At 35.9% G+C, this 108091-nt stretch overlaps 22 protein-coding genes across 50 annotated transcripts in view; 16 read left to right on the top strand and 6 right to left on the bottom strand.

Moving 5' to 3' along the window:
• LOC105164921 (mogroside I-E synthase) overlaps positions 1 to 1274 on the top strand; it is a 1688-nt gene extending 414 nt beyond the window's left edge. Inside the window, exons 1-2 of the mRNA XM_011083752.3 lie at positions 1 to 300; positions 377 to 1274. The exon at positions 1 to 300 is cut by the window's left edge and continues 414 nt beyond it. Coding sequence (XP_011082054.1) covers positions 1 to 300; positions 377 to 1150 — 1074 coding nt within the window. The 3' untranslated portion in view covers positions 1151 to 1274. The remainder of the gene's footprint in view (positions 301 to 376) is intronic.
• Positions 1275 to 5857: 4583 nt separating this feature from the next.
• LOC105164922 (mogroside I-E synthase) lies at positions 5858 to 7709 on the top strand. Its single transcript, XM_011083753.3, has 2 exons — positions 5858 to 6585; positions 6898 to 7709. Exons 1-2 carry the CDS (start codon positions 5902 to 5904, stop codon positions 7642 to 7644), a joined length of 1431 nt encoding a protein of 476 aa, XP_011082055.1. The 5' UTR covers positions 5858 to 5901; the 3' UTR covers positions 7645 to 7709.
• Positions 7710 to 15888: 8179 nt separating this feature from the next.
• On the top strand, positions 15889 to 17958 carry WRKY11 (WRKY DNA-binding protein 11). The gene is made up of 3 exons (XM_011083754.3): positions 15889 to 16732; positions 17318 to 17443; positions 17542 to 17958. The coding sequence occupies exons 1-3, from the start codon at positions 16008 to 16010 to the stop codon at positions 17729 to 17731; spliced, it is 1041 nt and encodes a 346-aa protein (XP_011082056.1). The 5' UTR covers positions 15889 to 16007; the 3' UTR covers positions 17732 to 17958.
• A 2815-nt stretch (positions 17959 to 20773) lies between these two features.
• On the top strand, positions 20774 to 23803 carry EXO70G1 (exocyst subunit exo70 family protein G1). Its single transcript, XM_011083755.3, has one exon. The coding sequence runs from the start codon at positions 21442 to 21444 to the stop codon at positions 23458 to 23460; it is 2019 nt and encodes a 672-aa protein (XP_011082057.1). The 5' UTR covers positions 20774 to 21441; the 3' UTR covers positions 23461 to 23803.
• An 887-nt stretch (positions 23804 to 24690) lies between these two features.
• On the top strand, positions 24691 to 29117 carry LOC105164926 (uncharacterized). Of its 2 annotated transcripts, XM_088882298.1 has the most exons (8): positions 24691 to 24902; positions 25006 to 25198; positions 25483 to 25569; positions 25727 to 26113; positions 26749 to 26905; positions 27697 to 28524; positions 28628 to 28788; positions 28953 to 29117. In XM_088882298.1, the coding sequence occupies exons 1-7, from the start codon at positions 24832 to 24834 to the stop codon at positions 28738 to 28740; spliced, it is 1836 nt and encodes a 611-aa protein (XP_088738424.1). In that variant the 5' UTR covers positions 24691 to 24831; the 3' UTR covers positions 28741 to 28788; positions 28953 to 29117. The 2 variants fall into 2 exon arrangements, with proteins under 2 accessions (XP_088738424.1, XP_011082058.2); XM_011083756.3 differs by lacking the exon at positions 28953 to 29117 and having other exon boundaries at positions 24692 to 24902; positions 28628 to 28941.
• Positions 29118 to 34500: 5383 nt separating this feature from the next.
• On the top strand, positions 34501 to 35817 carry LOC105164927 (major centromere autoantigen B-like protein). Its single transcript, XM_011083758.3, has 2 exons — positions 34501 to 35120; positions 35203 to 35817. The coding sequence occupies exons 1-2, from the start codon at positions 34903 to 34905 to the stop codon at positions 35531 to 35533; spliced, it is 549 nt and encodes a 182-aa protein (XP_011082060.1). The 5' UTR covers positions 34501 to 34902; the 3' UTR covers positions 35534 to 35817.
• Positions 35818 to 38446: 2629 nt separating this feature from the next.
• On the top strand, positions 38447 to 41777 carry LOC105164928 (uncharacterized). 5 transcript variants are annotated; one of them, XR_016065690.1, is made up of 4 exons: positions 38447 to 38645; positions 39727 to 39863; positions 40496 to 40811; positions 40935 to 41777. XR_016065690.1 is itself a non-coding variant. In XM_020694289.2 (3 exons), exons 1-3 carry the CDS (start codon positions 38641 to 38643, stop codon positions 41226 to 41228), a joined length of 615 nt encoding a protein of 204 aa, XP_020549948.1. In that variant the 5' UTR covers positions 38449 to 38640; the 3' UTR covers positions 41229 to 41777. The 5 variants fall into 5 exon arrangements, 2 of the variants coding, with proteins under 2 accessions (XP_020549948.1, XP_011082061.1); XR_016065689.1 differs by having other exon boundaries at positions 38448 to 38645; positions 39762 to 39863; XR_002287187.2 differs by having other exon boundaries at positions 38449 to 38597; positions 39762 to 39863.
• An 801-nt stretch (positions 41778 to 42578) lies between these two features.
• Positions 42579 to 45976, top strand: LOC105164929 (uncharacterized). Of its 6 annotated transcripts, none has more exons than XR_016065675.1 (4): positions 42585 to 42714; positions 44841 to 44922; positions 45002 to 45187; positions 45333 to 45976. XR_016065675.1 is itself a non-coding variant. In XM_011083760.3 (3 exons), the coding sequence occupies exons 1-3, from the start codon at positions 42655 to 42657 to the stop codon at positions 45552 to 45554; spliced, it is 468 nt and encodes a 155-aa protein (XP_011082062.1). In that variant the 5' UTR covers positions 42579 to 42654; the 3' UTR covers positions 45555 to 45976. The 6 variants fall into 6 exon arrangements, 2 of the variants coding, with proteins under 2 accessions (XP_011082062.1, XP_020550827.1); XR_016065674.1 differs by having other exon boundaries at positions 42595 to 44652; XM_011083760.3 differs by lacking the exon at positions 44841 to 44922 and having other exon boundaries at positions 42579 to 42714.
• A 966-nt stretch (positions 45977 to 46942) lies between these two features.
• Positions 46943 to 48723, top strand: LOC105164933 (Peptidyl-tRNA hydrolase II (PTH2) family protein). Its single transcript, XM_011083766.3, has 2 exons — positions 46943 to 47332; positions 48497 to 48723. Exons 1-2 carry the CDS (start codon positions 46979 to 46981, stop codon positions 48677 to 48679), a joined length of 537 nt encoding a protein of 178 aa, XP_011082068.1. The 5' UTR covers positions 46943 to 46978; the 3' UTR covers positions 48680 to 48723.
• A 707-nt stretch (positions 48724 to 49430) lies between these two features.
• On the bottom strand, positions 49431 to 50177 carry LOC105164932 (methionyl-tRNA synthetase). The gene has a single exon (XM_011083765.3). It carries the CDS (start codon positions 49877 to 49879, stop codon positions 49679 to 49681), a length of 201 nt encoding a protein of 66 aa, XP_011082067.1. The 5' UTR covers positions 49880 to 50177; the 3' UTR covers positions 49431 to 49678.
• Positions 50178 to 50567: 390 nt separating this feature from the next.
• LOC105164930 (calmodulin-binding protein-like protein) lies at positions 50568 to 53102 on the bottom strand. Of its 2 annotated transcripts, XM_020694872.2 has the most exons (3): positions 53002 to 53102; positions 52260 to 52342; positions 50568 to 52154 (listed from the first exon to the last, which is right to left on the bottom strand). In XM_020694872.2, exon 3 carries the CDS (start codon positions 52126 to 52128, stop codon positions 50722 to 50724), a length of 1407 nt encoding a protein of 468 aa, XP_020550531.1. In that variant the 5' UTR covers positions 52129 to 52154; positions 52260 to 52342; positions 53002 to 53102; the 3' UTR covers positions 50568 to 50721. The 2 variants fall into 2 exon arrangements, with proteins under 2 accessions (XP_020550531.1, XP_088738164.1); XM_088882038.1 differs by lacking the exon at positions 53002 to 53102 and having other exon boundaries at positions 52260 to 52352.
• Positions 53103 to 56280: 3178 nt separating this feature from the next.
• Positions 56281 to 60334, top strand: LOC105164934 (uncharacterized). Of its 10 annotated transcripts, none has more exons than XM_020694641.2 (7): positions 56283 to 56528; positions 57338 to 57409; positions 57900 to 59101; positions 59235 to 59285; positions 59356 to 59454; positions 59573 to 59737; positions 60021 to 60334. In XM_020694641.2, exons 3-7 carry the CDS (start codon positions 57926 to 57928, stop codon positions 60159 to 60161), a joined length of 1632 nt encoding a protein of 543 aa, XP_020550300.1. In that variant the 5' UTR covers positions 56283 to 56528; positions 57338 to 57409; positions 57900 to 57925; the 3' UTR covers positions 60162 to 60334. The 10 variants fall into 10 exon arrangements, with proteins under 10 accessions (XP_088738250.1, XP_088738249.1, XP_020550300.1 ...); XM_020694642.2 differs by having other exon boundaries at positions 57842 to 59101; XM_020694643.2 differs by having other exon boundaries at positions 56283 to 56587.
• Positions 60335 to 61378: 1044 nt separating this feature from the next.
• On the top strand, positions 61379 to 64239 carry LOC105164935 (Zinc finger protein 622). Its single transcript, XM_011083776.3, has 5 exons — positions 61379 to 61587; positions 62451 to 63035; positions 63147 to 63316; positions 63450 to 63665; positions 63861 to 64239. Exons 1-5 carry the CDS (start codon positions 61483 to 61485, stop codon positions 64018 to 64020), a joined length of 1236 nt encoding a protein of 411 aa, XP_011082078.1. The 5' UTR covers positions 61379 to 61482; the 3' UTR covers positions 64021 to 64239.
• A 1051-nt stretch (positions 64240 to 65290) lies between these two features.
• On the bottom strand, positions 65291 to 68510 carry LOC105164936 (E3 ubiquitin-protein ligase, putative (DUF1644)). Of its 5 annotated transcripts, none has more exons than XM_011083779.3 (4): positions 68367 to 68510; positions 66252 to 67151; positions 65838 to 65913; positions 65291 to 65663 (listed from the first exon to the last, which is right to left on the bottom strand). In XM_011083779.3, the coding sequence occupies exons 2-3, from the start codon at positions 67130 to 67132 to the stop codon at positions 65877 to 65879; spliced, it is 918 nt and encodes a 305-aa protein (XP_011082081.1). In that variant the 5' UTR covers positions 67133 to 67151; positions 68367 to 68510; the 3' UTR covers positions 65291 to 65663; positions 65838 to 65876. The 5 variants fall into 5 exon arrangements, 4 of the variants coding, with proteins under 4 accessions (XP_011082081.1, XP_011082080.1, XP_011082079.1 ...); XM_011083778.3 differs by having other exon boundaries at positions 66252 to 67163; positions 68367 to 68507; XM_011083777.3 differs by having other exon boundaries at positions 66252 to 67247; positions 68367 to 68486.
• Positions 68511 to 70775: 2265 nt separating this feature from the next.
• On the top strand, positions 70776 to 78313 carry LOC105164939 (flocculation protein). 2 transcript variants are annotated; one of them, XM_011083783.3, is made up of 11 exons: positions 70776 to 71119; positions 72619 to 72683; positions 73373 to 73488; positions 74133 to 74245; positions 74327 to 74457; positions 74741 to 74914; positions 75527 to 75770; positions 75933 to 76012; positions 76177 to 76252; positions 77485 to 77581; positions 77701 to 78313. In XM_011083783.3, exons 1-11 carry the CDS (start codon positions 70873 to 70875, stop codon positions 78041 to 78043), a joined length of 1686 nt encoding a protein of 561 aa, XP_011082085.2. In that variant the 5' UTR covers positions 70776 to 70872; the 3' UTR covers positions 78044 to 78313. The 2 variants fall into 2 exon arrangements, with proteins under 2 accessions (XP_011082085.2, XP_088737749.1); XM_088881623.1 differs by lacking the exon at positions 70776 to 71119 and adding an exon at positions 71565 to 71816.
• A 226-nt stretch (positions 78314 to 78539) lies between these two features.
• Positions 78540 to 82133, top strand: LOC105164938 (COP9 signalosome complex subunit 5b). Of its 2 annotated transcripts, XM_011083780.3 has the most exons (6): positions 78552 to 79148; positions 79965 to 80246; positions 80413 to 80560; positions 80710 to 80792; positions 81576 to 81653; positions 81789 to 82133. In XM_011083780.3, exons 1-6 carry the CDS (start codon positions 78756 to 78758, stop codon positions 81876 to 81878), a joined length of 1074 nt encoding a protein of 357 aa, XP_011082082.1. In that variant the 5' UTR covers positions 78552 to 78755; the 3' UTR covers positions 81879 to 82133. The 2 variants fall into 2 exon arrangements, with proteins under 2 accessions (XP_011082083.1, XP_011082082.1); XM_011083781.3 differs by lacking the exons at positions 81576 to 81653; positions 81789 to 82133 and adding an exon at positions 81031 to 81530 and having other exon boundaries at positions 78540 to 79148.
• A 6144-nt stretch (positions 82134 to 88277) lies between these two features.
• Positions 88278 to 94601, top strand: LOC105164940 (plasma membrane ATPase 4). The gene is made up of 16 exons (XM_011083784.3): positions 88278 to 88582; positions 90117 to 90236; positions 90333 to 90569; positions 90660 to 91421; positions 91523 to 91645; positions 91757 to 91861; positions 91948 to 92092; positions 92197 to 92361; positions 92483 to 92721; positions 92807 to 92839; positions 92938 to 93019; positions 93131 to 93291; positions 93371 to 93544; positions 93628 to 93810; positions 93908 to 94089; positions 94226 to 94601. The coding sequence occupies exons 1-16, from the start codon at positions 88526 to 88528 to the stop codon at positions 94320 to 94322; spliced, it is 2865 nt and encodes a 954-aa protein (XP_011082086.1). The 5' UTR covers positions 88278 to 88525; the 3' UTR covers positions 94323 to 94601.
• Positions 94602 to 96049: 1448 nt separating this feature from the next.
• Positions 96050 to 97957, top strand: LOC105164942 (Plastid-lipid associated protein PAP / fibrillin family protein). Its single transcript, XM_011083788.3, has 4 exons — positions 96050 to 96272; positions 97033 to 97156; positions 97294 to 97473; positions 97576 to 97957. Exons 1-4 carry the CDS (start codon positions 96072 to 96074, stop codon positions 97773 to 97775), a joined length of 705 nt encoding a protein of 234 aa, XP_011082090.1. The 5' UTR covers positions 96050 to 96071; the 3' UTR covers positions 97776 to 97957.
• A 4-nt stretch (positions 97958 to 97961) lies between these two features.
• On the bottom strand, positions 97962 to 102438 carry LOC105164941 (uncharacterized). Of its 3 annotated transcripts, none has more exons than XM_088881832.1 (4): positions 102302 to 102338; positions 101505 to 101609; positions 99013 to 99162; positions 97962 to 98391 (listed from the first exon to the last, which is right to left on the bottom strand). In XM_088881832.1, exons 2-4 carry the CDS (start codon positions 101554 to 101556, stop codon positions 98156 to 98158), a joined length of 438 nt encoding a protein of 145 aa, XP_088737958.1. In that variant the 5' UTR covers positions 101557 to 101609; positions 102302 to 102338; the 3' UTR covers positions 97962 to 98155. The 3 variants fall into 3 exon arrangements, with proteins under 3 accessions (XP_088737958.1, XP_088737959.1, XP_011082087.1); XM_088881833.1 differs by having other exon boundaries at positions 97962 to 98385; XM_011083785.3 differs by lacking the exon at positions 101505 to 101609 and having other exon boundaries at positions 102302 to 102438.
• On the bottom strand, positions 99036 to 101505 carry LOC148787660 (Tetratricopeptide repeat (TPR)-like superfamily protein). The gene is made up of 2 exons (XM_088881831.1): positions 99802 to 101505; positions 99036 to 99162 (listed from the first exon to the last, which is right to left on the bottom strand). Exon 1 carries the CDS (start codon positions 101220 to 101222, stop codon positions 99804 to 99806), a length of 1419 nt encoding a protein of 472 aa, XP_088737957.1. The 5' UTR covers positions 101223 to 101505; the 3' UTR covers positions 99036 to 99162; positions 99802 to 99803.
• Positions 102439 to 102957: 519 nt separating the features above from the next.
• On the top strand, positions 102958 to 105197 carry LOC105164945 (methyltransferase). Its single transcript, XM_011083791.3, has 7 exons — positions 102958 to 103223; positions 103306 to 103337; positions 103456 to 103598; positions 103950 to 104016; positions 104328 to 104405; positions 104581 to 104726; positions 104813 to 105197. The coding sequence occupies exons 1-7, from the start codon at positions 103172 to 103174 to the stop codon at positions 104850 to 104852; spliced, it is 558 nt and encodes a 185-aa protein (XP_011082093.1). The 5' UTR covers positions 102958 to 103171; the 3' UTR covers positions 104853 to 105197.
• A 215-nt stretch (positions 105198 to 105412) lies between these two features.
• LOC105164943 (gamma-glutamylcyclotransferase 2-1) lies at positions 105413 to 107743 on the bottom strand. The gene is made up of 8 exons (XM_011083789.3): positions 107514 to 107743; positions 107306 to 107437; positions 106946 to 107022; positions 106609 to 106665; positions 106394 to 106450; positions 106206 to 106246; positions 105940 to 106091; positions 105413 to 105827 (listed from the first exon to the last, which is right to left on the bottom strand). The coding sequence occupies exons 2-8, from the start codon at positions 107412 to 107414 to the stop codon at positions 105652 to 105654; spliced, it is 669 nt and encodes a 222-aa protein (XP_011082091.1). The 5' UTR covers positions 107415 to 107437; positions 107514 to 107743; the 3' UTR covers positions 105413 to 105651.
• Between the last annotated feature and the right edge of the window lie 348 nt (positions 107744 to 108091).

Genomic DNA, 108091 nt, shown 5'->3' with positions numbered 1-108091 from the left:
CTGCCTTGGTGTTTGGATGTGGCGAAGGAGATGGGCCTGGCGGCGGCGGCGTTCTTCACGCAGTCCTGCGCCGTGGACCAGATTTACTACCATGTGTTCAAGGGGGAATTGAAGGTTCCGCTGTCCGGAGAGGAGATTTTGATTCCCGGGTTGCCGCCGTTGAAGCCGGAAGATATGCCTTCTTTCATGTACGTGCATGGATCCTACCCGCCGCTTTTTGAGGTGGTTCTTAATCAGTTTAGCGGCCTTGAGAAGGCTGACTGGCTGTTTCTCAACACATTCTACCAGTTGGAAGAAGAAGTATACAGCTTTGTCTCTCTCTCTAAAGTAGTGTTTGATGAGATTAATATCTGAGACAATTAATGATGTTTTGCAGGTGATTGATAATATGGCAAAGTTCTTGCCGGTGAAGACAATCGGGCCGACGGTACCATCCATGTACTTGGACAAGCGGGTACCGGACGACAAAGAATACGGGCTCAACGTCTACAAGCCCGACACTGTGGCCTGCATGGAATGGCTGAACCAGCAGCAGCCCGAAACAGTTGTATACGTTTCTTTTGGAAGCTTAGCCCAATTAGGAGAGGTGCAAATGGAAGAACTGGCATGGGGTCTAAAATTGAGCAACAAGCAGTTTTTGTGGGTGGTGAGGTCATCTGAAGAATCCAAACTTCCTAAAGATTTTGCACAAGAATCCTCGGAGAAGGGACTCATTGTGTCTTGGTGCCCCCAATTGGACGTTTTGGCACATGAGGCCGTATGCTGCTTTGTCACACACTGTGGGTGGAATTCGACTCTGGAGGCATTGAGTCTGGGAGTGCCAATGGTGGCAGTGCCTCAATGGAGCGATCAGGGCACGAATTCAAAGTTTGTGATGGATGTATGGAAGATGGGGATAAGGGCTAAGACCGACGATAGTGGAGTTGTTAATCGAGAGACGATTGCTAGTTGCATAAGGGATGTAATGGAAGGCGAGAGGGGGGAAGAAATCAAGAAAAATGCCATCAAGTGGAAGGAATTGGCCAGGGAAGCTGTGGATGAAGGTGGAAGTTCCGATAAAAATATTCAAGACTTCGTATCTAGTCTTAGTTCCAATCGCTTCTCACCAAAACATCCAATTGAAATCCCAAATTCACAAAGAATTGTATAAGAATCACTGCTAATGAGAATTTCAAGAATTTCAACAAATATCAAATTCTCCCTTGATTGTAAATCGTTAATTCCTCCTATCTATATATATATATATATATGAAGATTTCATATTCTGTTTTTAATTCATTCTTACATATCAATCATGTCATTACTGGTATTCATGTGAATACAGCCTTTGTGAATATCAAATGAAGGTAAATAGGGACCTTTTCCGTGAAGCATACAAACAAAATTCATTTGTCCGACAACCAATGTTTTCTGATTTCTGTCCAAGTTGTGGTTATGATCAGTTTGTCATCACATTTCTGATTTGTATGACTTGGGGAAGTGGTGGGGGGTTCAAAGGATAAGAAGTTAGTGGAGGATAAGAGTATGGTCCAACGTTTACATCTTATGTTGCGCAGCCTATGAACAAAATAAAATTTTGCCTTGTTTTTAACTATTTTTCTAAGAAATTATCAATTAATTCTAAATTCGTGCTTATACTTTTCATTATATTCAACCGCACAATTTTAATCTTATACTATATTTTAATAAAAGAATTTGAAGGACGTACTTATCTTAAATGATAACTCTTTTATACTTTTGAAACTCTAAAAATTATGCGTTTTTATTGCTCTAATTCTAATTTTTTAATATTTTAATTCATTAACACTCTTTTTTTTTTCAGAGTTTATTTTAAATTATTTTTGAATTTATTGTCATCTAAGTTTATATATCATTGTAAATTTGTTCGTCAAATTATTATTTAAGTTCATTATATAATCTTAATTATTATTTTTCCTAGTTATGATTTTTTATGTGATTTAATTTATTATTTATTTTATTTTATAATACAACCATAAATGTAAATAATTATTTTAAAAAAATCTCTATTTTATAAAAATAAAATAAAATAAAATAAGTATATTTAGGCTCAATCCAGACCTGGTCCGAGCCTCAACCAGACCAGTTCATGGGCTGGGTTTGAGTTTATAAATGGACCCAATTGAGGCCTATTCAAAAGCTCAGGAATCAGGATCACCTCAGGACTATGCTGATCATGGCCCGACCCACTGTACACCTTAAAGTAAAATCATAACTTATGTTAATTAATCGTGGTTAAATCATAGTGAATGTTATTAGCAACTTTAATTATTTTCTGCATTTTTAATTTATTATTATTGCATTGCTATTTAAAAATTAAATTCAATTATAATTTACACTTTAATTTAAAAAATTAATAAATTTAATTAGAATATATTTTAATAAGAAAATGGCTACCAATATAGGGTACGGCCATCCTATCACAAAAATAACATGTATTTGTATCAACGAGGACATTGCAACACACAAGGCCATTACATAATTTTGGGATGGGATATGTTGTCGCAAATTGACTAACAAATAGGGTTGGCAACGGAACGATCCGGGTGGAAACAAGACCTGCCGTAAAAAGTTTGAAAAGACCCGAGACTCGCCCTATTCCACCTAGCTTTAAACATGGCTTTGTTGTGAATGAATACGAAATTGTTGTATTGTCCATGCTTGGGGCCAATCTATCTCATTAGAAATTTTCGTAGTTTTTCGTCAACCTGGACGAAGAGGCGCGTAAAGTAATATCGTGGACCAATTGGGATGTTCTGTAATTTCAATTGGTTCACGACACTACTCTAAGCATTTTATATTATATTTAATAATATAATATACTAATTATAATCATATTTAGGTATTACTTACTAATTATGATGTTTAATTGTATTATATTATGAATTTTTTATATAATTGGTCCAGGGTTTGTTTTAGTCCTTCATTCTTGTTCGGTCTATTATCACAGCTTATCTGAATGTTTTTCATTTGGTTAGCCTGAAATAAATCGAAAGTAGTATAAGTATGTAACTTTAAAGAAAAAGGAAAACATGTTTAAAATAAAATATACTTATTAGGTAATGTATTGTAATAATTAACAAAGTTTAATACAAATAATAATTGACAAAAAAAATAAAAAAGAGTGCCAAATCGTTAGGAGCACTAACGATTTGGGCACTTTTTTCCCTTTAATTTTGCAATTATACCGAACATTTTGAGGTATAATTGCAAAAACTTTTTCTTATATCATTTTAATAAATAACTCAAGAAATTGGAGAGGGCGGGGGGGCGGGGGGGGGGGGGGGGGGAGGGGACGGGGGAAGAAAATTGGGAAGGGAGAGAGAAGTGATCTAGGGCAACATAGAGAGAAGTGTAAAAAAAAATAAATATATATACATACATATTTATAAATATTAAATTATTTTAACGGGTGGGTTTGGGGGCGAGTCCATAACGCGAGTGATTTTTAATTTTTAAGATATGTTATCTACCTCGATTTCTATCCTTTGAACCTAAACTCGCTCCATTAAAAATGACTTTAGAATGAGTTTTATCCAGGTTTTAAAATTCGGGTCGATCATCAAATCGAAAAATTTAGTGGGTTACGGGTCACTAGTTTAACTGTTGGTCCAACAGTGGTCGAATCGATGACGTCATATATATATATAATAAATAATTATAAAATAAAAAAATAATTTTAATAATTAAATAACATAAATATACTTAAAAATTTTGTCTTTTAAATATTTTCCTCTTTGCAATTAATATTTTCAATAATATGTGTTTATAATTAAGTAACATAAAATAGATATGTAATAGCCTAATGCAACGAATGTAGCACAAAAATGCAAGAAATTCAAATAATAAAAGTCAAGCCACATCCAAAATACAAGTTCTAAAATATTAAAAAGCTAATAAGCGTTCAACACCAATGACTTAACACACTAATTATTCTAATTATCCAAATCATAAAAAGAAAGAGGAAGAAAATTAGGATTTAAGCATGCTTTCAAAACAAGTCAAACCGGCCGGTTCGCATGACCTAGTATCGGGTCGACTTTTTTGCTCCCATCGATTTTTGCATTCCGCATGACCCATTTTGTAACCCGGTCAACGGTTCGAACGGTTCGATCGAATAGTCCGAATTGAATTTTATAAAACATTGGTTTTATTAGGTTAGAATTCAATTGCCACCCTAGGAACAAAATCATTAGTTGCAATATCAGTGGCAGTCGCCAGAAAACATCCAATTAAAAGTTTTGGGAGGCCCTTTTGTCGCTAAAAATCATCAAATAATTGAAACACTTATGCCATCGCAAAGCCCATTGCAACGTGTTGATCTCATTATTCATCAGTGTTGCTACTTGTCGTTAGTTTGACCGTAAAAACTGACTGTCAACCTCAATTTGGAGGAAAAAAGAGGTGAAATTTCATCAATAAAAGGGTATGTGTGTCAGACTTAGTATAATACAAAAGAGAGATTTTGAGAAAGTGGAATTGAGGGGAAAAAAAGCAAAAAAATGAGAAGAATGAGGAGAAATCCATTTTCATCTTTCTCAAATTCGAGTACTGATTCGTCTAGTGAGAATATTTGCTTGGAAAAACTGTATTATCATTGTGGAATCGACCTCCCAATTTCGTACCAACTTTTCAAAAAGTCTTCAATTAAAGCTCGATTCTACATTTACAATATCTTTTTTTTTACGTAAATATTTTCGCTAGACGAACCCGTACTCGAATTTGAGAAAGATGAAAACTGACGTCTCCAAATTTCTTTCATTTCTTGCTAATTTTTCTTAAGTTCCACTCTCTCTTGTGTAGTGAACACTAAAGCTGCCAAACATGCCCTTTTATTGATGAAATCCCGCTTCTCTCTTTCCTTCAAATTCGGATTGATCGTTAATTTTTACAATTAAACTAATAATAACATGTAGCAACACTAATTAAAATTTTAGATAGCAAGATTGATGAGTCAGAAATATGAGGTATCAAAACTGAATTAATAGTAAAATTAGAGATATGATTAAGACAGCAAGAGTGAAAGTATCCGTTTTTTATGATGAAAGGTGGGAAGGTAGAATGACAATGTCAAGAATTACTTGTGCAATTTGCTAAACCCTTTTTCAGATTACAAACATGATTTAGCCAATTTCTGAATACACCTAACACAAATTGCATTTTACCGAATGTGCATGAAAGAATTATGTCATGTCATTGATGTCAACATTATATATGAAAAATGCAAGTGTTTTTCTAGTGTAGCTACCTAAACCTTTGATTGCGACAAAAATAGTCATCTCGCTCCAAATTAGGTTTAAACTTTTTTAGAAAAATTGAAAAAAAAAAAAAGTGGGGGGACAATTTTAACTCCTAATGTTTAAAATTATTATTATAAGAAAAGAAAAATAATAAAAAATGATGTTGAACTTTATTACTAGAAAAATCAAAGCAGCCAAAAGCTAATTAATGGACTCTTTTTTACGTGCTTCTAACATCTAACTTAAAAACTCCTTTTATGGAATTCTGAAAATTACAATTTTTTCTTAGATTTTTCATTACGCTTTTATGTCATAAGTTAATGTCATGTCACGAGTGTATTGTACGTCATCCTATTCTTAAACAATGATTTAATTTAAATAAAATTATATTTTTAATCTTGTAACTTTAGGTTATTAGCATTTTTCGTCTTGTAATATTTTTCGTCAAGTAACACACCATTTGCCATATGAGCCATAAAATTGTAAACCAAAAAAATTATAAGACGAGAAGTGCTAAAGGCCTAAAATTTTGCGACTAAAAATATAATTTTGCGTTTAATTTAAATACATATAAGTTGTAACATGAAGGTGAAATAGGAACGTGTAAGAACAGATCCGTTCCCTATAATCTATATAATGGAGAATGAGACCATCATTCACAACAAAAATAATGGAGAAAGGAGACGGAAATTCGCAGAAGAAAGCTCACTGCTTAATCCTGCCATTCCCAGTTCAGGGCCATATAAACCCTATGCTCCAATTCGCCAAACGTTTACTCCAAAACGGTATACAAATCACCTTCGTTGTAACTCAAAATGTGGCCAAAACCGCACTCTTCTCATCAACTACCAGTGCCATCCCACTCGAAATCATCTCCCTTGGATCCGCCGCCGACTTGCCCCACGGCACCAGCTACGACGTTTACTTGGCACGATTTCTGGAATTCGGGTCGAGAACTTTGAAGGAAGCGTTGGTTAGGCTGGCCGATTCGGGTCGGCCGGTGGACTGTATCGTTTACGACCCTATTCTACCTTGGGGTTTGGATGTGGCCAAAGAGTTCGGCATGGCGGCGGCGGCGTTCTTCACGCACTCCTGCGCCGTGGACCAGATTTACTACCATGTGTTCAAGGGGGAATTGAAGGTTCCGCTGTCCGGAGAGGAGATTTTGCTTCCCGGGTTGCCGCCGTTGATGCCGGACGATATGCCTTCGTTCGTGCACGTGCACGGAGCCTACCCGCCGTTTTTGGAGATGACTGTGAATAGGTTCAGCGGCCTTGAGAACGCTGACTGGCTGTTTTTCAACACATTCTACAAGTTGGAGGAAGAAGTATATAATAGGGCAAATAATTTTATTTCTGCACAAATTTATTTTGGTAATTCTGTTCAATAATTCTAAAATTTTCAAACATCAAAAACAAAAATGATTGAAATTTGCTATAAATGATTACAATAGGGTGCACTTTTTAGGTCATTTTATCAAATTCAGACTGTTTCTGTTCTTAATGTGAAAAACTTCAAAAATTATAGGACAAAATTATAAAAAATAAATTCATATATAACTAACACCCCCATATTTACATGACTATAAATTACAGTTTCCCAAATTAATAATTGAGAAAAAACAATTAATATGTTGCAGGTGATTGATAATATGGCAAAGTTCTTTCCCGTGAAGACCGTGGGGCCGACTATACCATCCATGTACTTGGACAAGCGCTTGTCAGATGACAGAGAATATGGGCTTAGCATCTACAATCCGGACACTGAGGCCTGCATGGAATGGCTGAAACAACGACAACCCGAATCTGTTGTATATGTTTCTTTCGGAAGCTTAGCCAAATTAGGAGAGGAGCAAATGGAAGAACTGGCATGGGGTTTAAGATTAAGCAACAAGCACTTCTTGTGGGTAGTGCGATCATCAGAAGAATCCAAACTTCCCAAAGACTTTGCCAAAGAATCTTGGGAGATGGGACTAATTGTGCCGTGGTGCCCCCAATTGGACGTTCTGGCCCATGAGGCCGTATGTTGCTTCGTTACACACTGTGGGTGGAACTCGACGTTGGAGGCACTGAGTCTGGGAGTCCCAATGGTGGCAATCCCCCAGTGGAGTGATCAAACCACAAATTCAAAGTTTGTGATGGATGTATGGAAGATGGGAGTTTGGGCTAAAGTAGATGATAATGGAGTTGTTGGTCGAGAGACGGTTGCTCGTTGCATAAAGGATGTAATGGAAGGCCAGAGACGGGAAGACATGAAGAGAAATGCAGGCAAGTGGAAGGAATTGGCTAGGGAAGCTGTGGAGGAAGGTGGAACTTCTCACAAAAATATCCAAGACTTTCTATCTGCTATTTCTTCCAATCGCACTTCCCACCATCTACCTTCTTAGCAAATGTTGATTTCAAATCCCAAATTCATAAATAATTATATATATATATATAAATTTTTATCTTACGGTATTTTCATATTCTGATTTAATTAATGATTTATAATTCATATCCGTAATTAGATCAATGTTAAATATCTATAAAGATTACACATTTTCTATACTTGCAAAAGACTCAAAGACCATAGAAAATCTATTCATATATATGTTGAGTTTGTAAGCAAATTTATCATACAAGTTGTCATAACTTTTCTATGATTTCGGGAAGTTGTGGGGTTTACATCTTATATACCGCAGCCATCAAGAAAATAAAATTTCTCTTGTTTTAACTATTTTTCCAAGAAATAATCAAATTAATAATTTGAATTCATACTTATACTTTTCATTGTATTAAAGCGCACAATTTGAATCTTATACTATATTGGGATAAAGCAATTTGAAGGGCGGACTTATTTTAAATGGCTTTGTGTGAATTATCTGAATTCAAAATTCATGAAAAATAATATAAAGAGGATCTCGAGCGAGGTATCAGATACTTTAAACTTAGCAATAGTCGATAATGTGATACTTCCTCTATTAAAAAAAATGTATATATATATATATATATATATATTACTCGTATGTATTTGTTATAGTAGAACTCAAACCATTAAATATTAAATTAAATCATCACAAAATTCTGTTTTTGATAACAATTATTATGAATATTTATTACAACATGGTAGAAATGAACATGTCTACCTTGGTGTGCGTGGTGGATGGTTAGGGAGGCCCAAAGTGAAAAGGAAAAGAAATGGGCTGAACAGAGAGAAGCCCAAGTAAGTTTGGTAAACAAAAACCCAAAACATAAATGGGCCTTGGGTTCATTGGTGGAGTCCCCGTCCGTACCTCCCTAAGTGGGCCATCCAACTCATATAACGGATTTGATCAGGAAAATGTGCTCTTCCAAATTATTGAGGTACGAATTCCATTCAAATGAAAAATCGTATATTTACATCTCCACCCTATGTCGTATATCTACGTCATAGTTATTTGTATTTATTTAATATTTTTATGCTATGAATGATTTTATTATTTATATTTTAAAATTTAAAATTTATGTAATAGGAATAACTACATCGTTCTTTATTGAGTTTTGGTGTAATTATATGTAAAACTCTTATAATTTAGATATAATTTTTTATGTTTATTTTCATCTAACACATAGATATGCATGTCAGTAAGATTCATAGAATTGGCTGACATCAGCAAATATTTACTCCCAACTGAATTATAAATTTGATTTTGTAAGTCAAACAAATATTTTCTAATGAAACTGTGCAGTTTACGCTTATACATTTTCACACGTTAATGAATTTGAGAATATACACTAAACATCAAGAGAGGGCGGTGTAATTATCTCTGCTCTCTCATTCTTTAATTTTTAAAAATGAAATAAAATTATGGGATCACAATATCATTATTTTTAATTTTTGAGGTACTAATATCATAACCTTTTGAAATTATAAAAATAATAAATATGACAAAATATATTTATTCCTTTTATGATCAACTACTCCTCAAAGTAATGACTTGTTTAACCTTAAAAACATGTATGGGATCAAATCAACAAATCCTCAACATCACCAACTAAATCTCCCTACCCACTTAATAACATTTTTTTTTCCAAAGAAAAAAAGTCAAATTAATGCCAACTTGTTGCTCTTACCTTTTTGTTTTTGTCTTAAAATCCCAATTGAAATTGACTTTAGGGTTCTTGATTTCCTTTTCTATTTTAAAATGCAAGTGGGTATCAAATAAAAAGTTGACAAAGTGGGAAAAAGGTCAATGGTCTGCTGTCTTACACTATTCACACCATGCCAATTTTTTTTTTAAAAAAGAAAAAAGTTACAGTATACTCCCATAAAATTTGATTTAATTACAGATTGATCCTTTATGATCTAAAAAATTATATCTAACACCATCAAATTTTTTGTTTGTCTAATAAATAGGTCTATTCGTTATTAAAAGATTATCGAATATGCTGACATCAACAAAATTGTTGAATAAAAATCAATATTTATCCTAAATTGACTTATTACTTACCTATTGTAGGTTAAAAGAATATTTTTTTACCAAAGTATTCTATACGTCTTCACATACCCTTGTAAAAACTTTCGAGAAACACTTTGACTCATTCCAATCCAATAACGAATTGAATAGCTAGAGATGTATGGTGAATTTATGCATTACGCGGGGGGGAAAAATCTATAGAAATTTGGACACATTGACGCAAACATTTTTATGGGTCAAACAAAATAATCATGTGTGAAATAAGTAGGGACCAAATGTTTGCCGCCAAAATTTAGGGCAGTCTCTATGTAGGATTTGAACAACGTCTATGCTTTCAAATTATAGAATCCGTGCTTTTTTATATTAAAAAAAACGTAGAATTTCACTTAATTTTTATTTATTTATTTATTTCCAATTTTCATATTGTTCGAAAAACAGAGTAATTTAACGTAACACGACGGAAATTTGAGAAATTCAAATTAAACGGTGCGAATCCATCAACATGCAAGTGGACTTTTATTTTTTAAACAAAATGACGTGATTGACATAATAATAGACACCAATTTACAACATTTTGACATGGTGCGAATCTTAATGATGTTAGGATATGTATCTTTTGGTGTAATTAAATATGAGATAGTGCCTGCTCTTGTAATAGAAATAAATAAAGACATGCTGAATAAATTATTTTGATGATAGTTTAATTAGAATAAAAGGTGGCAACGCATGCAAGCCATACCCACTTCCATTAGTTGCACTTGACATCATATGCAACTCATACATCAATATGATACTTATTTTCCTAATCAGAAATGGATATATACATATATAATATGACACTTCATTTCTACGAAAGATATGTAATATTAGACATGGCATTGAATTTATATAAATAGGGGATTCGTTTCGATGGTGGGCTCAATTTAAAATGAATCTGAATGTGTTTAAATAAGTGTTGGAGTGGGTTCGGGTCCAATTTTTGGGAACCTGTTCACACTTAGCAGGATAAGTCTCGAGGTTTTATTATAAACCCGCTAGAAATGGGACCAGATCATAAATTTAAAGTATTGAGTTTTGTTTATTCACTTACTTCACATATTTGGGAGTTATGTTCGAAAATTAAATATAGACGATATTTGTATTAGAATGAATTTTATTTATTTTTATACGTTATGTAATAAATATTTGATGGTTATGATGAATAGATTTGAAATAAGAGTTATAAAAAATCAAATGAATCTTTTTGTTATATTTCTTATGAGTAAGTCACATAATTTGATTCAAAAAACATTTATTATTCTATAATTTGAAAAAATAAATATAGGTAATTTAATCGGATTGGACGAACGCAATTTATGATTTTTGAGAGAAGAGGAGTACGACAGGTAATGTGAAATTTGCAGTTCAAATCGTCATGACTAAAATATATGTCACACAACGTTTGTCGACCGTGACTTTTGCGTGGGTGGCTAAAATATATGTCATGACTAAAAATCACAATAAATAATTTTTTCATGGTGAAAAAGCTAACTTTTTTACAACAATAGTTAATAGTAGTCATTTACCATAGTTTTTAACCACAGTCATTGATGTCAGTGACTGGTGCAAAAAATATATATATTAATATTTCAAATTAATGGAGTCAACCAACATATATTATGTATCCACATATATATATATATATATATATATATATATTATTGGGTGCGTTAGGTCCATTATTTCCTTTTTAATAAGAAATCAAGTCAAGAGTAATGCTTTCTAAAACCCTTAATAAAATTAAAAAGAAAAAGGGAAGGAATAATAGTTTGAAATTATGAAGTATGTTTAGTCTACTTTTTGAAAAGTAATGCGTGTTGTATACTTTAGTGTTGGATCCAATCTTCTTCCTACTCCTTAATTAATTATTACAAACTATTTATTTTATATGCTTTCTTCAATTTCAATTCAACATTTATTTTATATTACGATTTTGCGCTTTTAACATCTAAGCTGATTTGATAGTTTAAGTGATTTTAACGTGGTAAAAGGGTCGAATCGATATAATTTTTTGTTAATTCTAACGACTAACGACAATTATAATCAATCATATTTTAATTATCAATATCAGATAATTTTATTTACTCGACAACTATTAATAAAATATAATAATATCTATTATTAAAATAAAATAATATCCCACATATAAATAAAATTTAAATTTATAATTTAATAAATATAAAACATTAATATTATCAATTTAACTAGACCTCCCCGTTTTGGTTCCTATAAATTGTGGGGCATCACAAGTTTACAAGGATAGAGAAATAAAGTTCAACCATCAAAGCCAAGAGTCCAACCTACGACGCGAACCAATTGACGGGGCGGCTCAGTCAACTCATCTGGTCCGGTCAAATATCCCATCTTTCTCCATTTCATCATTTCCTTCTCCTTTAATTATTTTTACTTATAATAATTTATTATCTCTCAATTTTACCACTTTTAAATTAATATATTCAAATAGAATAAAAAATATATACACAAAAAAGAAAATCCTCTAATCATCGCGTTACATTGTTTTTACGTATATAATAAATAATTTTTTAAATTTTAAGATATTGTACATAAGATTAAAACAAATACGGCAACAGTTTTTTGTTTTAAAAAAACAGCAAGAAACAAAAAGCATCAACTGAGATATGATCGACACAACAAAAGAATTGATACATACATTTATGTTAAAATTACGTGGAATCATTTTTGTTTAGAAAAAAGTAATTAGAATTAAGTTTTAAAATTATCTAAGTACGGCTATAATTATCATGTTTAAAAATTAGTGCAATTTTCATCCAATTTTTTTAGTTAACATTAATAAATACAATAAATTTTAATTAATAAAAAATATATTTATTAAATAAAATAAAACTTTAAAAATAGTATAATTTATTTAAAGATAATATTTGGAATTGTGAAACTCAATTTTAGGAGAGGAGTTTCTTTTCCGTGTTAGGCTCTCTACTCTAAATAGTGACCGGCTGAAGATTGCAGGAGAGCAGGGCACGTGGCAACATGGCACAGGTGGTACGACATTGGTGTTATCAAGACTGAATCACGGTCAACTCCCACGAGTGCATCGCGACCGTTCATGGAAAGCTGGGTTAATCGTACGGCAGAATAATGAAAACTGGCTGGTGTAGGTTTTCTAGGTGAATGTTGAAAGTTGGTCAACCATTTTCCATGTGATTTGTCTCATATATATATAGTCAGCCTTTATTATTAATGATCCTCTTTTTAGTATTGTATTTTTAATTAATAATTGTCAAAATCATGGGATTCCTTTGCTCTTATATCGTGTTTCAAGCCATGCACCTTTTATTACTGCTAAAATCGTTCTTTCTTTTTCGCCAATATTTTTTTCCAAAATTACGTATAGCCCCAATTTCCAATTACATGTAACATTTCTCATCACTACAAAATATAGATTTGATTAAGCAATTTGTATTATGATTATTATTTCTATTCCTTTGGATAGAATGATAAAATTCACCGATTGACATATTCAGTCGATTTTACGATTTAATTATTTGTACGAAACTATAAATTTGTATGCAGATTGAAAAGGTAGAATCGACACTTAGTAAAATTTTTAATTGATGGAAGTAGCGGCAAGTCTCGTATCTGGCTTTTATTTGTTGGGCTATTTTATATTGATGTTCCATTCAGGCCAACCACATCAACACGACGTGTAAGAACAATTTCTTTATATTTTGCTTATGAATTTTTACATAAGGGATGATTATATCTACGCTTCTTGACCTATGATTTATTTATATAAATTATCTCTATCTTTTAAAAAATTGTACGTACACCCATAAACAATATCAACATTATTTACGCAAAGTATCGTGTTCTTTGAAAAAGTTACACATCCGAGTTCCATCAAAACATTAACAATACTACGGAAAGTATCATTATTTTTTTTAATTATCACTATATGGATTTTGTAATACATAAAATAATATGAGTAATTTGTGTAAATGAATTATTAATTAGGGATGTGAACATAATTATCCAAAGAATTAATGGTTGAATGAACTTTTTGGGAGGTAGGTCAATCAAACTTGAATAAGAATATAAGAATCCTTGGACATTTTCAACATGTGTAAGGGCACTTGGACAATTCTAATTATAAGTGTATTTGACTCCAAATCATATGAGATTGTGATTGGGTAGGATAAGGATGAATGTCAATTATTCAATTTATTTGTGTATGAGAGGAGGCAAATTAAATTTTAATAAGCCCATATTTGAATATTTATATTGTGTTCGGTCAATTTTATTGATTTGATACTTAATTAAAAATTAATACCTAATTCATAATACTTCTTAATTTATGGTACACATGTTTTCATTTCTAAAATCTCATAAGAATGTTTCACAACTTCCCAATTGCTCCACACTTTCCCTCCCATGTTAATATTTCATGAAATTATGTAGAACTATTATTATATTTACTTTTTATCTGAGCGCGGTGTAATATAAACTTAGACTGTATTTCAGATACTTACCAAGTGAATTATAGTTATACAACACACCAATAACTCTAGTCAAATTTGGAAAAATACATATTAATAGTTTCAGAACTAGTTGTACTTGTCGACCACGGAGACCAGTTCATAATAAAATTGCCAAAAAACTAATAGTTATTAATATATTTACTAATGCAAAAAAAAAAAAGAAAAAAAAGGTCTTTTATACTAAAAAATTGTGGTAATGATATTATTGTGTCAATTTTTAAATATAATAATTATACCCAAAATTAAATAAATTTAAAAAATAACTATCTCTAATTTTTTGTTTAAAAAAAAGTGAGTCCATGTCATTTTTTTTTTTTTTTTTGTTTAGAGTAAGTTGACTAGATAGTAGTGTCTACTGATATGCTATGCTCCAAATCCTATTGACAATCACAACTTCAATTACATAAGGCCTATAATATAATATGCTAACAATTTAATGTGTATCCCTTCGATAACCAATGAAGGTATGGAACTTGGATTCCTTACCATTTATTGAAAAATTTGAAATTTCACTCTTACCAAATATGATATATTAAGGAAGCAAGCAGTGCACGGTTCATAGCATTAACTCAATTGTCTTTTCCTCCATTTTCGAGCAGCCTATATAATCCCATGTGATCAGTTGTACACCTAATTGAAGCAAAAATACTCTGGACTCTATGTTATGTTAACATAATTACACCAAATATTTTAACTTTTTTAAATATAATTTAGTAATTTATATATTTTATTTTTATTTATAATATATTTTAAAAATATGCAAACAGAAATAACGTGTCATGACAACTATTACATAGAAAAGAAACTTAGAAGGGAAATCTTGTCACATACCATGATGTTGTGATAATATTGTAATAAGCACCTCTTGCTACTCAAACACTTAATTCTACTTTAATATTCCAAAAAATTATTTGTGCACACTAGTTGTAGTTATTTTAGTTTATGAAATTTGTGAATGTGTTCATCCCTCTTTCGTTGAAATCGGAATATGATGTACTTGTTTGGCTAGATTGCAGCATATAATAGTTGGTGCAAACCCAATCAGAAGTAATAAATTCAGTTCTCATCCCTCACCCAACGGCAAGCTGCATAATTAAACCGGAACAACAAAATCTGATTTGTGATTTGAGATTAGAGTAATCCCAACCACAATCTTCACAGTATTTCAATTTTTGACCCATTTTAATTGCCACACCCAGGACAACCCAATCCCTACTTCGTCTTATTCCCACCAACTCTTCTCCCTTCACGAGAAATTCAATCATTGCACACCTTTCACAAATCATATTTCCCTCCACAGAAGAATCCCGTATTCTCAAAGAAGCCCCGCGCTTCCGCCACTCTCAGTACCACAACCACACGCTGCAAGAACTGTACTATGTGCTACATGGATTGTACGTAGTTGCTGCAGCGTATGCAAATGACCTGGTAATATTATTTCCCAGAGTTTCCACCAAGTGGGTCCCACGCCTCCCCACTTTCAAACAGAAAATAGGCCAGTATTTTGTCTTCTTTTCCCCACCACATTGAAATCTTCAATTACAAAATCTCAGCCGTTGGATTAACCACAGGTTTGACGCATATACCCGGTAACCCGGTCACCTTCTCCTCTCATATATTCCCCCTTCCCCTCTCCCCATCTCCATTCACTCTTCTCTCATTTCTTCAGATTTGGAAATTTGTTCGCCGATGAGGTTCCTGTGAAAATAAAATCAAATCAGGCTCTGTAAATTTTTAGTTTCAAAGTTTGTCGAGAAAATGGCTGTGGAATTGCTCGGGTACGGGAATCTGAACGAGCAAATGGCGATTCAAGAAGCCGCCTCAGCCGGATTGAAGTCCATGGAGCATTTGATCCGAGCGGTTTCCCATCAGCAGCAGCAGCAGCAGCTTGACTGCAGGGAAATCACGGATTTCACTGTTTCTAAGTTTAAAAAGGTGATTTCCCTTCTGAACAGAACTGGTCACGCGCGGTTCCGGCGTGGCCCTGTGCAACCTCAGCCACAGTGTGCGGCGGTGACTCAGGTTCAGAATCATGACTTGGCTTCCGGCTCAACTCTACCTCTAAATCCGGCTTCTGGAATTTACCAGCCTCAACCTCTGAGCCTGTTCTCTCTTTCCCCTGCTTCAACGCCGTCGCCAGCTGCGGCTCCGGCTCCGGCTCAGCCCTTGACGCTTGATTTCACCAAGCCTCGCTCTTCTTTTGGGAAGGATGGGAGTGAAGTTATGGGCAAAGAGGCGTTAAGCTTATCAGCTGCGATGTCCACCTCCGGGAACTCGTCCTCGACCTTTGTATCCTCGATCACTGGTGAAGGCAGCGTGTCCAATGGAAAAGGTGGATCTCCGTCAATGTTTCTGGCGCCGTCTGCTCCAGCGGTCTCCGCTGGAAAGCCGCCGCTATCTGGGAAGAGGTGTCGGGAGCATGAGCATTCAGATAACATCTCCGGCAAAACCTCTGGTTCTAGCCGCTGCCACTGCAAAAAGAGGTATATGTTATTCAAAACCTGGTGGTTATAAATTCTGAAAATAGCTTTGATTTACTTCTTGTTATTTAATTTGCCCAAGCTTTTCTCAACGAAATCTAAAGCTATTTTTCAATTAGGGAATGAATGGAAAAAAAATAAAATCAAACAGTATTCAAATTTTGTAAAAATATAGGAATTAAATCAGATGTGAACAAAAATCAAACGACGGCTCTTGGTTTGACTTTCTGGCCTGCAGCGTAGTAAATGAGGTCGTCCACTACACGATAAAAATAAAAGCCTAAAAAAAAGGACGCCACACTGTGCGCTTTGACGCATCCGGCGCAGAATAGCGTCCGGCGCAGTCATGGCAGCAGCTCTGCCTGCTGCTGAAGCACGCTTGTCAGTTGACACCGATGTATCTGAAAGCGTGTTGTTTTAACGTCGGCCGCCGTACCTTTGACGGCACGCCGTGATTCAGATACCAATTTTGCCCCTGTTGAATTACTAGTTTTACTACATGCTATATAAAACATTTTTAAACAATTATTAGAATTTCTTTTTTTTTTCCTCTTTATCCCAAATCTAACGGAGTGGATTAATTTGCAGGAAATCTAGGGTCAAGAGGACGATTAGAGTGCCGGCGATCAGCCCAAAAGTCGCCGATATTCCACCGGACGAGTACTCTTGGAGAAAGTACGGTCAGAAGCCAATCAAGGGCTCACCATACCCACGGTAACTACGGTGCACTGTCTCTACTTATCGTCCGATTCAGACGATTTGCAAAATTACCCGTAAGGTTTTGCTTAATTAATTTTGTTCTCCGATTTCAGGGGTTACTATAAGTGTAGCACGGTTAGGGGTTGCCCAGCAAGGAAGCACGTGGAGAGGGCGACCGATGATCCAAAGATGCTGATCGTGACGTACGAGGGAGAGCATCGGCATACTCAGGGGCCGATGCAGGAGATTCCTGGTGCAGGCGTTGCTGCTCCTGCTCAGTTGGTGGTGTTTGAGTCGTCATGAGAAGAAGAAAAAGTTGAGAGAATGGAAGGTCACTTTTTGTAATTTCGATGTAGTTGGAGGGGGTGTTTGAAAGAAATTGAGAGGGACGAGTAGGAAGGCGTAGAATTTAGAAGTGGGGCTTTCATGTAAATTTGGTAGGAGTAGAGGACAGAATCTGCAAAAAAAACAAAAATGTTTAATTTCGGAAATATTTTTAATTCTAAGGATTGATTAGTTTATTGGATGAATGCCAGAGCTGTTGTCTATTTTCTTGCATAGGATCCTAATGTTTGAGATTCGTAAAGAATCGTGCTTTGTTTTTATATTTTTTTCTCTCGAGGAATTTGTGAAAGTCAAAAAGATTGGGCATTTAAAAAAGGTCGGCATTTGGAGACAGCTGCACGTCACAATATTGTTTTGTTTGGTGCGATGTGTTTGACCGGCATTTGTATGTGGGCCATTTCTTATTTCACATTTTCAATTCTTGAAAGAACTCCTTTTATTTTTAGTGCTGACCAATACTCTAGGCTTTTTCTTACCCCAATTACCCTTTTTTTTTTTTTTTTTTGTAAATTCTATTTCATCTTTTACGCCATTCAATATACATATGTAACAAATATGAATATGATATTATATTCTTTTATTTATCATATGTATGTTGAATATAGTAAGAAATAAATAGATTTTGTACCAGACCCGTTTCTTTCTACAAGTGTTTAAAAATACTCGTTCCGAATTAATAAATTCAACATTTTACATTTTAAACTATATTTTTGTACTTAATACCACAAAGACAGACTACGAAATTGACAAGTCAAAACCCACAGAAATCCTTGGCAACGCGTCGTTTATTGCACGTAGCTTCAGCTCTTACAATAAACTTTAAATTCATTAAATATTAAATGGTTTAAAATTCCTTTTTTGTTTCAAATGGTGGAATTAGGGAAATTCTAATCTATTGCTTTTCCTCTCCAAATTCAACAAATTCCATTTGCTTAGTCAAAAATTGAAATGAGAACCAATTAATGGGAAGCATAAGTTGATTAGTTTGAATTAATTGTTGTCCAATTCTTAAGACTCTCACTTGTGGTGAGTGTGTGTGTGTGTGTGTGTATGTGGTGTATTAGTTCTCCACCAAGATTTGGGAATCTGGGGCAGTTGAGTCATAAATAAGACTTTGTGTGGTGTTTGAATCTAACCTATGAACTACTTCACAACTAACCATTTACTCAATCCCAACGCCCAAGTGCTCACAAAAATTCATCCCATCCACTCAAATTTTTTCAAATTAACTTATATATATTATCACATGTGTAATACTAACTCAAACCTATAATTCAGTCATTTAATAGAATATTGTCGCTTTTAACTTTACAAACGTCGTTTTTTTATCAAGTTAGGGAGAAAAGACTTTAAAATTTATAAACTGCACAAACTCCTCATATACAAACCAATCCGATAGATGCACCGACATTATCAACCCCATAAGAGGGTTTTAAAAACACACACATAGTCTGATTCCCGTGTTGTGACTCACAGAGCATTGTTGTTTTTATGGTGCGAAATGTGATCCATTGTAACTTACGAACCACACAATTTTATTCTAAAAAGACCTTCTTATTAAATAGATGTGACACAGAGTCATAAATCTTCCAAATTATTTGTTAACAATCAATATAAAACACGTGCCGACATCACTAAAAAAAACCCTTCCTTAATTATTAATTTTGAATACACTGAAAAGAATACCTTAATCAAAAGACTAACGCGTCAGCCACCACAAGGTTTTGTGGACTTTTATTGATGCAACCCATTGGTAGGAAGCTCAGGTGGGGGTAGCAAGCAAAGCAAAAAACGTGGCTTTCTGCCAATTGACTATTCTAAATTGGGACCATTGCCGTTCACACTCATAAACCAATTGCTCTTCATGCAACTATGCAACAACATTTACTTGAAACACATAATTACGTTTAAATCTATTGATCTACGATCTGTTTTACATGAATTATTCGTATTTTTTTTTGTATAAACATAAAACCCATTTGTAGAAAGTAGAGATAGTTTGTACAATTATATTGACGTTTTGAAAAGGTGTGTGTGTAATTTTTCAAAAAATAGGAATGATTTGTGTAAATGATACTGACATTTCTGATGAGAATATATATAATTATATAAAAAATAAGAATAATATATATAAATAAATCATAATTCGGGTATGTAAATATAATTATCCCTTACAAGAGTTGAGATTGATCCAATCACCACAATTTCAAGATTCCGCCCATTGATTCGAATTTTCGTTTATTTATCTACCAATTTTGTGTTTCTAGTGGACCTCTATCAACTAAATGGGCCAAACTTGGGCTTGGGCTACTACCTTATTTACTTACTGTAAAGCAAGAGGATGTGAGCCCAAGCCTGATTCCTTTGGGCTTTTTCTACAATTTATGATGTAAATTTCTTGTGAAAATAGCTCGATTGCTAAATTGTAGAAAAATAAAAATAAACTATGAATTTATTACAATGTGATATTTGGGGTAATTTATTTAAAAATTTTGATGATGTATTTATAGTATATGATTTTGATCTTACATATATTTGAATTGTTTTTGATTAAATTATTATTAATAATCCCGTTTCAAGTTACTGGAAATAGAGTAGATCGAAATATATTTAAAAATATAAATTTTAAGAATAACAGTGGATATTTTAAACTAATGATTATCAAATAATGGAATAATTTTAATCTATTTTAAAAAAAATAAAGCAAATTATTATTATTACCTTTTGTGGATCATGATTCAACTTGTCATAATCAGTGTATACCTCATTACATTTTGGTAAAGTTTGTCATAATTTCTCAATGAACAAAGAAGGACCACTTTGAGAAAAAAGGATTAGTAAGAGGGCCAAAAGTGAAAAGCGCAGCAGTATGCACGGATGACAAAATGAGTGCGGGTTTGGGTTAACCCGTATTCGGGTCTTTTATTCGGGTTGGGGCAAGTGCTCTCTCCTTTTATCTTTTCCGGGTTACCTTAATTGCGGTTTTTTGATTCTCCAAGATTCCTCTTTTTTCGATGAAAATTAAGAAAAAGTGGGGTAGTAAAAGAGGGGCAGCAAAAAGAAGAAGAGAACAAACGGGAAAAAGCAAATGTACTGTCGAGCACTTGGGTTTTGAGGAGCGTTTGCCCAAACGCAAAAGCCTTCCCATTTTTAGTTCAAGATTTAGGGTTCTTGTTTCTCTCGAAAATCTCGCATTTTGCATCGTTTATATTGTAGCAACACGCCTGTGTCGGAGTGGAGTTGCACTGACTTCTTGAACCCTTGTCCTTTTTTTCAGATGCTGAGTGAGTTCTTCGTTCTCTCTCTGTTTTTGTTTGAACTAAATCTTTATGGGTACATAAGATCAGAGTGAAATATAGCTGATTCAGTAGAAGAAAATGTTGATCTTTGATGTGTTTTGTTAGTTCAAGTGGGAGGGGTATTTACTCATTGATCTTGTGTTTTTTGTTTTGGGATTTGGTGAAGGGAAAGAATGGAAGTTCAGTGCTATAAGAACCCGGATTGATTTATCTTTTCTTTGTTTAAATTCTTTTGGGGAAGAGGGAGGAGGTGCAGAGTGAGATTAGCTCTTTTGTTGTCGGTGGAGAATCTGATTTTATGGTGAACGAGTTCCGGTTTTCTTGAAATAATTGGTTGGGTTTGAGTTGTTTGTGATTTGATTGGTCCTAATGGATAAAGGCATTGAGAATTTGATATCTGCTAGGAAGTTGTTGAAAGCCAGTGTGGAGAAATCCAAGTCTTTGGGTTTGTCTTTAGAAAAATTTGGGCCTAGATTAGATGAGATCAACCAAAGATTACCTTCGTTAGAAGTTGCGATTCGGCCTATACGGGCTGAGAGAGACGCCCTCAGTGCTGTTGGTGGTCACATCAATAGAGCTGTGGTTCCTGCAGCTGCAGTTCTTAAGGTTTTCGATGCCATTCATGGGCTTGAGAAGTCGTTGTCTGATCCTCAATATGATCTGCCGGGGTATCTTGGTGTGCTCAAACGGCTTGAAGAGGCATTGAGGTTCTTGGGGGAAAATTGTGGGATGGCAATTCAATGGCTGGCTGATATAGTGGAGTATTTGGAGGATCATAAGGTGGCTGATGAATGGTTTATCTCGGGTTTGAAGAAGGCGCTGAGTAGTCTTCGGGAACTGGAGGCGGGTGAGGAAAAGGGTAGGCTTGATGGGGGGCTTCTTGAGATTGCGTTGAACAGATTGGAGAACGAGTTCCGGCGGCTGTTGACGGAGAATAGTGTCCCGTTGCCTATGTCCTCACCGACCTTGCCGGGTGAACAGGCCTGCATTGCTCCATCTCCTCTGCCGGTGGCTGTTATTCACAAGTTACAGGCTATTTTAGGGAGATTGGCGGCTAACAAGAGACTTGAAAAGTGTATATCCATTTACATTGAGGTCCGGAGTTCAAATGTTCGTGCTAGTTTGCAAGCGCTCAATTTGGATTATCTTGAAATATCCGTCTCTGAGTTCAATGATGTGGCGAGCATTGAAGTTTATATAGCCCAGTGGGGGAAGCATTTGGAATTTGCTGTGAAGCATCTGTTTGAGGCTGAGTACAAACTGTGTAATGATGTGTTTGAGAGGATGGGATTGGATGTGTGGAAGAGCTGTTTTGCGAAAATAGCAGCTCAGGCTGGAATTCTTGCTTTCCTGCAGTTTGGCAAAACGGTCACGGAAAGCAAGAAGGATCCTATCAAGCTACTGAAACTGCTCGACATTTTTGCATCGTTAAGTAAGCTAAGATTGGATTTCAACCGACTCTTTGGTGGAGCCCCCTGCGCTGAGATTCAAAACCTGACAAGGGATCTAATTAAGAGGGTGATTGAAGGGGCCTGTGAGATTTTCTGGGAGCTCTTGGTTCAGGTCGAACTTCAAAGGCATACTCCACCGCCTTCAGACTGCAGTATTCCTAGAGTTGTATCTTTTATTACTGATTATTGCAACAAGCTTCTTGGCGATGACTATAAGCCAATTCTCACACAAGTACTGGTCATCGAAAGAAGTTGGAAGCATGAAAAATTCCAAGAGAGAATTCTTATTAACGAGCTTCTTAATTTAGTTAAAGCAATTGAGCTGAACCTGGAAACCTGGTCCAAGGGTTATGAAGACGCAGTTTCATCCTATCTGTTCTTGATGAACAATCACTGGCATCTATACAAGTATCTAAAGGGGACTAAGCTTGGTGGTCTTCTGGGAGATTCTTGGTTGAGAGAACACGAACAGTACAAGGAGTATTACTCTACTATGTACTTGCGAGAGAGCTGGGGCAAACTTCCTTCTCTTTTAAGCCGAGAGGGTCTCATTTTGTTCTCCGGTGGGCGTGCCACCGCTCGTAATTTGGTAAAACAGAGATTAAAATCGTTCAACGAAGCTTTTGACGACATGTTCAAGAAGCAGGCCAACTGGGTTATTGCGGACAAAGATCTACGTGAGAAGACACGTCAGGCTATAATTCAGACGGTTGTGCCCGTTTATCGTAGCTACATGCAGAATTACGGGCCGTTGGTTGAACAAGACCAGAGCGCAAGCAAATACGCAAAACATACGGCACAGTCTTTAGAGAAAACATTCAACTCTCTTTTCCATCCAAAGCCTCTGAAACACGGAAGTTTTAAGGTCAGGCATCCCAGTGGGAAGTTCAACATCAGCACTGTGGATCAGCAGCAAACTCCGCCAACCGTTAAGTGATGCAATCTTGGAACTACACCGATTCTTGTGTATATATCAGCTTCCTGAACACCAATCGATCATCAACATCGTGTTCAGATGAATAATAGAGGCGAGGGTTCGTTGCAAGAACTTCCCACAAGCTGAGCATCATCTTCTCAACTCCCCAAACAGCAGCAGCCATCTCTATGACTTCAATTCATTCATTACATACTTTGATTTCTAGTTGCAGCAAGAATCTTGGGACAACTTGCATTAGACGCATGAGTAATATATCAGATAAATTCAGTGCTTTGTAGAACACTACAATTGTAAGAATTATTGGAACGTTATTTAGAATAATATGTTCCTGTTTTCTTACTAACTACTTGTTCCAAATATCGAGTTTACTATAAAGTATTTTCATTTTAGTTTGAGATCCAATAATATATAATCCCAGCATTGAATGGAATATATTGCTTTCGAATGGATGATATAAATGGAAATATTTGTGTGCTTATGATAAAAATATCATTACGCCACTCTTTAAAAATTTAAATCAAGAATATGAAAAGTCAATAGCCAACTTACAGTTGTTTTTTTTAGTGAATTTGTTACAATTAAATCGTGAATTTCAGTTATCAAGAATCTGTGTACATTCACCAATATCAAATGTGACTAATAATTATTATTAAAATATATAAATATAAACATATTGGTGGAACTCGAACAAGTTTTTATATGCTGATTATCGATATCAAATATGTATAACTAATTAATAATCACGATTTTAAAATAGACTAACGACCACATATTGGTCGAACTCGAACGGGTCTCCACTCTGCTAATTAAATTAGATCTAAAGTTTTCAAAAATTAAAAAAGTATACACAAACTTGTAATAACAAATTATACGAGTAAATTGATAGAAATGTTACTTTTGATACAATTATAATTACATAATAAGCAAATGGTGTAATATATTTAAATTATTAGGAATATATTATGAATAATTAAATGATTACTTGAATAAAAACATTGGAGATTAAGAATTGGGTGAAGTTTACAAAATATTTACCAAATGTATTTATGATACAATTTCATTATCGATTAGAACATTTTGGTAAATTTATATATCAATTTGATGAATGATAAATTTGGTATATATTTGAGTTTAATTAAAGTTAAGTATCAAATTGTTATTAGTGATAAAAATTTGGGTCTTAAAAGAATTTTCACTCGTTATAAAAAAATTATTCATTTTCGGCACCTGTTTTCTTCACCTTTTCGGTTTTCCCCCCTCCCCTTTTTTCTCTCCCTCTCTCTCTCTCTAAAATCTCAATTTTCTCTCTCTAAGGTTTTGTGAATTGTATCACAGTCGAATTGAAGAAGTAATAAGAGAAGTAATCCAACAATGGTTGACAAATCGAGGAAGCGGAAGAAGGGTTCAATCAGCGAAGAAGACGTATCCACTCTCCTACAGAGGTAATTTTGTTTCGTAGAGTACAATTTAGCTGGAAAAATTCTTCCATTCTCGTTCCAGGTTGGTTTGGATTCTGGTTCTTACCATTTCAGGGATTTTCCTTAGGTACTCCGTGAATACGGTGCTGGCGTTGCTGCAAGAGGTGGGGCAGGTGGCCGGAGAGAATATTGATTGGCATGAAATGGTGAAGAATACCGCCACCGGAATTTCCGGTGCGAGGGAATACCAGATGTTGTGGCGTCATCTTGCGTATGGAGAAACCCTAATCGATCAATTTGATCATGACGCAGACCTTATGGTCAGCTCATATTTTATTCTTGCTAAATCGTTTGCGATGCAATTTGGTGCTTTCTTGGCATTTTGATCACCCTCAATTTCGAGGGTCTTTTTAGCCATAAAATATAACGATGTTTTAGATGCATCATTTCTTGATGAAACGGACTTGGATAAACCCATTATATGACGGCGTCTATGTTAAAGGAGCTGCACGGGAAGTCTATGGATATCGGTTACTCAATTGTTATTCTTAATTACTTGATAGTTGTCCGCATTTTTTACTAGTTTTCTATCTTTTGACTGTAGGATGATGATAGTGACTTAGAATATGAGCTGGAAGCTTTTCCTGCTGTTGGCCGTGAAGCTTCAGCTGAGGCTGCTGCATGTGTTAAAGTATGTCAATAACTAGAGAGAATGCTGGCAATACTTTCTTTTTAAATACTTATCCTGATTTCTCTATTGGCAATGCTGGTTATCAAGCTTGCAAGTTTTCCATTTGTCTAATGAGGGTTCGTTCTATTTATTTGTTTATTTAATCTGTTTTTGGCAGGTTTTAATTGCTTCTGGTTATCCAAATGATACCCAGCTCCCGAACAACTCAACTATTGAGGCACCATTGACTATAAATATACCCAGCAGCAAGGCATTGACGAATCCTTCAGATAGTTCACTTCTTGCTAATGCAATGCACGGCACAAATATCAGCATCCCTGTTTCTGTACAAAAACAACCATTGTCTTCTGGAATATGTGGTGAAAAAAGGCCCAACAATGGCACATCAGGACTTAATATGCCTCCTCGTAGAAAAAGAAGGGGCTGGTCTACTGAAGAGGACATGAAACTGACAGCAGCTGTAGAGAAATATGGAGAACGAAATTGGGCTAATATAGCCAGAGGAGATTTCAAGAATGACAGAAAAGCATCCGAGCTATCTCAGGTTCTTTTAATCGCCTTCTTTCTCATCATGTTTTCTGCATCCTTACCATTTTCAGTAAACAGATGACTAAACAATGGATGGTTATTTTAATTAGTTTACCATTTAGGTTTAGATGTTGTTTAGAGGTTGCCTTTTGTAGGATAACTAGTTATAGTATAAACCTATTTCATGTTTTCCTTTTTGGGATAAACATAGAGATGCTGCTGGCTGGTAAAAATGGTTGTGATCTATTTGGGGAAGTACTTACGAGTATTATCTCCTTTTGGTGTGTCTCCCTTCTCTTACTGTCAGTTGCAGCCTTGCAGGTAGTGACTAATGGCTTTACTTTTTCTCTTCTATTTTGGGTGTTTATTGCAATATGATCTCAAACAAATAATTGTTGGTTGCTAAACTGATGGTCTATTTGGGTGAAGGGACTTGCTAAGCATATAATTAATATGATAAGGAATCTGTGTCATTAGCATTCTCAAAGCTCTATCCCTAATGCATGCATAGTTGATTGATCTATGTCATGAAAATTGGTTGAGATCTATGGATCAAATGGGTTTCCTGGGTTTGATTCAGTAAGTTTATTTCATATCATGCTTTGCCAAAGAGTTTATACTGAGCTTAATGAATGCAATGTACATGTGCAGAGGTGGGCCAATCTCAGAAAAAAACAGGGCAACTTGAAAGTGGGTACAAGTTCACAACTTTCTGAAACTCAATTGGCTGCTGCTCATCGAGCCATGTCCCTAGCCCTAAATATGCCAATGGGAGACAATTTGAAGGGAGCTTCTCAAATAAGTACTGGTAAGTCTTGTCTGTTTCTTCATGTGGTTTTGGTGATTACTTGGAGCAGGAAACTGAACTGACAAATCATTTGAAAATTACTTATGGATGACCCTGTTCTTGTGCCCTTATCTCTAGATTGATGCTGAAAAACCATATGTAAATATCAAAGCTGTCTTACAAGATGAGAGTTGGTGGCATGAGAAATTGTTGCTTGCTTTATCTTTATGCTCATGCTGTTACAGCAGTTTCTTAATCAGTAAATGGTGCCTAGATAATGTTATAGCTTCTAATTTGCGTCAGGTTTTGAGGAAGTTGGCATTGAGTCAACTCTTGCTGTGGTTCAATATCTCAATTTCTGGTAAATAATGAAGTTTGTTTAGTGGCTGCCATGGAATTAAGTGTTATTCGTCTGTCTTATCTTACAGAAGAATTGCTGTTCTCATGTCCAGTTTGGTTCATGTGCATGTTCATTGGTATTAAATCCTATCTGGTATAAACAGTTCAGGTTAAAAGCAATTGTTGTACTGCCTTTGCGTGATTATTTCCAGTGGAAAGGTTGTTGATAGAGCACGTAATTTCTCTGTTCTTGTGTGTTATTTTGTTTTTCTGTTTGCAGCTTCCTTCTGTTCTCCTTTTCTTATCGATAAATTTTCCTATGTAAATCCTCTTCGAAAGACTTCAGATGTTGCCATATGGACCAGCCCTCTTAATATCTTATGTCGATCACTGCCTGGAAACTGTTTGTACAGTGCCAAATGTTGCACCTCATTATAACTTCTCACCTTCTTGTTTCCTTGAAACATCATCAGTTGGAATGAAATCCCAGCAGCAATCTCAGAAAGCTTCTACGTCACCCACAGATCAACAGTTGGGAAGAGCAGGGCCTCCAAAATCTCAGGTGCCGACGAAAAGGCCAACAATGAACCCTAATTCTACCCCAGATTCAATGGTGAAAGCTGCTGCAGTTGCTGCTGGGGCTCGTATAGCTACCTCCGCTGATGCTTCTTCACTAATTGAGGCTGCAAGGTCACAAAATGTTGTGCATATCACAACTGGAGGCAGTTCCGTGATGAAATCCTCCACTACAAGTATTACATATCAACTGCCAAGTAATGTACACTTCATTCGCAATGGCCTGGCAAAGGCACCTATTTCCACTTATTCTGCTGCTAAACCAAACATCTCGCGACCTGGTGAAGCTCAGCAAGCACAAGGTCATCTTATAAAACCTGCAGCATCTGCAGTTCAGTCTAAACCAGTGGTAACTGCCACAATGCTGAATGTGACATCTCGGGTGGAAAATGGTACAGCATCCACAACGTCAATTACACTTCCCAAAACTTCTGAAGGTGCAGTAGTTTCTGCTTCAGCTACCGAGAAACAAGAGCTTCTCCAAAGAGATCAAGATACTGATCAAGATGCTATCTGTTGCTGTGATCCAGAGGAACGATTACCTGTAAATCAATCAGCTGCACCAGGCAATCAATCAGAAGTTGGAAAAAGTCAATCTTCTGCCTCGTGTAATGCTCCGGAAGAAAACACTCGGGAAGACCAAACTTCTATTTCCCTCTCAGACCTAGTTGGTCAAAGACAGGATGATCAAGTCGCTTTGCCACTGCCCGAAGCAGAAGGCAATGGTAATTTCAGATGCCTATTGATTGAATATACAACAGTCATTCATCAAAATTTAACAATCGAATATTGAAATGCGAAATACTTATCACATGATTGATTTTACAGGTACAAAAAACACTGAGAACCAATTTGCAAACAAAGAAATCCATGATAATCCTGTTCCAAGTGAGAGGCACGAAGATTTACCGAGCGTAGATGAAAGTGAAAAGTCCAAGTAATGTAAAATGCATTGCACAGCAGGAGACGGTGGAGACTAAACTTGCCATGTATGAAATCTTTGTTTAATGCATTCTTCAAGTGACTGATTTTACTGTTGCCGGTTTTCCGGTCTGTATATAGCTGTGAAGAAAAGCTTCATACATTCTGGAAAAAAGCCCCTGAAGCCTAGATAGTGATTGCTTATCCTATCCATTTTCAAATCTCTTTGCAGCTTCTGGTAATGGAGGATCTCCATGCTGGCTTCTTGGGTGCAGTAGTTCTTTTGCCCTGAATCCTCCATTATGGAAGGAACAGTAGTCAGTAGTCACATGATAATATTCACTTGGGCTATCAAAATCAGTGAAGCCTGAAAAGAAAGCGTCCGTGCTCTTATTTAGCCCTAGTCATAATAATTTTTTACGTTTTAAAATATATTATAAATAAGAATATAATATATAAATTAACAAATTGCATTTCACAAAAAAAATAATAAATGAATAAATTTAGAGTATTATCGACAAAATAAAAAAATTAGTATTGTAGTCTCACAAATTATTATTTGTAAATTTTTTTTAATTTATATATATATTATGCTACTTGTTTGTGGCATGTCATTCTTGTGTGTATATAATAAATAATTTTTCATATTTTAAAATATATTATATAAATAAGAGAAAAATACATAAATTAATATATTACATTTAAAAATTAATTTATTAATTAATGTAAATTTTGAAACGTTGAATAAGTTAGTTATCTTATAAATTGAATGACATTTTTAATTTTATAAAAAATGAGTGCAACAATGTCATTAACCATTTCTATAAGTGTGAAAGGGTGTTTTGTTTTCATATTAGTATAGATAAAAATCAAAGGAAATAAAGAAGAAGGTGAGCAAATTTTGCTCCACCACTTCCTTTTATTAGCTTTTGGATAATAGTTAATATACAATGTGGGTTAATATAAATTGACATGAGCACATCCACAACACTTAACAATTTTTACGGAAATACTGAAGCATCAAAATTAGATGAAAACATTTAAGTATCAAAAACTTGTTTACACACAATTAAATTTTAATTGGCAAAGATCAAACTAACATATATTATTTTAGTTTTTGATAATTAATGACATTTTGAAAGAAAGAAAAAATCCCAATGGAAAGTTCAAAATCTATCCGACTTTGAGAAATTTTTCAAAAATGATTCAGCAAAATTAATGAACTAAAAAAATGATGACTTTGAAAAAAATAAAAGGTTGTTTGCGCTTATCAGCTTATTGCTATAAGTAGATTGAAACGAATGTTTTTGCGTTTGAACTATTCATGTTAAATCGATTTAAATCAAAAGTGATAAGCAGCTTTCTACTAAATTCTTTACTTTACAATAAATTTGTAAATATTAAATTTTTTTCAATACTTCTAATATTTACTATTATTTAATATATATATATATATATATGTATACAGCTTGCTTTCACCACAAAACCAGAAGTTATGGCTAAATGAATTTTTATTTTTTTAATATAAAAACGATCAACTATATTTCTTGTAATATATTAAAATATTCAGAAACCTATTAAATATGTCCAATGACAGTGCTACCTGGATTGGTTCTTCTAATCTCATCTGCATAATCCCAAAGTCTTGTGTATTGGTACTCAGGACCTCCCTCAAATTTTTTCAGTGCTTTCCTTTTGGCCCTATAAGCTTGATGTTTAGAGATATGACATCTAATCTCATTTATAGCATCCACTCTAAAACCCTTCACAGCCCTCTTGGGACCAGATTTGAATTTGTCAAGATATTTATCACAGAGCCAACTAGACTTTACATTTTTAAGATTGAAAGTCTTGGCACACTTATGTTTAGGGTTGTAATCCCTAATTTGAAAAGTGCATTCATCTTTTACTTTACGAGCATGTAACTTCCAATCACAATCTCCACCACATTTAGCATAATATCTGTTTGGGTCACTCTTTGTGCAAATTATATGTCTTCTTGTATTAATTGCATGAGACTGAATAGTCTTTCTAAGATCACCCTTTGTGCTAAACATCATCCCCAATGTAAATGTTGGATCAAAGTTTTCAACAGGATTAAAAATAGGGTAGTTAGATTCAATTTGCTCATCATCACTGATTTTATTTTCAATTAGATCAATTTCATCACCCATAATATCTGGTTCACCATCATCACTAGACCCACTTAGACCTTCAGAGTTGTTTCCATCATCAATGGGTAAATCTGATGTTGTTTTATCATCCACATAATCATCAAATAATATGCCATCATCATCTATCTCTGTTGATAAATCATAATCAAAATCAAACAAGTCTTCATCCTCATCCACATCATTAACATCATCTCTTCTACCCCTCTCCTCATCTACATGAACAACCTCCTCCCTTCTAACCCTCTCACTATCCTCATTTACATCAGCACCCATCAACACCAAGTCACCAAACATCTCAACATATATAGGAACATCCCTAGCATGCCTGTACTCCCTCCCCAACTCTAAACACTGTGAATCTGTAGTTAGGAGCTGAAAACCAGTTTTTACTTTCTTATAATATCTCTTATCACCAACCAACCCTAATTTTTCACAGAACAAGTTGAGGTTTGCAAAACATAGGTGACTTGACTCTATATAGTCAAACTTAGCAATCTCACCACTAATATAATAAGGTACGGTACAATTACTTGGGCTAAATTTTCCCCCATAATAATATGTGACAGTAGCTGAACTACTGTCCGGATCTGTAAATAAAAAAAAAAAAAATAATACCAAATCAAAAATATATCACCATCACCAACAAAAGAAATACCCCACATACTGATACAGAAAAATACAGAAATACCCCACATACTGATACAGAAATGCCCCAAATACCCCATATATCACCATCACCAACAATCAGTAGAAAAATGAATAGCATTCACGACTACACATACTAAAAATAAAAAATAATAATAATAATTTCTTCATGCCCCACATACTGAAACAGAAATATTATATGTGCATAATATGCTCCCACATGTTTCCCTCGAACAATTAAAATGCGCACGCAGAAAGAGACCAAATGGAGCCACAGACAAGAAGCGAAAATGGGGCCACAGACCAAATGCGTATTATATTTAGGAGGGGAAAAGTGAAAATGGGGGACCACAGACAAGAAGCGAAAAACTTACGGTATAAAGGCGGTGGGAGGTATAGGTGTCGTTTACTCCATATAACCACCATTTTCGCGCCTTCCGTACTCTCTATTCGCCGTTTTGTTGCTTAATCTTCTTCTTCAGGTGTTGTGATCAAAGATTAAGGTTGGGGATTGTTGGGGATTAGGGTTCTTTTGATCTGTTGTTTTGGGAGAGAAAGAAACAATACGTACGTGTTTCAATCTTTGCCTTTTTCTTTTGTTTTTGTTTTTCTTTCTTTTTGTTTTATGTTATTTTCCAAATCATCGAGTAAACTGGCTTAAATATCCTACACCATAGTCACGTTAGCAGCTTAGTTGTCAATAAATTTTTACACCCCCGCCACATCAGCAAAAACCCCAAATTGGAACCCTAATTTTTGTCCAGGTAGGCAATTTTCGGCAAATTTGCAAAATTCGGTTGCCGGAGTCCTTCAATAGCAAAAAATTTTGGGATTGTATTTGCTACTACCTTAACTAGAGTTCCTGAAATGCTACCCCCCTAATACACGGGGCAGTAAATGCAATTTAGCTTTGCTTTCACTGCAAAAGCAGAAATTATGGCTAAATGATTTTTTTTTTTAATATAAGAACGATCAACTATATTTCTTGTAATATATTAAAATATTCAGAAATCTATTAAATATGTCCATATACTCATAGTGAATAGAATCATAAAATAAAAATATTATATAAATAAACAAAATATACATATATGCAATATGGAAAATTTTGAGAGATAACAAACTTTAATTTAGATTGGGTTTAATTGAGTTTAAATTAATTATATAATATGTATAATATATTTATTTTATGATTAATTTATAATTTTAAAAAAATAATTAATTATATAATAAATGTATTATATAAATTAATTTAATTCGATTGAATTTGACAAAAACAACAATTGGTCAAACTGGAGCATTGACTTCTTCCCATCAATCATATTAAAATCGAGGAATAGGTTCTTTGATGGTGCACTGGTATGGGTATGGGACTGTAGTACCTTATGTTTGAAACTTTTTCCTAAATTACCAATTTACCTCAATATTATCTCATATTTATCTTCTTGCCCAAATACTTTTGAACCAAGTTATGTTGTCATAGTTTCTTATAATGTTCATAAAATAATATTTTGAGTAAATTCCAACAAGTTCTTTTGAAATTTGACATAAATATAAATATTCTTTCGTTGTTTAAAAAATTACCAAAATTCCCTGATTTTAACGATTGTCTAACAAACAGTCCACCCGTCAGTTCGAATTGGGCTTTCATCTATTTTTTGTCATAAACTAATTAAGATGTCCTTATAGACTAATAATCATAATTTTAATAAAATTTTTTATGAATTAAGTAGATAACTTTTCAGGAAAAAAAAAAAAAATTCCATCCACCTCGCCCGATTTTTTTCATATCTTTTAACTTAAAAAAAAATAATAGAAGAGCAAAAATGACAATTTCAAGCTGCCATTCAAGAATTACATAATTTCATTAAATATCACAAAAATTACAGATAAGTTTATTTTAGGGAGCAGAGCTTATTATAATTTATTCTAATATTTTATTAGCTATCAAAGTACTATTATTCTTAATTTCTTATTGCATTTAGGTTATATAGTATTTGGATGAACTCTCTTATAAACATTAAATGCACAAATCCAGACCTTTATTCTTATATATGTGGAGTATTAATTAATTAGAATATTCCATCTGTCTTTTATAATTTTTATATTAGTTGTCTCATAAGTTTTAATTGTACAATCGTTCCAAAATTTCATTGTATAATTATTTTAGGATTATGACATGTCATATCTTTTGGAAATCATATGGGATGAAAAATGAGTTCAATTACATTTTTAAATTGCATTATGGTATTATTTTTATATTTTCTCAATTGTAAACACAAAATGGTATATAAAAAGGTTTTTGAGAAATTTGAGATTGCAATTAATTGAGATAATAATAATTGCTATGCAGATAGTATCCTGTAAAAAGATATAGTACCCTGTAAAAAGAATCGAAGATGAATTTACTTTTGATAATCATTATAGTAATTTGGGATTAAAATAGCAAAAAATATATCGGAGAAGGGTAAGAAAGTCAAGGAGATAAGATTACGCTAAGCGCAACGGCTACTAAACGTCTGGCAACTGCGAATTCAAATTTGAATCTCGCCGTCATCCGACTGTTGCTCGATTATTTTTTTTGGTTTCACACTTTAAGTTTTGTAGAATACGTTGGATACGATTTTAAAAAGAGAATGATATAATTGGTTGAGTATTGTAAATGAATCCAATACTTCACATTTCCTCATTAAAAATACAATAAATGCTCAAAATTTTATTATTTTTTATTTATTCTTTATAATAAAGAAAAGAAAAAAGAGTGGGTGGTGATAGCAAAGAAAGGCAAGACAAAAAGAAAAAAGGAAATTGAAATGGTAGTAAAATGACAAAACCAACCGATCTAAAAATATACGTGTCAAACCGCCTCCGTCACTCCCATTCCGTTATCTTCGCCGTTTCTCCGTCCGTTACCTCTTCCTCTTCTTCCCCTTTAAACTTCATTTCACTCAAAAATCAAACCATCTTTTTCTACCCCAAAAATAACCTCATTTTCATTCATACACATTTCATCAAACACACACACTGAGATGTGTGCCCATAGATTTTGAGATGATTTTCAAGAATTAGAATGTGCATTCTCTCTCAAGTAGCAGAAATGTTGGAAGAGTAGATGGTTTGCAAATTAGCCACCAGAATTTCCTCAGCTACATTTTGGCTTCTCATTCTCATCCATATCCATTAACATACGTACCCCCCCCCCCCCACCCCACCCCACCCCGGTTCATGTCAATAAATAGGACTCCGCTCTTCCCATTCTTGCATCAAGAAACCAAGAAAGTGAGTTGGAGTGATCAAGCTTTGTAGCTACCAACTTTCGAGAAGAGAGAGTAATCAGCCCACAATTTTTTTCGAGTCAAGACAATGTCTGAGCCGGAGTCCTGCGGTGGCTTGAATGGGTCCGGCGAGGACAATGCCGGGGGAGAAAAGGGCAAGATGGTGGCGGAGAATGTTGACACGAGTGATGAAGAGACTACTGATGATCAAGAAGGTGAACCGGCGGCGGAGGAGGTTGACAACACCACCACCCGCCGCAGCACCCTCGACTGCTTGGCTTCACTGGAAGCAGCCCTTCCGATGAAGTGAGTCTTGTACCCGCCTCTTGATTTTCATGATTTCAGATTAATATTATTTTTTTAAAAAAATTTGAATTAAATTTTACAGGAGGGGGCTGTCGAGCCACTACGATGGGAGGTCGAAAACCTTTGGCAACCTGAGCGAATTATCCCTGGACAATGCCAAAGACCTGGGGAAGAGAGAGCACGCCGTGAACAAGCGCCGCAGACTGCTTCTTGCCCACGAATACCGCGATAAACCCTTTCACCCTGGCGGCGGCGACGACGGCGGCAGCAGCAGCAGTTCCACCATGACTCACACATCGTCGATGCCCCTTTTGCCCACTCTTCATCACCATCCCAAGAACGAAGAGGATGAGGAGGAGGAGGAGGGGAAGAAAAAGAGCAGTGATAGTGAGAATCAAGAAAATTATGGCTAGTGATCATCAACTCTCAACTCAGCATCACCCTCTTCATTCTCATCCCAAGTTAATTTTCAGACACAATTATTGTTGTACATATACATATATATAGGAGAGAGTGAAAATTCTTTGATTGTTTATGTTAAGGTAGCTTTGCAATTCATCGTTAACTGTTTTAGACATAATTGTTGTGCATTTCAGACGAGCTACCAATCACCATTAGATGTACTGACCAACTGTTGTTTGATTAATGAAGATAGATGTAACTAATATTTAGAAAAATTCGTATTTTTTATCCCATATGTTTACGCTTTTCTTTTAATTTAGTCTAATTTATTATCATCTTTTAATATTGCATCATATTCTAACGGCTCAGTTAATTATTTGACGAAACATACACATAAAAATTAAAATTGAGAAAAATTTCAAATTATGTAATGCAATGTGAGAAAATCGTAGTATATGAGACTAAATTGTAAAAAATTCTAACATACGAGACCAAAAATACAATTTTTTTTCAATATTAATGTCATATAAGTAAAATTCTTACCCAAATCAGATATGTCCGAACAAAACAATCATGTAGCATATGTAATTGACACGTGAATATTAATTATTTTTCTGAAATTATACACAATTCTTACAACAAAGATATTCTATTTATTATATAATTAATTTAAATTTAACCAAACTCGATTTAAATTAAAATTGTCCTTGTACTAGTACAGTACTTTGGTAATCCATCTTTCTTCATTTGTTAGAATGCAATTATTAATGTCGTGGACGTGACAAGGTGTGATATATCCAGATTGCCTTAAACAGATGCATTTTGGACTGTGTAGTAATCATATTTATAATGTTGATCAAATCAAGAAACATGTCTTCTGATGAGAGATGAGAGTATCTTCTACGAAATTGTTGCATATCAAAAAACCAAAGTTATTATCATACAAAATTAATGTACTATGGAATTTGTTACGTACTGTACTGTTAATTTAAGCACACTCGATATTTATATAATTAAAATTTTATTATATTCATTAAAATGAATTAATTTTAAATATATGTGAATATTAAATTAATTAATAGAAAATACATTATTATTTGTAAGAGAAATAAATATAATCGAGGGATTTCAGATAATTCACATTTTGCTGATTGTAGTGCTTACTCTACGATCGTATAGATGAATATACTAATAACATCATATATACAAACTGTTCCAAATATGGTTTTCCTTGTATCATATATCAATGACAAAATAATATTTTTTGTCCTCTATTTTATGAAATTTTTAAAATTGTCTCAAAATTGAGAAAACTCGACATTTAGTCCTCGATTTGATGAAATGTTGTGACATGGTATTAAAATTGAAAAAACTCAAACTTTTAGACCTATATATTCTATAAATAAAGGATTAATGTGTCGAGTCTTTATAATTTTGGGATCATTTTGAAAATCACGTAAAGCATTTTCAAGAAAGAATTTTGATTCTCCTTGGAGAATGAATACCACACCGAGCTTCTGTCTGCTCTAGACTCTTTGTACAGTCATACTGCTAATGCCCAGTGAGGGGTGCGGAGCGAAAAGGCAGAAGGTTGACTCTAAGTAATACGATCAGCTAAGCCTTATTTGGCCACTCTTGAAGTAAGATAGAACTAAATGTGTCAATTTTTTTAATTTTGGGATCATTTTAAAAATTTTGTGAAGTATAGGACTAAATGTGTCAAGTTTTTATTTTGAAATTATTTTAAAAATTAGTAAATAAACTTAATACTATTTATATTAATTTGGAATATGTGTTATATATGATGTGAATATGTTAAATGAAAAACGAATTTAATTTTTGAGCTCAAGGTACATAGTGGGCCATGTCGGCACGGATCAACTCGGAAAAGATCGGCGCAGATGTAACTCACTACTGTTCATAATCGATCCTGAAATGGTCCTAGGCCTTTAAATGAGCCCCAATTGGGTTCATTTATAAATCAAGCCCAACCTATGAACTTGTCAGGATATGCCTATTTTGTTTTTATACTTTTATGAAATAGAGATTTTCTTTCACATAATTACTTAAAATTTATTGTTCTATTATGAAATAAAATAAATAATAAATTGAATCAAACAAAAAATAGTATCTAGGAAAAATAATAGTTAAGATTATATAATGAGCTTAAATAATTTGACAAATAAGCTTACAAGAATGAATTTTGAAAAAAATAAATAAAGAATATAAATGAATTAAAGTACTAAAAATTTAGAAGTAGAACAATAAAGATTATAATTTTTGGAGTTTTAAAGTATAAAAAAACTACTACAATAATTAGTTTAGGATAATAAAATGAAACTTATATAACATAAATTATTTTTATTATAAAAAATGGCCGAGTAGGCCCAGCCCAGGACCAGCCTGATCCCAAGCCGATCTACGCCAACCCAACCCTTTTATTTATTGGTTCAATCCCGTCCTGAGCTGAACTCATTTTGATATTGAGTTTATAAAACATTATTATCTAAATTAAATTTAAATGAGCTAGACTAATTACGAAATAAGTGTGATACAATTGTCATATAATTAATTATTTTTTAAATTATACACTAATTATATTCTAAATATGTTGCACTTATCGTATACTTGGTTCACGTTTGGTCTCACTTGCCTTGTACCAACTGTAGTTATCAATTTAGGCTGAGTTTGCCATCCATAAACTTGGATATTCTAACTTATTCGGCCCAATATACTGTTAATTGTATTCAAACTTATTGGGCCTAATGGATCAGGCCCAAATCAGGTAAACAAAGCCCGACATTTTTTGTGTGAAGGGCCGAATAAATTATCAGAAGCCCATATTTATCTCAAGTGGCCACATGAACGATGAGGTGCATTATGACTATATTGTTCTTGAATTACAAAGAACGACCAAACCGCTCACTTGGACATAAAAGTCAAAAAAACATAATAAGTAAGATTTTGTTTAATTTTCAGGAGTGATATTTAATTGAATTTCTGCCGTCGTCATACGCCGCAAGCTCCGTTCCAGACTCCACCGACGTCCTCCGAGAGTCGGAGAGCGCGCGATGGGTACGGTGGCGCTAATTATCTCCCTCCGGTGTTGGTTCCTCATATGAGGCTAGTCATTTGTTTCTCGTCTGCTCAATTTTCCGTTTTTTTTTTTTTGCCTTGTATTAGTTTGCTAATGCTAGTTCTATTATGAAAATGTTAATTCTGTTTTAGGCGTTTATAGTTCAGTTACTTGGTTTGGCTTATTACTCCATTGTGGTGCATAATTTATTTAAGTTTGAGATGGAAAGGGTATCAATTTCTACCTGGTAAGGAGATTCACATCACATTTCATTTTTCAGAAATATATTATACCGAAAATAGTAGATAAGTTCTTAGTTTGAGCTCAACAATGAATTCAGTCCAGAAGGTGTGGAATAGGGAGTAAATGCTGATGGGATCTCTAAGTAGTTGAAGGGAAATAGACAATTGTAGACTGCCAGTATATCTCAAACTGACCATATTTGGTTTGGATTTATCACTAATGATGATATCCGTGAAAAATCCGTTTCAAGATGTGATTAGCCATGAGTTTGATCACTCTGAGTCTGCGCAAGAATTTTGGACTCATTAATATTGATATGCTATTTAATTTTCCAGCATATGTCACTTTTCGTGATCTTTAAGCATGAATATTAAACTTTTTTGACAGGAAATGAGACCGAAAATATTTGATGGTGTCAGCATCTTTTAAAATAAACTGATGTTGGAGAAATATATAATGTATTTTGTTGAAGGTGACTTAAGAGTTTATTCCTTTTATGACTTGCTCAGGTGACTGTGCTATGAAAGTGTAATATTAACCAATAAATGACGTATAGTGTCTTAGACCCGTATGCTCATGCGATATTATAAGGATGGTGATATTTGCACTCCAGTTATTACTTTCTGCACACCACGAACACATTAATTAACATGATGATAATTTCTTCTCATAAAAAAGTAGACTATGATACGGAGTGCACGATGTAAATTTTGCAGCAAAATCAATCGCCGTATCAGGATGTTTCATGAGTTCACTTTAACCTCGGCTTTTGATATATTTGTTGCGATTGCAAATTAGCTAAAGAAATGCCATGAATCTGATGATTTTTCTTTACGTGTTTCAATCAAGTTGAATTTTTGCTGTTGACAAGGTATTCATGTTTAGGTGTCAGTAACTATTATGAAATGTGAATGATGCAGAGAGGCGTTGAAGGTTTGATTAGGTACCTTAGCAGGAATAATCAACAAGGGTACCAGTAGACATTAGAGCTGCTTACCATACTAAAAAGCAATTCGCATTTGGTAAGCATATATATGCTGTTGAATGCATAGCTTATTTGGATCTTTTTTTTTAAAAAAAATAAATAAATGATGGCTCAAAGCACGTCTTTTATCACCTAAGTCACCAAAACACGATTTAGCGGGCATCTGTACTGTACAGCATTTGAGCTGGTTTGGCTACTTGTCTTGATTTTGCAACATGCAGTATCTATACGTGACACGTCGTTGGGGTACGCGTCAAGCGTTTGTGTAATGCATGTGAGAGATTTACCACCTGTCTTGCTTTTGATGCCTATAAATACGGACCTCCCCTCCTTCCCCTCATGCATTGAACAAAGGGAGTGATCCAAATTGAGTGAATTCTTTTGTTTTCTGTTTAATACTCTGTTTCTTTATCAGGTTTTATTCATATTTGTGATTGCAAATGGCAAGTTCTGGATCACTGGTACTTATGTTTGGTTTGCGTGTTTATAGGTTCGGAACCAAACTGCTTTGGTCTTTTCTTGATGTTTTAATAGTAAATATATATACATCTTGTCCTTGGGTTTGTGTCTTCATGGCAGTTTCTTTCTGATGGATTGCCAATTTCTTAATTGCTTGTTCTGTCTTGGGTGTAAGATTCCTAGTGTTACTTGAATTTTCTTGTTTTTCAGGCGGGAACTGTCGAAGTCGTATGATGGAAAATCAAAATCAATTTGGTATTTGGCTGAGAAAGGGCCCAGGGAACTGAAACTGGATAAAGGGGAGTATGCTGTGAACAAGTTGCAGAGGTTCATTCTATCCCACATATGGAACACGAGCAAGAAATCAGCAGCACCGTATGGCGGCTCTGGTGTTGCTCACCTAATTTCCATGCCATCCTTGCCGTTGCTGATCACGAGCAGATCAGCAACAGGGGCAGAAACAAACATATTGAAGGAGAATGAATCTTCTCACAAACCAGAGGACAAGAGAGTTTCAAAGATTAAGGTGTTTTTACCTTACTAAATACGTGGTCTTAGGCCTTTTCTCGTATTGTTTTATCTCTTTTTTCGTTTTGTTGAATGAATTATAAGTGGAGATGCACAAGAGTCTAACCTCCTCTTATACCAGTTTCTTCTGGCAGGAAGAAAGAGAAAGAGATTGTTAGCACGAAGATTGGGGATCTCCATGCCCAGAATTCGTCAATTGGACAGTCAACTAACGAGCCACTGCACTATCACCACAATGTCTCAGGCGACCTATCATGGGTGGCTGCGAATCTCCGGCGAGGACAATGCCGGGGACCAGAATGGGAAGGAATCGTGCACGATCTTGATTCTCTTTTCCGGAATACTTTATGTAGCAGTCAAGGCAGTCAGGTTGGCAGATTGTGGCAAACCAAACCCTCTGCCGAAGCACTCTTGACTGCTTCACTTCACTCGAACCATCCCTGCCGATGAGGTGAGCAAACCTCATTTCAGGCGGCGTCTGGCAGCGGAATGAATGGGTCCGGCGACGCACGGCAAGGGAATGGCATCGAGTCGTGATGCTCTCCTCCACCGGAGAGAGTAATCAAGATGATCATATGGGAGAGGCAGCGGGCAAAATAACCCGCTGCAGCTCTCTTGTTTGTCTGCATCTTGATGTTGCCACATGTTTTGGCAAAGGAAGGATGTGTAGAGAAAAAGCTTTTTCTTGATAACATCTTTGCTAAAACTGGGCGGTGGCATAGCTTACTTACTGTTGTTGGACAGAAGAGAAGACAAGTTGTTCATAGGATGAAGATTTATAGAATGTGGTTTATTTTAGAATCATTTTCATCCCTGTCTTATTACTTAGGTTGCTATTCCAGAATTGTATTTTATTCTTTGTTCCCAAGCTTTTTAATGAAAAGCATGACATCGTTTTAGTAATAAAAAGAAGTGTTGTAAACCTAAATTCAGGAATTCAATCTTTTTTTGGTCTTTCTTTCCAGTTGTGCCTCTTTATAGTAGCTAAGCCCTCATGGCTCGCCGGTTATGTGTAGATATAATAAATAATTTTTTATTTTTAAATATATTATAAATATATTAATTGAACAGTTATCAAATTTAAAAACTGAATAAATTAGTTTAAGGATATTTTTTGGATAATATAAAATTGGTGCAAAGGTCAAAATCATCACTTAGCATTTATAGTGTCTCTTTTCTGTATAAGACTAATTGTCGTGCCACGCCATTTTTACATAAATAAATAATCGTTTACGTTTTAAATACATTATAAATAAACATAAAATATATAACTTAACACATCACATTTTAAAAGAAAAATAAAAGAAAACTAATATAAAGTATTATCGATACAAAATAAAAAAATTAGTATAATGGTGTTAAAATAACAATCACTTTTGTTTAAAAAAACAATTATAGATTTATTTTTTAAAAAATTGATATAGTGGTGTTAATAACTTTTATTATGAATATAGAGAGTTTTTTTTTATAAAAAATTAGTAAAAATAAATTACAAATTATAGATTAATGCTCCCTCCATACGCTGCCAAGTTCTTTAAAATTATTGAAATAAAAACATTAAATATTTGTTTTATTATTCAAATTTTTATAGATAATTTTGTTTAAATATACACAAAATAATAAGTTAATATCAATATGAAATTTGTAAGAAAATATTAATAAAAGAAGATACTGATTCGATAATAAAAAAAATACATAAAAAAAAAAGTGCCTAGAAAATTAGTACTCAATTATTATACTATAAATTAGCGCTCCATTATTTAAAAGTAATAAAAGTTAGATATAAAGTAGTGAAAAATAATGTAATCAACACAGTAGCGGGAAGCTTTTCCCGAGCAAAAATGGAGCCCTTGTCGTCCTGTAGCGCCACCGCAGTCAACTCCGGCATCCTTCGATTTATGGTGAGTTGGCATAGAAACGGTGGTGGCAGTCGGCGGTGCTAGGGCGAGATTTTAGTTCATCGCTGCTGGCAAGCATTATATCATATAATATCCATGCGTCATAATCGATTTCTGCTATTTCGAATTTTTGAGCTGCCTGTTCGTTTTGATTTTTTCTTTTACGCTGAACGAACTTGGTTTAATTTTAAGTTGAAGTGAGTATGTTGTGCTTAGTTTCTTGTTCTTGTTGTTTATGTTTGAGGAGAAAATTCATTTTCTTGGAAAATTCGCATCTCATGACGTTGTTTACAGACATTCCAATTGAACGTATTCAGTGAAACAATAAACTTGCTCGATTTAGCTGATTATGTGAGCTTCAAAATCTTGGTGGGTTTAATAAGTGGTTCAATAAAATTTACATGTCTTTATTGGATATAGCTGGTTAATTCCTGATTAGAACTGATTGATTTTGATGGTGAAAGGTGACAAATTAACAATTTTAAGAATGTGTGCACTGAAGTGGAACGGAACTTATTATCACTAGTAGCTGATTCTTTTCTATAGAATTTATGGAAGGGACTTAAATCAGTATTGTGTTGAATCTGCTAACAAATATTTTAATCGGACGGGGTCTTATTTAAGTAAATTCTGTGTTTCCTTTACTTCTTAACATGTCTATGTTCTTGCAAAACTTTCTTCAATAACTTAACTTATTTGGCTGTCGAATGCTACTTGAGGTCTCTTAATGGTGCAGAGCTGTATCATTTTGATTAGGCAGTATATGTTAGTTACCACATGTAGATGCCTTTGGACCTGTAAATCAGAATTCCATAGTTAATGATCCAAATCGCGTTTCTATCTTCTATTTATTGTGGGGAGGGGTTGTTTGATATTATGCCTGTAACAATTTCCATGATTTTAAGAATGGACACCAAATGATTGGGTAGAAGTGGGACATTATAGTTCTAGATGCAATCAGCTATCTTCACGTAAAATATGCATACACTAAAAATGATATTCCCGTCCTGCGTCCATATCGCTGATACTTGAAGAGTAGCATCCTGATAGCCCTCTAATTTCCTATTTCATGCTTCCAACACCTGCTAAATTGTACGACAGATTTATGTAATATAACATGTCTACCAGTTTTTCTATATGTGAGAAAATTTTATTTAAAGTTGCAATTTAATTGTTTGTCAATATGTAGATTAGGTGCCTTGCTCACATGTTATTGGAAATATTCTTTCCCTCTATAATCTTCTTTGATGCTTGTGTCTTGCGAATGGCTAATCTATATCCTTGAAGTAAAAGTTCATAACCATATCCTCGAGCTAATTTATGCCAGTAAAGAAAGATTGTTGACACTGCACTGATGCTTTTGCTTACATATGTTTAAATTAAGTGGACTGTTGTATTTAGGAGAATCAACGGAGAGGCCCAATGGGTAGGATAGTCATTTTACAGGTGAAAATGTAGCCGAGGCGCCTATGTAGCTTTTAGTTGGTGTGCACGCGTCTTGCATTATGAATGTATGGATTGTTGTGGATGTGTTGGTGTCTATCTGTTCTTCGGCACAATAGATGGCTTTATTTTGTAGTCATCTATATTCGATACTATCGAAGTGGGCTCGATACCATCGAGGCTTTCTAGACCAGTTGTCCTAATTTTGCGTCATTCATGATGTAGTCATGACGCATAGCTGAGGTACGTGTCACGCATTTTGTGGACTGCATGCGACGAATTAACCAGCTGTCATGTTGCAGATGCCTATAAATACGCCCCTTCCTGCCCTTTATACTCGCACATCAGAGTTATCACAATACAGAAATTTGCTTTCAATTTCTGCTAGTAATTTTCCTTTGAGGAAAGTTTTAGTTTGATTATGTTTAGTGAAGGTTTTTGCAGGTTCGCAGCAGAAACCCATTATTGATTTCTTGATTGTTTATGTTTCATTGTGAAGTAAGTACTTCAGGGGTTTTCTATTTTTCGAATGGGGCTTTCTTTCTGATGAATTGAAGTTTTCTTCATTTCCTATTTCTTTTATGTTTGAGGGCATAGTTTTATATGAGGTTCCTGATTTACCGATCTGTTTTTGGCTCATTTTATGGAGGGTTTTACCTCTAATTCAGTGATCTGTAAACTTCCAGATCTGCCAAGCATTCCCCCACAATCCACACACACACACACACAAAAGAAGAAGAAAGAAGTTGCTGACAAATTAATTTCTTGGTACCAGTTAACTTATCAGAGGTTTAATACAATGTGATCTTTTCTAATACTAATGTTACTTGAATTTCCTTGTTTGCAGGGGCAGAAGATGGAAATCAAAATCATTTGTGAACCTGACGGAAGATGGATTGTTGGGGGGCATGGAAAAAATGGAGACACCGTAACATGCTCCAAACAAGAAGTGGAGATTGATTCTGTCACACAATTGGAACACAAACAAGAAACCATGTTTAGGTGCATTGATCTGCGATGGATCCCATGTCCTGTAAGTCTTTGTAGAACTGCCTTAATATACACCCAACATCTATGATTAACACATGTTGATGAAAAAGTTTTAAGGTTCTTTCAACTGATGTTATTATGTCCAACACCAATGTGAATTCCCTCTTTCTTTGATGTGTCCTAAGCAGCGGTTACAATTGGAAAAAACATCCGGTGGCCCGGCCGTAAAATGGCCGGGAGATGCTAAGGACTTGGGGAAGAAGGGGAAGACTTCCAACGTCACATTGCCGTCCTGTTGCAGCCCAAAGGCAAAAGGAGAACACTGCCAACGTCATGTTGCCAATGATGTTGTCATTGTGTTGCAACTTAAAGGCAGAAGGAGAACACTGCCAACGTCACATGGAGACTGAGCTGCCACTCGAATGGAACACAAACAAGAGACCTTCATTACGTGGTGGCAGCAATATTGTCAGGAACGCATCTTCCACGCCCATCCTTTCCCTCTACTAAAATGAACGAATAGAGGATGCTAAAGGGGCATGTCCATGATGAGAATAAGAAGATGCAGATTCATCTTGTACGATGCAACCAAGAGTTCCAAATTACTAGGAGGAAGATGTGAAAAGGATTCGTCTCATTTCCATCCACCTCTTATACCTCAGGTTGCTATTCCAGAATTTCGAGTTCTGGAGAAAAACCGTACAATATCCCACGGATTTACCCTATCTTACTGCCTTGATATGGAGTCTTGTCCAGTCAGATTTTGGGTTGTAAAATGTATCTAGTTCTGTACAATGAAACAAGAGCAATGTAAGAGTTTGTGTTGGTTTTAGATATTACTCTTTTACACTACAAATAACAAAAATATTAGGTGTATTTACCTACAATCTTTTTGTTTGCTTTAAATGTAAGAATGTCAGCTTTGGCAATCATTAACAAAAATCCATCTAACAATAAATTTTGATGAGTAATAGCATTAAATTCTGTAACTTACCCATCTTTTTAGTCTCTGCATATGAACATTGTTAAAACAAATCGAAGGGATTGAGAATTCTATGACCAATGTGTAAATTTCCACAGATAATTTTTCAGTTAAATATACATTTCAGACAGTAGTTTACAATCGGTATAAAGTCTTTTTCTTTTTCTTTTTTAAATGATAAAATCAGAATTTATTACAAAGTTAGCTGAATATGACATCTGATGAATTGAATTAACCTACTTTTTGATATTTTGATTTCGAATGCCATAATTGGGGTATTAATATCTACTGATACAAAAGTAGGTCCACCTACTATTAACGAGCAATAAAATTTTTTTAATTTAAAGTTCAACTAATAAAAACGAACTAATTTCAATTAAATACATGTAAATTCAATTTTCTCGTCAATATCAGCCTCCAATAATTCCAAAAATATGCTCCCGTAATGATCATTGAACTTAGGGCTACTCAATTTTTTGTACTAAAAACCCAGAAAAAGATAGATCTATTACAACATGCCAATATATAGCCACATTTGGACAGCACAAAAATATATGACCCTGCAGCTTTGTGAGTTATTTATAATGTAAAAGGCACTCTAAAATATTATTCGGTGGAATATTTGATGCAGAATTGGAACACATTTTGATACTTTTCATGTTGTATATATTAATTTTTATGATAAATTGAAAATATATAATAAAAGAATATATTATATACAGTCGTGTTCTAACTTTCTGACCAATTGCAATTTTTATTTTTATCTTTTCAATTTTTCAATTTCTCATTTTATTTTCCGAGAGGGTTGCCAAACAAGCCCTTACTTCTATAACCTTATTCCGAAGACTGTCAATGGCTTCTATGCTCATGCCCCGTTGTCCTCTATTAAAACCGCATTTGGAGAGCCGGGCCGCTAGAATCACCCCACGCGCCACCATCTTTCTACGAACCGCCGCCCGAATGGAATCGTCATCCGCCGCAAACGCAACCCCGGACTCCGCCAATCTCGCCCAAGGCACCGAGAGCTCGGCGGCGGACACGGTGGTACAGTACGTGGTGCTGCGGAGGGACTTAATCGATACTTGGCCGTTGGGGAGCGTGGTAACACAGGGCTGCCATGCCTCCGTCGCCGCAATTTGGCTCCACAAGGATGATCCGGATACTCTCCTCTACTGCTCCCCTCCCAATCTTGATTCGATGCACAAGGCTAGTAATTTCTAATCCCAATTTCTTTTCACCTCTTTAAATTCAAGTTTTAGTTTTACCGTCGTATTAATTTGTGTGTGTGCAAGTTCTTGTTAGATTATTTTCTAGAGGAAAAAGGAACTCTTTTCGTTTGGAGAATACACATACATTGCATTATTTAGTAAGTTTCTAATTCAAAGTTTGTGGAGCAACAAGGAGATGAATCAGAGTTGGTTGCAATTTACCTGGAGAGCTTGAATTATGTGGGTGAAAGGTGATTGATTAATGATGAGTGAACACATCCACGTAAACTTGAGATACATTGACTTATTGAGTTGCCTGATTCAAATTGCTAAGAAACAGTTAAAACACAATGGAGTCTTAAACTTACAGAATTGTCTTTCTTCTGGGAGGCCATGAGTCTTGTTTGCTGAAAGGAAATTCTTTCTCTGCGTTAGTTAGCTGAGGTAAAGCTATAAGTCCCAGTCATTTGTTCTGGCGGTTGCTATGGGTAAATCCTGGTTACTTGATTGCTCCGGTATTTCACCAGATTTGTCCACTTTTCTCTTGTTTCCAAGAAATAGTGGTGGTTTGTCGAAGATGTGTTCTCTTGTATGTTTGCACATGTGCTGCCCATGACAGAGTTTTGCATTATTCGTGAACCTTAGGCACAAAAATATGTAAATACAGATTCAATAAAACATATGCATGTAACATAGCAATGTACAATAAGTTTTGATCTTGAAAAACAAATGTCGGGCAATCACAGATCTCTTTTTGATGGAATACATAATTTGTTCTTCATATCGGATCACAATTTTTTCACATGGTCTGATTGTCTGAGAATAGATCATTAGCATGACACTCAGCATTGTTGCATCAATTTCGTATGCAGAAATGTAGGTATATTCAGTGTGTTAGCTTGAATATTCCAGTACTATGACTGTTCTAAATCGAAAGAAACTGGATACAATCATGATGATTTTGATCAACACACAGCCACACACATATACATGAGATGTCATTTTTGCTAATTGTGTTGCCATGTAAATCTGAAGCTATTCTCGTGCAATGGAGCTTGATTAACTGATGTTTGGAGGCGATCTTAGTGCTTTTTTTATACCAACATCTATGCTATCCAGTATGATCAGTCTCGTAACAACTTCTGTTTCCACAAAAATGCAGGTTACCCTTGAAGTAAAGGGTGAAGCTCAGATACTAAACTTGGCAGATAAGCTAAAAGCGAGCAGCATTGCTCATAAGCTGTGGATTGAACAGCCTGAGAACATTCCCACATGCCTCGCCACAAAACCATACCCGAAATCCTCTGTATCGTCATTTTTCAAAAAGCTTAAACTCTGTAAGTGATGAACATACATTTCATACTTTTTTAACAAACTATTTTTATGCAATTTTCGTCCTTTCGGCTTTCAGTTAGACATACATCCACACAAATCCCACAAACATTGGCTTGAAAAGAGATTGTTTATGATTAAGATAAGATGCTACAGCCATTTGTTCCGCCTGTCTTTATTCAGTGAATTACCACACAGAAAATCATGTATGAAGATTACATATTTGCATCGATTGATTGCAACTCGTGAATCTATTTGCTTAAAACCAAAAGGGCTGCTGCTGCTGCTGAACGCTTACTACCTATGTGGAACTTGCAATATTTTAATTTTAGTAATATTTCCAGTTGATCACGAAAACAATTGTGGAAACAGAAGAATGTAATTACCAAACTTGCCCATTCCTTTTGAGAAGGGAAAGTCAAACAGAGGCCAATACCAGGAGCATGGATGAAAAGTAAATCGAATCGCTTGATATTTGATTGAAATCAGTGGATAAAAATTCGTTTAAATTCGATTTAGTAAAATTAGGAAATCAAACTTAAACAAAATCTTTTATGTTATAAGCTCGACTCGATTCGATTAGCAAAAAATAGTAAAACAAATTTAAAAAATATCAAATTACTTGAGTTTGGAGCTCGATTAGAGTTATATCAAATCAAATTTAAATATGATTTTTTATTTTTTATATTAGTTCAAACAAGCTTGAATATTTATGTATGGACTCAATTCGAATCATGTTTAGCCCTATGGAGGATCATAATCAGTTCAATCAATTATGTGACTCAATATATCCAATATAAACCAGTTACTAATTTCATCATCCGTACAATATATACACAAATACTACGCATCCTACATCCTAAGCCAGACCAAGTATAATTACACAAACCTAACAGAAAACCCCAAAAATTAAAACTAAAAAAAAAAAGGAAGAGAAATAGAAGTATTGATCAGCAAATCCGAGACGGTAACTCCTCGAATTCAAGAATCCGCTGGGCGGTAGGAGGAGTTGTTATTGGACGACCAAACGCCTGGAGCAGACGGTGCAATAGAATCTGCGCTTCGTCTTGAAATACAGCGGCACAAAGCAGAACCTCCAGTTACTCTGCACGTCCAGGGCCTGGATCATGCCGCCGCAGTAGGGGCACGCCCCCGGCGCCTGCTGCCTCCCGATCACCCTCTCATCTTCGTCGCATACGAACACCAAACACATCTTTTCCGTCAATAAATTGGAAACGGTTGGAGCTTTTTAAGGGTTTGATTTGTCTTGCTGAGTTTCTCTTAGCTGATAGGATCAAGTCTCTGTAGATTTTGTGGAGGACGTGTGGGTATATAAAGGAATGGGGAAGGGAGAGTTTCTGCTTCTGGATTAAGCTAGAAAAGAGAGAGAGAGAAATTGATGCCCTTGTGATATTGAGGTTTTCAAGAAGAAGATTCTGAGTACGGAGAGATGAAGGAACTGATTGTCGGTCGAGGAAATCTGCAGGAAGGTCTCAGGTATATATTGTCTTAAACGCGCGTCGACGTTTCTTTTTGTTCGACTACGCGTGCAGCTGATTCTTTGTTGTGACCAGGCGCTTTATTCATATTTTATGTTCAATAAAAGACAATTTAGTCAAAATTTTTTAATTAGATCACATTAAATAGGCGAATAGAAATTTAACATGCCATACGAAAGTGTAGGAGATTCTCCGTTTAAATGGGAAAATTATCACTAAAATTGGGTTCAATCGAACCAAATGAATCGTTCGATCGATTATTTTCTTTGAATTAGCAAGTGTATCGTACTTATTATATAATAGGTTCGAGTCCCGCCAAACCTGATTTGAGTACAAAATCTAGACGTACCTTTGTATAGAAAACTAGAAAGGTGATACACATAAGGAAGAAGGCAAATTAAGTGAAGCAAACATATGTATTTACCATATCATATATTCTTTGAAGTTTGTAGGAGAATTAATGTATCAACAATGTTGTCATTCATGATTAGGATGATCAGTAGAAGTCTTTTCTTTCTTTTCTTACATTTGTGAAAACGAAGTATGAAACATGCTATCACTTCTCCTGCAAGGATATGACAGTTTCAAAGGCTCCGGCAAGTGCTTTCACCTTGTTTTTCCTCTGTTCACGGAGCTTGTTGGCTGTCTCCTCGATCACATCGTTGGAAACTGGCGAATTCTTTTGAGATTTTGGTGTTGCATTCTCTGCTTCACGATTCACTTCCACCACTATTTCTTTCAGTTCTGTTTCCTTAGGCTCGTGAGCTTCACTTCCAATGGCCACTTCTTCATTCTCATTCGATAACATTGCTTCTTCTTCTTCTTCTTCTTTTCTTTCCTCCTCTTCCACGTCCTCGTTAGGAGCACCTGCAACACTTTCATCGCTGTTAATGTTATTTATTTCGTTGGTACCCTGTTCTTTCAGTTCTTGTTGCGGGCTGCTTATTTCTTTGATGTCTGAATCGTCATCAGGTTCTTCCATCATCACACCAAGAGGGGCATCCTGGTTTTCTGGAACTTCAGAAAACTCAACTTTCACAACGTTGGCGTCTTCCTCTCCTGGAATTGCATAAGACTCGACAATCACAACCTCTGCATCCTGCTTTTCCGGAATTGTAGAAGACTCAACTGTCACAATCTTGGCATCCTCATCGCTGCTTTCATATTCCGTTTGCTTGAAATCTACTGGTTCTTGATCTTCCAGCGGGGAGTCTTTAGCACCATCTTCTTGATCTTCCAGCAGTGAATCCTTGGCTCCCTTTTCATAATTGCTTGCAGTTTCAACTGTCTGTTCTTCAGCTTCAGCAAGGGGCATTTCTTGATACCGGTACTGCATTTCTGGTTCTGGAACATCAGGTGTATGGGGATTCTCGACTTCCTGAGGAGGGCTAATGACTTTGTCCTTTGTAATCGGAGCAGCAGTTCTGCCGTCTTGCTTCTTGATGCCACCGGTGCTGCTCTTCTTCACAGTATTGACAGCTCTAGCATATAAGGAAGGCTGTTTTCCAGCATCCTTTGCTGTTCTCAAACTCTTATCTGCAACCCCTTTCACCGGAGTAACACTTTTCCCTGAAAACGAGGAAGATCGAAGAGTGGGATTTGGCGAAACACGTGAGACTCTGGGATTTGGCGAAATACGTGAGGTCATCGTGCGAGAGGGCGATGGAGGCTTGTCAAAGGATCTTCTTCTTGCAAGATTAGGCTTGTTGGCAGCTTCAGCAGTGGAAACCGGTTTCTTGCCGTGTGACTTGGAAACATCAGGACTTGAAGACACCGTCGGCCTGAGATAATTTGGAATGTGTTTGTCTGATGGAGACGTTGAGTTGTGGGTTCGAGCCGGAGAGTTGGTCTTGGAAGGATTAGGACTTCTCCTGCGCTGTGTGGTTGCAGTGTTGGAGATATGTGAAGGGGATGTTCCCCTCTTCTCCTTTCCAGGAGCAGTATCTCTTGCTCTTGCAGCCATCTGGAACTGCCGGTTGTTAATAATACCTGCATTCAGGAAACATACTCGCACAATAAACACACTGATATTGCAACTCTCTGTCTGTGTGTGTGTGTGTGAAGAAAATCCGTGAAATCCAATGAACAAATTACCTGTATATTAGACAAACTTCAGTAGAAATAAGATAGAGATGCGGGGGATAGTATTAGATATCCAAAAGCCGTGTTTTACAAAGCTGCATGTAATACCAAAAGGACATTAATTGGTTGGTGTTTTTTAATAGTATTTAAAATGTAAAAGCGCATCTCTTGTTTCTTTCGTGACAAACGTTTTCAATAGGTGGAGGAAACCACAACTTTTTGGAGCATAATCCAAGTCTACTCACTCATAGCCGGCCAAGAAAACAAATGAACTATATCATTATAGTCTACAAAAAGTTATTATTTTTCATAGTTAATTAACTTCAACTTCAACATGATTTTTTTGTTGCAGTACCCTTTTATTTGGGATTTACAATGAATTTTTTCCCAAAAATGTAAAATCCCCCCACCGTTTTCAGAAAACTATGTATACACAATAAAATTCATCCCCTCTACAAATGTAAGAGAATATTCTATATAATAAAAGATTCAGACAACTTATAGTTCTCACCACACATAATTATTCAAGCCATCGAGGGTTCATTTTTAATCAATGTTACGTCATAATAACAACGAAAAATACGAATCTATTTTCTCCTTGTTTCCTCCACATTGCATACAACGGGTGGCAGCCATTCAGTAGCATAAAATGATGGAAATTGTTGCTATATATTCTAACAAACATGTGGGAATATATATGAATATGCAGAAACACAAGAAGAAGACAATAAATAGTATAAGGTTTATTGTGTACCTGGTAGAATAATATACAACAAAGAGAAATTGAAACCTTAATTCTTCATATATAGAATGTTGAAGAAACAGGAGAAAGAAAGAAGGAAAGAAAGAAGCGAATGTTGTAATGATTGAGGAAGATGAGGAGAAAAGATATAGAAAAAAGAAAGACGGTTAATTTGCAATAAAAGAAGGGAGAGGGGTTTTGGCAGTTGGGCAATTGGACATAATATGTAACGGTAGTTGAATGAATTGCGTAAATCGTGCACAGCCCCAAGACCCAAATAGCCGTGCCCCCCACATTCTCCTTCTTTTTTATTATAATCATTATTATTATTATTTCGTTAAATTACAACCAACTCTTCTAAAAAAAATTCTGACATAGTTATAAAAACTCCATTGTTATTTAAAAATTATCAATATCTCCTTAATTTAAATAATTAATCTAACAATTAGTCCAATTCGTCAGATCTTCATTTATTTTTTGTGGTCATGAACTGATCATATATTTTTTTATTTTTTATAAATTAAGTGGAATTTTTTTTTAAATATTTTCATCCACCTCATTTGATTTTTTTTTATAAAATTTTTTATTTTTTTTAAAAAAAACAACAGGGTAAAATTGACAGTTCCATACTTTCGTCCAAATATTACATAATTTCATCAAATATCATGAGGTATTTGTAATTGCTCAAACAACGAAGGAGTATCCGTAATTATCTCAAATTTCAAGAAAGCTTTAGGTAATTCACCCTATTACTTTTTTTTTATTTTTTTGAAGTGGTAATCAATATCTCGACAAATAGACAAATATGTCAATATTGATTAAAAACAATAAATAAATCTCAATATTTTGTATTAATTTAATTCGATGTTTGTTTACCATATTAGCACATTAAAGCTTATTGATTTTTCCCAAGGGGAAAACATGAAACATTTTCAAGTGAATTAAAGTCCATTAATTATTTGTTACATATAGTAGTTTGTGCCACAATTAATTAACTTTTTTGCTTATTTACCAAAAAATAAGATGCTACCACAAGTCAAGTTAATAATATGGCACGTCAAATTAAATATTTTTAAATACTAATTACATAATTATATCAATATTTTATCAAAATTGAGGAATATATCAATTCAATCATATATTAATTATATAATTAAAAAAATAAAAATAGATTATAATAAACACACACAAGAGCGCTTATGTTATAAGGGAACTCGTGGCTGGAAATAGCCCTTATGGTCTGTTTTGATATCCGGCAAGAATAATAAAAAAAGAGTCCAAGTTGGTTGGTGAGCCTAGTGATAGGGGACTATCTAGCTTGGTTCGGAGAGCAAACCCACTGCTTTCTACTCAGAATCTGGCTCGACTTGACTTCATGATCGTAAGAGCTTAGCTTTCAAAAATGTTATGATATGGCTTCGCCAGAACTGGTTGAAGCATCTAAAAAGGGAAACGTTCGGGCATAAAATGAATTAAACGTCTACACATCAGATGAAGTATCGAGTCCGGATATATGACTTTAAATTTGTCCATTTTGTATGATTTTTTGACATCCTAAGCTAATAATTAATGATCTTCACCTAAATTATTTAAATAAAATCTCCAACTTATGAAATTTTCCCCACCAAAATAAGATGCCTAATCATGGGACCCCTGTCCGTGGAAACTAAAGTTGATGTTCCATTTACTAAATTAATCAAGAAACTCAAAAGGGTGTTGGACACAAAGTTCGTGAACCCCAATCATACAACCCTCTTAATATATTAATTATCCCAATACCTACTCTACTTCCATCCAGAAATAGCTAAAAAACCAAATAAAACTAATGTACTTATTATTATATAAAATAAATAAATTTATATTATTTTCAATGTGACACCGCAACACCAAATTCTAAAATATCAATTATATACTTATAAATATTTTGGTGAATATAATTAGTTACTTATTTATTTCAAATGATTTACGTTATTTTTTTACCGTCAATATAGTATCATATTTACTCTCCATTTTCATTCATATTAATCACTTGATTTGCTTTTAATCTTATATTGATTTTTGTTTTTTAAAATATATGTTGTATCTATCTGATTATATGCGCGCAAGTAGTGTGTGCCACAATGGTTAGTAAAATAAAGCGATATTTATATCTAAACTTCCTAATTTACGGTCTATTTATACAGACCACTCATGTCTTTCAAAAAAATACACATGCACCTTTTAAAAACGTCAACATCATATACACAAACCATCCTTAATTAATTTTTGAAAAATTACACATAAATCACTCAGAAATATCAACAGAGTTATACAAATTACCGCTATTTTTAATTGTCACAAGGAGTTTCTATAATTAAACAAAAGATATGAATAATTTAATTAAATTAATAAATTATAAATTAAGAGTGCAAATGTAATTATCCCTAGAATGAATAAAAGGATGATGAGTTGGGAGGTGGGGAAGATGTAAGTGGTGGAATTTGTTAATTGGTTTAGTCCACAAAAAGATGAGCAAATTGTAGACATCCATAATGGATAGTGTACTCTTTTGTTGTATTGTAATTAGTTTTATAGGGTTTGTGTCACTGTGGGGACAAACAGCCCATCATTCTTAATTTCCAGCATCATAAAGAGACATCCTTCACTTTCCAGAATTAGGGTTTTCATCATGAGGATATCTACAAACCATGTGTGTAATTGGGGTTCATCCAATTGTAATCAGATGAGATCAACTTGTGTTAGGTGGTCAGAGTGTGAATTACTCATTTGGGGTTAGCCACTTAGATTATTCAAATACAATATTTCATAATTATGAGATATTACATTAGTGTTTGATTGGTTTTATAATTGAGCAGACTAAATTTGTATTTCGCGTACAAACTTAAATTTTTACATAGTTTGGTCCCCTTTTTTTCAAAAAATCAGTTTTAGGGGTAAGTTCTATAAAAACGTCGACATCATTACTTAAACTTATCAATTTTTTAGTTTTTAGTGATGAATTTTATGTAATTATAAAAAAATTTAAAATAATTTGTATAAATAGATCATAAATCATATGTATAATCATTCTTTGAAAAAGGAAAATGAAAAACAGAGGAATAGTGTGGCTGACTTGTTGACAGCCGTTTGGACGGACAACAGTGGCCCAGTGGGCCCAGGAGGCCGAACAGCCCCCAATCTTTGACCGTCCAAACACGGAAGTGAAATCCCACGGGTGAAATCGGCTGACAAAGCACAACAGGCAGGACGGCAATTCAGCAGAGGTTTGTTAAGGATTTGTTTATGTTTTATGGTTGGTTCGTGCAGCCATCCTTCCTCAAAATCTTTGAGTCGCCCATTAGCCTCGGATCTTTCACATTTATACATTTGTATAGGAGATACACACGCTCGTATACGTATATAGACTTCACTATACACACGCCTCTCTCTTTCTCTTAAAAGGCAGATGCCCTTCTCGTATCGTGTAGTGGTTGGAATTTTTATTGTTTCTCTTTTGGTGTAAAAGGAGAAAGAAAATAGACCAGTGCAAAAAGAAGAAGGTAAAGAAACAAGAACGGAAAGTTGGGAGGTGTTCTTCTTGGTTACTTGATTGTCATTGGTCTGTATGATGATGGGTATTCTTGGATTGTTGCTTCTTGTTTCTTGGTTGATTCTTGTTGAGAGTTGGAGTTCTGTTGAGAATTCTGATTGGAGTATGGAACTTGTTGTAAAGGGTTCTTGAATTTCCTATTCTTGTGTTGTTTTCATTCCATGGTTCATTTTTATATGGGTTTTCTTGTTCAATTCTTGTTTTCTTGTTTGCATTGGATTGGAGTTGATGTTGCTCAAGTCTTGTAATCTTGATTGATAGCGTTTTACTTACGTTGGAAATTTGAGTTTCTACCTCAGTAATCACATTCTTGGGGTTGTGATTATTTATTAGTTTAGTTTTTAAATTATTCTTTCTACTTTTTTGATTTATTGGAATTTTCCAGCTATTTTATTTCTAGTCATGATTTTTGTATAGGTTACAGGATTTTGGTTCTCTGGTCCAACTCATGCAGATTGTTTGTTATAGAAGAGAGTGTGGAGTCATGTTTCCTTGAACTTTGTGGTGACTTGATTTTGATAAAGTGTTTACTTTACCAATAGAAAGTTTGAAGCAATCAAATAAGATATTGTAGAAGTTCTCAGTTACCGAAATAAGACGGAAACCATGGCAAGTCTTTAGGAGTTTGAGAATTTAAGAAAGGCCATTTGACTGTGTTAACCTCTTGTTTCTATGTAGGAGTTTTGAACTCTGTTTTCTCTCCTGATCTTACTATGATCATTCATATATTGTTACTTATGTGATTATTTGATCATGTAGGAACCTAAAGCTTGTGAAGTTTTCTGATGTTGACTCCAAGTTGATGTTCTTCTGATTCCTGTTATCTTCACGGTATGAGTTACGACATACTTCCGTTGATGTGAAGTGCTTGTACCTGTGATGAAATTGAAATACTTGATGTTTAAAGTTTTTGCAATACTCCTTAATATATCAGACGTCGTGATGTAATTTAAAGAATATCTTGATATTGGATGATCTTTATGCGTGCTTCGCATCTTTTGATGACATCTTGGTATATTCAATTTTGATGTATTTATTACTTTCTTTAAAATCTGCTTAGATTTAATACGCATCATCTGTAGAAATCACTTGTTTGACAGAATGAACTTCCTTAATTATCGTAACTGTGTCAAGTTTGCATGGAGATCATGTCCTGTTGACAAGTCAATTTGAAAATTCTTACAATTTTCGGCAAATTCTTGCTTATGTTAATAAAAAGGTGGGAAGTCCAGCATTTGACTACCATCCATCACATGTCTTCAGTGTCGTCTGGGGGATGTCCATTAAGGTTGAAGACTAAAACTCTATATTATTGGAACAGAAAATAGAGGCTAACTACAACTATTCATGAATCGATTCTCTGATAAAAGAGGTGGCAGTGGGCTTGTGACACCCAGAAGAGGATATACTGTTGGTCTTAAAGATAAAGCCTCAGAAGGGGATCAGAATGCTAAGTTTTGTAACCGAATTGGATGCAGCGGGAGAATCAAGTACACTCAGAATACGAAAATTGGGAGCTCTGATATAGCCAAATCTTCTAAGCCTTCTATTCGCCCTTCAAATGTGAATGAAAGAACTAGGAAGTTCTCTAGTAGTGCCGTGATGACCAGTGCAAGAAAGTCATATCTTGATTCGAAGAGGAAATTGCCTTCTCAATTGAACAGCGACTCATCAGGAAGTAGTCCATTAAGTGTGTCCGAAGCTTCAGAGCTTATGTCTTCACCGAGTAGTCGGAATGGATATCGATCACAATCAATGAAAAACTCTGGAAATGTTACTGTGAGGGAAGCAGGGAGTTCTAGTTTATCATCCAAAGTCAGACCTCGAAAAGTATTTCATCATAAATCTGGGTCCGGCAACCAAAACACTCCCCCAGCTTCCTATGTTCCATCAGCTTCTAAAAGCTCTGCCCTAGGGCCATTTAATCGCAACATCGGAGGCAGGAATGGTCTGAGGAATATGAAATCGAATTTGACATCATCAGATGTTTTACCAACAAATTGTTCACCACCGAAGCCCGTGTCTAGTGGGAAAAACATGATGAAAAAGAGAAGTTCAGACGCAGAAAGTGGTGCGTCCCGTACAGGGAGAAAGATCGCTGCGGCATCACCCGTAGAAAGACATTTATTGTCTTCAAGTAGTGGTATCTCCATCTCGGATTCAAGACGTAATAGTAGTAGTTCTGGTTCTAGAGCGGAGATGACTGGCGATGCTTCTGTTTGGACTCAGAGGTTAAGGAATGTAAACACCCGAATGAGGCCTTCCTGCCAACAGAATGGAAGAAACAGTTCATCTGTTAGAGAATCTTCTATTAGTATCTCGCAAATTCCTGACAATGGAACGCCTTTTAATGTTGGCAGCCAAAATTCATTACCTGAGTTTTCTGAAAGTGATTCTTCAAGTGGCTTAAGCTCTGATAGTCTTTCCAGTAGTGATGATGATACTCCATCTGCCTCCACTGAACTTGGATTTGGAAGGAATCGTGAAGTGTTGCACCGACAGAACATGGATAATATCGCTGAGGTACTGTTATAATGCCCAAATTAGTTGCTCTTTTTGTGTATGCAGAGCAACAGCCCATAGTCCATCTAGGTTGGATTGGAATCTTTCGAAACAAATTACGGTACCTCATGTTGTCATTTCTTCTCTTCTGCAGATATTATTAGCTCTTGAGAGGATTGAACGAGATGAAGAGATGACACATGAGGTACTTAATCTTTGTTTGTCTAATATCTGCAGATTGTAAGTTGTGATCAACTTTTCTTCTATATCCGCAGCAACGGCTTGTATTGGAAAGCAGTTTTTTCTACAGCGGCCGCAGCCTCTATGACCAACATCGAGACTTGAGACTCGATATTGATGGCATGTCATACGAGGTCGTTTTTTCTATTTATTCTTCTAACTTGTATGACAAGTGGTAACCTTGTATTATGTTCTCTTTTAGCAGTCTGCATGGGTGTTTATAACATTAAGAGCATGCTACATATTTCACAGGAATTATTAGCTTTAGAAGAGAGGATGGGTACAGTGAGCACGCCACTCTCAGAAGAGGCACTCTCGAAGAGCCTTAGGAGAAGCATATATCAAACACCCTTACCAAAAGTAAAGATCACAGAATCGGGCGAGGATGAAGACGACGTCAAATGCAGTATCTGCCAGGTTATAGTTTTTCTATCTACAGTATCTTACCCCACCCCTCGCCCCAACCAAAAAGCAAAAACAGAACGAAATTGACATGAAACGTCTTAAGCTTGAGCTTTCTGCTGATGGTACCAGCCAGAACAAGGAAATAGCAACTCGTTCATTATTCATAGCTTGAGAACGTGCTCTTGCACGGGCCATTCTTTACCTTTCGCCCATCATCACACAATACTAGCATCATCGTTTACTTGTGGTGGATTGTTGGCTCTTGAGAATGACTGTATACATACATCTATTTCAGGAGGAGTATGCAATGGGAGACGAGTTTGGGGAGCTGGTCAACTGTCACCACGGGTACCACGCAACGTGCATACAGCAGTGGTTGCAGCTCAAGAATTGGTGCCCCATCTGCAAGGCTTCAGCAGCCCCATCACAATCTTAGTCAAGAAACTACATACATTTCTTGAATTTTCTTTTCTTCTTCCAATGTAAATATATCAGTTGATCAAAATATTGGCTTATCAGTGAAAACTGTGTGATATGCATTCACTGTCTGCCTTTATGTAAATGAACTTCTGTCCAATTCCAATAATCTCAATTCGGTGTGCTTTCCAATTCTGGAAGTTAATTGCAAAATTAGTCCAACAGTATAGGGCACTTTGCAAGTTTATTCCCATGCTTCTGGACAAATTTAGTCTCATACTTAAATATTTATTTATAAAATTTAGTTCCGCCGTTAAAAAATGTAATGGAAAGGTCAAATAAAATTAGTGAGATCGGGTGAAAGGAGGGTGGACTAGCAGAGCAGGTTTTGGGGGCAAAGAGAAAATTGCAATATTAGTACCAACCTATAGGTTCTTTTACAAGATAGTCCTGTGCTCTTGAAAATAATCAACTTTAGCCCCATATTTTTATGTTTTATTGCAAAACTAGTACCACAATTAAAAATGTGATGGAAATGCCACTTGGGTGTTTGGTTGGCTGGTGGTGTTTTTGTGGAGTGGGCTTGTTTCGATTGGGCTTTTAGCTAAGTTGATGTCCATTGGTCCATATTGGGCCTTATACTCTCCTTGTCCAGCCCAGAAATCTCTAATTGGGCTCTCTGTGTCCAGTCACTCCTTTTGAATAAAGAAAAATTAATTCTAAGAGTTATCATAATTAGAAAACTCTCAACCCGATTTGTAAAATTAATTTATCAACACTTAAATTAATTAATCTCATTGCCAAATCTTTTTAGCAGTAGTTAAGGGTTCAATAATAAGTTAATTGGAAGTAAATATAAATTTTTTATCTAATTTTTTTACCAATATCAATAAATTCGGTGAATTCTGACTAGCAAAAAAAATTATTTATTAGATAAAAATAAATTCAGTGGTATTATATGTAATTTTTCAAAATATATTTACACCAAAACTTAGTGTTTTTTTATTTATTACTAGTTTTTTTGTTTAGCTTAATTCTAAAGAAATTGGGATATACATTGTTTCGGGGTCAGTCATTAATTAATTGAAAATTTTCTAAAACCTTCCACCAATCGGGGTCGGTCAAAAAAATCGCGCTTACTCACATATATTTGCACAGCGGACGATAGCGCTTGCGCAAGCACTTTTGCAGTAGGACACGCTTTTTCTGTAGACACACGATATATATACACGCATACGGTGATATTTCTATGCGACATCAAAGCGGCTGGAGAAAACCCTCGGCAGGTTTCTCATTCGAATTGCCTCAAATTTACAGAACCCGGAGAAGGAGAAGAAGGGATGCCGGGATTGACGTGCAACGCTTGCAACAAGGAATTCGTGGACGAGGTTGAGCAAAAGCTCCATTATAAATCCGAATGGCACCGTTACAATCTCAAACGCAAGGTTTCCACTTTTCCCCTTTCGCTTTTAGGTTGATTCCGTTTTCTGTTTCTTTTTTTGGTGGAATGGGATATTGTTGATCGTAATTGCGTGGATGTAAGAAAGACGGAGTTTTTTTCCCGGTTGTGGAACTGAACTGCAGTTAATATATTTTGTATTTGATGTTATTGAAGTAATCCGATGTGATTTTTCTTGTCTGTTGACATATTTGGGGTGGTATTAGTTCTTGATGCTTTATGTGATTCGAGGAACAGTTTTATCTGGGTAAAATTGATGTCTTGGCAGTGTTTAGCAAAGTTTTAGAAAATTTTAGGAACTTGTGTAGAAATCTCTTCAACTTGTTATTGTTAACCATATTGCATGATGATAGATAGAAGAATTATTAATTTCAAGGACAGTTATCGTTGTGAATGGTAAATGATCCAGCTCCTACAAGCACGAGTTTGGGCACACATTTAGTGTCAGTAATCAGTTTTTGTGCCTCGATGTGTTGTTAGAGGGAAATTAACCAATTTCGTTCAGGACCCTTACTGTTGAAGTTAGTTCTTGGTATATCCCTCTTGTCCGGTTTTGTCCTAATGGATATGTAGTCATCTAGTGTAATTGTTAGTTATATAGTATGGAGAAGTCTGTTGGCGTGCTCTGGTGTTTTCCCTTTTTATCTCATCTCTTGTGGGAATTTTCCTGCTGATAAATTAATTAAGCTCATTTAGCATGCAACTTTTCTGTACAACTATTTTAGGCATATCCATAGAATGGGCTTTCCTGCATTTTAAGTTTCTATACCTGCTGTTGTGACATTTTGTCAGACTACTTGAGTATGCCAACTCTGATTAATTTATATATGTTTTTTTTTTCTTTTCCAGGTGGCAGGGGTTCCTGGAGTGACTGAAACACTCTTCCTGGCTAGGCAGTCTGCACTTGCAGAAGAAAGAAGAAAGTTAGATGAAACTCCCATGGTTTATAGTTGTGGCCTCTGTGGCAAGGAATATAGAAGTCCTAAAGCCCATGCGCAGCACCTAAAATCTAAGAGTCACTTAATGCGAGCTTCTGAAACGCCCACCAGCAATGGTGCGGGGAGCACAATAATTAAGCCTCTTCAACGCCGTGTTCCAAAAGAGCCTCTACGTCAACCAGTGCAAGAAGATGACGAAAGTGAAGACAGTGAATGGGAAGAGGTTGATCCTGAAGAAGACTTGGTTGGTGAAGCCAGTGACTCCTTTACACAACTTAAGGTAAATGAGAATCCTTCTAATGATGACATGGATGAAGATGAGGATGGTGATGATGACTTTGAAGGTTTGGATCCTTCTTGTTGCTTTATGTGCGATCTGGAGCATGATACAATAGAGAGCTGTATGGTACACATGCACAAGCAGCATGGGTTCTTCATCCCCGACATTGAGTATTTGAAAGATCCTAAGGGTTTTCTTACTTATCTCAGCCTCAAGGTACTGAATTTTTCATGCTGGATCTATTCTCTCATCTTCCATGGTCTTCCTGATATTCTTTTACAATGTACGTTCTTGTGTCTGCGGTGGACTTATGATTTCTTTTTACAGGTTAAACGGGATTACATCTGTCTGTACTGTAATGAGAGATGTCATCCTTTCAGTAGTTTGGAGGCCGTCCGAAAGCATATGGAGGCTAAAGGTCACTGCAAGGTGCACTATGGTGATGGAACTGAAGATGAGGAAGCAGAACTAGAAGAATTTTATGATTACAGCAGCAGGTTTTTGTCCTTTTGTTTCTTTTAATAACAGGATTAGTTCTTGCTACAATTTTTCACCAAGATATTTCGCTGAACTACTAAATGTTTTGATGGAATTGTTTCCTGACTGCCTTTGTGTTTTTCTGTGTAAAAGTTATGTGGATGCAGATGGGAATCAACTAGTTGCAGTTGATGACACGCAGAAAGCTGTTGAACTCGGTAGTGGTGGTGCTGAGCTAATTATAACCAGACAAAATAATGGTTCAACATTGACCAAAATGCTTGGATCAAGGGAATTCTTGAGATATTACCGTCAGAAACCACGTCCTACACCTGCAAATAATGCTATCACAGCTGCATTAGCCTCAAGGTATGTGAAGTGAATTTTTATTCATGTTCTTTAAATAAGGAAAAAATTAAGTAAAAATAAAAACATTCTGTGTCTTCCCCTTCCCCTATAACTGCCTCCTGCCTCCCACCCACCCAGAAGAGGAAGGTAGGGAACTTGAATCTTAGAATATGTTGACATGAAACTTAATGGTATGAGAATGTGTTTGGTTGGCAGGTACAAGAGCATGGGTCTAGCAACCGTGCAGTCAAGAGAGCATGTAGTCCGGATGAAAGTAATTAAGGCAATGAACAAGTCTGGGATTGAGGCCATGCGCTCTAAGATTGGTATGAAGAGCAATGTAATACGCAACCTCCCCAAGAACGTTCCGTATTAATCCTTGAGCTTGTTCTCTGATTCAAACTTTGGCCGTAATGGACCAGAGTGTTGTATCTCACACATGGACCATCTTTTTCTCCTTTTTCCTTGGAGAAGTTCTGAATTTGCAGCAATTTTTATTCACCGGTTAACATATATAAGTTTTGATGTACAATACTTCAACCTTTCTTTCTGTTTTGGTTGATGATTCATATAATACTTCTACGTTCAGTATCAATGTTCGGCCCCGCTCGGCCTGAAGTTTTTGAAATCTTGCCTGGTATATCATTAACTCGATGGTAAAAAGTTCATTTTCTAAGCAATGTGGTTGAAAAACACCAAATAAAAATGTTATAGTTGGGAATACCTTTTTCTCTAGGTCCCTCATTATTTTTAAATTGTCTTTCTCTAAAGTTTGATATAGTTACAAATATCCTTATTGTTTGAAAATTCAAATACCTTTTGTTGAAATTATGTAATATTTGGATTAATGTATGAAATTGACAATTATATTCTTACTGCATATTAATATAAAAAATAGGATGGATTCATGAAAAGTTATATCAACTTTGTTAATAAAAAAAGATTAAATTTTTTAAAAAATAAATAAAATTTTAATTTTTAGTCCATAAGATATTTTGATTAGTTTTCTGCAAAACAATGACTGAAAACCTGACGGAAATTAATAAAATAGAGTGATTGTTAGACGATTATCAAAATTAAATGGGTTTTAATAGTTTTTCAAATAACAAGAAAGATTCATAATTATACCAAAAATTCATTTAATTTACCTTTATAATATTATTTCACGATTTGTATTTGAGGTTATGGATATGGCGTACACTTGTCGACAACATCAGGGCGAAACAATAGCGTCCACGGAACCAAGAAGCGTATAAAGCACACCACATACTTGCAGAAAGCGACCTTGTAAACTTATAATGAGCCAAGGCCACAGCACCGGCTGTGATGGAATATACGATTACATCAAACGCATACATACACATACCCCAGTTGCAGGCTAATGACATCATGAATTGATGCCCTTGACAATTGTAGTTATTTGACTTATTAAAATTAAAGAGAAACCAAGAAAACGAACGGCAGAAAATGAGCAGAGAAAACCCCTATCAGAGAAATACAACGATAACATATGCGTGTATCATCAATCGTCTCATGCATCAACGTCAAGATCCTCTAATAAGAAGCAACCAATATTCATTAAAAGTGCGTAAATTCAGAGAGTTGGTAGTGGAAGGATCAAGTTGCGAGATACCCCAGGAAACTAATGAGGCCAAATAAATGAAACCTTATATAATACATTATTTCAATTCCAAACCTATTCAATCGACAACATAAGGTCCTAACGATAGCTGAAATCAACCGATAACCTAAGCAGCTAGACAAGTCTGTTAATGGAATATTAACGAGCAGTAAAGAACAAACAAGTTACTATTAAACAGCAGAGCACATTAAATACAAACACCTAACCCTTAGAAAAAGAAGAAAAGGCACTAAATCAGAAAGATAATCAGATGGGACTACGTCAACCTGAGAAATTTAATAGAACTTGTCATTAACAGAGCCAACACGACCTGCTGTCCATTTCCACCGAACCGATACTCACTTTCATTTCCATTCCACAGCTACGGTAAATTCTATCTGTTGTACAATTAAGAAAAGAAGAGATTAGTGGGGGGTATGAAAACAAAAGCTATATGGAAAAAGAAACAAAGCTAAAGTTACGTTCATCCCAGGACAAACATGGTAACTTAGGAAAAGTTGAAATGGTGATTGGATATGTAACGTTAACTAGTACCATTCAAATCATCTTACAGTAAAGAAGAAATGCAGAGCTCTGCGGACACTGCTTAACTAGTTGTCGTAGAAGCGGGAGCGGCGCCTTCGAGAGCTGTGAGACAACATATACAATCGAAGTGAAGACAAGAAAAAGGAACTGTTCAAAGAATGAATTTTCTTATTACGAATATCCTCCCCTGAGGAAATCTACTGCAAAAGAAAACCATTACCTTCATTATTACCTAGCATTTCCTTCTACATCTTTAAATTTGATAAAGTTAGTATTATCATGAAAATCCAAAAAGAAGAAATGGATCTCAAAGATGTTTTCTCTATAAAATATTCAACTCGTGAATACATATTTTGCACCCGAAAACGGTTACATTTTACACAAAAAGTTCAGAGTACCAGTTTGGCATTTAGTTGGGCTAAATTAGTGCATTCACTCACCTGTGTTGGCTAGTTCTTCGTCTAGATGCTCGCCTTGCATTTACAAACTCATCGTCCGTCTCGTCAGCCCTATAATCTGCATATTCTGCAGATGATACAGAACCCTCATCAGAGTTTGAGGTATCATAACTCACACGGTGGTTTCCTCTTCTGGAATCACTGACCCTTGATCTTCTTCTGTTTCTAGATGTCCTAAAATTTTCAAATACCTGATATAATATGCAAGATGTCCACCAGTTTCCCTCATCTCCAGGGAAGTCATCAAAATCATCCCCAGAGTTATCATCACCATATTCTATCACATAATCACCAAGTACCACCCCACGTGGGACTTCTGAATGAATAGTGCTTAATACATCTATGATCTCGGAGGATTGCTGAAAATTTTCCCAATCAAGCTGGCGTGCCGGATCAATTTTCGAAGGGCAAGCATGAGGATGCTCTACTTGTGCATGCTTTTGGAGCTCCATATACGTGCCTGTAAATGGACATTTTTCCTCTTCACAACAACGTTTTTTCTCATCCAAATGCACACGAGCCTTATCAACTACTACCCATCCAGTAACTTCTCCCCGACACAAGGGGCATTGTGGCTTGCTATCTGATCCTGAGCCCATACTTGGTAGTTTTTCAGCAGAATTTGGTGGTAGTGAACCAGATGACATCCCATTTGCTTGTTTGAAGCGGTCCAGACAATTTGAATGCAAATGATCAGTATCACATACAAAAGATCGGCATCCTTTTTCATATGATGCGCATTGAAGAAGAACAGCATTGTGGGGAAAGTCCAAGCATATTGGACATATGACATTATCCCAGTTGGTATACAACTGAATCTCCTCCATCATAGTTGTGTTTGGTGTGGAGCCCTCTTTCACCATAAATTGCAGGGGATATTAACTGGAAATTCAACTTTTCATAAACATGAAGTAGATGTTTTCACCCGTTCAGGTCCAGAATCAGAATCAGACAATTGAACAATAATCAAAGACTTTGCTACAAATATTAAGATTACTATTAGGTTCCCACAACAACTATCAAAAAACAATGAAAGCAGCCATGCAGGCTCTAATGAAGAAAGAAGTGGTTAAGAGTTATTTAATATAATAAAGACTTGCTTGAACTCTGGCTTGATACAGCAGAACATTAGTGGATCTTGGAAAATCATTAGAACCGGGAAAAACATAACTAACATTTATTTTGTTTTTACTAACCGACGATTCAACTAATCTCTAGAAGTATCATGCAAATAAATGAAGCATGCATAAACCTAGACCTGAGCATGCAGATATTAGAATTTTTAAGATCCATAATGCGTGAGGTATCACTTGCATGTCTTTATTACATAAATATGTATGCAAGTAACTACTCATCAGCCATACAGTCACTCCTCATTTAAGAGCAGTGAAAAACATCACATCACAAAAACAGAAACATTAACTTGGAGGCTATCTCCCTTGGCAACAAGCACTCAGGAATTATATCGCTGCTTTTCTAAATTTGACAACCTTTCGGATTGTTATTCAACTCAAAATTTATGTTGTCATGAATATAAGACAACGAAAAGCTTCACCTCCCTCACAAATCATATGGAGAATAGCATTATCTATGAGAAATGAACTTTCTAGAATTTATACGTATCCCATTTGTTCTAAACATTTTCATATTTAATTTTCCTTATCATTTGTCAACAGGAGCTACCATATCACCAGTACTCCGCTGCACTGAACATCATAACAATCAAACTCTCCTCCGAATCATTTTTCTTTCACACCAAACAAAAACTCTTACAAATTCAAGGCTGCTCGTTTCTCAACAATTTGCATCAAACAAGGGGGGGTGGGGTGGGGGGGGGGGGGGGGGGAATCAACGCTAGCTGAATAATTTTTTCATTTCAACAGCATCATAGTCCACAAGCAGTTCAAAACAGCATCAAATCCAATAAAACTTATACTCAATAACGATTCAACATCCAAAACATTCGACAGGTAATCGCGAACGAACCAAACAATTGAATTCACTAGCCCAAAAGTCAACAAACCCATCTCAAATTCAAACCCCAAAAACAAGATCAATAAGAGTACACTAGTATGGAGAGAAGAAAAGGAGTGGAACCTGGTTGCTGAAAGCTTCTGAAAACACAGAGACAGAAACTGAGAGAGAGAGAGTCTCCGGCAAAGGAAAAGTAAACTTGAGATGATGGGTCTGCTCTATAAAGCTGTTGAATTTTGATGGTGGGCGAAGGACTTTTTGCCCTTTTGCTAAAATATTGTTTTATTTTTTTAAAAAAATAATTAATAAACACATATTGGGATTAAGACTTTCATCATAGATAAATTTAATGTAATTACTTGAATTTGGTGCACTGTTAAATACAATTTACCCTCTATCTTAATAAAAAAGTATACAAAATTTTCTGTAAAAATAAAATGCAATTTACCTCCTATCACACTAAAAAGTAATGCAATTTATCTTCCTCCATCAATTTACGGAGGAAGGTAAATTATATAATTCTTTAAATTATAAAGGGTGAATTGTACTTTATTTTTTCACAGGGACTTTTATGCACTTTTCATTAATACTTGCATTTAACTCAGGACGTCATTTTATTTTATTTAAAAAAATAAAATCAGTAATTTTTGAATTTAATCTGTTATTTGTACAAGTCAAATTGTCTGCAATTAATTTTTATAATCAGTAAAAAGAAAAATTGTGTTGAGTTTAATTTACATTTGAGTATTTGAATAATTCTATAATGAATTCAGTTCACGTGGGAAAAATATTTTTAGAGTGCAGTTCTATGAGAGTTTTAATTGATAAAAGAAAAATCAAATATCAAAACAAGAATTTTTTATAAAAATAATATATTTGTTCCGAATGTAAAAAAAGGGAACTGATTATATTTATTATTATGGTACGTGATTTTGCATCAATACGGTATAATTTTAATAATTGAATAAATAAATTATACATACATGTTATGACAGGTTGACTTACCCATATGGATTTTTAGCTATTTGGCTACATTTACTGAAGCAATTAATTATCAAATTCAAAGACTTTTTGCATTTGAATTAGTCAGTCAACCTGTCATCATAGTTTGAAATATATTTTCGGCATCACTCTCAGATCAAATGGGGTCCTCTAACACTGTGAAAACAAATAATACCAAACCACAATCAATTGTTTTATATTTTATTTGTCAACTAATTCTTATGCAACTCTTTTGGATTGATAATAATTCGAATAGTAGGTAGTCAGCCACCTCACGTCATCCAAATGATTTTGAAATTTGAGAAAAAAGTATATCGTTAAACTTGTTGGAGAATCCCCAACTAAAATCTTCGAGATAGAAGAAGCGAACTCAAAGTGATCTAAAAGTATTTAATGTGGATTTTTGTGTAGTAAATATTTTATTATAAATGAACTGTACATGAGGTATTTATAATGTCTGACTGGGTTCACTTGCCTGTCAGTAGGAGTCCACTTGCATTGCACCACGTATCATGATTCTAATTTGTAGAAATATTAGGTAAATCAACCGCCTCCAATAATAGATCATTTGAGCCAAATTGTGGATCCGGGTCGGACCGTACAATGAGAGGGCGTAGAGCTTTAACCTAACCCTATATATAATAAATATCTATTTTGAGGGAACTTGTATCATTTCATTGATAATTTCCTAATGACCTCTGCCCATTTCTATATTTTGACAAGTTAATAAATGGGGCATGCTTTTAGATGCATGCAGATCTATGTATTTAGGTAATATAATGTTCACTTACACTTACATATTATGTATATTAAAGTATTCATGATTTACAAGATGTGTATTTGTATTTTACAGGGTTTTACTTACTTATACGTTGAAGAGTTCAAATTCCTTTTTCAACAATTATTGTAATGATGGTTCATTTCGTACAACTTGTATATTTTTTCATGAGACCGAACCGTGATGTCATATCATATTCGGTCATGCAATTAACAATCTCACTTAATTTTGAAAATTAATCAATGTGGATCAAAAACCATAACTGACAATACTTAAGTCGAACCAAACTTGTTGATGACCGTTGCTAAGAAATATCGATATTGAATTCTGATTGATAATATAAATTATATTTTATTTGGGATGATCTATGAAATATAGTGGGTTGTCATATTGGTTTATATACTTAATGAGTTTGAAGTAGTTATGGTTTGATTTTCGATGGACAAGATTTGTATCAACAGGAACAGGAAGTAGGTATGGTAATGATTTTTTTTTTTTAATTTTCAAAAAATATCTACATTTACATAGTATATTGTATAATTTTAAAAATTGAAACTTGTAAATAGGAGGAAATTCGGAAATTTTTGAAATAATTGGAGGCAATGGGATGGTAAAAAATAGGATATCAACCGCAACAAGTATTTTGATTTGGTGAATTACCAAAACTGTAAAAAGGAGGTGGTAAATGAAGAAATTCAAAGGGGGGAAAAAGTAAAAGGTAAAAGAAAAAGAAGATAGGGGGATGGGAAAACGGAAAATATTGGAGTGAAGTTAACAAAAGGACATTAAGGGACATGAAATAAACGAATTCCGACCATTCCCGTTTCGAATTTCCCAAATTTCCCCCAAATGGCGACTTTTCGATCTGGCGCCGGCGGTAAAATTGTTGCGAATCGCCGGAAGCAGCGGCTGGCCGCCACCCCCTACGACCGTCCTCTGCCGGAACCGTCTCGGCCTCCTCCGCCAAAAAGCCCTAATTGGTTTAGCGGCGTCATTGTTCCATCTGCTCGCGCGCTTGCTTCGGGGGCGGGGAGAATCCTCTCCTCCATCTTCTCCGAGTCGGAGTCCTCTTCTGAAGACGAGAACTCCGCTTCAGGTGTGCATTCAGCTTCTTTAATTTTGTCTTACGTTTTTTTTTTTGCGTTATTTTCGGTCTCTTGTAACTACGAGTTCGCTTCGTTGAGTTATTGCGCGTGTCTCTGAGTTTTCTGCGTGTGCCTATTGGAATGCTGCTTTAACTTACTTCGCATGTATTCTCAGAAGGAAGTCTGTTTGGTCCGAAGTTGATGTGCTCGTGTAACGTAAGTCAAACTAAAGAAGGGAGCGAGATGCAGGGCGAGTCAGTTTGAAAGATAAAGATACACTACGTTAAAATGTAGAAGCCAAATCCGTTTAATGTACATAGTAACTTAAAATGTACGGTGATATATTGCTTGTCCTAATTTGTGATTGCTTTACTGCTTAGAAGTAGTTGTGCATTTTGGTGGTGTTAAAAAGGAGGACATCTTCAACACCTAATTAAGTCATGGAAACTTGGTGAGAAAGAGGTGGGATTGGAATGTTAGGAACTATGGGAAGAGGAAGGTCTAGGCTTTTCTTTTATTTTCTTCTTCCTATTTGTCCTTTCTTCTCTGTGCATTTTCTTCTTCCTATTTGTCCTTTCTTCTCTGTGCATTCCTTTGTTTGTTTTCCGATTGCTTTTTGGCAGGGTGAGGGTGGGGGATAGTTGTTGGCAAGACTGTGATCAAATAATGCTTGTGGAAAAGAAAACTTATCTAAGAGAAATGTCAAAGGTATTGTTAGGTTGAGTATGCCTTTTGGGATAATCATATTTCAGTTTATGGATGACTATGGGCTTATCAATGCAACCTTCTAATAAGGGGTTGATAATGCTGCATCTCCTCTTATTAGTAGCAGCCTTACTATCTAGGAATTTTATGGTTTAGGAGTTGCTTAGGACTAGGGTATTGCTGATGTAGTTGTAATGTATCGATTATGAAATTGAATTTTAGGAGATGAAATTGTAAACTCAAAATTACTAAAACACTAAACAGGAAAAAGGACCTGAAGTGATGCATGGGAAATCATCTGGGTATGCTCACTTTGACAGATGGGTGGCTGTGTATCATACTGTTAGGTATCACGATAGTAATTTATGCCTGTCAAATTACCATCTGGAGTAATTTTTGGTACTGCCTTATTCTTTTTGGCATGTTGAGAATGATTTTGCCACCAATACTAGTTGTATTATGATGTGACTCTTGAGATAGCGTTCCTTAGTAACTGAAGTTGGTAGGGTAAAGTTAGTGACGGTTCTTTCATTAGGTATCAAGTCATGTAAATGCATTTTCTAATTTAATGACTTTGAATACCTCCTAGAAGATGTTATAATAATTAGTTCATTCAACATGTTGCCAAGTCTTGCGTTTAAAAAGTATTCATTGTGCTTTTATTTGGATTAATAATTATGTAAGCAGCAACTTACAAGATTTTGCCTTTTATTCCCACAACCCTGTGTCTCTCTCCCTATATGCAGTCTATTTGACTAACCCTCTTTTGTTTTTCTTTTCCCTGCTCCATTATCTTGTGTGGCAGAGGATGATGTTCAAAATGATAATCACTATGGAGGCCCTTATGATGGGGTTAACACGTCCAACGAGGTAAATCATTGCTTTTTATGCACAATCGTTACACCAGAATGATTTATATTTGCCTAGGTGAATCTCCTACCCCATGGAATTCTTTTTCGGTGTGTGCTATACCACATGTGAGGATACTTAATAACAGACCATTTTTTGGAAAGGGAAATACATAATCTTGACAGAGGATAAATTTATCAGTGCAACAAGTAGAATTCTGAACCTATATAATAAAACATATTAATAGTTTCATTCCACTTTTTATGGAGAATATGTGGTGCAATAATACAGTCACGTTCAATTTTCTATGATCTTGCAGCCAATAGTTCCATTTATGGATCAAAGTTTTGTCCTAGCTTGTCCGGGTTATGGTTTTGCCTTGCCTCTTCAGCTGCAGCATTTGTGATATGTGATAGATGTGGTATCCTGAAATTACTGATAACACAAAGATTGGAGATCTATTCTAGCTTTTGTTAGAATTGTGGAGGATGACTGCTGTGATTAACCAGGGAGAACATTCATAAATAACATTTTCTGGCTGCAACTTGGTTGGAGGAAACAAAATATAACACGATTGATCTTATTTGGCTTATTTGCTATCTTTTTAGAAATTTCTCATATTTATGCTTTTCTTCAGCATTACAATGTCATTTTGGCCTAGAAATTGTTCTTAGCAATAAAATGTTTGAATCTTCTTTTTGTTATGTTAGAAAAATGTGACTTCACCAGAATTGATGCAACATGGACAAGCGTCTCAATTGAGTGTGAGGAGAACTGAAACCAAACAGATAATCGAGCAACTTATTATGCGGGAGACTTTTTCGAGGTAATACCCAGAACTTGGAGGTATATGCACCATGCCTGATAAATTACTGGTGGTTATTTTTATATGTACACTATTTGTTTCCTCTTTTCTATAATTTTCTTTTTATGTCTACATTTTAGCCAGCTTGTTTCTGATGAGGAGTGATGGTTGCTATTTTGAACTTATGGTGCTTTTGTGTTCTGGTCTCTGTTAATATTTTATAGTATGACTTTAATATGACTTCATCTGTCAATAAAATTCAAAACGTGTAAAATATTTAGTAGCACTCGAGCTTGTCATGATCATTAATACCAGCCTCGAAACTGATTCAATTTCCCAGTAATGTAGATTATTCTTCCAAACATCAATTTTTGCTCCGAACCGCTGTAAATTCTTTATGTAGATATGTATTTGATGGTTGCAGCTGTCTTATCTGTTTTGATCTAGTGAAGGATGGTGATACTGCTTGAACTTAGCAAATGGATGCAAGAATCTTCAATGCAACACATTGGCCTTATTATTGATATCCATTAGTCATGTGGTTGATTTGCACCTATGAACAATATGGATCATTTGGTTACTTGTGCTCTGGGAAAAAAGTTGATTTCTCCAATATTCATGTTCAATCTAATCCAGAATTTATCATTTTATTCAATTTTGTTCAGGGAAGAATGTGATAAGTTGACACAAGTTCTTAACTCACGAGTTATGGACGGTTCAACAGAAGCAGGGGAGAGAATTTTACTTGCTGGCTCTCTTGGGAAGACACTTGACCATGGTATTGCTTTCCAAGAAATCTGGCAACCGTTCCATGTGGAATTTTTCCGGTTATTGATACAGTTGTCATCTTCATGAACAGAACACGTAGATATATACAACCAAGCTGTTCAGGAAGCTAAAAAATGGTTTAAAGAGAAGAAAGTGGGGTCAAGTTCAGTGACAGAGTTGGCTCCTGGGACCAGTAACCTTAATTCAACTGGAGTTGATTACGTCAGTGATTCTTCTTCTATTTATTATTATTATCTACTTATTTAATTATTTATTTATTTTATAATCAGAGAGCTAGTTTGTTTTCACCAGTTATGCTTCAATGGTTTCTTTTCCCTTTAGCTTTATTACATTGTTGTATACCCATACGGATTTTCTCCTTGGTTATTACATTGAGGATTTATGTTTGATGCTTCCTAATGACTCTGGAATGTTATCAAGGTTCACAAAGAAATCTTCATCTGAGAATAAGGTGATCTCATGTTATTGATTTTATGTGGGACAGATAGAAAGTGGAGGAGGTTCTCCTGTGGATTTGGCAAGATCCTATATGAAGGAGAGGCCACCTTGGGCATCACCGACGAGAAATTTTGAGTTAACCCCCTTGACAACGACAATGAAACTTTTCAAGGAAGAAACATTGTATTCAGTTGGCCAAGATCTTTTGTCTTCATCAAAGGTTCATTTCTAATTGTTTCTTGATCACCCATTCTTGCATCAGCAAAGTGGATCCTCTTCTGAGTTATTACCAAGTTAGCCTTGCTGTTTCCCTTTTTCTACTTTACATGCCTACTATTTAGGGTGATTTTGCAAATCACTGTTGTACGTTGTCAGTGTCTTTTCTGCATTTATACTTCTTGTGCTTATGCTTTAACAAAATTTGTTGATCTAGAGATGATGACTAATTTTGTCTTAAAACTTGAAAGCATGTACAACCTCTTGCAGAACAATGCAATTGAATGTTAATATAGTCTAATGTAGGGTAGGGATTGACAATTTCTCACAGCACATGATTTGCCTATAGAGGATCTTGTAATTGTTTTCTTCTTGTTTATACACAAATGTCTCTGTTACTGTATTCTCTTGTTGTTCTTATTATTGTGGATGATATATCTAGTGTATTGTACTATAGAAATGATGGAACCTCTGTTTGGATAAAATTATTAATGCAACAAAATAGAAATTGGTATATTATCTACAGTGAGAACCTTCCTGTTACTTTGTTTGCATAATTTTTTCATATCAAGTCTTATTCATCATTATTTGATTTCTGTGTAACTGGGATGTGCAGAAACGGAATTCTCTTGCCTCTGGATCATGGAATATTCAGGAAGAATTACGGAGAGTGCGGTCAAAGGCAACAGAAGATTTGCTACGCACTCCATCCACTAAAATTGATCCATCATTGTTTGCAGTTACTCCAAGTAGGGAGAACTCTGTAGGAGCTGGTAATCTGTTGTTTGCTTTGGGGGAGAGAATGACTGAGCCAGAGTTATTGGTGGATGCAGGAGTGAGCTCTGATCCTGCCCTTGCAGGTCGGTTTTCCTCTTCTGTAGAATCTGTATGTTCAGCTAGTTTCATGCAACTTCCAGGAAATATAAAAAATCTTTGTTGATAAGATTTCTTCTTTTAGCTGGTGGAATAGGATTGTATGTGTCTATATAAAGAACATTCAGTTGGTTTTGTGTTCCTTTCAGCTTTGGAGTCAAGACAAGCTGATAAGGCAAGTGAAGCGCTCTCATCCAAGCCAGCTACTTCTGTTTCTGGAAATAATGAGGTATTTGATTAGGAAAATCGTTTTTTCGGTAGCTGTTGATCCATCTGCTAAGTATGCGGGACTATAGAAGCTGAACAAAAATAACATCTGCACGGTGCATGAAAATTTTCCCGTTGCACTTTGTAACGTCTTAGACTTATCCACTTATTTCACCATTTTTAAAGGATGCAGAAGCTGTTCAGGCATCATCCAGGTCCCCTCATTCTTCCAGTGCCAATCATGCCGAGGAGCACCATACTGGTACTTTCATTTGTCCCATCTATCTCATTGGTTCATATTGTTATAGGATACTGTTTTAATTCTTGAAGAGTTAATTAGGGGAATATGTTATTGAGAAAATGAAAAGAATATGGGCTCATGGGACATTGGAATGCGTATTTGGTATTCTACATGTTTCTTGGAGTGAGGACCGGAGGGGAAGTGTGAACTGATCCTTACACAATATCATTATGTAACTTTCATTAGGCAAAACAAAACAAATGATGGTGATGAATGTCGTGGTTTTTCAATAAGCTGACAGATTTTTGTTTTAGTAAATGCAATAGTTTAAGCTAATTCATATACCATTAGGTTTATATTTCTGTATCACTCTACTAGACTGCGATCATCTCTGTAGATCATTCCTCTATGTTGCTACTGTACTATTTTTCATTCATCCAGCATGGTATCCTTTTTTAGGTTTTTCAGGACCCATCTATTATTATCGTTTGGCTTGTGAGAGTGGCTAGAATAAATTCTATATGGCCCTTGTCCTCTTTGCTGCTGATTCTTGTGCTCATTTGTATTTTACCAATTATGTATTGATTGCTCCAACACTAGGTTTATATTAGCGCGTTGTAAACCTAAACTAAAATTGTACTATTGCCACAGGCAGCTTTTTGTTGCTGCCAGATATTCAGAGATGGGATTAGGGGACTGACAAGGAGAGTAACATTTGGGAGACAGGGGCTAAGTTAAAGCAGGAATGTGAACCTAAGAGGCTGGAAAGCTCAGTAAATTATGATGGAGAAATGAATAAGGTGAAAGAGAGAAGTCTTCTGAATTTAAAAAGGAAAAAAATAATTAAGTGGTGGTTGACACTTGACATTGAGATGACATTGTTAGTTCACCATTTAACTATAGCATTCCTTGATGGGTGGGGTTTTGTCACAGGATTGTTAGTTCACCATTCAACTGTGTTCGATTCATTTCTTCCTAATCCCTGTACTTTGTCCACTGCCATATATCAAAGATTCATACAATTTTAAGAAAGTACAATACTCTTGAGCGCTAAATAACTGCTTCATAGTGGTGCAGCCTCCTGTATCTATGGTGTTGTTTACTATTTCCCTATTCATTTGCAAACTTTCTCCCAGACCCTTATTTATTTTGTTTACCATCATTAATCAATTTGTATGCCAGCAATTATATATGTATGAGACAAAAGTTTCGACTGTAAATTTGGCCCCTTCATCTCGACCTTTCTTCTACAGATCCACATTTAAGTAAGACTAATGGAGCTCCGACAACTGAGGTGGCTGAATTTGGTGGAAAGCAGAGCATAAATGGTCCCTCATCATCTCAAGCTAGGTGAAATCAGAAACAATAATTTCTTCCTCACTTTCTATTCCTCCTGATCCTATATGAATTCACTTGGCATAATTCTGCTCTGCTATATCTTTCCAAATAAATCTGCTTCTTTTGTTCAGCTTGTCGGCAGGAGTGGACACCTCAGGATTAGGGTCAGAGCAAAACTACAAGCAATATGATGAGGAAAACCATAATGCAGATACTGTAAATGAGAAGAAGCCTGTGAGTATTGTGAACGTGGAAGGTAAGTGTGAGCTTCTGAGCGAAGCTTACATGGAAGTCCCTATTGTTACTGAAACCGATAGCATTGCAAGTGGTTCTCAGAATAGTTTGGCCATGCAACATGAAGAATTATCGCAAGATATGGCCCAGCCATCTCTAAATGAAAAGGTCGATTCCACTGCTGGGAAACAACAGGGAGGAAAATCGGGTAAATACAAGACGAGGCAGAGGAAGAGGTGAATGAAGAGATACCTCATGGTGGGTGCATATATATGTTGTACACTACTGTAGGAAAAACTTCCACTGTGCCAGTTTAGGATTGTTGTACTTTAGGCCCAAATTTATGAGTTATTTGTGGAGTCATATGGTTTTTGCAAAAGAATGGCTCTCATGGTTAGTCACTTTTCTTCTGAACCTTAGATGGAGGAGCTTTGTTTAATTGGACACTGTCCGAACCATTCCCTCGATTACAGTTTATACCCATTCTAAAAGTTCCTAAGTTGTACTGTATCTATCCTTTGTATTGCTATTTCTGATATGATGATATGTTTCCTGGTACTAATGGGCGTGGCCCTGCCAAAAAAAGACATTGCATTAACGACTGGGGGAGGAACTTCGTAATACTACTATGTACAAGTATGAGTTCATAAAGAATCGACAAAAGTTTTGGTTTCAAATTTCCTTCGCATAATCAACTACCCGTATCCAGATGCAGCATTAACATTCTCTGCAAATGAATGAGAATAATTGCAGGAGTGAGATAACTTCACTGTATCAACTTTTTGTTTTGGTAAAAAATTCTTTATCAAGAATGACAAAAATCCACGTATACGGTATACCTCACCTGTGCCCGAACTCAAAAAACTCAGAGAGGACTCTTGGTTATCGGTAAAAAGAAAATAACTTGAGACGCCCGGTTTAGCTCTCCACTGATTATCTTGTCCTCAAAACTATGGATCCTTCCTCCTCGGCGGCGATTGCGCGGCAGACATGGGAGCTGGAGAACAACATAGTGGCAACCGACTCATCCTCCGCCGCGTCGGACTCCATTTTCTTCTATGACGAGGCGGCGCAGGCCAAGTTCCAGCAGGAGAAGCCGTGGGCCAATGACCCCCACTACTTCAAGCGCGTCAAGATCTCAGCACTCGCGCTATTGAAGATGGTGGTCCATGCTCGCTCCGGCGGCACAATTGAGGTCATGGGCCTCATGCAGGGGAAGACTGATCGGGATGCGATTATTGTAATGGACGCTTTTGCCCTCCCTGTTGAAGGCACTGAAACTAGGGTTAATGCTCAGGCCGATGCGTATGAGTATATGGTGGATTATTCGCAGACTAATAAGCAGGTACTTTTCTTTTACGCTTATTGAACCTTTACTTATTTTGTATTGGATTGGTGATGAAGTAGCATTGTTTTTCTGGGTGATATTTATGTATTTTATGGACATAGTTTAGAGTGATGCTTGCTGGACAGTTCAATTGCATGTGTGAAGGTTGGCTGTATTTTTGCAAATTGGGAACGTAAGTGGCTTTTGTGACTTGGTTGCCAGTGATCAATGAAGCCTCTGGGTGGGATTTGCCAAATCCTGTTGTGGGTCCATTGATATTGGGAACACTTCTGAAACTTGTTTGTGTGATTACATTTTGATAAAACAGGGGAGTTTTTCTTTCTGGTTCTGTGCGAACAATTTACAAGTTCATACTCAATTTGGACATGGCTGAAAATACGGCCCTGAACATTGATATGGCAGTTGTCCAATTTGTTTGTCTGTTATTATTATATACTTTTTGTGATCATCACGACTTCTTATTCTGAGTAGAAAGGGGAAGTTGATGGGAATTTTGAAAAGTTTCAGAGGTATATAGTTGATGTGGTATGAGTTTTTCTGTAGAAGCTGCATATGAATTTTGCTGTGTTGGTGTAAGCTATCTGAAAGTGCAGGTATCTAATTACTGGAAGTACAACAACATTTTCCTGAAAGTGAAAAGCTAATCTATTTTGCATAATTAAAAGTATTTTGATGATTTCAAATTCTTAAACCATCTAATATTTAGAAATGAAATCCCTTTGTTTGCATCCTCTAGGTGGCCTTTTTTTTCACTCAGAATTTGTTGTTATAGTTTTTGTGTTATTTCTTACCCCAAATTTATTTTGGACTAAGGCGGGTAGGTTGGAGAATGTAGTTGGGTGGTATCATTCCCATCCTGGTTACGGATGTTGGCTTTCTGGTATAGATGTTTCCACACAAATGCTTAACCAGCAATATCAAGAGCCCTTTCTAGCAGTTGTTATTGATCCAACAAGGACTGTCTCTGCTGGAAAAGTAGAGATTGGTGCTTTCAGAACATATCCTGAAGGCTACAAGCCTCCAGATGAGCCTGTCTCTGAGTACCAGACAATACCCTTGAACAAAATTGAAGACTTTGGCGTGCATTGTAAACAGGTGCGCATTTGTCCTCTCTATAATTGGAGTTCTTGTCATAATTGTTTTCTTGGTTGTGTGGAGAAAGAAGAAGATTATTGCCCCCTCTCCCCCCCTGCCTTTTAAATACATCTCAGAGGCTCTTTCTGCAGAATTTCCTGAATCAATTAATTCTTCTTGTGTACAGTACTATGCATTGGATATCACATATTTCAAGTCATCTCTTGATTGTCACCTCTTGGATTTACTCTGGAACAAGTATTGGGTCAACACCCTTTCTTCTTCTCCTTTGCTTGGTAATGGAGATTATGTTGCTGGTCAAATCTCAGATTTAGGTAATTTACTTTTGCATGCAAGTGGCCTTTTTTGTTACTTCTTTGCTCCATCAGAAGCCCATACCTTTAGTTCTTTCCAGCATATTGAACCATTGGGTAGCGGATGCCATGTCAGTATATTATACTAATTTTTCCTTATAATTATGCAGCTGAGAAAATAGAGCAAGCTGAAAATCAATTGGCACATTCACGCTTTGGGTCCTTGATAGGAGGTCCTCTGAGGAAGAAAGAGGTCAGTGTGTTACTCTTGTTGTACCATTTGCTTTTCTTAGATAATACCGAGTCTGAGTTGGAGCTAGTATATGTTTTACTTTTTTCTTGTGATGATAATTTTGTTGATATTTAAATACTGTGATTCTTCTCTTTTGCTTGATTGAAGGAAAATTTATTATTTTATCAAAGCTTTGCCTGCCTGTTCAAGACATAATTTTGCAATAGCTAAGATGATCTTCATATGGATTATATTTCAGGCTGTTTCTCCGTTCAAAAATTTCACGTGTAAACTTTCAGTGAACAAGTGAAGGTGCTTATTATATATTCCTGCCAGAACTTGGAACTGTTCTATAGCAGTATTAGTTTCATTTATGACCTTTTATTACATGGAAGAGTATATTAACAACTAGGTTTAAATTGCTTTACAATGTAAGAACACGTGTCAAGTGGAGTACCAAGGGTGAAGTTTATGCCCGTCTACAGAATGCGGAGGATGTGATCTTAATGGAATTATGACCAGTCTTTTGCCTGCACAATTTTGAATCTTTTCCTCCTTAGAGAGAGTTTTCTAGCCCTAACCACAACTCCTGCCCTTTTATATCAAACTGCGATCTTACTGTGTCATCTTTCCCAGCTATCAATGTTGCATATGATGACATGTATGCATTTACTTAATCATTTAAGACAGTTACTGCCACCAAACTGCTGCTTTTCTTGATGACCACCAAACCCCCCACCCCCCTCCCTATCTGGACTCTCTTCTTGACCAGCTTCGTCTGGATGTCTATTTGCTGTCGTCCAGGAAGAATCGCAACTCACCAAGATTACGCGTGATAGTGCAAAGATAACTGTTGAGCAGGTTCATGGTTTGATGTCACAGGTAACTGCAACTGCCCTCTCTCTTGCATTTGGACTCTCCTGCCTCCTAAATATCATACATTCTAGCATTTTATAGTTCCTTCAGAAAAAAACTCTACGTTGGACTGATGACTGTGATGCTCATCCACTTTTCTAGGTCATTAAGGATATCCTATTCAATTCTGTTCGGCAGTCCAATGGATCTCGGGCCAACTTGTCTGGTCCTGAACCCATGGTCGAGGCCTGAGTTGATGACTTATTAAGAGTGTCCTACATATTGTGGCCATGTGCTCCTCTCACTTGACTCAGTTTCTTTAGGCTTGTCAAAAGATGACCCCGTGGTGCCGTCAGTTACCAAAGGTCTTCCATCAGTGTTCTTTTGAATGTATTAGTAAATTTGTTTATTCTCTTCTATAATTGTTCTATCTAAACCGTGGTGGAGAGCCTGCAATCTTTACCTATATATTGATGGTGAGAATCAAATCAAATGACAATGACTTGAGATCGTGTTGTTGTATGTCAAATAATAAAAAAAATGTGTTATAGCCCTAAATAAATGGGTTTAAAACCAAACCATTTGAAGGGCTCTCTGTATGAATGAAAGGAGCAGGCTATATGGGCTATATGACATTTAGAGCATAAAAAGGTATAAAATGGTTGGCTTGAGAATTACATTTCATGTCACTTTAATCCCAGGGACTAGCTTACAGACTTACAGTGGAATAGGAACAGACGTGGACATTTAGTGCCTGTAGCAACCTCCACAACCATTATCCATAATCAGATCACACCCCATTCTCCTCAACTCATCATCACTACTAGAAAAGAATATTACATGTCTCAGTCTCATCTTATCATCATAAACAAATAAAAATGAACCCAAACCCCTTCCCCTCCAAAATGGAGGATTCAAGAATATAATTTGATCTTTTTAGCTGTTCAATAATCTTCCTACTCTATTTCTTTTCATTTAATACTTTAACACCCCCAATTTTATATCCGAAATTTCCACACATATATAAATAATTTTTCTTTTTTAAAATTCATTGGAGGAATCATATTCCTCCTCAAACTTGAGAGCAACCTATGTATTATTATTATTATTATTATTATTATTATATGTATCGGAATCAATTATAGAGCAACGCTTTTGATTAAAGTGTCGTACTCATACCCCCACTTGTTCCCTATCTCAGTTCCTTCAACATCAATACACAATTTTTTGGTTTTTATTTTTGTTTTTGGTTTTGTGTTTGTTGTATGTATCTACTACTTGTCCGAAAGCCTACTTTTTCACTTGTATTTTCTTGTACTCACATTCGGAGTCGGTTACAGCGACAGAAGTTTAGTGCTATCTGCCTCTCCCCAATCGCATTCGCATTATCTTTTGCCCCTCCGAATTTTACACCCCTTCTCAACCAATATTCTGCACTATCAACACTTTGCTACCTTCACCATCAATCCTCACGTTTTAATGCTTAAGGTTCAATGTTATTACACCCATAATATATATAGGTTCATATTAGTCTCAAGACATTTGCTGAAGCTAATTAAGAATTCGTCCCGTCCTATAGATGATTCCCACGTGGTTAAACTTTTGTTAGTGGCGACAACAAATCAGTTATAAAAACCTTGATCGACATGGGCTAGACGCAACTCCACTCTTGCTTTGCGAAATTTGTAACAAAAAACAAAGAAACGAAAGAAAAGAAAAAAAAAATCACGAGTCACGTACATTGTATAGGAGGGCAGTACAATAAATTTGTGATGGTGGATTTGACTTCATTCGTGAAGTTGACTGAACCAAAAAATTCAAAAATCAATTAAGATTCCCTATTCACATAACGTGTGTGTATATATATATACATTTATATATATATATATATATTCATATTCTCCTAATTAGTTTGTGAAAAAAAAAATAGAGTAAAGAAATGCATACACGTATCAAACTATTCGAATTCCAAACTCCAACTTTTCATCATCATCATCATCCCATTTCCCCATCACTGCTTCTCCTACAAGATTGGGTTCAACTCATTACATATATCTCAATATAGTTTTTTTCTAATTAATTTATGATTCATCAATATTACAACATTTATAATTCATGTTATTTCTTTTTAATATATCGATTGGTCCAATGTACGTACATATATATTACTCACCTGCCGCTTCTTGGTCAATTCGACCAACCTACTTACTATTAATTGTGATCGAAATTTAAAAATTTAGTCTTTTTTTAGTGATAAGAAGAGATCAATTAATATATATACATCATATGTATATATGAGTCCAACTTAGCTAGAGATCATCAATTTTGGTACCATTTTCTGACTTCTCCAATGAACCAAAAACAGAATACGAGTCAAATTTGAGAATGAAGAAATGGCAATTAAAGAGGTGATGGAGTGGAGAGAGGACGGATGCAAATTACACAAATCATATTTGTCCAAATCAAATCAATTATAAATATATTTATTAAATAATCAATATTTTTTTTAAATTTACACCAATCACAGCCTCGTATAAATTAGAAATTTGTGGATGCATGCATGATGATGATGATGAGGGTTTTGTGGTGAGAAGGAGAAAAGAGAAAAGAAAAGGCAGTAGTGAGTCACATACACAGATTGAGAAGCATGTGAAATATTGGAGAGGGTAAGGTGCATGTGAAAACTCATCAACAAAGTGCTACTAAAGTTTTGTACCCCTGAAAAGGGCAAGAGAGAGCCCATGCCTCTCATCAACACACTATTTCTTCTACATATATATCTTTAACAAAATTCATTCAAACTATATAAATTCATAAATTATACACACTATAAACTTAGATGATATTTAATTAAAATAATTTTATTGTTATGATGGGATCTCAAGATTGGAAGATGTTTAATTTGGTTATTTTTTTTTTCTTTCCTAATTATTAAACTTTATAAATATAATTTTTGTGAATCTTACGCGATTTAAATTATATAAAAATGGGAATAAAGTTATATATATACTTTAATTTATATATAATATTTTGGGATTAAACTATATATATTATTATATTATTGAGGATTCCCTCATCATTAATTTCTTTTCCGTAGAAATATTTTTATTTTATTTTTGTCTCAATAAATAGGGACATATATACTAATTAAAGGCAGGAAATTAAAAAAAAAATAATAAAATTGATAGGCAAAGGAAGAAAAGAATTAGCATAAAGAGGGGCATTTCCACCTTGCATGTGAAGTTGTAACCCTAATTCAAAAAGTATGTTTGGCCCTGCAATTTAGGCCATCCAAATTTTTGTCTTCTTTAATCACTTGCCAACCATTCTTTTTACATGGAAATACTTATCCAAGAACATCTTATCCCCAATTCATGCAAAGTTAATTATTCTTTCCCCCTACCCATCATCATCATCTTTGGATTTGATGGGAATTTTTGCAGTAAGTGATTGTTGAGAATATTGTTTTTGCTTTCCACTAGTGATCAAAATCGTGTACGATTAAGAGTCCTCACTGCTTTATATATATATATATTTTTGGGGAATTCAAAGTGTTCTTGATGATATATACAAATTGGAATCCAAACCTAATTGAAGCAATTCCCAGATAGGGTTAAAGAATGCAGTAAAAAGATATAATGATTTACAACCCAAATTTAATAAATAGTTAGGATCTTTTGGGGGTTTCTATGATTTGATTTATACCTATAATTCACTTGATAATCATCCATGGTTTAGTGAATCACTTTGGAATTGGTTGAATTTTTGGAATTTAGGTAGTTTCTCTATTTAGATTCACTATGTTTCCACTTCAAGAATATATATGTGTGTTGTTGGTTTCTTGAGTGTGTGTAAAAATATTGGGGCAAAAGGCAATTTTCGTCCCACAACTATAGGCCATTTTCGTTTTAGTCTCGTAAGTTTCTAGGGTTTCAATTTGGTCCCGTAAAACTGAAAAATTCGCAATTTCAGTCCAAATTTGGCCGGAAAAATTTGTGGATCGCCGGAAAAAGTCACATGCGATGCATGTGACTTTTAAAATTGGGGATTCGATCATGATTGGCTTGAGAAGTTGATGTGGCACATATGTGGCGCATACGTGGAAATTAAAAAAAAAAAAATTGACACATCTCAAAAGAATGGCAAAGGCGGAGGACGGCTTTTGTCGGATCTTTGCACAGAGGTGATCAAAATTGATGGGACTGGTCTCAAAAGATTCGCCAGAACAAGAGGCGTTCAACGATGGTCTTTCAAGCCGGTGGTTCGTTCAGACGAAGGAGAAAACGCCGGCGGAAGGTGCAGTCGCGGCGGACGACGACTAAGATCTTCAAAACGATGGATCTTTGCACCTAGTTGATAAAAATGGATGAGACTGGTCCCATTAGAACCGCAGTGAGGAGACGAATCCAATGGTACCAATCTGCAATCGTGGGTCGTCCTGTCGCCGGCGAATCGACGAGAATAATCCGCGGCGGTCAATTTCAAAGCCCAGTCGCTGTCGTGGTCGGATCGCAAAATTGGTTGAGGGGTTTTGTTCTCCTTACTATGGGTAATTGAATGGTATATGTGGTGGCTAGAAATTCCAAGTAACGGCGGCGGAATTGAAGAGAGAAGGTGGCGGCGAATGGCGGGGATTTCACAACTTTGATTTCCCATCAGTTTTTTTTTTTAATTTCCAAGTGTGCGCCACATATGCGCCACATCAACTTCTCCAGCCAATCAGAATCGAGCCCCCAATTTTAAAAGTCACATGCATCGCATGTGACTTTTTCCGGCGAGCCACAAAATTTTCCGTCCAAATTTGGACTAAAATTGCGAATTTTTCAGTTTTACGGGACCAAATTGAAACCCTAGAAATTTACGGGATTAAAATGAAAATGGCCTATAGCTGTGGGACGAAAATTGTCTTTTGCCCAAAATATTGAATAATTTGAATCATGTCATGTTAATATAATGTAAGTTCTACATTTATATGAATTGTCACATTTCATATTCTACACTTGCTCTATATAATGAAGTTAGGTTTCTAGTCGATTGCTGATGAGGAGTTTGCATGGCTTATAAACTCAAATATCTGTTCTCCCTATTCGGGCACTTTTTTAAAGATAAAAACATGAGGTTTTGATGGAATTGACTAATGCCTCGAGTCAACGAGCACCAATTGAATCATATATATCATACACTGTAAATATGATTTGTGGTGTTTCATTGTATAAGATATTGTCTACTTTAATTTTATATGAATTTCACGAATTTGTTTTAATAATTAGGCGCCTTGCTGGGAGGTCTTAGGGCTTATAAGCAGCTCAAATTCTTCGTCTGCAATCAATATGAGACGTTTGATCACAGCACCAGCCTCGCATACAGGGGGCTTGGAACGGGCACATATCCTTGTTCTCACAATTGATGCTAAATGATGTAGCTTGTGATTCAACCAGTGCCGCATTGCGTAAAGTATTATCCACCCACCCTATTTCATATGGGACTTACAATTTCATTATGAAAAAGTATTTCGTAAAAAAGAAAAAATTGAGATTTATAAACCGATCAAATTCATTATTTGTAACCAATCAGTACGCTTGTCTAATCAATTACTCTAAAAAAAAAACAATATATGAGTCTAGATATCTAGAAGTACTAGAAAATGTTTACAATTGATCAATTTTAATAGCACAAATTTCTATATTTAGATTTAGTAGCCCCTATCACCTTTGGGAGAAAAAAAAAAAAGAAAAGAAAAAGGAGAGGTATTTGTCAATAGTTGGGACTTTAGACTTTTTAAAATGTCAAGCATGATGACGTGATTGGTCAAAAATGGCACTAGGGATGAGATATAGATGGAAAAAAGAGTCAAAAGGGAGAGGAAAATTAATTCAACCTTCATTCTAATTTTAACTTTATTATCAAAACATTTATTTGCAACATAATAATAATTGGTATCATTACTTAGATCTTCTACTTTATAATTATACTACTCAAAAGTTACAATCTATGGTTGATTTGAAATTTAAGGCTTTGATGTTTCAGTTTATTTATTATAATTATTACACATTACACCAACTTTCTAATAATACATAGACATCTATTCAATATCAAGGTTTGATCAATTGGGATTTATAAAAAATCTAATAATTTTTAACATTTTCGATCCTAAATCAATTTATATCAAGATCAGAATTATGATCCGTATAATTAGTTTAAATCCAACCAAATTTGATTTCAATTGAAATTTCTCAAAAATACTTTTCCCTCATTCATCATGTCATAATCTCAGATCTATTTTCTTTACCCTCCAAATTAAATAAATAAAAGAAAAGTGGTTCAGGGTAAATACTTTGCAAATAGTGCCAAGAAAAAGAGATTTGAAAAATAAATTACAAATGATCCACATTCCGGGTAGGGTCAAACCAGAAAAGGGGGTAAAGTGCAAATTTTTGGCCCAACACGTGGCTTTCTATACCTATTATATTTTCACAGAGACTAAGGTTGATTTACATTCAAACCCCCCTCAAAACACACGCCAAATATACATATTTACACACACACACAATGACATAATCAACACATCCCCCCCCCCCCCCCCCCCCCAAATGAGCATTTCCACTTTGTTTCGTGGGATATATATGGGGGAGGGGGAAAGGCCATAAGGCCATATATATATATACCAGAACAGAACTCGCACCATTCCATTTCTCTCCTCCACCAAAATCAAGTTTTACTTTTGTGATTCCCACACACAGGAAGGAAATCATCTCCTCTCTCACCCCTTTTTCTTTTTCTTCCTCTTCTGTGCAAGAAAAATGGCATGATTCTTTACTAGCTCTTCGTCTTCGTCTTCAAGTTCAAGTCTTTTCACTTCATTTCTCAGTTTCAATCTTCTGCGCTTTCACTCTCTCGAGATGGGCAGCAACAAGGGCATCACACTTGAAGAGATCAAGAACGAAGCTGTTGATTTGGTATGTATATATGTGTACTAGCAGTCGTGACACACTCGATGTTATGCATGCTCATGGGATTTCTATAGTTGCATCCAATACTACATGTAACGTAATGGTTTCTTTGTGAGTTTTGATGCATTTATATGTTGTTGTGCTTTTGTAATGTTCTAGTAATATCTTTGTGTCCTCTTACTACAAAAGTTGGTTCTTTTCTGTTTTTTTTTCCTTCTTAAAACTAGGTTTGCATTCATATTTCTTGCACTTCCCAAAACACACACACATATACACATGTGTGTGTGTGCAGACATGTAGGCCTCTGTTTTTACCTTTAAGCTTTACCTGTTAGGTATCCCAGAGAAGTTTCTTGTGTAGTAAATCTTTGCTACTGCAGTGGAAGTAAAGTAACCTCCAATTACGCTTTGTGTTTTTACATTTCCTTTATGGTAATTTTTTCAGAGTTCATTTTATTATAGATACTTCTTCTTCTTCTTTTTTCCTTACTTATTGAACTAAATTGACATGCTTATTTATGGCTGCTATTTTGTTATTTATTGATTGATTTGATTTTTTAGGGGTGCTTGGCTAATTGGGAAAAAAAAAAAATATGGTAACTCTTTTATGATCCATAGACTATTGTGCTTAAATTTGAAGCCATAAATATGGTTGGGGGCACATGTCTGTAGCGTGGAATATTTTACTTTTTGTTGTGAACAGGAAAATCACGTCGAATAAGTGAGTGTAATATTTCCCTATCTTTTGGGTCAAATGGCAATTTATTTCAATGGCTAATTACAACGGCAACCTATGATTCTTGAAAAAAAATGAGTAATAATTCCCTTGTATTAATAACAAATTATTTTCCCATTTGAAACAAAAATTTTATTCTTGCATGGGTGAATATTAGTGATATATGTCGGTTAACTATCATTTTATGAAAAATTTTATTACTATTTCGCATGTAAAAGTAAAGATAACATTTGAGTTTTCTCGAATATTAATTATGTTGGTTATCTTTTCCCTACATGACACTCATCAATTGGTTCATAAATTTATTTGTCTCTTATCACATTCTTTTGGTGGTAAAAGTCACATGTATATTGCCATCACCAAGTTTTTGTCTTTTCAAGGCAGTTGAGAAGGTGATGTTGGAGATAAGATAGTGCAGTCATAAGGAGGAAGAGCCCTTCTAGACTTTTTGACCTAACAATTGTAATTTGCTAAATCAATTCAGCTTTTCAATTTTGTGGTCAACAAAATTGGAGAGCTTTGGATGTATTCTTTCAAAAACATAAGCTGTTGCTGCCGAAAGTTTGTTACATCATAATTATGATGTTTTATTTTATAAGATTTAGGATATCTGAACATAGAATGGCTAAAATAACGGAGTATGATTCTTTAAGTGCAGGTACTATCATGTTGATATGAAACTGTTATATGAGTAGTTGAGTGATTGCTGACTTAGACTGATGTTAATGAAGATATAATGATTGATTCAGATGCAAAAAATTTTAAGTTGCGTATATTCATAACAATTTGAATGTGAAATGGACAGGAACGAATTCCGGTGGAGGAAGTGTTTGAGCAGTTAAAATGTACAAAAGAAGGTCTAACATCAGAGGAAGGGGAAAACAGACTGAAAATATTTGGTCCAAACAAATTGGAGGAGAAAAAGGTCTGAGCATGGACTTGGTATTTCTTGAGTTCTGCCTGGATATTACATTTTTGTGTGAAACCAGTAGTGATTGTTTGAGGTATATGTCCCTATCAGGAGAGCAAGATTCTCAAGTTTCTGGGCTTCATGTGGAACCCCTTGTCTTGGGTCATGGAGGCCGCTGCTTTGATGGCTATAGTCCTTGCAAATGGAGACGGGAGGCCACCTGATTGGCAGGACTTTGTTGGTATCGTTGCCTTATTGTTCATCAACTCCACCATCAGTTTCATTGAAGAAAACAACGCTGGAAATGCTGCAGCAGCTCTTATGGCTGGACTTGCACCGAAAACCAAGGTCACTTGCCAGTTATGCTGCAAAAATATCTGTCATGGGAATATATAGAGGCTTATTATTTACATTTCGTGTCGTTAATGTAAAATGCAGGTTCTGAGAGACGGTCGATGGACTGAGCAAGATGCATCTATCCTTGTTCCAGGAGACATTATAAGCATAAAGCTCGGAGATATCATCCCTGCTGATGCTCGGCTTCTTGAGGGTGATCCTTTGAAGGTTGATCAGTCGGCCTTGACAGGCGAATCTCTTCCTGTCACCAAGAACCCTTCAGACGAAGTTTTCTCAGGGTCGACATGTAAACAGGGAGAGATTGAAGCTGTTGTCATAGCGACCGGTGTCCATACTTTCTTTGGTAAGGCTGCTCATCTAGTGGATAGCACCAACCAAGTAGGGCATTTTCAGAAGGTTCTCACTGCCATCGGAAACTTTTGCATCTGCTCGATTTTTGTTGGAATAATCATTGAGATCATAGTCATGTACCCGATACAACACAGGAAGTACAGGGATGGAATTGACAATTTGCTGGTTCTCTTGATTGGAGGAATCCCGATTGCTATGCCCACTGTGTTATCTGTTACTATGGCTATTGGTTCCCACCGACTTTCTCAGCAGGGGGCGATCACGAAGCGAATGACTGCCATAGAGGAAATGGCAGGCATGGATGTCCTCTGCAGTGACAAAACGGGAACCCTCACTTTGAATAAGCTGACTGTTGACAAAAGCCTCATAGAAGTTTTTGTGAAGGGAGTAGATAAAGAGCAAGTGATTTTGCTTGCAGCAAGGGCTTCAAGAACTGAAAATCAGGATGCAATTGACGCAGCCATTGTGGGCATGCTTGCTGATCCAAAAGAGGTATGTCATAATTTGATCAATTAAGTTTGACCATTATTTCTTGTGCTTCAAAATACTATAAAACTGAAGTTTTACTGTTTTGTTCTATTTTCATTTGACAGGCAAGAGCTGGTATAAGAGAGGTGCATTTTCTACCTTTCAACCCTGTGGATAAGAGGACTGCATTAACATACATAGACTCCAATGGGAACTGGCATCGTGCCAGCAAAGGTGCTCCTGAGCAGGTACTTGTCGTGGTTTTAATGTCATCAAAGAATAGCTCAAATGCCTAAACACTTGCATATTTTTGATATAAAAATTATAAAGGTAGCTATTTACTTCTTTCCTCTCAACAGATACTGGCACTGTGCAATAGCAAGGAGGATGTTCGAAAGAAAGTTCACGCTGTTATTGATAAGTTTGCTGAACGTGGGCTTCGTTCCTTGGCAGTTGCTCGACAGGTTTTCATATATTTTCTTGGATTTGTCGTCTCCCTCTGATTTCTTCGTATGTTCATTTTCATATTACCTTTCATTATCTATTGCAGGAAGTTCCTGAGAAAATGAAAGAGAGTCCTGGAGGACCATGGCAGCTTGTTGGTTTGTTACCTTTGTTTGATCCACCTAGGCATGACAGTGCAGAAACAATCAAAAGAGCCCTGAATCTTGGTGTGAATGTGAAGATGATTACTGGTAATGGATTCTCATGTTTCAGTTGTCTACCAATCGTCATGTCAATGATTACATGTCCATTGTCCAGTTCTCATTGTTCTAAAATTCGTTTCTCCTTGTTAAAGGTGACCAACTTGCTATAGCCAAGGAAACGGGCCGCAGGCTTGGAATGGGGACGAACATGTACCCATCTTCATCATTGCTCGGCCAAGACAAAGATGAATCTATAGCAGGACTCCCTGTAGATGAGTTGATTGAGAAAGCTGATGGTTTCGCTGGAGTATTTCCCGGTGAGTGTACTCTTATGTGGTCTCTGCTTCATTACCAAAGTAACAAAGTAACCAGTCTCTGCAAAATTGTGAAACATGAATACTGCTAATCATGATTTGATATGTTTTCTGTGCATTGTAGAGCACAAGTATGAAATTGTGAAGAGACTGCAAGAAAGAAAGCACATTTGTGGTATGACTGGAGATGGTGTGAATGACGCTCCTGCTCTAAAGAAGGCAGATATAGGCATTGCTGTTGCTGATGCAACCGATGCTGCTAGAAGTGCTTCTGACATTGTCTTGACTGAACCCGGGCTGAGTGTCATAATAAGTGCAGTTCTTACTAGCCGTGCTATTTTCCAGAGAATGAAAAACTACACGGTGAGTGAGCCATATTTCAACACTTCAATCTTTGCCCTCTTTGGAACTTTCTAATTTTCTCAATCTTTCGACTGTCTTTTTCCAGATATATGCCGTCTCAATTACAATCCGTATAGTGGTAAGTGATCCATAAACACTTCAACATCCCATTTTCATCTCTAGCTTTATTCCAATCATGTAAACTGAATAATATATTCTTGTCTGTCAACACTGCAGTTTGGATTCATGCTTATTGCTTTGATATGGAAATTTGACTTTGCCCCATTCATGGTCCTAATCATTGCTATCTTGAATGATGGTGAGATAATTTCCATCAAATATCACGACCAGACAAACTGTTGTTTTCCTGTGGTTTATTCAAACCCTTTGCTCTGTACAACTTATTTGATTCTCCACATGTTGCACACAGGAACCATCATGACAATCTCAAAGGATCGAGTGAAGCCATCTCCAATACCAGACAGTTGGAAACTAAAAGAAATCTTTGCCACTGGAGTTGTCTTAGGAGGCTACTTGGCACTAGGGACAGTGTTATTCTTTTGGGTCATGAAAGATACCAACTTCTTCTCAGTAAGCATGAGATCCCGTTTGGACAATGTTTGTAATTCTCTATGTTTTACTCATTTGTTTTTCTATTTTACCTCTCTAGGACAAGTTTGGTGTAAGATCTTTGAGGGACAGTCCTCGGGAAATAATGGCAGCACTATACCTTCAAGTGAGTATTGTGAGCCAAGCGCTAATATTCGTCACAAGGTCTCGTAGCTGGTCTTATGCTGAACGTCCGGGAATGTTCTTGCTGAGTGCTTTCTTGATAGCTCAGCTGGTAAGCAACTCATGCAAACACTACATCCAGTTGTGCTGTGTTTCACAATTCCGTCGTGATAGTATAAACCAATTGTTCGACAGGTTGCCACCCTGATAGCTGTTTATGCAAACTGGGGCTTTGCAAAGATTAAAGGATGCGGTTGGGGTTGGGCCGGCGTTATCTGGCTTTACAGCATTGTAACCTACATTCCTCTCGACATCCTAAAGTTCTGTATTCGCTATGTCTTGAGTGGAAAGGCCTGGGATAATCTATTGGAGAACAAGGTAAGTTTTCCCTTTATGATCTGTGATTCAAGTGATTGAATTATCTGATTCAGATTACTGAATCTTGGAGCAAATATTCTCTCTTTGTTGTAATTAGACTGCTTTTACTACCAAGTCCAACTATGGGAAGGAAGAGAGAGAAGCTCAATGGGCTGCAGCACAGAGGACTTTGCACGGTCTTCAACCACCAGAAACGACCAACCTTTTCCCCGAAAAAAGCAGTTACAGGGAGCTCTCAGAGATTGCAGAACAAGCCAAACGACGTGCAGAGGTTGCAAGGTATTCAATCTGTTGTTAACTATCTGATCCCAACCAAAAAATCCAGGATTAAGTCACGTCAGCTCTGAGACCTGTACTATGCCAATGCAGCATGAGATATACTATTCGATTTAATTTCCAACAATTTTTTATGCAGGCTCAGAGAGTTGCATACACTGAAAGGGCACGTTGAGTCTGTCGTGAAGCTGAAAGGACTAGACATCGATACGATCCAACAGCATTACACCGTCTGATCAATGTCCTGCCTGAAGAAAATGAAAGCTGAAGTTTAGTGTAATGCTAGTAAATCTGCTAGAAGTACTTATTCACTTCTGCCGTGGTAGTTACAGTTAGTATGTTAACTGTTGGTTCAGACTTTGTGTTTCTCAAGCTTGAAGCAGAGGGTGCTTCATCGGTCCCCCTACCGGCAATATAATGGCGAAGAAGATGGCTTTTGATTAAGTTTTTATCTTGATATTGTAGCTTGGAATAACATGATGGGATCATGAAATCAAACAAGAGTCAGCTGCTCATCACTTGGTCTACTGCTACAAATTTGAACCATTCATTCATTGGCAATTGAATTGTCTATTGCAAATTGGTACAGAGTTTACGACTGAAATTATAGAAGTCATGGATATCTGTTGATCTGTCGAAGTCTTCTTAAAATCCACTGAATTAAGGTAAATTGCAACTAGCGCTGTTGAAATTCAGCATAATTATGAATATTTCTTGTTATTTGCGAAATTACAAATACCCATTAAATGACCAATAATCATGTAGCTTCTAAATGCTTATCTTGCTGAATTGTTTTTTCAAAAAAAAAATTCACAATTTTTTTTGAAAAAATATAAAATACGTGTGGCCCAAGGAGTCCAACTCGGGTCGAGCCAAAAGATGCATTCGGCTGAAGGGAAGCTTGAGGCCCTTAGAAAGCAGTAGTTAGAAAAGAAAGCCCGCGAAAGGGGCCTGGTTACCTATTCCAAAGTCCAAGAGAGAATGTGACTTGGTAGCCAACTAAGGACTAGCATGCCCTTATACACAAGTGGCAAGAGGCCATTCAGCTGGGAGGAATGACGGCCATGTAACCATTGATGAGGCTTGGAGATCTAGGCAAATTCCAAAGCTTGTTCCAACTATCCCCTAGAAATTCGAGAGCATATTCCATCAGTGGGCTTATTTGATCGAGAGTCCCCAACAGGCAAAACTCCAAAGATTTTCTCCAAATTTATGGGAAGCTTATCCATAGCAACTGGTTTTTCAGGTCTTGAGGGGGCGGCTCTCCATGAATCGGCATGGGACTGATGCTATAAAAACCTCCCTCTCTTTCCCAGTAAAAGGCAATGCATTTTTTGCAACACTTAAGTGCATCGGGCATAAATATTAAGCATTTTCACATTATATTATCGTTCTACATGGCTTTAACTTACTTAATTTTTATTCGCCATAAACTGTTCATTGACTTAAATATCGAAATATTAAATTTTTTTTTACGGGTCCCGTTTCAAAACTTATAAAAAGTCAGTCCCCAAAATCCTCAATTGGACATAATTCTAAGAAACAACTTTTTGCTCGCATCAATAATATTTTAAAAAATATATAAAATTAAAATTCATAATTCAAAAAGGATTATAGATAGTTCATCACACATATTGAACGAAAATTTGAAAAAAGGTAATGAAATGGATATTTATGATTTTTTAAACAATAATTATAATTATAACAAATCTTTGAGAAAGTGACTGTAATTTACCGCAAAAAAAAAACTCTCTTCTTTGGTTTGGGCGGAGGTGGAGGGTAATAGCCAGCCCACAACCAAAATGTCCAAGACAGTCCCAATAAAACATGATAATGGAAATATGGAATCCATGCTACTAAACAGAATCAGCACACGTGGCGCAATCCGGTCCATGAAAGGAAATTTGGGTGGGCCCATCTACGGGTTTTCGAGTCTTACGCATAAGAAAATATGAAGGGTGATATTATACAACCACGGCTTCAAAATGGCAAGCGTGGCCTCATCTTCTACTGCAAATGCTTTTGCTAAATTCCCTCTCCCCTTTTCCTCGGCGAGGAATTCGCCTCCGACCCTTTTGCTTCCACGCCGCCGCCGATCCATTGCTGCTCGAATCTATGCGTCGGCGTCGGTGGCGACCTCGGTGCCATCTAAGCCGGATGATTTGGTGGAAAACATTCTGTCCAAGGTACGTTTTTTATGCTTTACTGGATAAATCTTGGTGTATTTCTAGAGCAATATGAATCGTTAAGGGCATGTTCACTTTCTTGGCGGATGTAGATCAAAGTCTCAATTCTTTGTCTTGCTGAGATGAAAGCACTTTTCGAGATCCAATTACCTGAAAATCCCATGTGTTTTTGGGTTTTGCAGCTCATGATTTCATTTCTTGTTAGTTATTGAGTATCTGATTAGAATACACACGCGCACACAAACACCATTGAACTGTGAGGAGTACAGAAGTAAGGTTAAGAGTACATTGTGAAGAAGGAAAACTAAAGAAGCTATCACATTTTTAGATATTCTAAGGAGTACCTCAGCATTAACAAGTAGTGCATGAACTTGTTCTACAATAATTGACTAATTAAGGATTCTGCAAAGTACTATGTTTTCATATCATTACATTTATACATAGGCTACTGGAGCTGAGCAAATATTAAAACCCAGTTTTTAGATTGAATTGATAATATATTGTGTATTTTTCCCGCCGATCTTTATATGTTGGTATTCAATGTTCTTGGACTTATGTGCTGTTTCGTTGTCTTTTTGGGAAATCTATGCATTCTGTGATTATCACCCCGTGGACAACTCATCCCTGGGTTCTTCAACAAAACCTTCATCGCTTGCATGCCTTTGAGTCCTTGTCTTGGCACTGTTGCCTGGTCGTTCTAGTTTTAAGTCATATCCATCATTTCTTCACTAGAGGCAAAACTGAGTTCATTGGGTAGTAGGTTATGCAAACAGATAGAGGTGTTCTGCTTACAAGGGATGAACACCAGAAGGTTGCTGAAGTGGCCGATGCATTACAACGGTTCTGCGTTGATGAGCCGGTAAAGTGTCCACTTATATTTGGAGGTGAAGATCCCAATATTTGTTCTCATTACTGAGTCTCAAAATAAGAACTTATAATCACATTCGGCCCTCTCAAAGTTAATGGAGCTCCAAAAGCCCATTCTGATCTAAGCTAATGTTATGTTAAAACTTGCATGTAGAGTGGGATGTGTTGTACTGTTCAAATCCTACATCGCCTGGCGGTGGCTACCGGAGTGCAGTCGGCCGGCTTGTATTCAAAACTAAGGAAATGATGCAGGCTGTTGAAGCCCCTGATGTTGTGAGAAATCGGGTGTCCTTTTCCCTTTTCGGCTTCTTAGACGGAGAGGTTTTACTGAAGGGTAATGTTTTCCCTCCCTTTTTATCTTCTGTTTACTGATAGTAGCAACTGCACATTGAGAATCATTTGCTTTTAACATTTTCATTTTGTTTCTGGTATGCAGGAAAACTGACGGCTTTGGATGAAAAATGGATACAAGTAGTTTTTGAGCCACCAGAACTGAAGGTTGGAGGACTGGAATTTAAGTATGGTGGTGAGAGTGAAGTGAAGCTGCAAATAACATACATAGACGAGAATATCAGACTGGGAAAGGGCTCTAGAGGTTCTTTGTTTGTCTTTCAGAGGTGCAAACCATTGTCTTGAGACGCCGCGTATTTTCAGGACAATGTCCATTCACCATATCAAGAGTTGTATCATTCAAAAGTACTTGTGTTAAAAATCTGAACAGCTCAGATCATCATGTGTCATATGTAAAGACAAAGTCGTCTATTTAGAGCATCCAAACAAGTGTATCAATGAAGTCATCTGAGCTCGTTTAACATCCACACATGAAAGCATCCTCAATCTGTGGATTCAAACAACAAAAAGAGAGTTGCAAGTGCATTACAGGGTAAAAGAGATGAACTTGTTAAAAAATGTTTAAATTAGCCCCCACAAAGATCTCAGCTGAAGCAGTTTCATGTGCATGCTTAAATAACGATGAAGCAAAAATTGCAACAACAAGAGTTCCCCTCATGAAATGATCAGCCAGGACCCACTTTGGGAATGTCATAGTGTTCACTCAGATTAGCCAAATATTGGTTGAATTCCTGAATGCGATCACGGTGAGATTTCTTAGCAATCTTTGCAAGTCTTTGAAGCTCAATTTTCTGCCACCGCTCGAGATAGCGCCGCTCTGCTGGAGTGAGACGCTCAGCCTGATCCGGTTCTTCATTGTGCATATCAGTCCCATTCACATCAGAATTTGTAGGATCTGTTACTAACATAATGTTTCCATCTTCAGTACAAAGTTTATGAACAAGCTCAGAAGGCAAGGCAACGAGCGGAGATGTAACTCCACACTGAAGCCACTTTGTATAGGGAACACAAGAAGACAGTCCAATTTCTCTTCTTAAGAATAGTTTGAGCATAATTATGCATCAAGCGCTCCATAGCAGTTGAATCATGTAAAAACAAGATACTGTTGGAAGGGTAAGGCAGCAATGGATAACTGACCCAACAAAACATTATGCAGCAATAGAATAGCTCACTATCGACCGATACAACCAGAATAAGAATAAGTTAACCATTATATGAAACATGGGAATAAATCAAAGTCTGCATTCAAATAAGAAAATAATGAACCAAGAAGCCAATCAACTGTTACAGGTGCATATAAGGACAGGTGAGAGAGAACAACTTGTAAGCAATTTGATGTTTACCAAGTTGCTTCAAGATCAAAATCAAAGAAAAATGCTGAGTTAGAAACATAAGGTACATGAATCGTCTAATCTAAAGCAACTGAAGTATATAGGATATGAGAAAGTTATATGGAACAAGATTTAAGCAAGACAGGATCCAAAAAGAAAAGAGAATCATCTTATATGAATGTGCTTCTTACCTGTCCATTGACCGTGACCAACAACATGAGATGATGGCATGTATCGTTCTTTGTGCTTCTTTTTCTTTTTGATACTACCATCCTTCACATCCAAAGCCTTGCCCTTCAGCCTCAGCTTCCCAGCAACAACATTTTCATATGCCGACATATCTGCTTATCATGGGATTTTTTTACACATTCCACAGGGGTCTTAGGTTCGCATTATTGAAAACAAATTTGGCAGTTTAAAAACTCAAGATTACACTACAAATTGAATATCTTGCCCAAAATAGATTTGTTGCTTCAGCTAACAAGCAGATCCTGGTCTATAAGCATAGGAGTTGATAGAATTAATAACTTTACTGACCTGATGGTTGGTTATAATTTATTTTCAAAACTGTAGTCATACATAGATGATTAACAACTGACCTTGTTGTCTCTAAAATACTCTAAGAAAACCCTACTCAGAAAGAAAGTACTAAACGAATTTACAAGGACTATAACTGATATTGGTGTGCAATTGCCAAATACTAGAGTAAGCTCTCGGTTTCTGTCACACCCTTTCTGGAAGAGTATTAGTGGCTCTTTAAATCCCGTAAAACACAGCACTCCGGCTGTTATAGCTTGTTGTTTACACTTTCACCTTGTCAATTAATAGTGGAAAGTGACTTCTTGCTAGCCAGCACAGTCAGGAGACTGATAGAATAAGGCGAAACTGGCGGATGCACAAAACTTTGTGAATAAAAAGTTAGCTACTGAATATGAAAGTGGGTTGAGAAAAGCATAGTGAAAATGAACTCATAACTTTACCTTCAGTCTGCTATACTAAAAGCTGGAACTTTCTGAATTCCAGCATGTACCATTGCCTTCCTCAAGGCAGCAGCGTGATCCCATATCTCTGCCCCAGCATAAATGCTGGACAACAGCACATATCGTCCACAATGATCAGGTTGCAGCTCAAGCAACCGTCTACCTACTTCATTCCCCAAATCAACATCCCCATGAACTCTACAAGCACCCAAAAGAGCACCCAAGACAGAGGCATCAGCCTCGAAAGGCATGCTAGCCACAAATTCACATGCCTCCTTCAAAAGGCCTGCTCTACCTAAGAGATCAACAATACACCCATAATGTTCCATCCTGGGCATGATGGCAAAGTCACGTGACATCGAACGAAACAATTCCAGACCCAAGTCTACAAGTTTCTTCCGTGCACAAGCTGACAAAACACCAACAAAGGTAACTTCATTTGGGCACAATGCCAAGGTCTTCATCATCTCAAACATGTCTAAGGCCTGGCTTTCCCTACCATTTGAAGCCAATGAACATATCATAGCATTCCAAGTGCATACCTTTTTCACAGCCATGGTATTGAACACATTAAAGGCATAACTTAAGTAGCCCATTTTCCCATAGAATGCTATCAATGCTGTTCCAGTGAAAGTACTTAACTCCTTCTGACTCCTAACCATGCATCCATGAATTTGCTTCCCACTGTACAGTGCAAACTTATCATCCAAATTCGCACATGAAGAAAGGATGCTGACAAAGGTAGCTTCATTTGGCCTTAAAAAGCCACAGATGACATCCTCATCCACCATCATTTCGGTGAATAAACTAATTGCCTCCTTAAAACAACCATTTCTACCATAACCATTGATAACACTTGTCCATGAATAAACATCTCTCTTGGGCATTGCTACAAACATTGAAATGGCTGAACCCATGTCACCAGATTTTGCAAAACCATCAAGCATTGCATTATAAGAAACAATACATGGTTGAGGAATCTCATCAAACATCTTATGCGCACTCCTTATATCACCAATATGTGAGTACAGAGAAAGAAATGATGTTCGGACAAACGGGTCATTTAGTAGACCTCTTTTAACACACTGCGCGTTCAGGGAGTAACCTATAGGTGAAGTGTTATAGGATTGTGAGAGAGAAACAGTAGCTTTAAGAACAGAAGGGAAAGTGTGGCTATTGGGAGGGGCCTGATGATAAAGCATGTGGATGAAGAGGAGGAGGCTAGTGCGGGGACTAGCAAGATTGAGATAGTTTCTGATGAGTGTGTTGTACAGTAGGGTATTAATCCACTGATTTTTGATGAGGAGGTGACCATGGGTGATCAACAAAGAATGAATTTGTTTAACTTGGTTTGACCACTTATTGAGACGTTGAAGAAGTTGGAGCAGAAGTTCAGATGAATGAAGTTGCACTCTAGACATTCCAATCAATATATATCTGGTCTATGGTCTTTCATTTTTCAGGTTACTTATGAGTTTGGAATGGTGGAATTACAAAGGATATAAAATTGAAAAAGTTAAGCCTACTAGACCTCTTCAAAGAAACAGTAACAAAATCTTTAAAGGTCGCCTGTATTCGTCAGATACATATTTCCGTCTAATAGTATGATTAAATCACCATTCCTTATAGTTTTTGCCCTTTCATGTTTAGAGCAACTGGTTATCACAACGAGTGCAGTATCAGTTACTGTTTAACTTATTTACTCTTTCTTTTCTTTTCATCATTGAATCTTGAAGATGCATGGAAGCATTGCATCTCTCTTCTCAGCACAGCACTTTATCCATATCTTTCATAGGACACTCTTCAATCTGTCAACGCATAAACAACTCATTATCTGATTATACATAACAATATACACAGGTGCACATAATCACAATTTATCCAATAACTTTTCTAATAGAACCACTTGGTTCCACTAGCTCTTGCAAGATTTTAATGCTCATAATCAATTAATTGTGCCTTGCATCCACTTTTCATGGAAATCTCTGATCTTTCAGAAATTGTCCCTTCCCTCAGAGCTCTAGTGTCGGTTGCATTTATTCTCGTTAACTTTCACATAATCTTCATACGGACAACATGCACTTTCTCTAACCAACATCCCCACTGAGTACAGAAAGTAAGCATACAAGTCCCTCCACTTAATTTGGCACCAAAATCACCCCTTTAGTAATAAAAAACCCCAATTTGTTGGGATAGTAAACATTGAATTGTGAACTATAACAAGACTTCTCCACCAAATAAATCAACATTCGAAGGAACGTTCTGCTTTGCATGTTATTATTTCTGATTGCTATGGTTTCTGCATTCTCGTAACTTCGATTTACAAAACAAAAATCACAAATCACGCAAGGATGTCTAATCTTATGAAGCATTTGAAAGAATAAAAAAACAGAAAAATCCACCCCATAGAGCAATGTCTTTTAAAAATTCAACTTCCTTAAACCAGGAAAAAACAGACAAGAATGAAATTTGAGAGGGACAGGAGTAAAGAGATGTGTACCTGGTTCGCGATGAGATGAAACCAAGAACAAGTGATTCAACAAACACCACACTCGGAGAAAGACTCTAATATGAACACAATTCCTGGCGTTTCGCGAAGCTTCTACGTCTCTCTCACCAGGGGATTTCTATATGCAAAACTAATAACGTTCACATATGATATGAAAGAAAGCGCGACATGGGACATAAGCGTGACGACTTTAGCCAAAACGAAGAAAAACGCGACTTCTCTTTTAAGTAGTTCCAGGATTATTCTTCCAATTTTTCTATAAATATCTTAAAATATAATATTTTTATTTTAATTATTTTTCATTTGAGCATTGATTGGTACTGTTATTTCTCATTCTTGCAAAAATAAAATCAAGTTTTCAATTTTTCAGACTTTTAATATAAAAGTAATTTATAATTTTAAGAGTATTTTATTATTGAATCTTCTTTCAGGCGTATTCTGAACTAATTAAATAGAATTAAACGATTTTAAATTTTAAAAGTTACGATAGAGATTTTATAAATAAATTTGAGTTCCATCGAACACGTGGGTTTCCGTCTCGATTCATGTTATTGTTATTTAATGACTATTAAGGGAGGTAACTGCAATTCCAGAAACTATAGGGTAAAATATATGATTATGACTAAACTCATGGGAGGAAAAAGTAATTTACCCTAATTTTTCTTGGGTACAAGATTGCTCAATGCTTGCTCGTGGATATGTATGTTCAACTTTATGCAAGCAATTCGGCAGCTCAATTTCAGATAGGCGGAAAGTTTTGCAAGGCCGTGCAGATTGCATGTTTTCATCGGTTGTATCTGCGATTTGTCAGACTTAGATAATTCATAAGCTTCGCCGAGTCCTTGCGATTGCTTATGGGCTATGGGAGTTACCCTCTTCACCAGTTGCAAAAGCCACTACACTCCTTCACAAGGTTAATCTCTTCGATCAGTTTCCACCATTTTTTTTCCTTCTTTTCTGTCCTCCATTTACCGTTTTCGATCTTCGTTCTTCAGGTAAACAATGCAAGTACGCGGGCCAATCAGTGGTAAATTCTTGCATTTTTTTCTCTCCTTGTTTGAGAACTCTGGGGTATTCTGCGGTTGCTGTAGTGTCTACCGGTATTGTTCTCGTAGTATATTTGTTTGAAGAGATTATCATTGCAGAGAGCGTTGCCAATTCGAATCCTAACGGTGGGAAAGAAGAGGTCGCCGGGGGTTCAGCTCATACTTGACGAGTACATTGAGAAGCTCAAGCATTATTGCCCCGTTGAAGATGTTCGATTAAAGTCCAACCCTAAAAATGCTCGGTGCGATGAACTGCTTGTTTAATATTTTGTCTGTAAAAGTCTATGTAGGAAGATGCATGATGACCTGTATTTGTGCTGCTATGCTGATGGATGAAGAATACAGGGAATTGGATGGATTATTGGATTAAGAATTATGTCTGCGTTTTAGTAATCTTACATATCACAATCTTAAGTACATACGGGTTTAGGACATAATCTGATCTTTAGCCTGGCTAGTTGAACATATGCTGATGAATTACAATATCATTCAGATAACTACTAAATCATTTTCAAATGTTATGGCTTAATGTGCCGCTCTACAGAGGAGTGCAAAGTTTTGTTGCTTATGCTCGTATTTGTTTACTGTCACAGTGATGTGATGGCTCAGATTGAACATGAAGATATAGCTGTAATGGGCCTTATCAAATCCAATGAATGGGTAGACCTTACTGTTTGCCTACTCTTATCATGTTTAATGTTTTGTTTTTCTGAGATTGTAATAAAAAGTTGCCGGAAAGTGGAGAAATGCTGTGAGCGTCATATGATAATTTGTGATAGCAATGTATGAGGTCTATGTTAAATTGTCTTGTTTTGTGATATCAAATTGAGTAAAACAAGATGAGAGAGTAAAGTGAGCCTGAGAGTCTCAACACACTTTATGCGTAGGATTCTATTCCTCTGATGAAACAGTAATTGTAATCTTTGTTTTCATAGTTCAAATCACCTTTGTTTCTCATTTCACGAATGCAGGTTGTGATGTTGGATGAGCGTGGAATCAACATGGGGTCTGAGCAAATGGCTTCTCTAATTGGGGATGCTGGAAATACAGTATGAGTGACCATCTCTGTTGACATGTTTTTCTGTATAATTAGATTACTGTAACACCACCCACATGAAGGAGAATGGCACACCATGATATAAACAGTAGAAAAGGCGAGATGGAGATTTAGGTCTTCTTATACCGGGTAACATGTTCTTCTGATAACTTTCTTGTTTCTAATAGGGTGCTTCAAGCATACTGTTCTGCATTGGCGGACCTTATGGTCATGGAAGACAATTGAGAGAGCGAGCCGATGTATCAGTCAAGTTGTCATCTTTGGTCTTAAATCATGAAGTTGCATTAGTCGTACTCGTAGAGCAACTTTACAGGTAGAAAATACATCATTCAAGTTGCTCCATTTTTCTTCACTAAACAAATTGGTATGTTTTTCAACTATTTATGACATTGTTTACAGGGCTTGGACTATCCTCAAAGGCCAGAAGTATCATCATTAGATGTTACACCATCATTAGTCAATGGAGAAAGGCCACGTGACGATAGTATTCATGGGTGTATGTTGAATATGCAGCCATTCCCCAAAGCAGTTAAGATTATTGTCGTTTGCTGAAGGGAGAGCAATCCTGCCACAGTTTTTGGAAGCTTGAGGACCACTTATATAAGATTATTGTAAATGGTTGTGATGGCATTCCAATTCATTTATATTCTTTTAATGTTGGGAAAAAGTAAATAACTTCCTAGTTTCATTGGGATGCATATCCGTAAATTATCTACAGTGTAAAGGGTAACAGGATGTTGATCTCAACAACGTCAATGATTATAACTCAACTCCTACACAAACATTGACCTGAGTTTTTCAAACACTGAACAACTTATCATTTCCTGTCGACAGGTCTTAGTTGGTCCATCATTGGCGGTTGATTCAATTGCATTTGCATTGTTGTTGGTACTGGGAAACATAATTAGGCATCAACCACCCATTCAAGAATGCTTATAACATTCTTATTAAGCCAAAAAAATTAGCGAACGGGTTCTTTTTTGCATATGAGATGACTGCTGAAAGAGAAAATGCTTCAAATTTCATTCATGGCCAATGGTAACTCAATATAAAGGGAGGGCAACATTCTGTGAGTGGCCAAATTATGTCATCCTACCCTAACCTAACACTACACCATTTCCATAAACTATGTCAACTAAAGCACAGAAGTGAGAAAATTTAAAAACAAAGAATTCCTAATATCCGCAAGTTACTCTGTTAAGGAGAAAGCTTGATCATGTTGTGTCAATTAGCAGCCCCTACGAATCCAGGGCGATTGCTCCAGGCAAAGGGCTCAGTTTGAGGGGTGACAAACTGGACCTGAGAGAGGCATTGGTTGGACTAGACAAATTCATTTCCGCCGGCACACCACCAATTATTCCAAGTACCTTCCTCACCTCATTCGCCAACTCAATCACATAGTCATCTTCATGACCTGTTCAGATATACATAGTAATTTGTTCAGAAATCTGTAACTTGCATGGTTTTGATCTCTATGGTATTCGGAATTCGGCAAGAAAAGAATAGTGGAATGCAGGAATATTTACCAATATCAAACAAAGCCTTTTCCAACAAGAAAAGGTATTCCCTGTTGTTGCCACAAGGACCAAAGGCCGTTGCAATTTGCCTAGCCATGTCCTCCAAAGGGGCAGGCCCCAAGTAATACTTATTCAATATCTTGTCAGGGGTGGATGTAAACCTGCAATTTTAAATACCAATAGTCTCAGCAATTTTGCACAACTCACATCAGCCACAACTTTGAGACCACCCAAAGAAACAACAAAAAAGAAGAAAAAACAAGATAACCACTCACACTATCACACCAGTTAGAAAGGGCTGATCAGAGTCGCCCTCCTGCATTCAAGGCAGACCAGACATTTTATCAGCTTAACGTAAAAACTACAAAATCTATCAATAAAACAAGCTCAAGAAATGGAGAATGCCAAAGGGACCAATAAAGAAAGATAAAATCATAAATAAGACACAGAAAGCATAACTTACTTTGAAAAAGTCTACCAAAGTTTTTTGGTCATATTCGCATTCTCTTCTCTCCAGATACTAACATAACAAAATTAGAAAACGAAATCAGCAATGCTTCATGTTCTTTCTAATTTAGTAGGTAACTGCACAGGCTGGAACCACGTATTTTAATAGAATAAGTCAACGTCGAACAAATTGAGTATACACTTCAACTCAATCCATTATTAAATAAGTACCTCCATTGCTGCTTTTTCTTTTTCTGGCCCTCCACGCACGCAATAAGCAGCGCCCCACTGAGAACAGAATTACAAATCAAGATTACTTCCCAATAGAGACAAAGTCCAATAAACAGAAAAAGACAACGAGCACTTCATGGGAGAATAAAGTTTTGCCTTGTCGCATCTCCCAACATTAGGCATTTGAGGTAAAGAGTTTCATATCCAGATTCATCAAGTTCTTCAAAATTTTAGACAGCAGCCAAACTTTTCATTGTCGAAGAATAAAGGCTACTGTACAAGGAAATCAACATTTTGCACTGAAGTTTAAAAGAAAAACATCAAATTTTCAACTTACACAGACGGCTCCTTCATATTCTTCCAAGGTGCAGGTTCTCGCTGGGCGCTCAGGCGTACCTCTGTGATCAATGCATGCTGAAACAAACCAACGTAGACATAAATAAACTTATAAATCAAGAAGTAATTACGCTCATCTTCACAGAAGAAACACAACGTGTACAGAGTATTAACAGTACGATGTCATTGCATTCAGAAGGACAGAATTAATTCTAGCAAATACAAAAGCAAAAGGGGTAATTACTGAAACCCTCAGGGGTTTTCCGTTTTCACGAAACTCGCATTAAAGCAAAATCAATAAACAGAGATTCAATCAGATATTGCATGAATGAATCTGAGAAATTATTAGAAAAAAGTGTACCTAAATCGAAAACACGCCTGTAGTCCTTAATAAACCCAATCACTTTCTCATCGACTTCAAATCCGGGGTTCCACACCAATGACCCGTAGCCAAAAACCCAGAACACCATTTTTTCTTCTCAACAAAACAATTCTGCCCACAAATCAAGCATGGAAATGAATCCACTTGCACTATCCAAAAAACCACAAAAAATGCGAATGAAACTTACAGATGGCAAAAATTCTCAGATCAAAGGCTACCGACAGCCTTCGGAAAAGCTCAAGAACAATAAATGGGGTGTTGGACAACACGGACTCAAAGAGCAGAGAGAGATGCGGTGGGATTGAATCTCTCTCTAGGCTTTTTTCCTGAATCTCTCTCTCTCTCTCTCTGCGTGTCTGCACAAATTATGCGGTGGTTTGTGAGAGGAGAGCAATGGGAATTTGAAGAAATACATGATGTAATTTATAGGAGGAAGGGAAGAACCGCTTGGAAATTGGGTATGTCAGTTACGACTTCCAATATCATATATGTATGTGGATGACATGTTTGGTTGATGATGCATGAGGACATATACATGCACATCATCCAATTTTCCATCATAATCAACATCAATACACAACTCACACGAGTGACACCCTTTATATATGTGCTTCAATTTATTTTATATAATATAGAGAAATTAAAATATTTGTATTTTTAATATTTTTACTAAAATAATCTTTTAATTGATTATGTAAATAACATGATTAAAGAAGTTTGAATAATAAAATTAAAGAGAGAAAAAAAAAATTCATACATTACAGA

Source organism: Sesamum indicum, linkage group LG6 (assembly GCF_026168435.1).
Source record: "Sesamum indicum cultivar Baizhima isolate 11 linkage group LG6, ASM2616843v1, whole genome shotgun sequence".
Taxonomy (NCBI): Eukaryota; Viridiplantae; Streptophyta; class Magnoliopsida; order Lamiales; family Pedaliaceae; genus Sesamum; species Sesamum indicum.
Note: the sequence above shows the minus strand (reverse complement) of the source record. Positions and strands in the feature narration are given on the sequence as shown.

What these genes read in the sequence shown, in the direction of transcription:
- LOC105164940 (XM_011083784.3), top strand. Translation starts at nt 88,526, where the DNA reads ATGGGCAGCAACAAGGGCATCACACTTGAAGAGATCAAGAACGAAGCT. An exon ending in GACTTGCACCGAAAACCAAG is followed by an intron (nt 90,570 to 90,659) that starts GTCACTTGCCAG and finishes TGTAAAATGCAG; the next exon opens with GTTCTGAGAGACGGTCGATG. An exon ending in GAATGTGAAGATGATTACTG is followed by an intron (nt 92,093 to 92,196) that starts GTAATGGATTCT and finishes TCCTTGTTAAAG; the next exon opens with GTGACCAACTTGCTATAGCC.
- LOC105164926 (XM_088882298.1), top strand. Translation starts at nt 24,832, where the DNA reads ATGGTTGACAAATCGAGGAAGCGGAAGAAGGGTTCAATCAGCGAAGAA. An exon ending in GTATCCACTCTCCTACAGAG is followed by an intron (nt 24,903 to 25,005) that starts GTAATTTTGTTT and finishes GATTTTCCTTAG; the next exon opens with GTACTCCGTGAATACGGTGC. An exon ending in AGCTTCTCAAATAAGTACTG is followed by an intron (nt 26,906 to 27,696) that starts GTAAGTCTTGTC and finishes AAACATCATCAG; the next exon opens with TTGGAATGAAATCCCAGCAG.
- LOC105164933 (XM_011083766.3), top strand. Translation starts at nt 46,979, where the DNA reads ATGGCTTCTATGCTCATGCCCCGTTGTCCTCTATTAAAACCGCATTTG. An exon ending in ATCTTGATTCGATGCACAAG is followed by an intron (nt 47,333 to 48,496) that starts GCTAGTAATTTC and finishes ACAAAAATGCAG; the next exon opens with GTTACCCTTGAAGTAAAGGG.
- LOC105164932 (XM_011083765.3), bottom strand. Translation starts at nt 49,879, where the DNA reads ATGTGTTTGGTGTTCGTATGCGACGAAGATGAGAGGGTGATCGGGAGG.
- LOC105164929 (XM_020695168.2), top strand. Translation starts at nt 42,655, where the DNA reads ATGGAGCCCTTGTCGTCCTGTAGCGCCACCGCAGTCAACTCCGGCATC. An exon ending in CCGGCATCCTTCGATTTATG is followed by an intron (nt 42,715 to 45,001) that starts GTGAGTTGGCAT and finishes CCTTGTTTGCAG; the next exon opens with GGGCAGAAGATGGAAATCAA. An exon ending in TGCGATGGATCCCATGTCCT is followed by an intron (nt 45,188 to 45,329) that starts GTAAGTCTTTGT and finishes ATGTGTCCTAAG; the next exon opens with CAGCGGTTACAATTGGAAAA.
- LOC105164922 (XM_011083753.3), top strand. Translation starts at nt 5,902, where the DNA reads ATGAGACCATCATTCACAACAAAAATAATGGAGAAAGGAGACGGAAAT. An exon ending in TCTACAAGTTGGAGGAAGAA is followed by an intron (nt 6,586 to 6,897) that starts GTATATAATAGG and finishes AATATGTTGCAG; the next exon opens with GTGATTGATAATATGGCAAA.
- LOC105164936 (XM_011083779.3), bottom strand. Translation starts at nt 67,132, where the DNA reads ATGGTGAAAGAGGGCTCCACACCAAACACAACTATGATGGAGGAGATT. An exon ending in CGAAGAACTAGCCAACACAG is followed by an intron (nt 65,914 to 66,251) that starts GTGAGTGAATGC and finishes GTTGTCTCACAG; the next exon opens with CTCTCGAAGGCGCCGCTCCC.
- LOC105164941 (XM_088881832.1), bottom strand. Translation starts at nt 101,556, where the DNA reads ATGCAATGCTTCCATGCATCTTCAAGATTCAATGATGAAAAGAAAAGA. An exon ending in TGATGAAAAGAAAAGAAAGA is followed by an intron (nt 99,163 to 101,504) that starts GTAAATAAGTTA and finishes CATGATAAGCAG; the next exon opens with ATATGTCGGCATATGAAAAT. An exon ending in TGGTCACGGTCAATGGACAG is followed by an intron (nt 98,392 to 99,012) that starts GTAAGAAGCACA and finishes ACATTATGTTAG; the next exon opens with TAACAGATCCTACAAATTCT.
- EXO70G1 (XM_011083755.3), top strand. Translation starts at nt 21,442, where the DNA reads ATGGATAAAGGCATTGAGAATTTGATATCTGCTAGGAAGTTGTTGAAA.
- LOC105164938 (XM_011083780.3), top strand. Translation starts at nt 78,756, where the DNA reads ATGGATCCTTCCTCCTCGGCGGCGATTGCGCGGCAGACATGGGAGCTG. An exon ending in ATTCGCAGACTAATAAGCAG is followed by an intron (nt 79,149 to 79,964) that starts GTACTTTTCTTT and finishes TTTTGGACTAAG; the next exon opens with GCGGGTAGGTTGGAGAATGT. An exon ending in TTCATGGTTTGATGTCACAG is followed by an intron (nt 81,654 to 81,788) that starts GTAACTGCAACT and finishes CCACTTTTCTAG; the next exon opens with GTCATTAAGGATATCCTATT.
- LOC105164927 (XM_011083758.3), top strand. Translation starts at nt 34,903, where the DNA reads ATGTCTGAGCCGGAGTCCTGCGGTGGCTTGAATGGGTCCGGCGAGGAC. An exon ending in GAAGCAGCCCTTCCGATGAA is followed by an intron (nt 35,121 to 35,202) that starts GTGAGTCTTGTA and finishes TAAATTTTACAG; the next exon opens with GAGGGGGCTGTCGAGCCACT.
- LOC105164934 (XM_020694641.2), top strand. Translation starts at nt 57,926, where the DNA reads ATGAATCGATTCTCTGATAAAAGAGGTGGCAGTGGGCTTGTGACACCC. An exon ending in TTGATGGCATGTCATACGAG is followed by an intron (nt 59,455 to 59,572) that starts GTCGTTTTTTCT and finishes CATATTTCACAG; the next exon opens with GAATTATTAGCTTTAGAAGA. An exon ending in TCAAATGCAGTATCTGCCAG is followed by an intron (nt 59,738 to 60,020) that starts GTTATAGTTTTT and finishes CATCTATTTCAG; the next exon opens with GAGGAGTATGCAATGGGAGA.
- LOC148787660 (XM_088881831.1), bottom strand. Translation starts at nt 101,222, where the DNA reads ATGTCTAGAGTGCAACTTCATTCATCTGAACTTCTGCTCCAACTTCTT.
- LOC105164930 (XM_020694872.2), bottom strand. Translation starts at nt 52,128, where the DNA reads ATGGCTGCAAGAGCAAGAGATACTGCTCCTGGAAAGGAGAAGAGGGGA.
- LOC105164945 (XM_011083791.3), top strand. Translation starts at nt 103,172, where the DNA reads ATGGGAGTTACCCTCTTCACCAGTTGCAAAAGCCACTACACTCCTTCA. An exon ending in TTGGGGATGCTGGAAATACA is followed by an intron (nt 104,406 to 104,580) that starts GTATGAGTGACC and finishes TGTTTCTAATAG; the next exon opens with GGTGCTTCAAGCATACTGTT. An exon ending in CTCGTAGAGCAACTTTACAG is followed by an intron (nt 104,727 to 104,812) that starts GTAGAAAATACA and finishes CATTGTTTACAG; the next exon opens with GGCTTGGACTATCCTCAAAG.
- LOC105164942 (XM_011083788.3), top strand. Translation starts at nt 96,072, where the DNA reads ATGGCAAGCGTGGCCTCATCTTCTACTGCAAATGCTTTTGCTAAATTC. An exon ending in GTGTCCACTTATATTTGGAG is followed by an intron (nt 97,157 to 97,293) that starts GTGAAGATCCCA and finishes ACTTGCATGTAG; the next exon opens with AGTGGGATGTGTTGTACTGT. An exon ending in CGGAGAGGTTTTACTGAAGG is followed by an intron (nt 97,474 to 97,575) that starts GTAATGTTTTCC and finishes TCTGGTATGCAG; the next exon opens with GAAAACTGACGGCTTTGGAT.
- LOC105164928 (XM_011083759.3), top strand. Translation starts at nt 40,267, where the DNA reads ATGGCAAGTTCTGGATCACTGGTACTTATGTTTGGTTTGCGTGTTTAT. An exon ending in TTTGGTTTGCGTGTTTATAG is followed by an intron (nt 40,317 to 40,495) that starts GTTCGGAACCAA and finishes CTTGTTTTTCAG; the next exon opens with GCGGGAACTGTCGAAGTCGT. An exon ending in AGAGAGTTTCAAAGATTAAG is followed by an intron (nt 40,812 to 40,934) that starts GTGTTTTTACCT and finishes CTCTTATACCAG; the next exon opens with TTTCTTCTGGCAGGAAGAAA.
- LOC105164943 (XM_011083789.3), bottom strand. Translation starts at nt 107,414, where the DNA reads ATGGTGTTCTGGGTTTTTGGCTACGGGTCATTGGTGTGGAACCCCGGA. An exon ending in AATATGAAGGAGCCGTCTGT is followed by an intron (nt 106,666 to 106,945) that starts GTAAGTTGAAAA and finishes TTCTGTTCTCAG; the next exon opens with TGGGGCGCTGCTTATTGCGT. An exon ending in AAGAAAAAGCAGCAATGGAG is followed by an intron (nt 106,451 to 106,608) that starts GTACTTATTTAA and finishes TTGTTATGTTAG; the next exon opens with TATCTGGAGAGAAGAGAATG.
- WRKY11 (XM_011083754.3), top strand. Translation starts at nt 16,008, where the DNA reads ATGGCTGTGGAATTGCTCGGGTACGGGAATCTGAACGAGCAAATGGCG. An exon ending in CGCTGCCACTGCAAAAAGAG is followed by an intron (nt 16,733 to 17,317) that starts GTATATGTTATT and finishes ATTAATTTGCAG; the next exon opens with GAAATCTAGGGTCAAGAGGA. An exon ending in AAGGGCTCACCATACCCACG is followed by an intron (nt 17,444 to 17,541) that starts GTAACTACGGTG and finishes CTCCGATTTCAG; the next exon opens with GGGTTACTATAAGTGTAGCA.
- LOC105164939 (XM_011083783.3), top strand. Translation starts at nt 70,873, where the DNA reads ATGGCGACTTTTCGATCTGGCGCCGGCGGTAAAATTGTTGCGAATCGC. An exon ending in ATTCAACTGGAGTTGATTAC is followed by an intron (nt 74,458 to 74,740) that starts GTCAGTGATTCT and finishes TATGTGGGACAG; the next exon opens with ATAGAAAGTGGAGGAGGTTC. An exon ending in TGCCGAGGAGCACCATACTG is followed by an intron (nt 76,253 to 77,484) that starts GTACTTTCATTT and finishes TTTCTTCTACAG; the next exon opens with ATCCACATTTAAGTAAGACT.
- LOC105164935 (XM_011083776.3), top strand. Translation starts at nt 61,483, where the DNA reads ATGCCGGGATTGACGTGCAACGCTTGCAACAAGGAATTCGTGGACGAG. An exon ending in GTTACAATCTCAAACGCAAG is followed by an intron (nt 61,588 to 62,450) that starts GTTTCCACTTTT and finishes TTTCTTTTCCAG; the next exon opens with GTGGCAGGGGTTCCTGGAGT. An exon ending in ACAGCTGCATTAGCCTCAAG is followed by an intron (nt 63,666 to 63,860) that starts GTATGTGAAGTG and finishes TTTGGTTGGCAG; the next exon opens with GTACAAGAGCATGGGTCTAG.